The 120,724-nt window shown below is 39.4% G+C and overlaps 2 protein-coding genes across 4 annotated transcripts; both read right to left on the minus strand.

Annotated features, from left to right (window-relative positions):
• Window positions 1–39,521: 39,521 nt before the first annotated feature.
• On the minus strand, window positions 39,522–66,733 carry CCL28 (C-C motif chemokine ligand 28). Its single transcript, XM_036750040.1, has 3 exons — window positions 66,606–66,733; window positions 41,652–41,778; window positions 39,522–39,987 (listed from the first exon to the last, which is right to left on the minus strand). Exons 1-3 carry the CDS (start codon window positions 66,667–66,669, stop codon window positions 39,765–39,767), a joined length of 414 nt encoding a protein of 137 aa, XP_036605935.1. The 5' UTR covers window positions 66,670–66,733; the 3' UTR covers window positions 39,522–39,764.
• A 34,159-nt stretch (window positions 66,734–100,892) lies between these two features.
• TMEM267 (transmembrane protein 267) lies at window positions 100,893–112,576 on the minus strand. Of its 3 annotated transcripts, none has more exons than XM_036736683.1 (3): window positions 112,521–112,576; window positions 107,371–107,748; window positions 100,893–101,306 (listed from the first exon to the last, which is right to left on the minus strand). In XM_036736683.1, exons 2-3 carry the CDS (start codon window positions 107,692–107,694, stop codon window positions 100,971–100,973), a joined length of 660 nt encoding a protein of 219 aa, XP_036592578.1. In that variant the 5' UTR covers window positions 107,695–107,748; window positions 112,521–112,576; the 3' UTR covers window positions 100,893–100,970. The 3 variants fall into 3 exon arrangements, with proteins under 3 accessions (XP_036592578.1, XP_036592574.1, XP_036592569.1); XM_036736679.1 differs by lacking the exon at window positions 112,521–112,576 and adding an exon at window positions 110,007–110,097; XM_036736674.1 differs by lacking the exon at window positions 112,521–112,576 and adding an exon at window positions 109,748–109,776.
• Between the last annotated feature and the right edge of the window lie 8,148 nt (window positions 112,577–120,724).

Below are 120,724 nucleotides of genomic sequence, written 5' to 3' on the forward strand. Positions count from 1 at the left end.
AATATCCTCAACCAACTCATTTAGTTTTAGCCATTCCATCAGCAACCTGGCACTCATTTATATTTTTCTGTACAGCTCTAGTTGCTATGGTGAAGCAAGAATGTTCTTTTGTAAAACAAGATAGCCCTTCAACTAAACAATCATCCCATAATTTAACTTTTCTTAAATCTGGGTATTAGAGGGATAGGAGTGGGATAAAGCTGAATGGCTGGATCACATAATCTTGCCATATCAGAGCAAGGTATAGGAAGTAGGAAAGGCAGGAGAAACCTTTTTCTCTCTCTCTGGACAAAGGAATAACATTTAAGATACTACTTCTTAAGGAAATTCTGGGATACTTTGGGGTAGAGATCCAGTGAACTGATTCATGAAACATCCAAGCACCTAAAACAGAGAAATGAGGTGTAGTGCCTAAATCATGGCACATAAGTGGACCTCGTATGTGCCAACTTCAATATTTAAACCAAAAAATAAATATCATGCTAGATATATGGCAATTCGTTTCCACTTGCCCCACCTCCTTACTTCCAACAATAAATGCTTATTCATTGAATAAGTAAATAAAGAGGCAAAGAAATCAACTTCCTGCTAAGGGAAAGCTGGTAAACCAGAGGGAAAGAAGATATATCTGCTGCCCAGGCAGCAATAAAGCAGATGCAACAAACACTGAGTGCATTTACACCAGTGAGTCAGTTAATCAAAATGACTACACATTTCCAACAAAGCCTTAAAAGTTTGACTATAACTGCCTGTGAGTTTGTGGGGTTTTACATTTTTAAAAAGAAAAACAACTGATGCAGGTCATTAAAAATCCCCAGCTTCACATAAGTGAGGCTTTTTATGCCCATAGGCAAGCAGGAAACCTCATTTCAGGATCTCAGCTATCTGTTCCAAGTACTTGGGTGATGCCAATTTTTTGCAGTTCACAGTGGGTCCCTTTGATGTAAGGCTGTGATGATAAGTAGTACCAGGAACATAAGCAACACAGCATAAATGATGACACCTCTGGCACACATCATCAAATATCAGGTTAATGTGTAGTAAAGAGGCTAAGAGGTTATAAACTGCTTGTATTTGACCTATCCTGATAATTAGATTGAGAGCAAGGGTCTCTCCACCCATTCAATATCCCTGGCTCACCTGTCAAATATCCCTGCCCCTTTCTTGGGAGCTTCATCAGGGGAATGATGTCAAATCTCTACCCCTTGGGGGCCTGTCCAGAGGCCTGTCTCCTTCTTCAAGAACTAGATAAGAACTATTTCTCACCATCTAGGGAGTCAGGATTACTAACAGGTAGACTAGGGGATTCCCCTTTCTTCTAGGTAAGTAAACTCCATACATATTAGTTTAGTCTTTCAAAATATTAGAAAGCAAGACACCTCCCAACATTACCACCTCTCATTCCCACTCACCCACTCCAAAGCCCTTTCTGGAAAGCAATTGTACAGACCATCCCAGAGGAAAGGAAGCCTGCTAATTGACAGGGGTCTGAGCTATTTTCCCTGGATATACGTATGAAACCATTTGAGGGGGCAAGGATCTTGAAACCCACAGAACTCAGTGCCAGGGAAAGAATAAAGAAAGGCCAGAGACTGGATCCATGGCTGGACCAGAGAGCCCTTCTACTTCCTAGGGTGGCATTGATTTGTAATAGACATAGTTGCCGGGAGATAGGGCATGTGACCTATGAAGACAGAAGTATGATGATGCAGCTGTTGATCAACAGGAATAAATCTCTTGACTGAGATTGGGTAAGAGGGTCAATTTGCATTTGGGGACAGGCTGTGGAACACTTAGAACAGGTGGTTCTTTCAATTGGGACAAGAGCCAAGTTGGCCAGAAGTTGGGCCGAGCTGGTTTAATCGTTAGTTAGACCATGTGATCCCACATCCAGCACAACATAGAATCTCAGCTCTTGTGTCCAGGTTGGTAATGGACCCAGTCCTTAAACTCTGTCACTCTTGTAATGGCTCCAATCTGGTTGTTCAGTTTAGTGGCATATGTATCTCAGAAAGCTGCAAATATACCCTTCAAATAATGGTTTGCAGGGGAAGGCAGTAGCAAATTTCCTCCATCAGTCCTGATCCCAAAGGGAAGGGTCTTTGATTGTCTAGCCTTGTTTTTTTCCAGGCCCTAGAACATATGGCCAGAATGGATTCCTAAGAATCAATGTACATGAAGATCTTCTCTGCCTCATCCCTCAAGGCTATCTCATGTGCCATAGCATACAAGATATGGCTCAGCCCACTGGGAGGACTTGCCAGGCAGGACTCCCATTCTCTAGCACATCCTCCATTGACGGGTCAATGAAGTCCACTTACATGTGCCTCTCTCCTAGCAGATAGAGCTATGGATAAATCAGGCAAAATATTATTCCTCTGGAGTCAGATCCATATGGGAGGAGGAGGGGAGTGAGTCCATTAGGTTAGCAGAAAAGGCAGAGTGTCAAGGTCTGGACTGGACACTTCCATTCTGGCATAATCACAACCTGGTACGTACAATTTTGAATATATCATTTATGTTTAATAATAAAGGCTCTACCCATCTCGTTATAGGGACTTTTTTGTATTACTTAACTCATAATTGGCAATTCTGGATAAAGGGTATTTGTACAATCCTATACCATCTCTATTCAATAGAATCTAAGACCCAGGAACAGTTTATTGATTGCTTTTCTAAAGTGGTATATTGAATGGCTGCTTTGGGGAACTTGAAACTCCAGAATGGCCACTTATATTGGCCACCCCCTAGTGCCCTCCAAAAGCTCCATACATCCTGGCCTTTATGGACAGGGACCTTGGGCTGCTGGACGGCCTGCTTTAGATCTTCAAGAGCTGTATCTGCTTCTGGATCTCTTTCAAAACAGACTGGCTTCAAAGTGACTTGGTAAATAGGGGCCACCAGGATTCCCCGGGTGGAGAATGTGAATTCTCCCAAACCCCCAGAGTCTGATAAACCTTCAGGTTCCTTTTTAGGTTGTAGAGAGACATGTCCCTTGCATGGGAACCATCTGATCTAGGGCCTGATCCACTGTGGCCTCATCCAGCTTGGTCAACATTCTTCAGCAGTGCAGTGGCACACATCAGTGCCCTCAGGAAGGAAAGCCTCTTTCATGTCCCTGCCTATCCAAATGTGGCGATATGAGGGAGAGTTCAGGTAGCCCTAGGTAAGGATTATTCGGTCATACTTGACTCCTTCCCAAGTGAAAGTGAAGTGCTCCTGACTGGTTTCGGTCACCAGAATAGAGAAAAGAAGTGTTGGTGAGGTCAATAATCTTATTAACACTTACCCTGGTCCTGGGCTACCCAGTCTCCCACACTGACAAGGTCATAAACATTTGTAGTGCTGGGCATGATGACTTCCTTCAGTTTCCTGCAGTCCACCAGAAGATGCCAGGTACCAGCCACCTTCTTTACAAGCCACGCAGGAGCATTGTAAGGAAAGTTGGTATAATGAAGTACTCTGACTTCCTTCCTCTCCAGAAGGAATATCTTTCACCCTACTGGGTACTTGCTATTTTTAAGTTCACCAAGAGCTCATTATATCCCTTCATACCTTGCCACAAAGGGGTGGGAGGTGACAAGATCACTAGCTACCTTGGTACTGGCTCTCCTACATGTGGGTTAGGATAGTTTTCTTCCCTGAAAGGCAACAAAATACTTAACTTTTCTCAGCCTCAGGGACTAAGGCTTAAGCTGTGCCTCCCTTACCACAGCTTTCTGATGGCCTCTGGTCATACTGACATGGCTTCCTGTTCCCTTCAGTGGGGGAGGTCCAGACCTCAGATGGGAAAAGGAAAGGTTTTCACACCCAGGTGTTGAAGAGAATAGAGATCCAGACTTGGAGTCAGGAAAACCCGAGTGTGAATCCAACCTCAGACACTTTCTAGCTGTGTGGCCCTGAGCAAGTCACTTAACACTGTTTGCCTCAGTTTCCTCATCGGTAAAATGAGCTGGATAAGGAAATGGCAAACTACTCCAGTATCTCTGCCAAGGAAATCCCAAATGGGATCTGGAAGAGTCAGATACAACTGATAATGACTGAAAAACAAGTGAAATTTGTAATTTCCTTCAATTATTTAAAAACGTTATTCTAAGAAGGGGTCCATAGGCTTCACTAAACTGCCAAAAAGGTCTTAGCACAAAAGAGATTAAGAGCTCCTGGTCCACTGGGAATGAAAAGGCCCACTCTGTTCAAATTTGAGCCTTTGACAGATGACCTGCAGCTATGCTATTTGCTGTGCCCTGCCCTGCTGACCACACACCTTTTCCATATGGAGGTCAAGGTGGGATTCATCTATTCAATATAAATGTTGAACTATACTTGTATGTTTTCTATCTTAGGGCTAAGAAAACCTCATTTTGGTTATTGTTGAATGACCTATGGGTGTCTCATTTCTTTCCAACACCAAACCAAGATTAACAGGCGATGAGCCTGAGTCAGTCTCTCCCATTACATGGGCAAACTTTTTTTCTTGAAAGCAAAGAAAAATAATTTGGGATCTAGAGTTCTGCTGGAACGAAGTCTAAGGTTTGGTTGCAAATACAAAGCTTGCAGTTCCTTCTGTAAACCTAGGGGCTGATAATAGTTCTTTGTAGAACTTCAATTAAATATCACAAAATATAAAAGTAAGCAAAAAAGAAAGAAAACTCAGTTAAAATATTTAAAAGAATAGAACAGCAACTGCCTTTTAGTTGTCCTCACTTTGCCTGCCTCAAACGTCTCCAGTTTCATGCCCAGCTTCAAGCCATCTCTTCCATCTTTATCCAGTTTTATAAAACATCTAAACCATAAAATCAACAAATAATGAAATCTCTGAGGAGGAAAAAATGAGAGTGCTTGCTTTGTTACTTGCTACTTTACTACAGAGTAGGAGCGGTATGCTATAATTTTTGTATTACCAGGATCCCAGAAATAGTCATGGGGCAAAGGGGAGACAATATTCCTTCTCTCTCTTTCCACTTACACAGCTGGCTGGTTGAGGTATCGATCATTACCTGGTCAGCCAACAGCTCTCCTGTTTGGTGGGCATACCCTATTGTCCCGACTGATATCTATTAGTAGCTGTATCAGACAGTATTATTGATTCAACACAAGAAGAAGGTCCTAGGTGTCAGATCCTTCTATGCTTGTGTCAAGACTTAGGAGACACCCTGTTTTCTAGAGCTAAGGTCCGACAAGCAGGCTGTGCCCTGAGCGCAGCACAACAACAATCCTTTGCGCTGGCCCTCCCGATGATCTCACCCTCTGGCAAAATCACATAATTATTGTATTACTTTGACCAGCACCAGGTGTTCCCAGAGCTCAGACAAACACCAGACAAGTACTCACGTTCCGGTCATGAAGCCCTGCTATGAATCAAACTTATCTCACTGCTGCTGTTAGGCCTCATTGTCAGGGCTACAGCTCAGTGCTCAAACATTGGTATAAGTCTTGAGATCTCCCTACACTTCCTCGGGTTCCCTCTCTAGTGGTGGGGCCCCAGCACATGCGTCTAGATCCTCTGCTTGCTTGAAAGCTGTTGAAATTAAACTTCTGTTTGATTCCTGACTTTCCTATGTCTAGCCTGCTCTGTTCAGCTCAGGTCACCCACAGGTTAGGGACTGGTTCAGTCCAGTTGACACTTAGGAAGCACACTTTTAAGAATCAGAATAATATAAACTAAGAACCATCAAAGCTATCAAGAGTCTGTAGCCCTCAGGAGCATTATCAGTTCTAACTGGTGGCAGCTAGGTGATGCAAGGCTCTGGACTTTAAGTCAGGAAGACATGAATTCAAATCTTACTTCAGACATTTACTAGCTGTGTGACCTTGAGTGTATCACTTAACTTTTCTCAGCCTCAGCTTTCACATCTATAAAATGGGGATAATAGCACCTGCCTCACAAGGTTATTGTGAAGATCAAAAGAGATAATATATGTAAGTGCTCTGCAAACCTTTTTCTTCTCTTTCTTCATTTATTATTATTGTTGTTATTAATGTTTCTGACAGACAATATGATGTTATTTATGTTTACCTACTGCATGCTAAAACCTGATCTCCACACCCTCCTTTGAACTGTGAGGATTTGGAACCCAAATGACCTTGTCAGATCTCTCAGCCCAGGTTCCTATATTGACCACAGCAATATCCAATCTCTTCCCCTCTAGCAGGGACTCTGTTGTTATCATTCAGTTGTGTCTAACTCTTCATGACCCTGTTTGGGATTTTTTTGGCAAAGATACTGGAGTGGTTTGCTATTTCCTTCTCCAGCTCACTATACAGATGAGGAAACTGAGGCAACAGGGTTAAGTGACTTGCCCAGGATCACACAACTAGTGAAATGTCTAAGGCTGGATTTGAACTCAGGAAGATGAGTCTTCCTAACTCCAGGTGCCACTCAGCTACACTCTAGTTCCAAGTATACTCCATGCCCCAGCCCTCAGGTATTGAAAGAGATGGTCCTCTTTGAAAACGAAGGACAAACGCAACCTGTGAGTTGACCAAGCTGCCTGAAAGTGGACTCAGCTAGTTGGATAATTCAGCTCATCCCTTTCCCTCTCCCTCTCCCCTTCCCCCTCCCCCTTTCCCTCTCCAAAAGAAGATAAATTTTGATGCTGTATTGGCAATTAAGTTGGGACTTTCTTACTGTTTTAGAATGATTAATTGTCTTTGATTGAGCCTTACTAGGTACAAAGCCCCAGGCCCAAACCCCTATCTACTAGGTTCTAAGCCTATGTGGGCATGAAGCCCTCAGGGTCCTAAGGGGAGTTGCTAAGACCAGAGCCAATAGTAGGAGCCTGAGTTCTGGTTGCTCAGGATGTAAAGTGTATAAAAAGAGAGAACAGAGCTATTTGCTTGCGGCTCTCACTTTTGGACGTGTGTTGATGTGGAGACTCTGGGCAGCTGTAGTTAAGAGCCCTCCAGCTTGTAAACCGGGATGTTGGGACTTTGTTAAACGCTGGTAACTATGCATTGGGATTTGAATCAGACAAAGTCTGTCTGTCAATGGTTGTAATTTGTTTGTATTTGCTCTGAAGTTCAGGGTGCTGGCTTTTTGACCCTGAACTAAGCTAATGATATTTGTATGTTCGATTAAACTGAGACTGTTAACCTGTTAATGTTGCTTTCCTTAGTAAAGCAGATCAAAAGAACATGTGCTGGCAGGTCTTACACCCTTACAGCAGCTGCTAGCCAAATTGTTGCAACAGATGCTTAGAAGCTGCCCACTTAACTTCCTTTCCTTTCTCTTCCTCTCTCCCTTCCCCGCCCCTCCTCAAAACCTGAAGCTCTGAAAATTCTGAAAGCTCATAGATAGGACCACAATAGGTCCCTGCCCAAGCTCCCCGTAATGGCTGTCTTTTGGGCCCTCCTCGCTTAGAGTGAATGTCAATGGTAACTGTTTCTCTTTGGAACACCAACTCTGAGGGTCTTCCCCTCCCAGCTTGACCTTTTTTTTCTAATTAAAGGGGTCATCCCTTGACTCACTTCTTAGAGGCCTGTTCACTGATGGGCGTTACCTTACTTTAAGTGAATACATGAAAAGGCCTTAGCCTAAAAGGGCCAGAGTCTCCCATTGCATTCTGGGCCATCTCTAGTCATCCTGATAAATATCAGGTCACTGGACCCAGATGGCTTTGGAGGAGAAAGTGAGGCTGATGACCTTGTACAGCCCTCCTTCATTCCAATCAAAGTTAACTGCAATTCATGTCATCATTTCACTTATATCATGGTCCTCTTCAAGAACAAAGGACAAACACAACAACCACCTGGGTAATTCTTTGCTGTCCTCTGCTGACTCTGGTAGGAAAAAAAACTAACTCCTTGACTCCACTTCCTCCTCTACTCACAATTCCCTAGGTTCAAGTCATATCATCTTATAGTAAACTAGAAGCATAAAGTAGGTACAGAAATGGAAAGAGGTTGTGTTCACAGCTGAATTCTCAAGATCCTGGATTCATCCCTGGAATTATTGATAGAATGTAAAAACTCTCAAATAGTAAGAATTGTTTTAGTTTTTGTAGTTGCATTTCATCACTGTGTGCATAGCTTACAGTAGGTGCTTAATGGTTGGTGATGGTTGCTGTCCTCCATTCTTGAAGAGGACCAAAATGATATCACTATGCTTGAGTCAAGATTCAATGTGTCTGAATGTGACTGATCAGGCCAATGTAAGCTTGAAATGCTCTGCCCCAGGTTGGGCAGAAATAGTCTGTGGACTCTTCATTCTAGGACATTTAGAGATAACGAATCTTTTTGCTTGCAGGCAAGACAACTCTTTTTTTTTTCCTCCTCCGTTACCCATTGAAGAACAACAACAAAAGGAAAATTTTCATAACAAATACGCATAGTTAAGCAAAGCAGACTCCCAAGTTGGCATTGTCCAAAAATGTATGTCTTGCTCTACATCTTTATGCCATCACTTCTCTGGCAGAAAAGGTAGTGGGCTTCATTTCTGGTCGTTGGGAATCATAGTTTATCATGGCATTGGAATTTTCAAGTCTTTCAAAATTGTCGTTCTTTATATGCTCCTTTGTTTTATAAATTACTATCCTAAAGTGCGGATCTGACTATGTCACTCAGAAACCCCACTGGCTCCCTATTACCTCTAGGAGCCAATGTATATTGCTCTTTAATATCCTAGTTCTTCTCATTTCACTCTGTATCAGTTCATATTTTTTTCTCCTTTGATACTCTAATAACTTAAAAGAGTCAATGAAAATGAGAGGGAGAGAGGGGTCCTTCATAACTGTTATGAGTCCAATCGTGACAAACGACTTCCTCTTCCACCTTGTGTTCCAGCTCCAGAATCTTCTTCCTCTTATCTTTTAAAAAATATTCTTTTTTAACTTTAACTTTAACATTCATTTTTTAAAATTTTGAGTTCCAAATATGATCCTCCTTCCAATCTCTTCCACACCCATTGAATATGATAGCAATAATACATGTAAAGCTATGCAAAACATATTTCCTTATTAATCATGTTGCCAAAAAAAAGCAAGAAAAATGAAGCAAGTCAAAAAAAGTGTACTTCAATCTGCACTCAGAGTTCATCAATTCTCTCTCTAGAGGTGGACAGCATTTCTCATCATGAGTCCTTTAGGATTGTCTTGGATCATTGTATTGACTAGTTCATATCCATCTTTCCAATTTTATTCAGAAGCCATATATTTGGTCATTTCTTATAGTAACAATAATATTCCATTACATTCACATACCAGAATTTTTTTAGTCATTTTCCCAACGAATAAAGATCCTCTTAGTTTTTCAGCTTTTTGCCACTACCAAAAAACCTACTGTAAACATTTTTGTACGTGTAGGTCCTTTTCCTCTTCCTTTAATCTCTTTGCATAATAGTGGTATTGCTGGGTCAAAGGGTAAATGCAACTTGGTGACTTTTTGAACATACCTCCAAGTTGCCTTCTAGAATGGCTGAGCCAATTCATAGCTCCACTCACTTTGGTTGTTCCTCAACAGATCTTCCCACAATGGTAATTTTCTTTTTGTTTTGTCATCTTTGCCAGTCTGATGGATGTAAGATGCTTTGGTTTACATTTCTTTTATTATCAGTGATGTGGAGGATTTATTTTTTCTTTTATCAGTATGACTGTGGATAGCTGGGTTTCTTCATTTGAAAACCTGGTAGGACAGCTCCTAAACATGTAAGGTAATCAGTCGTAGAATAGTGAATAATTATATTTCCCTATATCCTTCATTTCATTTTGGGAAAGGCAGGCTTTCATGTGCTTATCTGAGACAGATGAGAAGTGAAGCCTCATTTTCCCAGTCTCTTCCTTCTTTCTTGCTACTCTGTGTAGATCACTGGGTCCAAGGGAATGAACAGTTTAGTGACTTTTCTTATATAATCTAAATTATCAAACCCAGTTTAAAAGGTGAATGTAAACACCAGGAACTTGAAAACACACAAGATGACGGTGAAAGTGTCCTCAACACTTCTCTCAGCTTAGGCCAGGGTCCAAAGTACAAAGTTTCATATTTTGAAAAAAATAAGCCAAACTTTCCTTTGTCCTACCATCAGACTTCAACTAATTAGTGTCTCATTTCTCTTCTGGTACCTCCTGCCCAATGGAATGTATATCAGGCACACTTTAACCAAGCTAAAAGCTACATCAGTAAGAATCATAAATAGGATAAACTTTGGTATCATTTAATGAAGGAAAATAAAAATTAACTTTAGGATTGATGTGGGTATGACTTTCAACACATGGCCTGGAAAATTGGACAACAAAAATTCTACCAATAAAACAATACCTAAGCAAAGATACACAGTGGTTAAGAACTTGATTCTCTAGAAATCAGTAACTATTTTTATTTAGCAGCTTTTCTTATGTATTTCTAGAGGCAGATAAAAAGGCCTGGCTACTTTTTTGCATTTAGTATTAATAGTATAAAAACTGGAGGGAGAAAAGGCTCCCCTCTCTTAAAAGGAGGCATTTTAATCTAATTGCATAGAAAGCAGGAATGGGATAAATTAATCTTTACTTTTTTTTGTTATGGAGGGTAAAGTTGAAAGCTTTGAATATGTGTGAAAATTTTCTGATTGAGTAGGTAAACTGAATATAAGGGCATTATCCTCAAGATCAGAAAAACAGAATCCTAGAATCAGCTCTGTAGCTAGATAATTGGGTGAGCTTTTGGGCAAATCACTTGCTCCCAGACTTTGTTTACTTATCTGTAAAATGAGGAAGTTTGACTAAATAATTTCCAGCTCTGAAATTTTATGAGTTTAAGATTTCTTAATTCCTGTAAATGCAGATTCAGGCTAGTTATCACAGATTCTTGATTAGAAATCTCTTCTATGTTGAGCAAAAAGATGTTTCTATTTAAGTTTACAAAGTCTGATTTGTTGAGGCACATGTGCATTGCTGGGCCTGTCCTACCTTGTCCTGCCAAGGGCATGTACATCAGCCTCCAAATATAGGAAAAGACAATCCAGACCAGAAGTGGGATGGTTGCTGGAGAAAGATTAGCTAATGAAGGAAAGAGTAAGAAGGAAAGGGAAAATCAGCTAGTAACAGTTTTAATTGGTTGGATGGGGAAAAGGATACATCAAAAGATAAAATTATCATGAGTCTTTGGGATGGGACTGAGACAGGCTACTTAATACAGGGCAGCAATCAGCATGTCACACAGTTAAATTTTTCTAGTAGTTTGGTTTTATTTTTGTTTCCCTAGTATTGTTTACTCATCCTTTGGTTGGCTACCATCACCACCACCCTCCTTATTCTTGGGGTAATACTTCTCCCTGCTTCTCAGGTGTTATGGTAACAAGTCATTTTTCTCTTGTCTCCGGACAAGAAAGGATTCCCATTCTTCCACCTCCTGTGTGAATGGCTTGTATGTTGACTAAGTAAACTTCTTTGATGGTTCTACAGGTGGGGGTGCCAGGGCAAGTTGGTAATAACATATTGATGCCATTGTAAGGCCTGAGGCAGATGGAAAGGAGGGAAGGAAAAAAAAGTAGAGGCAGAAGAGAAGGAAAGAGAAAGAAAAAAGAAAAAAGAAAGAGTTATAACTATAGTGTCATAGAAAGAAAACAAACTGAATCTTAAGGTACTTGGATTCTAGTGTATCTATGCCTCTCTTAGGAGTTATTAGTACAATACTTGTACAATTTGTGAGAGTTAGGATAACACATCCATGCCTGAAAATGTATGCTTCATTCCATACCCATAGTCCTTTACCCCTCTGCCAAGAGGTGGGAGGCACACTTCACCATGTCTTCTGAAGCCATGATTAGTCCCATTGCTGTGTGGAGGTTTGAAGTCTTTCAAGGTAGCATCCTTTACACTATTGTGGTCATCGAGTAAATTGTTCTCCTGGTCTAGTGTATCTATGTCTCTGTTTGGGTTTATTTGTGCAAGGTAAAAAGAGTCTGTAGGGTTTCTACGGGAAAGGAAGGTCTGTGATTCTTACTCCCTCTTCTTCTAGTCCCAACCTTTAGAATGTGACCATGCCATGTCATTTCCAGTGATTTTCCTTCCTTACCCACCAGGCACAATTTTCTCTATAGATACCTCACTTGCCTCTCCTAGGAGTCTCCATGAACATGCTTGGAGTGGAACAATGGGGCAGGACATGTGGCCCACTTCAGCAACTTGCCCAATTCCCTACTAGATAGAAACCCCTGCTGGGGTCATCTTTGCCTAGGGGAAAACCAGGGTTTTTAACCCTGTTGGAAAGTTATGGAATATAAATCAGTAAGATTCTCTTTCATTTTGCTACAGAGCCCCCTGCCAGGAAATATCCTGGCGACTTCCATCAATCTGTTTTCTATGTCTCAATATGTCATTATGTCACAAAGGTTTGATATACTGGTCTTTGCCCTTCTCTCTTCATTACTAATGAAGAATAAACGCATCAGAAATTGTTGTAGTTGACCTTACTTTATTCTTTTGGGGGCTTTCAATAATGATTAAACAGAAATATATAACAACTTTGAAGAACAAGCAAGTTTTGGATTTAGCAGATGCTGGGGGGCAGAGAAGGTGGGGAGGGGAGAGGAGGAACAAGAAAAATTATCTTCTAGTATTGTTTCTTCCAAATGGAAAATTGAATAATGACTATTCCACCCAGGCAGACCTCTTACCTTGATCTCAGGCTGCTCCACTGGCCCCAACAAGTGGGAGAAGGACAGCAGCAGCTGATCTCCCTGGTGCTGCTCAAATAGCCCCCTTGCTCTGCTCCAGGATCACTCCAGTCTCTCAAAGAAAAAGTACATAGATAATGAAGTCAGATCTAAACAACTGAAAAATATTGATTGCTCATGGTTAGGCTGAACAAATATAATAAAATGGCAATTCTACCTAAATAATCTACTTATTCAGTGCCATGCCAAACTACCAGAATTATATTATACAGCTAGAAAAAATAATAAATTTCATCTGAAAGAACAAAAGGTCAAGAATAGCAAAGGAATCAATGAAAATAATGTGAAGGGAGGTGGCCTAGCAGTACCAGATCTCAAACTATATTATGAAGCAGTAACCATCAAAACTATCTGGTACTGGCTAAGAAATAGAGTGGTGGATCAGCGGAATAGATTAGGTGCATAAGACACAGTAGTGAATGACCATAGTAATCTAGTGTTGGTCAAAATGGGCATAAGATTCAGACATAAAGGATGATATCATGACTAAATCAGGGGAGCATGTAATAGTTTACGTGTCAAATCTATGGATGAGGGAAGAATTTAGGACCAAACAAGAGATAGAGAACATTACAAAATGTAAAATGGATCCTTTTGATCATATTAAATTAAAAAAGGCTTTGCACAAACAAAACCAATGCAACCAAAATTAGAAGGAAAGCAGAAAACTGGGAGGAAATTTACAGCAAGTGTCTCTGATAAAGGCTTCATTTCTCAAATATATGGAGAACTGAGTCAAATTTATAAGAATATGAGTCATTCCCCAATTAGAGAATGCTCTAAATCACTATTGATTAGAGAAATACAAATTAAAACAACTTTGAGGTACCACCTCACACCTAACAGATTGGCTAATATGGCAGAAAAGGAAAATGACAAATGTTGGAGGGGATGTGGGAAAACTGGGACACTAATGCACTGTTACTGGAGTTATGAACTGATCCAACCGTTCTGGAGAGCAATTTGGAACTATTCTCCAAACTGCGCATACCCTTTGATACAGCTAGGTCTGTATCCCAAAGAGACTTTTTTAAAAAGGAGGCCAGTAAAAGGAGGGGGGGGGGAAGAGAGCTTATTTGTACAAAAATATTTTTAGTAGCTCTTTTTCTGGTTGATTTAGTGGTTTAGCATCTGCTAAATCCAATTTTGTGGTGAAATTGGGAATTGAGGGGATATCCATTAACTGGAGAATGGCTGAACAAGTTGTAGTATACAATTGTAATGGAATGCTATTGTGCTATAAGAAATGACAAGCAGGATGATTTCAGAAAAACCTAGAAAGACTTACATGAAATGATGCACAGTAAAGTGAGCAGAACCAGGAGAATATTGTACACAGTAACAGCAATATTGTACAATGAACATCACAGCTAGAAAAAATAATAAATATGTATATATTTAAATAAATATATATTCTCATCAATTCAATGATACAAGACAATCTCAAAAGACTAAAGACAGAAAATGCTATCCACGAGCTAATGGAATCTGTATACAGAGTAGGGGAAGGGGAAGCCATGGGAGGTTTGAGGAGGAATGAAAAGATTTGGAAGAGCTGCTGTGAAGAATGAGATAGCAAGTTCATAAGAGAGATATAGTCAGAAGGGTTTCGTGATTTTCTCTATCTTCATTCAGCAGTACCTATATAGGAGCATAGGTGACAAATTGCAGGGGTGATCCAAGCTTAAGCCTTGGATCTGTGTAATCAGCAATATGATAAGGGGAAAAAGGGACTCAAGAGAGGAGGACAGTGCAGAGTTGTAGTAGTTCACCAAGGATTCAACATGGAGAGAAGAGGAGAGAGTGGCTAGTGAAGGGAAGATAGTCTGGGAGAGAATTTAAGGGTCAAGGGATTAGAAGTCAGGGGACAAATGAAGAGTAGAGTGCAAAGGAAGAGGAGAAAAGCCAATATTTTGTTAGATAAAGTGATTTTAGAATTCTTTTTTTTGGAGGGGGGAAGGCTAGGCAATTGGGGTTAAGTGACCTGCCCAAGGTCACATAGCTAATAAATTTGTCAAGTGTCTGAGGTCAAATTTGAACTCAGATCCTCCTGAATACAAGGTCAGTGCTCTACTCACTGCGCCACCTGATTTCTGAATTCTTGAACATAGAGGTGGTACATTTGTGAGTGATGGTAAGATCATGGGTATGACTGTCTGTGTGTGGCTGAAGTGGAATGGAAGAGTAGCTCATGGGAGGTGAGTATGTTGAGAAACTGAGTGGTTAGGGTATTTGAAGGAGAATCATTATGTATGTTGAAGTCCTCTAGTATGAGAGCAAGAGCTGGGGAGGAGAGAAAAATTGTGAGCCAGGTATCAAACTCATTAAGGAAGGAAAGGGAATGATGGAATGATCAGGGGGTCTGTAGACAATAGCTACTAGGATTTGGATTGGGTGGTAGATATAAATAGCATGAACCTTGAAAAGGTTTATGTGATCCAAGGCAGCTCTGAAGAACTTATGATGAAAAATGCTATCCATCTCCAGAGAAAGAGCTGATGGAGTCTGAATATGGATCGAAGCATACCTTTTCTTTACTTTCTTTTTCTTCCTTTTTTTGTTGGCTGTGTTTTCTTTCACAACATGACTAACATGGAAATATGTTTTGTATGACCGTGCGTGTTTAACCTGTATCAAATTGCTAGCCTTCTTAATGGGAGGGAGAGGGAGAGAGGAACAGAATTTGGAACTTAAATTTTTTTAAATGTATGTTAAAAATTGTTTTGTAATTGGGAAAACTAAAATGCTAAATTAAGTTTTAAAAAATCAAGTTTTACAAATGGGGCTGATTCTGATACACAGGGCTGACAGCTTATTCCTTCGTCCTCCCTTACCCCTAGAAAGCCAAGTGAGAAGAAAGATACATATGAAAAGAATCCCTTGTGGTTAGGAAAGAGTGAGTCAAAGATATGAACGTTTTCAAATGAAGAGAGTCCAGCTATCAATCTTATGAAAAAAATTCAATAGTAGAGAGTCCTAAAATATATAAATGTAAAAAATAAGAGAAATGCCAATTTAAACAACTTTGAGGTTCCACCTCCATCAGAATGGCAAAGATGACAAAAGATGAAAATTATAGTTGTTACTGGGGAGAAATTAAAGCAGAATGAGCAGAACAGGGACCAGGAGAACAATTTACTCAATGACCACAATAATATAAAGGACCCTGCCTTGAAAGACTTCAAACCTCCAATCTATAGGGTAACTAAAGATGGCTTCAGAAGCCTGATGGTGAAGCATGCCTTCCACCTCTTGGCAGAGGGGTAAAAGACTATAGGTGTGGAACGAAGCATACATTTTTAGGCATGGACGATGTGTTTATTTGCTTTGCTTGACTATACTCATTTATTACATGGAAGGGCAAATCAGTGGCTAGTGATAGAGAAGAAAAAAGAAAGAAAAGAACAGCAATAAGACATTTTTAAAAATAAACAGAAGAGAGCAGAATGAAGAAGAAACCCAGACTAAGGGCGGTGTGTGTATTGCCATGATAAATTTAATAGATACTTAAAAAGAAAAACAAACTGCACATAAAAGAGATTTATGGCTCTGTAAACAATTCTTTCTTTCTGTTCTTCACATATAGACATTTTCATGTTTGTTGATTTTTACTAAGTTTATAATAAATTTTAAAAAGTTTTTTTAATACATTGAAGAAAACAAAAAATAAGAAGGGGACACAGATAGCAATTTGGTTCTTACTTTGTTAAGTTTAATATGTACTTTATAAAATAATTTTTAATTATGAACTTCAGTCAATCAACAAGTATTTATTAAGCAACTATTACGGGCCAGGTACCATACTAGGTCCTGGAAATAGGAATGAAGAATGAAATAATTCCTGCTCATAAGAAACTTATATTCTAACTAACAAGTTCATATGTAAATATATGCAGCAAAATATTAAGTGAATAAATATAAATATAAGCAAAATTGTTAAATACAAAATATTTTGAGAAAGACAGCATTCACAGTTGAGAGGATCGGGAAAGGCTTCTTGTAGAAGATGGTATGTGAGCTGTATATTAAAGAAACAAATAGACTCAGTGGGGTAGAGGTAAGGAGGTAGTGTATTCCAGGCACAGAGAATGGCTAGCCCAAAGACATAGAGATGGAAGATGGAGGAGGTGAGGGACAGAGAGAAGGACAGATTGGCTCTATCGTGTATCTCAGGAGTAGGAGTGATGTTCAGTTAGACTGGAAAGACAGGTTGGGACCAGGCTGTGAAGAGCTTTAAAAGCTAAACAAAGGAGTATTCTAGAGGCAGTGGGAAATCACTGGAATTGATTGAGTAGGGAAGTCACATGTTCAGATCTGTGCTTAAGGAAAATTACTTTGCTAGTTGTCTTTAGGATATCTTGCACCACTAAGAGATTTGAGACAGGGAGATCATAAAGAAGGCTGTCTTCACAGTCTAGGTGAAAGCTTGTAGCTGTGTGAGTGGAGAGCAAGAAGTAGATGTGAGAGATGTTATAAAGAGAGAAACAACAAGATTTGCAATTGATTTGATATATGAGGGAAGGGACAGTGAAGAGTCCAGTATAGTACTGAGGTTCCACACTTGGAAGACTGGAAATATAGTGGTACCTTTGACAGAAATAGTTAAGTTTGGAAGATGTGGCTTGATATCGACAAAGAGGAACATTTCCATCTACAAAGAAGGATGGGGAAAGAGGATTATATATAAAACCATAAATCTACCATGTATGAATTTTTAAGCATTTTTGTTATTGTTATTTAGCCATGTCTGACTCTATGTGATCCCATTTGTAGTTTTCTTGGCAAAGATACTGGAATGTTTTGCCATTTCCTTCTCCAGTGTGTCCCCATTTTACAGATGAGGAACTGAGGCAAATAGGGGTTAAGTTACTTGCCCAGGGAAACCAGTGAGTATCTGAGACCAGATTTGAACTCAGATCTTCCTGACCTCAGGCCTGGTGCACTAGCCAATGCACCACCTACCCGCCTCCTTTTAAAACATATAGAAGTATAAGAAATTTAATGTGGTAGTGCAAACACTACTACCCTTCTCATCTGTGTCCCCTTCTGAACTTCTGTTGGCTCTCTTCTGTGTATTTTAAAAAATGTTTCATTAATACTATTTCTTTTGTTTTTGTTTTTATTACTATCAATCTTCCCCCTTTCCAAATAAAAGCCCCTCTTATAATAAATAAGTTTAGTTAAACAAAACAGATTTGTGTTGCACTGGTCACATCTGAAAATGTATGTCTCATCTATATCAATAGTCCATCACCTCTCCAGTGAGAAGTGGGAGACATGCTTCATCATCAGTCTTCTTAAGATTCAATTAGTCATACTGATCAGAGTTCCTCAGTCTTTCAAAGTCACTGGCCTTCACAGTGCTGTGGGCAATGTATCAGTTGTTCTCCTGGTTCTGCTCCGTGCTTTATCAATCAATCTTATAAGTCCGCCCATATTTCCTCGAATCAGTCCTTTTTACCGTTTCTAACAGCACAAAATTATTCCATTACATTCATATATCATAATTAATTCAGCTAATACCCAATTGATGGACAGTCCCTTTGCTTCCAGTTGGTTTTTTTATTTGTTTTTTTGTTGCAACTAAAAAGTGTCATTATAAATATTCTTGTATATATGGGTACTTTCACTCTGTCTTTTATCTCTTTGAGGAATATATAACAAGTATATACATTTAATGACCTTTTGAATGTAGTTCCAAATTTTTTTCCAGAATGATTGGGCCAATTCAGATCCACCAACAGTTCACCAGTCCTATCATTGTCCTCCCAATAATTGTCAATTTCCTTCCCCCCCCCCATCTTCACCAATCTGATGGGTGTAAAGTGGAATGTCAGTTACTTTAATTTGTGTTTCTTTTATTATTAGTGATTTTTATTATTTAATATTAGCATTTTCCATATGATTGCACTTGTTTTGAGAATTATCTGCTTTTATCCTTTGAATGTATTTGCATCAGTTCCCTATATATTTTGGATATATGTGGCATCAGACCTTAATCAGAGAAATTTGCTGCAAATACTTTCTTCCTAATTAATTATTTCTCTTCTAATTCTGCCTTCACTGTTCTTCTCTGTGCCAAAGATTTTGAATTTTATATAATCAAAATTGTCCATTTTAATCTGCCATGATCCTCTCTATTCCTTGTTTGGTCAAGAACTCTTCCTTAGCTATAGTTAGGAAAAGTATTCTCCTTTTCTGCTTCTTTAATTTGTTGATGATATGACCTTTCACATCTAGGTTATTGTACGCATTTGAAGTTTATTGGGGTGACTGTTTCTGTTGAAACCTCTACTGTCCTTTCAGTCTCTCAGGTTCACAATATTGGCATTATTCTCACCTCTTCACTTGCCCTCACCTCATGTATCCCATTAGTTACCAAATATACATTTTACCTCCACAACCTTTCTCCCATCTGATCCTTGCCCTCTGCTCACACAGCCACACCTAATCTCTCACCTAGATTATTGCAACAGCCTCTTAATTGGTGTCCCTGCCTCAGATCTCTTCCCATCCGGAGTACCTCCACACAACTGTGGAAGTGATTTTCCTGAAGCACATCTGACCGTGTGACAGCCCCCTTTCCCCCCAACTCACTCATCCCCAAGGGCTTCTAATTACTTCTAGGATAAAGTATAAGCTCCTTTGCTTAGCTCTTAAAGTCCTTCACAACCTTGTCCAAACTCATCTTTCCATCCTGATTGGACCTTATTTTCCTCACACTTTGTGATCTAGCCAGCCTGGCCTTTTCTTGGTTCCTCGCATACATTTTCCATGCTCCATTCCATCATACTGACTTTCCCCCAAGCCTGGAATGCACTCCCCCCTCAGCTCTGCCTGAAAGGATCCCTTCTTTCCTCTAAGATAACAGTTCAAACACCATCTTCTACATGAACCCTTTCAGATCCCTCCTTCTCAAGCTACTTTGTGTTCAACAACTTTGTATTTGTAGTATTTGCATTTATTTACTTTTTTCCTGCTAAATATGTATATGTGTGTATGTACACACACACACACACACATACACACACATATATATATTTTTCTTACATGAACTTGTCTTTTAGAATGTAATCTTCTTGCTAGTAGGGATTGTGTAATTTATTGTGTCAGTATCCCTAACATCTAACATAGTGCCTGGCACATAATAGGTGCCCAATAACTGCTTGTTAATTGATTGAGGAGCCTGGGTGCCAGAGGCACAAATTGGTTAGGGGTAGGGGCTGAACCTGTGATTTCAATGCTATACATAACTATTACATAAAGAAACTCCCTCCACTAATATGAGTCAGCACCTTCTCTCCAATTTGTAGTCCTAGGGAGTTGTCTAGAGCTGGGGGGTGGTGTCAAACTCAGAGAGAAAGGAGAGCCATTAGACTATACATGAGGATCCCTGCTGGACACATTGACTTAAGAAATCATAGATTCGTATTATGGACTTTATATATATTTATTCATTTTGTTAAATATTTCCTAATTATGTTTTAATATTGTTCAGTGACCTCAGGAGTCTTGTGGGTCACATGTTTGGTACCTCCGCTTACCTGAGGATAAATAACACTGATATAATGGGTGATGTCTTAATTTGCCTGTGAATTGGATTTACATGAGGCAGAATTGCACAAAATCTCCAGCCTCACCCTCTCTTCCAGAATTATCAAAGTCCAGTGGCAAGACAAAAGTCAGTATGCCTGGCAATGGCCTGGAATGTAGTGGATAACTGTGGTGTCTTTGATGTCTGACCAGCCCCTAAGCACTCCACAGTGCCTTCTTCAGCCACCTTCATGGCCATTGGAACAAACTGTTCTCATCCACCCATTCCACCAGGGGAAGTCTTCTCATGCCTGAGGTAGACACTTCCCTAACTCACCCACGGGTTTGAGGCCTGTTGGTTACCCTCAACCTAGTTTAGCTTGACATGGTTTTGCCAGAGTATGGCTATGGCACATACTAGAGCTTCTTGGAGCTACAAGAGAGAGTTGGGTGAAAGGTGGATGAGTAGCCCCCTGAAAAGGGTCCAACAAGCCCTCACACCAGAAGTGCTTGTTTTCCAGAACAATCCATACACCCTTGCCCTAGAGCACTGAAAAGTTAAATTACTTGCCCAGAGTGACACAGCCTGCATGTGACACAGGTGGGACCTGAACTCAGGGCTTTCTGGGTCCAAAGAAGCTCTCCATTTCCCATGCCTGGCTTTTGCTGCTGTGGTGGTTGTTGTCATTCTTCAGTTGTGCCGGACTCTCTGTGACCCCAATTGGGATTTTCTTGGCAAAGACACTAGAGTGGTTTGTCATTTCCTTCTCCAGCTCATTTTACAGATGAAGAAACTGAGGCAAACACAATTAAGTGATTTGCCTAGGGTCATCCAGCTGGTAAGTGCCTGAGGCCAAATTTGAATTCAGGAAGAGAAGTCTTCCTGACTCCAGGCCCAGCACTCTGTCCACTGCACCACCCAGCTGCCCCCTAGGGCTAGCCACCTCTCTCAATAGGTTTGTTACCTCTATTGCATCTGAGCAGTGCATACATGTGTTGGGATGCAGTGTATTATATGAGTGTGTTGGGGGGGCAGATAGATGCAAAAGAGAGATACAGAGTCAGAGACAGAGAGAGATAAAGAGACAGAGATCAAGAGTCAAAGAGAGAAAGCCCTTAAAATATTATAAGGATCATATAGAAAACCAGAGCTGGAAAGATGTGTTCTGAAAAGTCACAAAGAGCTCTTGCCCAAGCAGTCTCTCTTAAGAGTGACCCCTCCAAAGGTTGTCCATCCCCATCATCAGATGAATAATGAAAAATGTCTCTTGGAAGCAGTTAGATGAGTCGGGAAGACCTGAATTCAAATTCTGCTTCAGATACTTCCTAGCTGTATGATACTGGGCAAGTCACTTAACTGCTCTCAGCCTCAGTTTCCTTACCTGTAAAAAAATTGAGAGTAACAATAGTACCTACCTTACAGGATTGTTATGGGGATCAAATGAGGTAATGTTGTAAAAAAGAAAAGCACTTAGCACAGAGCCTAGTAGACCCTTAGTAAATGCTTATTCCTTTCCCTTCCCTTCCTAGAAGTCCACTGGCCTTCAGGAGCTTGATTCTGTTCTACTCTATAACAGAATTTGGACTTTCTCCCCAACACAGAGTCATCACTAGCCTCATTTCTCATTCCTGTGGACTCACTGATTTTGAGGTCAGCCACTCTCAAACAGGAGAGTCCATTGTCCAACTGATTGTCCAAGTACTCTGAAATGCCGGGCTTGGAGTCAGGAAAGACTCATCTTCCTGACTTCAGTTCTGGCTTCAGACGCTTCCTACCTGTATGACCCTGGGCAAGTCACTTAAACCCATTTGCCTTAGTTTCCTTATCCATAAAATGAGCTGGAAATGGCAAACAACTCTGATATCTGTGCCAAGAAAACCCTAAATATGGTCGGGAAGAGCCAGATGACTGAGCAATAACAGTCTGAAAAAGCCTTGTATCAGAGCTTAAAAGGTCCTTCACCTCTATTAGTTGGCCATAGAAATCTTTCAAAGAGGAGAGGTACTGAACCACACTGGCTTTCAATTAGGAAATGGAATCTTAATCGTGACACTATTTAACTATCAAAGAAAATATATATATTAATCCTATATTCTGCATTTAAGGCACAAGTCTATCAAAAATAATTTTCATTAATTTAATATTATTGTAAATCTCAGTTTTGGGTCTGGAAATCTCTCCCTCCTCATTTCTGCTTCCTGGACTCTCCAGCTAAAAGCCCATGTTTTATAGGAAGATTTTCCTGAGCCTTCTTAATTCTAATATTTTTCTTCTGTTGATTATTTCCAATTTATCTTTATACATAGCTTGTTTGTACAAAGTTGTTTACATATTGTCCTCCTCATTAGACTGTGAGCTTCTTGAGAGCAGAGACTGTCATTTTCCTTCCTTTGTATCCCCAGACTTGGCACAGTGCCTGGCATATAGTTGGTACTTAATACATGCTTATTGACTGACTGATTGACATTTGAGTATTTCTAAGTTGGAGAGAGAAAGGCCCACACCGACCTAGTTTCCCATACCCACCTTCTCCTATACCATCAGAAATTTCTTTAACACAAAGACAATTTGAAGTTAACATTAGAATCTTGAAGGAAAATTACAGTATCTTTAAAAAAAAATCTTTCTATTCCACCTAAGAAAGGGGTTCTTAATTTTTTTGTGTGTGTCACAGAGCCCTTTGGTAGTCTGGTGAAGCTGATGCACCCTTTTATTGGAATAATGTTTTTAAATGCGTAAAATAAAACATCTGGGATTCTAAAGGAAACTACTTACATTGAGTTATCCATGAATTTTTTAAAGACTAAATTCACAGAGCCCAGGTTAGGAGTCCCAGGTTTAATAGAACAATAGTCTTAATGCCCTAAACTATTCAGCTCTTTTGGTGAACCATTCCCTTCAAGAGTCCTAGGGACTTTCCCTCTGTGTACGACATATTGTACTGTGTAATGTTCTGAATTGGAAAACAAAGTGGGTACTGCCAGCAAGTGTGATCAGAACATCAGTTCCTTCAGGGGATGGGGAAGACAGTAATCTCGAATAGACAGGAGGTATTTATTGTTCTAAGTCTGGTAAACTACACCCTTAATCCATTTTTCCAGGAATGGGAGGGAGATAGGGTGGGGTGGAGAGGAGGGTAGCTTCTGTTCCTGAGTTTGACCTGTTACACACTTTCTTAAAGGGAAAAATCTGGAAAACACTTTAGGATGGAGAAAATATTTATTAATATTTTCAGTTGATCTAAAAACAAGGTTTTTAATATGCTTCCACAAAGGTAACGGTAATAGTTCTGTTCTGCATCTCAGTGACATTGTGAAGACCAAGTGAGATCATTATGTCTTACCAGTACTTTGCAATCAGCTCTTAAAATGGTCATTTCTGATTTTTCCCAATATAAATCTTCTATCTAAAACTCTCTAGTACATAAACTCTGGTGTTCAAAACTAGCTAAACAAATGGCTATGTGGAATTAATAAGATAGGATACTGGAGGAGTATTTACTGTTTTTGCTATAGCACGGAGGACAGATTAGCTTTCTGCCTCCTAGGCCTTTTGCAATGAGACAAATAACTAGCTTAATTCACTTAGGAGGAAGAATAAGTAAGGGATAAGAGAGAGATCATTGGGAACAACTTGAATGAAATCAGTTAAGTATGATTTTTTAAAAAAGCTATTGTGAAAATACTTCTGAGACTGTTTTCCACGATTTTCCTTATTATACAGATGTAGTAGGCACAAAGTAAGTCTGTTTGCTGAAAGAAGTCAATCAGGAGCCTGCAGTGAGCCAAAAGTCTTGCTCAGTCCCAGATGCCTTTGTTAATGTTCACTGGCTTACCCTGCTGATCTGTGCACCTCAAACCAGCTTAAACCAGCCTTGTCAACTGTTGCTGCAAAACATTCTGCTTCTGCGTCCCACCTATTCCTAGAAAGGACTGTCCATTCTCCATTACAGCCCATTGCCAAACCCCGCCTTTATGGCTTTCAAGCATAAATTGCCCCTGCCTCTCCTAGGGTGGGTGCTCCATTACCTGGTTACCCCAGCATGCACGCTTAATATTTTTTCCTTTTAATAAATAATTTTGTTCTGACTCAACCAGAACTCCTCTATATTTGAGGGGTAGATTTTTCACTGTGATCAAAGTTGACACTATGATCACAAGGTCTTACTCTATATTGGGGGGAAGGAAGTGGAGGAAGAGATGAAGGTGAAAGTGAAAAAGAGTTGAGATTCCTATTTAGGAATCTTAGTGGCCTCTGTAATCTTTGCACTTACTCTTTCAACCCATACTAAGAGGTTTGGTCCCCAGAAAGTGGCCACTGCACCCGCCCCCCCAAGTTATAGAGGTACTTCTGAGTAAGTTTGTTTTCAAAGACAAAAAATAGTTTTTACTGCCAAGGAGCTCACAGTTTGGTGGTAGAGACAATATGCAAACAACTATGTAGAAGCACAATATATATTGAATAAATTGGAGCTATACTAATTCTAAGCTGGAGAATTCTGTGTGATTCTTTTTCATATTTGCTCATAGATCCTCCATGCTAGAGGTCTTTCTCTTCATCTTTAGACATAGGTGGGGTATCACTCCAACCCTCAAGCCATTTACACATTATCCTTTGCTCTGACTACATAACCAGAATGCCTCCTTTTCCAATTATACATTTTCTCCATAGTATACACTAAGTCAATTCTTGTACAGTAGTCACCATTGGAAAAAATGTTGTACCCTAATGGCACCCACTATACATCTCTCCATTGCCCTTTTTATAATTTACATTACAATTTTGCTTCTTTGGAAAGTGTGGTATTCCAAGATTTGCTACCATACAGCACCAATAAGAAATTACTTGTGTTAAAAAGATGTCTTTTGTTCTGGAAAGCTGCTGGAGATTGTTGAATAGTGAGAATTTTCCCAAATGCAATCCATCCTGTTCTCTTCCACTTATTTTATTCTAGGCACAATTCATTGTCCAACAGTAGTACCTCTTCCAGACAGATGGATAGATAGATATGTAGATATGTGTATACATGTATAGATATTGATATCTAATAGATATGTATTTATAGATGTACTAACTGAATGCAGTGGCCATCCAGCTGTGTACCACAATATGGACATGTTTCATGGATGAAATCTAAATTATTTTCCTGTATGAGTTGTAGGGCTGATCTTTTTAGTAATCGTGGATCTCAGTGGGGAGCATTATGATATTCTGGGGTTTGATGTAATGAGCATAACAGAGATCAGTCTCTTAGATAACTCTATATCAGTAAGGCAAGATTCATGATATCAATGGTGACCATAAATATGACTGTATACTTCAGACAGATGTATAACTAAGAGTAAATTACTTTGCAAAATTGAGTATAATCCTTTAAGGAAAGAAATGTGATTCTAATGGAACTGAAGATTTTTAACTATTTCTAATGAAAAGACCAGAGTATAAGAGACTCTCTGAATAAAAGGCAGAAGAAGTAAAACATTTATTCAGACCCCAGAGGATCAAATCCCCAAACCAATAACTCCAATTTGACATAGCAGTAATTGTATCCCAAAACCAGTAAGTCCACCTCAAGGTAACAGCAAGGAGATTAAAACACAGTATCACAGCAAAGAGCCAAGACATCCTGTAACCTTCCCTTCTGCTAGAGCCTTCCCGTAAACACTCACTCACAAATCCTAACTGTAGGCTCGCATGTGTCTTTTCTTCCTAAAGTTCTCAGAGCCCTTCCATTTCTCTGTCTCTCCATCTCTGTGTCTCTTCCAGTTCTCCGTCCTCTCTCACAGTTCTCTCTTCTTCGTCTTCTTCTCCTCGCAGCTCTCTGGTCTCTGCAGCTCTCTGGTCTCCGCGGCTCTCTCCCCAATTCTCTAGTCTGAGCTTAATGGCTACCCATAAGAGATATATGTACCCTGTGTAGGCCTGGGGCTTGGTACCTAATAGCAAAAGGGTGTGGGCCTGCCTACAAGCAAGCCTCTCCTAATCAAGTTTCCTTTAACTAGCTCCACCTGAGGCCTATTGAATGGGCAGGGAAGATTTTTGATCATATTAACACCACAAACTCTCTTCCATTTGGACCTAGTACAGGACATCTTTCATTATTAGGCAAATATCCCTGGCAGATGAACAGTTCTGTGCTTTTACGCTTCCTTGACATTAATAATTAGAGGTCACTGAGAAAAATATCTGTATATTTGCATTAATCAAGGACTCATATAATATTGATATTTATATGAGTCTTCTTGTTGGAAGAGAATCCTGAAGGCTACATTTTGCTCTACCCAGTCAAATACTTTAAAAAATATTATCAACAAACAATAAATATAGAAAGATCTTATATATTCTGTACCTTTCAGTCAGTAGGATGTATCATCTTTCCCTACCCACTCACCCACTCCTCCCTCTTTCTCTGCTCACTTTCCTTTTGAATTTGGTGTATTTCTCCACCAAACTCATTGTGTACATGTGAGTGGATGTATGTATGTGTTCAACTTTTTTTGTCTATTTGAGAGAGGAGTGAAATTCATCTGATGTCCACTCCCCTCACCTCTTTCCTATGTTTGTATGTTCTCCTATTTATACATCCAATTATGAGAAATAGCAAGTTTTGCTCTCCTCTTCCTCTTTTCTACACTTCTGTAATCCATTTACTCTTGTTTCCCCTCTTCTATCCCTCAGAATAGCATCAATCTGTTCTCTTATTTAAATTCCTCATTTTTCTTTGAAGACTTAAGATTGAGGCAGCTAGATGGTGAAGTAGATAAATTTCTAGACTTGGATTCTAGAAGATCTGAGTTCAAATCCAACCTTTACAGTTGTGTGACCCTGGGCAAGTCATTTGACCTCTATCTGTCTCAGTTTCCTTGCCTGTAAAATGAGGATAATAATAGTACCTACCTCCCAGGGTTGTTGTGAGGATAAAATTGGATATTTGTAAAGTGCTTTGTAAAACCCTTAAAGCCCTACATAAATTATATATACATATATGTATATGTACATGTATGTGTGTGTATGTGTGTATAAGTGTTCTGAAAGGACACTCTTCTCTCAATCAGATTGCTAGCACTGCATCATCATACAACTTCCTTCCAAATGCTCAAGTAAACATACCTTTCTAGGATTCCCTGTACTCTTGTGTTTGAATATCAAAGTTCACAGTCAGCTCTGGTCTTTTCATTAGAAATAGTTAAAAATCTTCAGTTCCATTAGAATTACATTTCTTTCCTTAAAGGATTATACTCAATTTTGCAAAGTAATTTACTCTTAGTTGTACATCTGTCTCTTACTTTTTGGAATATTATATTCCCAAATATCTTCTCATTTATAATGGAAGATATCAGGTCTTCTGTGATCCTGACTATTGTTCAGTACTGAAACTACTTTATTCTGGAAGCTTGAAGTCTTTGACATAGGAGCTTTGAATTTGGCTATGACATTCCTGGGAATTTTCTTTTTGAGAAGTGATTAGTGGATTCTGTCTCCCTTTACCTTGTCCTCTGATTCTAATATTTCTGGGCTTTATTTATTTTATATTTAATTTAAATTTATGGCTCCCCAGGATCTTTGAGATAAATAACATTGGCTCTTCTGGGCCCTTTCTGGCATTTGAGGCAGGATGCTAGGGATCTCAGAGTCCTTGGGCCTGCACTGTCCTGGTTGGAATGTTATAGCACTATCCTGACTACTGGGTGCTACCCCATGCCACTCCCTGGGGCTTCCAATGTCTCCATAGTTGGTCATTCTGATCCCACTGGAGCTTTCTAAGTAGAACCTTCTGCTTTTGCTGCCTTTGGGCACAGTCTTGGAGACTTCCTATGTTCCTGGCCTAAACAGGGTCCCTGGCTCATCTCTAGTGCTGCTGCAAGACTATATTGTGCTGGCACTGGCTTTGCTTGGAGGCCCATTTTCCCGTTGGCTTTGGGCTTCTGGATGACTTTTTGTGTAGTTCTGGAGTGGAAGAAATGCTGTAGTTTCTCATTGTATTTTTTTTTTAAATCATTCAGTCTGATGGGAACTTCAGGATTTTGCCAAAGTAGGTATGTGAGACCTGGGCAGTTAGCCTCTCATTCAGGCAGCCATCTTGGCAAAAAGTCTTGTCAACATGTATTTGAAATGGACATCTTGTTGAACTTGTTTATCAAATTATATATTTGACAGTATAGATGGACAATGAGTTGGGCCCAGAATTAAAAGGAAGAGAACAAACTAGATTACCTTCAGGAAATGGCAAATATCTTTTATTAACCCTAAACTTCTCATGAAAGTTCTACTTCTCTAACATTCTACCAGTGCCTCTATATGACAGTAAAACATAGAGTACAAATGCCTCTGAAGAATTAAAATGCATATGACACAGAAAGCGATGAAGAGGTACATGGTGGGTATGAGCAGGCTGCTGCAATGTATTACCAATGAGGAACTCTGAAGAACAAGTGTAGAAAGATATCATCAAGGAATTACATGAATAGGAGAAGATGGGCTGGTCACATGACAAAGATAAGGGATAGCTGGTAAATGGAGTATTCCACAAGACCTCTAAACATCAGAAAGGAAGGACAGAAGGAAAGGAGGAAGGAAAGAAAGAAGGAAAGAAGGAGAAAGGTAAGGAAAGAGGAGAGGGAGGAGGGAAGGAAACAAATATTTGTGAAGTACCTACTATGTGCTAATCACTTTACAAATAGCGTATTTGAGCCTCACAGCAACTCTGGAAGGTAGGTGCTTTTATCATCCCTATTTTACAGGTGAGGTAACCGAGGCTGAGGGAAGTAAAGTAACCTGCCCACGATCACATAGCTAGTACATCTCTGAGTCTGGACTTGAACTCAGGTCTCCTTGACTCCAGGCCTAGCACACTATTTACTGCACCACCTGTGGTGAACTTATGGGAGAACATGGGCAGGAGTTGTATAGGATAGGTAGAAATGGATAGGTTTTGGTCATTGGAGGGAATGAGATCACAGATACTTTTGAGTATTTGAGAGTGTTTTCATATATTTGGTGTATATTTATATATGTTGTCTCCCTCAATAGAATGTAAACTCGGAATGCACAGAACTTTTTGCTTTTCTCTTAATATCTCCAGTGCCTAGTACAGTGCCTGGCACATAATAGGTACTTAATAAATTCTTATTATTGATTTATGCATCAAAATAGGAGAGAACCAGGAGAAAAAGTAAAGAAGTTTTAGCGTGTGAAACTATCATCTTTACTTGATGGGACTTTACTTTCATCATCAGAACTCCTAAAGGGTGTTCATTAGGAAATAGGGAAATGTCTCTGAGAAGAAATAAAACATACCAGGAACACATAATTAGGAAGGAATTTCATCATTTAATGAAAAGTAATATGGTCTTGTGGAAAGATCCCTGAACTGACAGTTGGGAACCCTCTGTTCTGATTCCACCTCAGTCACTATCTTGTTGTATTATCATGGATAAGTCTTTGAAAGCTCCCAGTAATTTCATTTTCTAATTTGTGGATATTAGAAATACTTGCCCAACCTACCCCACAGGGATATTGGAAGGAATAAGACACTTTAGAAAAGTCATGGTTTACAGGGCCAAAAGGCATCAGAATTCAAACTAATGCAATAGCCAGTATTACCTGCAAAGGACTGATGAAACCCTTTCTTCCTCTTAGTAGAGAAGAGAAAGTATGGCAGAGGAAAAGGAGAGGAGAGAGACATCACAGCTAAGTACCTTCTTCAAGAATTACATGGGAAAGCACTATTGCTGTTTCTTACATACATATTCTAAGGAGACATAGGTCACAAGTGAATAGTAACAGTCTGGGTCAGGAAGATACAACTAGTGTACCGGGAATGATATGGTACTTTCTCAGCCATGGACTCTAGGTAAGGAATGAGGCATGTATTATCAGACCTGGTTAAGGCTTCATTTTGTTTGTTTTAATTGTCCTTGAGATGCAACCTGGGGTAGTGGATGGAGGGCTGGCCATGGAGGCAGGAAGACTCAGTTTCAAGTCCTGCACTTGACACATACGGGCTGTGTCACTCTGGCCAAGTCCCTTAACCTCTCAATTCCCCCCGCCAGGGCTTGGGATAGCTCTCAAGCAGAGTAATACTGCTGCTATCTGAACTTATAGTATTTAGATAATCTTGGCTTCCAATATGTATGTATGCCAGAGTAATAAGAAGGGTTGATTGTAATGTCTCTTCCTACAATAATGTTTCCCTAAAACATAGTGTACAATAGCTTGGAAAGCACCAAATCATTCCCTGTGCATGAGTTGCATCTTCCTGCCCCAGACTGTTACTGCTTTCCTATGACCTGTGTCTCCTCAGAATATGTATACAAGTTACAGCAATACATGCTTCTCCATGTAATTCTTTAAAAAATTTTTATTTATTTAATATTTTATTTTTCCCCAGTTACATGTAAAAACAATTTTTAACATTCATTTTTAAGACTTTCAGTTCCAAATTCTCTCCCTTTCTCTCTCCCTACTCCCCCATTTAGAAGGTAAGCAATTTGATCTAGGTTCTACATGTGTAGTTATGCAAAACATTTCCATATTATTCATTTTGTGAAAGAAAATATAGACAAAAAAACTTCAAGAAAAATAAAGAAAGTTTAAAAAAGCATGCTTCAATCTGTATTGAGACACCATCAATTCTTTTTCTGGGGATGGAGAGCATTTTTCATCATAAGTTCTTCAGAGTTGTCTTGGATGGTTGTATTGCTGAGAATAGCTAAGTCATTCACAGCTGATCATTTTACAATATTGCTGTTACTTTGAACACAGTACATTTCACTTTGCATCAATAAGCTCTTGTAAGTCTTTCCAGGTTTTTCTGAGAGCATCCTGCTCATCGTTTTTTATAGCATAATAGTATTCCATCATAATCACATAGTATAATTTGTTCAGCCATTCTCCAACTGATGGGCATCCCCTCAATTCCAATTCTCTGCCACCAGAAAAGAGCGGCTATAAATATTTTTTTACCAATAGGTCCATTTCCTTTTTGTTTTTTCTCTCTTTTGGGATACAGACCTAGTAGTGGCATTGCTAGGTCAAAGAGTATGCATGGTTTTATAGCCCTTTGGGTATAGTTCCAAATTGTCCTCTAGAATGGTTGAATCAGTTCACAACGTCAACAACAGGGCATTAATGTCCCATTTTTCCCACATCCCCTCCACCATTTGTCATTTTCCTTTTCTGTCCTGTTAGCCAATCTGATATGTATGAGGTAGTACCACAGAATTGTTTTAATTTGCATTTCTCCAATCAATAGTTTTTCATATGGCCATAGATGCCTTTGATTATTTCATCTGAAAACCGTTCATATCTTTTGATCATTTATCAGTTAGGGAAAGGCTCTTATTTTTATAAATTTGATTCAGTTCTCTATATGTTTGAGAAATGAGGCCTTTATCAGAGAAACTTGCTTCAAAATTTTTTTCCTAATTACTCTTGCTAACTGTATTTCCTTCCATCCTATTCCCCCTCCCCCATTTTTCCTATTCTCTCTCTCCTTTTATCCTGTCCCTCCTCTAAAGTGTTTTGCTTCTGACTACCCCTCCCCCAATCTGCCCTCCCTTCTATCACCACCCCCTCCTTACTCTTATCCCTTCCTCTCCTACTTTCTTATAGGGTAAGATAGATTTATATACCCAATGGAGTGTGTATGGTATTCCCTCTTTGAGCCAATTCTGATGAGAATAAGGTTCACTCACTCCCCCTCTTCCCCTCCACTATAAAAAGCTTTTTCTTGCCTCTTTAATATGAGATGATTTATCCCATTCTATCTCTCCTCATCCTGTTCTCCCAGTACATTTCTCTCTCACCCCCTTAATTTAATTTTTTTAGATATTATCCCCTCATATTCAACTCCTACCTGTGCCCTCTGTCTATATATACTCCTGACTGCCCTAATAATAGGAAGATTCTTATGAGTTATAGGTATCATCTTCCCATGTAGGAATGTAAACAGTTTAAACTTATTAAGTTCCTTATGATTTCCCTTTCCTGTCTACCTTTTATGCTTCTCTTAAGTCTTATATTTGAGAGTCAAATTTTCTATTCAGCTCTGGTCTTTTCACCAAGAATGTTTGAAAGTTGTCTATTTCATTGAATATCTACTTTTTGCCCTGAAGGATTATACTCAGTTTTGCTGGGTAGGTGATTCTTGGTTGTAATCTTAGCTTGCCCTCCAAAATAACATATTTCAAGTGCTCTCATCCTTTAACGTAGAACATGCTAAATCTTGTGTTATCCTGACTGCAGCTCCACATACTTGAGACAGATATTTCCTGCTGACCTTCTATTTATTTATTTAGTTTATTTATTTTTAGTTTTAATTATTCACTTTTATAAGATTTTGAGTTCCATATTTTTCCCTTTCCCTCTCTTTCCCCCTCCCCAGGATAGAATGCAATCTGATATAGACTATACATGTACAATCATATTAAACATATTTCCACATCAGTCATGTTGTAAAAGAGTCAGAACAAAAGGGAAAAACCATGAGAAAGAAAAAAAGAGAGAAAATAGTATGCATTCAGACTCATAGCATTTTCCATCATGAGTCTTTTGGAATTGTCTTAGATCATTGTATTCCTGACAAGAGCTAAGTCTATCAAAGTTGTTTGTCGCATGATGTTGCTGTTACTGTGTACAATGTTCTCCTGGATCTGCTTACTTCACTCAGCATCAGTTCACTTAAGACTTCCCAGGTTTTTTGAAGTCCACTGGCTCATCATTTATTATGGAACAATAGTGTTCCATTACCTTTATTTTTTTTAAATTTATTTATTTATTTTTAGTTTACCACACACGGTTCTACATAATTTTGAGTTCCAGATTTTCTCCCCTCCCTCCCCAAGATGGCATGGAATCTCATATAACTATCATGTATAACTTCACATTGAATTAATTTATACACTAGTCAAGTTGTGGAGAAGAATTATGACCAATGGAATGAATCATGAGAAAGAAGAAACAGAACCAAAAAAAAAAAAAAACAACCCAAAAACAAAAGAGAAGCAAAAAAGGCGAGCATGTAGTGCACCTCAATCTGTATTCAAACTTCATAGTTCTTTCTCTGGATGAAGATAGCATTCTCCATCGTGAGTCCCCTGGAGTTGTCCTTGCACCTTAGGTTGCTGAGAAGAGTGAAGTATGTCAGGGTGGGTGCTCACAGAATCCATACATCTGTGGCTGTGCACAACGTTCTCCTGGCTCTGCTCCGCTCACTCAGCATTATGTCGTGTAGGTTTTTCCAGGTTGTTACGAAGTCTGCATCATCCCCATTTCTTATGGCACAATAGTATTCCATCACCTTCATATACCACAGCTTGTTCAGCCATTCCCCAATTGATGGGCATCCCTTTGATTTCCAATTCTTGGCTACCACAAAAAGAGCCGCTATAAAAGTCCTTGTACATATGGGTCCTTTTCCCGCTTGTGTGATTTCTTTGGGATACAACCCTAGAAGTGGTATTTCTGGGTCAAAGGGTATGAACATTTCTATAGCCCTTTGGGCATAGTTCCAAACTGCTCTCCAAAATGGCTGGATCAGCTCACAACTCCACCAGCAATGCAACAATATTCCAATTTCCCCACATCCTTTCCAGCATTTATCATTTTCCTGTTTTGTTATTTTAGCCAATCTGACAGGAGAGATGTGGTATCTAAGAGTTGTTTTGATTTGCATTTCTCTAATCAGTAGTGATCCAGAGCATTTTTTCATATGCCTATAGATAGCTTTAATTTCTTCCTCTGAAAACTGCCTGTTCATATCCTTTGACCATTTCTCAATTGGGGAATGGCTTGTATTCCTATATATTTGGCTCAGTTCCCTGTATATTTTAGAAATGAGGCCTTTATCAGAGATACTAGTTGCAAAGATTTTCTCCCAATTTTCTGCTTCCCTCCTAATCTTTGTTGCATTGGCTTTTTTGTACAAAAACATTTCAATTTGACATAATCAAAATTATCCATTTTGCATTTTGTAATGCTCTCTATCTCTTGTTGGGTCATGAATTTATCTAGAGAATCCTAGAGAATCAAGTAAAAAACTACTTGAAATAATAAACAACTTTAGCAAAGTTGCAGGATATAAAATAAACCCACATAAATCCTCAGCATTCCTATACATTACTGACAAAGCCCAACAGCAAGAGATAGAAAGAGAAATTCCATTCAAAGTTACTGAAGGCACTATAAAATATTTGGGAGTCTATTTGCCAAGACAAACCCAGGGCCTATATGAACATAACTGTGAAACACTTTGCACGTGAATAAAATCAGATCTAAATAAATGGAAAAATATCAGTTGCTCATGGTTAGGCCGAGCTAATATAATAAAAATGACAATTTTACCTAAATTAATCTATCTATTCAGTGCCATACCAATCAAACTACCAAAAAATTATTTTACTGAGCTGGACAAAATAATAACAAAATTCATCTGGAAAAACAAGAGGTCTAGAATATCTAGGGTATTAATGAAAAGACATGCTAGAGAAGGTGGCTTAGCCATACCAGATATTAAACTGTGCTACAGAGCAGCAGTCATCAAAACTGCCTGGTACTGGTTAAGAAACAGGGGTGTGGATCAGTGGAATAGGATAGGTACACAAGTAGGAGAAATCAACAAGTTTAGCAATCTACTCTTTGATAAACCCAAAGAGGCCAGCTTCTGGGCTAATAATTCACTATTTCACAAAAACTGTTGGGAAAATTGGAAAATGGTAGGGCAAAACCTGGGCATAGACCAATATCTTACACCATATACTAAAATAAAGTCAAAATGGGTTCATGATTTAGGAGTAAAAGCTGATACTATAAGTAATTTGGGAAAGCAAGGAATAGTTTACTTATCCATTACCTTTATATACCATGACTTGTTCAGCGATTCCCTAATTGATGCACGTCCCCTCAATTTCCAATTCTTTGCCACCACAAAAAGAGCTGCTATAAATATTTTTGCACATGTGGGTTCTTTTACCATTTTTATGATCTGTTTGGGATTCAGACCTAGTAGTGGTATTGGTGGATCAAAGGGTATGCACATTTTTGTAGCCCTCTGGGCATAGTTCCAAATTGCTCTCCAGAATGGTTGGATCAGTCCACAATTCCACCAACAATACATTACTGTTCCAATTTTCCATATCTCCAACATTTATCATTTTCCTTTTTTGTCATATTAGCCAATCTGATAGGTGTGATGTGGTACCTCAGAGTTGTTTTAATTTGCATTTCTCTATAGTATGTTTAATTTGCATTTCTTTATTTGCATTCTCTCAATAGTGATTTAGAACATTTTTCATATAACTATAGATAGTTTTAATTTCTTCATCTGAAAACTGCTTATTCGTATCCTTTGACCATTTATCAATTGGGGAATGGCTTGTATTCTTATAAACCTGACAATTCTCTATATATTTTAGAAACAAAGCCTTTATCAGAGACACTGGCTGTAAAAATTGTTTCCCAGCTTTCTGCTTCCCTTCTAATCTTGGTTGCATTGGCTTTGTTTGTGCAAAAACTTTTTAATTTAATGTAATCAAAATTATCCATTTTGCATTTCATAATCTCTAGCTCTTGTTTGGTCATAAATTCTTCCCTTCTCCATAGATCTGACAGGTAAACTATTCCTTGCTCTCCTAATTTGCTTATATTACCACACTTTGTGTCTAAATCACATACCCATTTTGACCTTATCTTGGTATACTGTGTAAGATGTTGGTCTATGCCTAGTTTCTGGCAGACTGTCTTCTAGTTTTCCAACAGGTTTTGTCAAATAGTGAGTTCTTATCCCAGAAGCTGGTGTCTTTCGGTTTATCAAACAGTAGATAACTATAGTCATTGACTACTATGTCTTGTGTACCTAATCTATTTCACTGATCCACTACTCTATGTCTTAGCCAGTACCAAATAGTTTTGATGATTGCTGCTTTATAATACAATTTAAGATCTGCCACTTTCCCTTGCATTTCTTTTCCTCAATTCCCATGATATTCTGGACCTTCTCCTGCTGGCCTTCTAAGTTGTCTTTAGAATCTGTGGGCTGAGAGGTCAGGAAAACACCACTGCTGCCACTGATTCAGTCATCTTGAGGCCTGCTTCTGGTTTGCAGGGGGCCTGGTCTTCACTGGTTTGGACTGTGCTGTACTGTGCTTCCCTCTCACCCTGGTGCAACAGACCTTTCCTGCCAACCATTTAAGTTGTCTTGAGCTGGAATATTGTTTCACTGCATCATTTTGTGGGTTCTACTGCTCTAGAATTTGTTGAGAGTCATTATTTAAAGATATTTTGAGGGGTTGGAGAACTCAGGTAAATTCTTGCTTTTACTCTGCCATCTTGGCTCTGCCCTCCCTCCATTTAATTCTTAAAGAAGGTGCTTAATTGTAATATATCTCCTTTCTTACTCCTCTTCCATTTTGTTGTTGTACAGTTGTTTTAGTTGTGTCTGACCCTTTGTGACCCCATTTGGGGTATTCTTGTCAAGGATACTGGAGTGGTTTGCCATTTCCTTCTCCAGCTCATTTTACAGATAAGGAAACTGAAGCCAACAAGGTTAAGTCCAACATCTAGCAAGTGTCTGAGGCCAGATTTCGACTTAAGAAGATGAGTCTTCCTGACTCCAGGCCTGGCACTCTATCCGCTGTGCCAACACGCCTCTTGGTGGACCAGATCTTTACTCATTCTAATTGCTACCCCCAGGGACTCTATATATGATGTTCACCTTCACTTTATAGGTTATAGGGTTTTTGTTGTTTGTTTGTTTGTTTTTTAGAGCTGGCACATGAAGCCATTTTTTTCCTTCTGGCTTTCCTCTTCCCCACCTCTACTTTCCTAGGCAGTGCAATAAACTTTGAAATTCTCTAGTAGAGAGTATGACCTACTAGAAGAGATACCACAAAGAAGGCGTAAGTGTAGGTCTTTACAGCATCACCTAAGCTTTGAATGCTGGAACAAACTCAAGACGAATCAAAAGAATAAAAGGAAACCAAGTCCAGAAACTCTATATCAGGTCACTCTGAACTTACAAGGCTAGTCTCCAGCAGAAAAATGAAGGTAACATTAAAAGATAATAGAAGGGCAGGGCAGGTGAAATAACCCATGTTGGTTCCAGATGACTGATGTGGAAACCCACTTACTCTCTGATGAGAGATGGAGGATTATAGGTGAATAACCTTACACCCTCTGTCAAATTGATTGCTCTATCATAGGGGTTTGCTTAACTGTCTTATTTTGGTTTTCTTTAGAAGGGAGAAGTTAGGAAGCAATTGTTGTGTGAAAAATAAACAAATTGTATCAACATTTAATTCTTTTAATAGAATATGCAGGATCTCATAAAGGAAGCCAGAGAAAAGGAATAATATTCAAAGTTAAAAACCAGCAAATACAAATTTTGGTCTTAAATTTGACTCCAATTGCATCAAAAAGTTTATCCCAAATGTTTTAAACTGTAAGTGACAGTGTAGGAAAATTGCAATAAGTTGTTAAAACGTTAATGAAGTATATTTGCCTCACAATAAAAATGAGTTTTGTAAAAATACCTGATAAATTTACTTTGCAACACAGTCTGTTAAAATGATAGGTCGTAGGAGATTTTGCAAAGAGGAGACTCACCTCTGAGTAATATCTGATTACCTCTAGTACCCAGAATGGAATACTGCCTCAACACTCACATGCAGATCTTAGTAAATAGACCTCATGCAATGGTATCTAACTTTTTTATTTTATGAATATGCCATGCAAGAAATATATGTGTTTCATATGTTGACAAGCATTAGAGAAAAACAAAACAGTCTATAGCCTCAAGAAGCTTACAGTCTATTGAAAGGCAACAACATATACACAGATAAGTAAATACCAAAAGTGGGAGAAGATGATAACCATTGGTCATAGGAAGGAAGATGAGGGGGCACCTTGACCTGAGTTTGGAAGGAGATAAGGAAAGACAAGTCATAAAGAGGGAGTACATTATGGTTATGGGGTAATGCCAAGGAGAATATTGATCTTGTCAAACAGGTAGGAGGCTAACTTGGTTAGAACATAAAATATATGGGAAGAAGTAATATAAAATAATCTGGAAAGGTAGGTTGGAGACAGATTGTGGTGAGTCTTAATAATGAGTGAGTCTTAAATAATGAAAAGTTTTATATTTTACCTGAGAGATGATAAAAATTCACCTTAGGGTTTTGCGGGTAGGTGAGTAACATGGCCAGAACTGTACCTTAAGACAATAATTTTGATAGCATGTTTTGCTGAATAGATCAGCGAGGCGAAGAAACTGGAAGCAGAAAAACCAATGTGATAAAATTTGATGACTACTGGGCTGTTAGTAATAAAGAGGAAAGGATCACTTCAGGATAGCAGTCCTTCTGCCTTGGCTCTATTTTCATGCTATGTGATGCTATGCTATGCTATGATAGGTCTGAGTAGAGGCAGTATGGCAAAAACGTTGCAAGGCAGCACCAGACAGCAAGACAGAAAGCACCTGGGTTTGAATGTTACTTTTGAGCTCCTGTAACTGTGGGCTAGGCAACTCAAGTTTCTTAATTTCAGCTTAAAAGATAATCGTATTTACACCAACTTTATTTATTGTGAAGGAGACACATTGTAAACCTTATAGACTAATATAGTACTTTCCCACATGGTCAGTTAAAAAGAAACAAAGATAGGTTATAGAAAGTTTGCAAATGGGAGACTTACCTATGAAGACTATCTAATTCACTGGAATACCTAGAACGAAATTCAGTCCTCAATACTCACGTACAAATCTTAGCGAAATCAGGATTGGGTCTGCTCAATCTCTCTACAAGTTTCACTGCCAATATTTGTACAAATTATGTGTTTTTTAAGGTTTTTTAAAGTTTTCCAAACAATTATTATTAAAACTAAAAATGCAATTATCAGCTCTAGCAGAAATAAACTTGAATTCTGGGCTCCTGAGCAAAAAATTCCAGAGATTCCCTTTATGCTACAATCAAAACAGGGTCTCTCCTACTCTCTCCACATCGTTTGCTTTGGTACTTTTCATTATAATGCAAGGGCTGCTCTCAGAGTATTTTTGCCAATGATTGGCTCTAGGTCCCTACAGGTGTCCTGATTTCATGCCCAAATCAGCCCTGCAGCAACTTCAACCGGTGGTACTGCACTGAATAAAGGGATCACTGGTTCCTGCCCTCTATCGCTCACAAAATCAGATTGTTCTAACACCTAATCCTCTGTTGACAAGAAAGAAATGGGCGTAAAGTGTGGGAACAAATTAATGACATGCAGGGGAACCAGGTTAAGGATTAAAACCTTTGAATCTGGCTTTGGGGAAAGAGTGAAATCACAGGAGAGAGTAGGTCTGGATTTTTTTTTAATTTATTATCTGGTATCAATTTCCCCATTAAAAAAAATGTCTCTCCTCTACTCCTAAGACACATAACATCTTTGTTTTCATGTTCTGTTTTCCTATCTGCAATTATTACTAGCTACTTAGTGTATTGCAGAAAACAGCTGTTTGTTGTTTCTTTCTCCTGGGGAGCTGTTGGTTTCTAATAGTAAGCATTTGGCTCTGGATAATTTGGGTAAATCCTTACAACCAGTCACTTGCCAGGTTCATTGCAGGGAAGCCCATTTGCTAATATTAGGAGTTTTCTGTCCATGTTTATGATGCTGTCTTTGCTCTGTCACTTCGCTCCTCCTCTTCTTCCTGTGGGGGTGTTTCTTCCTATTACAAATATTTCCTTTTGCATCTTTCTTGTTCTTTTGCATTTTCATCCATGTCTTAAGAGTGTGATTATGTGGGCTGACACAGAATTTTCGATGATGGACATGGAGGCTGCCAGAAACAAATGGAGAGGAAGGAGGAAGACTTTTAGGAAACATAAATAACTGAACACATAGTGTAATGATTACTTATATACCCCCTTTTAAATACAATGTGTTCTCTAAGACTTAGTTTTAGATAGCAAGGCTAAACTCAGAGTACAACTTACGTTGTGGCCTTCTCCTGCCTAAGAATGAGACATAAGAATGAGAATACCAGGAATGAGATGAGATGACAAATGGAGTTCTTTCTCAGGTAACAGGGGATGAAAGCCTCACCTTTATCACAGGAATGAGCAGTGCACTGTTTGGCACCTTAGAGATGCTGATAGAAATGGAGGAGTGCCCAAGGAGAGATTTTGAGGAATGCTAAGGTCATCTGGTTATTCAAATGCCTTATAATAGCACCCAAGACCTTACTAAAAGGGATTTGTGGTTAGATACATAAGGATTCTTTTTTACAAGAAACCAAAACATCTTAGTATCTATTTAGGTGTGGGGAACCTGAGGCCTTGAGGCCACATGTGGCCTTCTAGGTCCTCAAGTGCAGCCCTTTGACTGAATCCAAACTTCACAGAACAAATCCCCTTAATAAAAGGATTTGTTATGTAAAACTTGGACTCAGTATAAAGGCTGCACCCAAGGACCTGGAAGGCCACAGGTGGCCTCAAGTTCTTTATCCTTGAATTCTACATAGCCTTATAGACTAATATTTATTCTTCAAAACAGATTTCCTTCCCTGGAGATCTCTGTAAATAAAACAGCCAGTCAGGTTTCAGGAAAGAGGTGGAGAAATAGAAAAGATGATTGACATTTCATGGTTCAGATTCTCCCTTCTAGGTTTTACTGGTTCAGGTTCTATCTCTTCATAGACAGGCAAGTTTAGAATTGTAAGGGAGACAAGTGGTTACCTATTCTGCTGCCTCATTTTCAGATGGGAAAACTGAGGAAGGTCAATGATTTGTTCAAAGCCACTTAGTGGTAAAGTCGGGATTTAAACCCAGACTCTGACTCCATATCCAACATTCTTTCAACTGTACCAAACCACTAGATGTATTTCCGTGTCTTTCCTTGGCTATACTTAAGGAGCAAGACTAACTCTTCTAGAATAAAATACTTTTCATCTCCCCAAGGATTCAGCAGCAGTTGAGAGGGGCAGGAAGAGTCAAGGGAAGTGGATGTTGAGGGGAAGCTAGCATAGTGATTTTAGTGAAGCCGTTTATGTCCCTGAGGATCAATGAAGCCACTTTCCCTTTGTTATAGGCAAAGTTATCTTCTCTCAGAAACTTAAGGTCTAAAGGTCCAAATCCTTACTTTTCCATCCAGACATTTGCTTAACTTGATTATAAGAATGGGGATTGGGAGGGCCAGTGACAGGTGGAAGATATTTTCCTGTCCTGTGTCAGGAAGGTGTGACTAGAGTATATTGCATCCTAATGATTGTTTCAGTGGTATGGGCAATTTCTCTAGAAGAGCACACTTGTTTTTGTTTTTCAGTGATGGTTGTTCTGTTTTTTGTTTTTTCTGATGAGTGCAATGTATGTTGGTGAATAGAGAATTGAGTTATAACAGGTAAAGAATGTGAAGGATATGTATTTTTTTAATGGGACAGAGATATGACAGAATATATTCAGATCTACTTGCTTTGACATTGTATGAAGCCTGATTGAAACTCACATGACAGCTGGTAGATCACAAACTCCATCAGCTCTTTGAATGTGACATCTTTTCACTTTTGCTAAAAGTCTTCTAGAAATCTGATGGGATACTTCTGTGCAACAGTTGGAGGCTACAGGGAGAATGGCTAAAAGAATAAAAGAAAGAGAATGTTCAGATTTTGCAACTCATATGCCTCTTACCTGTTTCCAGTGGCAGTTTCCCTGAGCCTAATCTTTCCAACCTACAAAATGAAAGGGTTGGAAGAGAAATCAGAGGTAACCTGGAATACATGAACTTTTAAAAATATTTTGTTAGTTGTATTTCAATATAATTGGTTTTATTTGTAAACGCCATGTACTTTAATTTATGCATTTAAAAATATTCTGAGAAGGGGCCCATAGATTTGACCAGATTTCACCAGGGGTCCATGATACCAAAAAGGTTAAGAATCCCTAGACTATATAATCACTGAGTTCCTTTCCAGCTCTAATGCTCTGAGTTGAATCCTAAACATAGCACAAAGACAGTGTCAATCCAACCCTCATTAAACCACAAACATTTACTGAATTCTTTCTGGGTACTAAAATGTATGCAGCATAAAATTGATCTCCACCCCTACAACCTTGATGGAGAATTAAAATATTCACACATGAAAAATTAGATAGCAACACAGTACTAACCAATGGTATACTATGCCATTAGAAGAGAATCAATACCTGACTATGTAAAAAACCCTTGCCCCTACTATGATTCCATGTTCTTGTCCCTATGTAGTTCAGTCTTATTCTGTCACAGTCCTTACCAGTCAATTAATAAACGATAATGTCTTAAGCACACACACCATGTACTTGGCAATGTGCTAGGTCCTGAGAGTAGAAAGAATAAAATAAAACAGTTCCTGTCCTCAAGAGGCTTACTTTCTACAGGGGGAAATGACAAGCACACCTATATATAAAATTTTAATTAATTTTTAATTAATTAATTAATGCAAACTATTGTGGGGGGGTGGAGATACAAGTAGCTTGGGAGAGGGGTCTAGAAAGGCTTCATATATAATTGAAGATGCTACTTGAACTGAGTTTGGAAGGACACAAGGAAGTCTAGAAAGTGGAGACAGGGGGCAGCTAGGTGGCACAGTGAGTAGAGCACCAGCCCTGAAGTCAGGAGGACCTGAGTTCAAATCTGACCTCAGACACATTCATTAGCTGTGTGACCTTGGGCAAGTCACTTAACCCCAATTGCCCTGCCTTCCCCCCTCCAAAAAATATAAAAAAAAAGAAAGTAGAGACAGAGGTAAGGAGGGATTTCATTCCAGATGTTGAAGACAGTCTTTGCAAAGACACAGAAATGGGAAATGGAGCATTGCATGTGAAGAGGAATAAGACAGTTCAGCTAAATTGTAAAAGGTATGATAACAAGCCCAGAAACTTGGAAACAGGTTGTGAAGGGATTTAAATACCAAATGGAGGAGGTAATATTTTATCCAAGGGACAATCAGGAACCACTATAAACATCAAGAAAATCCACCAAACTGAGTTCTGACTGGGAGATCTGGGGAAAATAAATTACACCAAGTCATTTTTCCAGTCCTGGTCAACCTAAGGAGACAGAGAAGTCTTGGGACACTGTGGACATGGTCTAGCCAGGAACCACTTCACAGAACACTGCAGGTCAGGGAGAAGTTATGCACTATGGCAAGAAATCTCAAGCACAGCACAGAGGGGTCTGAACTTGTGCAGGGTAAAGAAATAATTGCCAACTGTCAACCCTGTGGCTCATTACTGTGTTCTTGGTCACAGATCCAGGATGCTGTTCCTGGCAGTGGTGTTCCAGGTTAAGAAGTGGCAACGGGCCCTGATCTGTGTACTGAGCAGGGATCAAATTCTGACCCCAGGAGTAGAGAGGGCTCTCAGTTTCAGCAACCAACTCCTTTAAAGCCTGCAGTAGAACAACCAAGGCAAGAATCCCAGACCAAAGTGGAGATTACAATTCTGTCACTCTGAACCAGCACAATTTTCTGGGTGGCTAAGAGTGGCTGGGTCCAGCAGCAGTTCAGTAAAACTCTAACTGGGGCAAGCCCACAAGTGTGTTGCACAGACCTAGACCCTGGTCAGGAACTTATAGAACTTAGACCATGAAGGAAGAAATCACTTTGTCCTGGACCAGTCCACATCAGGTATACCGAAAGCTTACTGGTCCCCAGCATAAATTGTCCCTGAGATACTGAAATAATTCAATACTCAATATCCCCAGGAAAGCAGCAGTAGGACCAGCCCAGACATTCTCTCCAGAAATGTGCAGAGCCCAGTCCTAATATAAAGTTTGAAGTCAGAAAGTAATCTGGAAGAATGAGTAAACAAAAAATAGACCTAACATAAAAAGCTGTTACAGTGACAGGGAAATCTCAAACACAAATACAAGAGAATGACTCCAAAAACTACAAACCAAGCCTTAAGGAATAACACAACTTGGGGGCAAGTTTATCTAGAATCCCTGGAAATGATGAAGCAAAAATATTTTATGAAATTAAAAAAATTAAACTAAAGAGTACAGGAAGAAAAAAATGGGACATAAATGAGAGCTATGGTAAAAAGAATTTAAAAGGGGATTAGTGGCTTACACAAGAGGTATAAAACCTCACCTAAGAAGCAAAATCTCTGAAAATTAGAATGTATCAAATAGAAGCTAAAGACACTATGAGACAATAAGAAAAACTAGAAAAAAACTAGAGGAAAATGTAATGCTTCTCACAGCAAAAAGAATTGACCCAGAAAATGGGTTGAGGAGAGATCATTTAACAATCATTAGATTGCTTGAAAGCTGTGACCAAAAAAAAGAGCCTAGACATAATTTTTCAAGAAATCATAAAAGAAAACTGTTCAAACCTTTTAGAATCAGAGGGCAAAGTGGAAACAGAAAATTCATTGACCACCTCCTGAAGTGAAAACTCCCAGGCACATTATAGCCAAAATTCTGAGATTCTAGGTCAATATAAAAATACTAAAATCAACCAGAAGGAAATAATTAAAATATTGAGGAGTCACAGTCAGGATCATAAAATATTTAGCAGCTACCACGTAAAGGAGGGGAGAGCTTAGGACATGATATTCCAGAAGGCAAAGGACATAGGCTCACAACGAAGAATAACATACCCAGAAAAAGTAGAGGTCATTTTACAGAGGAGAAAACTGAGAAGTTATATATGTAAATTTCCCAAAGTCATCTATGTAATAAGTGGCAGATTTTGTTGTTGTTCAGTCATTTTTCAGTTGTGTTCAACTCTTTGTGACCCCATCTGGTGTCTTCTTGGCAGAAATCCTGGAGTGGTTTATCATTTCCTTTTCCAGCTCATTTTACAGATGAGAAAAACTGAGGCAAACAGGGTTAAGTGACTTGCCCTGGGTCACATAGCTACTAAGTGTCTGACATCAGATTTTGAGCTCAGGTAGATGAGTCTTCCTGACTCCAGGCCCAGCACTCTATCCACTGCACCACCCAGCTGTCCAGTGCCACTAGTCATAAAAATGTGCTAAATGGAACCACTGCAAATCTTTCCAGTCTATTTAATGTCCATCGGGTCTTCACAGTTGCATGGAAATTTAATTTATTCATCTATAGTTGATTTTCTCTAGTTTATTCCCTAACCTTTCATTTTTGCTGAGGTCTATAGACAATTAACAAGGTCTGAGAGAGGAACCCTTCTGGGGAAAAGATGGCCTGGTCTAAGTAATGACCGGAGAATGTAAATCAGAAAACAGCAAGGTCAAGTCAAAATACCAAATATAAAGGGTGAACTGGAATGTGGGAATTGAGTTTGCAGTAGCTCTAAATCTGAGGAAGTTACAGAGAACACACTATGAAAGGTGCAAGGTGATGGCAAAATGATGATCCCACATTCTTTGGTTAAAAAAGAACTCTTGTATCGGCTTGTACTGAAGCTCTATACTTCTCTGCTCTGCTGAATTGGTGTTTCTATAGACCTTAATGTCATCCTTACCTCTAGAAAACCTCACAAGAACTCAAGGCCATGCAACTTGGTACAAGTGTTGAGGGAGAAGCCCCTATCGAATCAGGGACATCATTGTTCTGCACTGGTTCCTACATCCTCTCATTGGTGTCATTACCCTTTCATGTACTAGATATAGCACTGTCATGTCTGTTAGAGTAGGATCTTCTGGACTCTGTACTCTTCTTTCACCTTCATAATTAGCAGGGGTGAGCAAAGATTCAGTAGATGTCAAAGATTCAATAGATTTGGAGTTGAGGTGTGTCTATTGCCACAAGGACCAATGGAACATGGGGCAGATGTGTTACGGGAAGGGTATGCCTCGCCATTCAGTGATGGGTTTTACGACCTAAGAGATGAGGAAGACTGAGCTAATGCTATGTCTTCTCATTTCTGGCAAGGTCTCTCTATACAGAGATTATGGGAAGATATCCAGACTTGATCACCTACACCTAAAGGCTCCCTGGAGGCATAACAGAAGTCAGCATCCCAGTGTGTGATACTTTGGCTGTTTGCAGTATGTGTCCCAAGCTGCTGTAGGCAGCCTATAACTTGTGTAAGTTGTCATTGACTCAAAGTGAAATCAAGGGAAAACCAGAGGAAGAAAGCCACTGCTTCTATAAAAAGGACATGTTTGGGAGGGGACAAGAGAACCATATTATGATAGACATCTTTGTGTAAGTACGTCAGACCTAGTAAGAACAGTTGGGTTTGTGTGGTTAGAAATCGAGACCTATAGAGTGAATGATCTGTCAGTCATCCAAATTCTGGGTTTCATAACAATATATCTCTTTGCAAATTGTGCTGTCTTGGGATGTAGGTGACAATGCAGTTGAATGTACTAAGCATTAATGCTCAATGGACCTGGCATTGGTTAAGCCACCAAGAAACCTGAAGGTATTATAGGTCTTCATGGTCAGTATAGATGATGTTGGGGTATACACTCTCAAGCTAGTACCTCTACTTCCCCTCAGCTTTCTGCAATCTGGCTTCCATGCCCATCACTCTACTGAAACTTCTCTTGTCAAAATTACTAATTACTTCCTAATTTCTGAATTCAATGGCCTCTGCTTATTTGACTTAAACTTTCTATAGCATTTGATTCAACCGGCTATTCCTTCTTTCTTGATTGTCTTCTCTTCCTTTGTTCCCATGAACTTGGTTTTTTTCCTATTGGACTGTTCCTTGTTCATTTCCTTCATGGAATCCCTAATCATGGGCTGGGCCTGATTCTCTCAGGTTCCTTGGAAGTTTATGTTTGATAACGGAACACAGTGAGACATTCATGGACGATTCAACACTTTAAGAAAAGGAGGTTTACTTAGCATGGAAACGATAAAGCACTTAGTCTAGAAAGAATTGCTCACAACACCCCACCCTCGATATGGAAATGCATCTGGCCAGGAAGAGAAGGTGGGCCTTCAAACATTCACCGAGTCTAAAAGGCCCTGAATCCATGAGGGCAGGCCTTTTTATGCTCTAGGTGACCAGGAAATCACATCAACATGGCCTGGGACCACCAGAAAGCTGCATGAACCTTAGCTCCCTGCGGGACAATCAAACCTTGGGGACAACTTTCTGTCCTAATTAGAATTAGCCTAATCTACATGAAGACTAGAGAGAATGGATCCTAGTAGATATTGTTCTTATCACACCCTACTTGTCCCTTAATGTAGGTGTCCCCAAAATTCTGTCCTTGCCACTCTTCTCAGCTCTCTCCAACTTTGCCTATCTGTCTGTCTGCTTCTTTATCACCTCCCCTTCACCATGGCTTCAGTTATCACCTGTGTAATCTGAATTCCGTATTTCTAACTTCATTCTCCATAGAAATTCAGCTCTGTCTTTCCAACGACCTGCTGGATCACTCCCCTTGAATGTTTCTCTAAGTCCTCAAAGTCCACATGTTCCAAACTGAACCCATTCTATTCTTCCCTAAACGCTACTCTCATTTGGCCTCCTTACTTTTGTTGTAGGCGCCACCATTTTATCTGTCATCCAAGTTGAAAATCACAATAGCCGATTTTTATTTGGCTCTGTAAACTTTGCAGAGTACTTTTATACACATTAACCCCTTTGATGCTGTTCCTAGTATTTTTATTATCCCCATTTTACAGATAAGGAAACTGGGGCCTAGAGAGGTTAAAGAACTTTCCCATGATTACACAGCTACTAAGTATGAGACTTTGGATTCAAATCCAGGTCTCTCCTTCACATCCACTTCTCTTTGTACTACCTCATACAGGCTACCTCTCCTAGGATCTCAGAAGCCACTCTGCTCCTGACCAAAGAATTCTTATTATTTTGTTGACAAGTGTTCATGGAACCTCTGCTTGAAAATCTCCAACAAATGGGAGAGAGGGACCTGCTATTTCCTAGGACAAACCATTACTTTACAAGAAATGGAATTGTTGCGGAGTTTTTCCTTATAGTGAGCCTCTTTGAAAGTTCCCTCCATAGTGCTTCGTTCTGTCCTTTGTAGGCAAACAGAAAAGTCTGTCTACAAGACAAATTTTCAAATATTTGAACACAGCTATCTTGTGTGCCTTCGGGGCTTCTTTTCTCTTCTTCAGGTTAAATATCCATATAGCTCCCTCAGTTTATACTCATACACCATGGTATCCAGTCCCTTTACCATTACTGGACTTATTCCAATGTTTTCCCTAAATTGAGGCATTCAGAACTGCAGTCTCATTTCACTGTCTCTGTCTCTCTGGAAGTTAGGAGATCATTGGTATCTTTTGAGAGTCAGATTTCGGTTGAGCAAAGAGGCTGGAAACCAGATCATAAGGGATTAAGAAGTGACTGAGAAGAGAAAGGAAGACAACAGAAGCAGCTTATTTACCAGTTTCTTTAATACCTAAGGATATGAATATAGGAAGGAAGGAAGGAAGGAAGGAAGGAAGGAAGGAAGGAAGGAAGGAAGGAAGGAAGGAAGGAAGGGAGGGAGAGAGGGAGGAAGGAAGGGAAGGAGGGAGGGAGGGAGGGGGGAAAAAGCAATTACTAAGTACTTACTATGTACAAAGCACTGTGCCAAACTCTGGGAATACAAATAGGAAAATGGAGACAATCCCTGTTCTTAAAGAACTCACATTCTAATTTGGGAGAGAACACATATAGGAGGTTTCAGCAGCAGGTCAGATGTAAGTGACCCATGGTCTTTAGGGCACAACTAGCGAAACAGATGGTAATGCATCTCTTTTAAAATCATTTCCATTGATAAAACTATTACCTATTTCTGATGTCAAACCATTTGACAGTGTCAAGAACTTTGCTAGTGAGAACTCTCTTTCCTGGGTCTTCAGTAGCTGGGATTTCTGAGTAGTTAGTGGCAGAAGCTGTTGCATGGACTTATCCTCATAGCTTACTTCCTGAGATTGTGGTTATAGAGGTCAGGATAGAGGAACTTTTGATCTCAGGGGCACTGCTATTCACAGGGCTCTTGGGTTCAAAGTCTTGGGCTGATCTCATTGGGATCTGAGAAGGAAGTGATGGTTGAATCAATGGTGGTAGTTTGACTCATGAATGCCTGGTTGCTTGATTAAAATGTAACACATGTAAATAAAATACACATATATACACACATATGTATAATACCTATATCTCATATACACATATGTACATACATATGTCTTATATATGTATGTTTACAGATATCTCAAGAAATATGTGTATATACATACTATTCCTACATAAACACATTATATATGTGTCTGCTTGCATAGACATACAAACATATATTGTGTATATACCTTACTGTGTATACATATATCAAGCTATATATGTATATACATATATGTATGTATGTATGTATATAAACACATCAGCAAGGCACCATGTGGGAGAGATAGGAGGAGACAGCAGGTAGACATGTGCCAGAAGAGTTAAAACACCACCACCATTGCCTCAGCCATCACTTGTCTTCTTAGACCCCCATAAATAAACATCTATATGTATATACATATATTCCACATGTATGTGTAATATATGTAAATTCAGAGAGAGAGAGAGAGACAGACAGACAGACAGACAGACAGACAGACATAGATATAGTTCATCTAGCCCTGGTGATTGAGGTGATTGTAATTAAGCTCACTGAGGGCAGATGAGTTTTCTCTTGCCATCTCACTTATCCTGGGTTTCAAGAATATTCCAAATAATCAGCAGTCCTTCTTCTTTTCCTTCTGTGTAATCACATTCTTTCATTTTCCAAGTCTTGACAGAGACTCACAGAATCTCAGAGCTGGAAGGGAACCAGTTTAACCTATGCAGGGATCCCCTCTACAACATTCCCAACAAATGATTATCAGTCGACCTTTATTTGAAAACCCACAGAGAGTGGGACCCACTCACAATCTCCTGAGACAGCCTAGTCTACCTTTAAATAGAAAGAGCTCAAATTGCTTCTCCTTATAGGGAGCCCATAAAGAGAAATCTATTTCCCTGAAAATTCCATTCTTAGCTCCTAGTTTTGCCCTCTGGGACCAAACAAAACAAGGAATGGGGAAGAGAAGAGAATCTTTATTTTTTCAGTTCTGACTGGAAGGCTTGGATTCCCCTTCTTTGTTTCCTTCTCAAGGTACTTCTTACAACAGATTTCCTAGGAAGACAACAATCTGGTAAGCAGTGCAAGAGAGATGTTCCTGAAGCCCTTTCGTCTTCTCCTGGAGAAGAAAGAACTACCTGTACTTTGTGCAGACGAAGTTGTTATTTGGTTCTGGTTGAAATACAAACATTGCATATGTTCTGTAGGTTCACTACAAAATCCCCAATAACTTTTGTATTTGTTTTAAGCAAGATCCTTGAAGCTTCATCCTTCTTTTTGGTAGTTCTTGGGGCAAAGTGAGTTCGGTCTCTGAAGACTCCTGGATGAGGTTTACTTTCCCATGTTTTCTCAAAATATCAATGTTGGTCTTAATTGGTAATTAACATTTTCCTGCTGAGCCTTGATTGAAACAGGAGCTGTTCTGATCCTCAAGCAATAATTTAATTACCAGCAAAGCACCATCAATCCAATCTAATTACCCACCTCCTTCCCCTTCTTTCAGATCCTTCTTGTGCACTTCTCTGGATACCTTGTTTTCTGCTTGACCTCAGAGTAATTTTCCTCTCTTCCCTCTCCTACACCTCAAATAGCCAATCAGTCAGTCGTCTCTCACATCTAGACATTTACTAGCTGTGGGACCCTGGGCTATCTAAATAACAGCTATCATTTGTACAGGATTTTAAGGTTTGCAAAGCACTTTGCATATGTTGCATCATATGATCTTTTCAAGAACTCTGTGCTATTATTAACTCCATTCTACGGAAGAAGAAACTGAGGTTGAAAGAAATTAAAAATGACGTGTCCAAAGTCACCTGGCTAGTGCCTGAGGTAGGAATCCAACTCAGGTAGCCACCATTAACTGAAAATCATTTCTCCTTCTTCGAATGTTCTAATGTTATTTTTTTAGAGGGGGGAAGGCAGGGCAATTTGGGGTTAAGTGACTTGCCCAAGGTCACACAGCTAGTACATGTGTCAAGCATCTGAGGCTAGATTTGAACTCAGGTCCTCCTGACAATGGGGCACATGCTGTACTCACTGTCCACCTAACTGCCCAGAATGTTCTAATGTTATTTTTTAAAAAAATCTTTCCCTTTTTATTGCCTTTACCACAGGTTATCTTATGTACTTATTTCTATGCCTGTGTCTCCCTTCCTACACTCGCTCTTAGATTGTAAGCTTCTTGGGGTCAGGTCAGAAGCTGTTATTTTTTATCTTTAGATTTCCAGGACCTTACACAGTGCCCAGCACATAGTAGGTGCTCAATCAGCAAGTATTTATTAAATATCTACTTTGGGCCAGGCACTGTGCCAGTTGCTGCACATAATAGATGTTTATTGAATTAAATAGCAAAAGTCAAAGCACATCATCAAATGTGGAGAAGAGACAATAAATACTGCCAGAGTTCAGAATAGGGAGAAACCACCAAGGCTACAATGATCTGGAAAGGCTTTTTTTTCTAATAAAAAATGTCTTTATTAAATGAAAGCTCCCTTTCCTTCATACTCCAATGCAGCTATTTTTTTAACTGCAAACTAACCAGAACTGTTTCTTTGCACCTGAACAGTTAACAGAAAGTTCACTTTAATTATAACTGTACTGAAGACTGTAAAACCATAACAGTTTTACATTTTTATTACATTAATTAAATTTTAATTGCCATTAAAGTGAGTGAAGCAATTTAGAAATTAATAAATATTTATGTCTGGAGAGGGCTTCATGAATTTTAAATATGATAAAAAATTGAAGTATTACATTTTCTGGCAAGTGAGGGTCTGAGATACTTTTTTCACAGAAGAGACCTGAGTTCAAGTATTTTCTTTGCCACTTATTAGCTAGACCACAATCTTGGGCAAATCACTTCACCTTTTTGGGACTCAGCTTCTTTTTTTTTTGTGAAATGAGGAGTGTTTGGGACCTCAAAGGTCCCTTGCATATGTACACTCATGGGAAAAATAACTTGACCTGAATTTTGAAGGACGAGTAAATTTTGGAGTCAGTCCTATTCAATGAGCATTTGTTGAGTGCCTACTATTATGGTGTGAGGTAATCTGCTAAGTGCTGGTGACAGCAAGACAAAAATGAAACAGTCTGTGTCCTCAAAAAACTTACATTGCCCTGGGGAGAGACAGCATGTATACAGAGGAATATATATATGAAGTGATTTTTGAAGGGTGGGAGAGCACTGAAATTTAGAGGTGGAGGAGGGGATCAGGAGAAGTCTGGATGGCAGGTGGTGCCTGAATTTTGCTTTGTGGGAACCCTTTGTAGAAATTCTTCGAGGCATGTGAAGCATGAGAGAGAGGTATGCAGACATATAGAATTAAGTGGTAGGAGTATCCTAGGCCAAGGAGCTACAAGAGAAAATTCCAGGAACTGGGAAAGTATTCATCCAAACTATATACTCTTTGGCCCACTGATATCACTACTAAGCATGTACCAAAGATATCAGAGGCAGAGGGAAAGGACTCTCATACGTATGTTAGAAAATATTTATAGTAGCACTTTTTTGTAGAAAGTATTCAATGTAGTTAAAGAAAGGTAAATAGATCAGTTTGACTAAATAAAACAGAAGATGAATTAAAGGAGCTAAAGCTGGAAAGAAAGATCAGGGCTAGACTTTGGAGGACATAAATGCCAGCCTAAGTATGGACCTCATCAACAGGTAAGGCACTGAGGAGCCAGGGAGGGTTTTGAGCAAGGGAATGCTTTAGAAATGGTCAGAATTAGTCAGACAATGGTAAGAAAGAAGGATTGACCAGGGGAAGAAGGTCTAGAGACGGTGGGTGAAGTTAGCAGTCAGTCAGTAATGAAATGTTTATCAAGGACCAGAGGATCCCTGCCTTTGAGGAGCTGGAAGGAACCATTTCCTTGAACCCCTTCATTTTACAAATGAAAGAAACTGAATATGGTGAAGTAACTTTCTAAAGGTCAAACTTTTTGATCCTGGTCAACAGAGTCCCCTAGTGGTTGGATAGAGTTTACTTTCCTGCAGTTTAAAAAGCAGACAACTTTCCCATTGAAGCGCCAGATGGCACGAGCAATTTCAAAAAAGGTGGCAATTCTTTTACGAAGGGGGATACTTGTTCACTCCACTTGAAAGCCTTACCAAGGACAGGGTAAAAGAGGCAGTATGTGCTCTGCTAAAATAAATGATAATAAGATCAGAGTTTTGGAGCTAGAAGGGTCCCTATAGGCCACCTAATCCTATCCTTTCATTTTACTGAGAAGGAAACTGAAGCGCAGAGAGACACACCTCAGTGCCAAGAATAATTCACACCATGGCACTATTTCTAAAGGCAAATGAATAAGGAGACATAATATGTGGTAGAGAGCTTGCGGTGCAGGTGAACGTGCTTTTTTACCCTGGGTCACCCAATTAGCAAGTTAACCAGATTTGGATTAGAGGAGATGGTTCAAATCTCAGGCCTGATACTTACAAGCTGTGGACCATGGGCAAGTCACTTAACCCAAGGATGTTAAGTTTCCCTTCTGTAAAAGAAGGTGGTGCACTAACTGACCTCACCGGCCTTTCTTGCCTAACAGGACTCACAACTAGATGGCATCTCATTTGTAGTGTGATTACATAAATCAATCAAACACATGTTTAAAAGCCTTAAGGCTTGCAAAGCACTTTCCTCATAACAATCCTGTAAGGTCGATAGTACAGATATTATTAGCCATTTCAAAGACAGAGGAACTGAGGCCCTAAGAGGTTGAGTGACTTGCTAAGGGTCCCACAGGGATTGTCCAGAAGCAGTCATTGTGGTATCATAAGTTATGAGACATCGATCACATGGTGTGTAGGTGGCGCAGTGGATAGAGCAGCAGGCCTAGGAAGATATGGGTTCAAATCTGGCCTCGGACACCTACGAGCTGTGTGATACTGAATAAGTAACTTTACCCTCGTTTGCCTCAGTTTCCTCATTTGTAAAATGAGAATAATAATAACACCTACCCAGAGGTGTTGTGAAGATTAAATGAGAAAATTATTGCAAAGCGCTTGGCCCATGGTAAATGCTATGTAAATATTAGTTTTTATTATTTATTATTATTATCTGTACTGGACTTGAAGCCAGAATGACCAAATGGTGATATAGTGGAAAGAAATCTCAATATGAGGTCAGACAAACTGGGTTTGAATCCTGGCTCTGCCACATCCTGCTGATGTGACTTTGGGCAAATCGATTAATGCTGCTGGGCCTCAATTTCCTGTAAAATTAAGAGGCTGGCTAGGGTTAACTCTAAGGTTCCTTCTAACACTTTCTCTAAGATCCTACCTACTTGTTACTTGGGTAACACCTGGCAAATCACTTAACCTCTCCGGGCCTCAGTTTCCTCATTTGTAAAAGGAAGGTGTGGAACTCATTGATCTCAAAGGACCCTTTCAGCTTTAGAGCTATAAGGCTGTGATGTAGAGATGGAAGGATTATTCAGTCATCTGGGCCAACTTCCTCATTTTGCAGCTAAGGGCAGTAAGGCCCAGATATGTTAACAGTTAGTGAGTTGATTAGATTTGCAGCCAGAGGACTGCAGTTTGCATCTAGACCTGATATTTACAACCTATTCAACCATAATCAAGTCACAATTTAGGTTCTCTCTTTATAAAAGAAGGTGTTGAACTGAATGATCTCACAGGTCCTTCCATCTCTAAACCTATGATGCCATGAGTTGGGGGAATCCTCAGGAAGGTCCCTGCATGGAAGGATGAGAACTCCTGTGCTACACCATGAAGCCACATGGTGGAGAGGTTGAAAGAGCCACCTGTAACAGGGAGTCCCGGTTGTGCCAAATAGTTTGTTGTAGTGAGCTTCAGGGTGGTTAGAATATGACAAGAATGGAGAGAATGATAGACTTATGTCAGGAAAGATATGGATTCAGACTCTGGCTCTCTGACCCTGTCACTTAACCTCAGGCAACCTACGGTGTGGCCTTGGGTAAGTCCCTTAATCTCTATGAGGCTTGGCTTCCTTATCTGTAAAATGTGGATAATGCTAGTACCACCTACCTCAGAGGGTTATTGTGAAGAAAGCGGTATGTGAATGTGAGCTATTGCTATTGTATAATTATTTGTATTAAAGCAATTAATTAATTCTGGGTGATTGAAGCATTTGCTTATGGGGCTGTATTTTCACCTGGCTGTGTACCCTCAGAGAAGTTACTTAAACCACACTGTCACGGTTTAAAAATAACCTATATTTAAAATGAGGGGCTTGGGGAACAATGCTGGGAGTCAGTCAAGCATCAAGCATTTATTAAGCTTCTAGAATAAAAATGGCCAACATACATATAATATAATAGTACTGTACAGTTTACAAAGTGCTTTATGTGTGTTATATCATTACTCTGTGCTACTATAGCACTGGAGAAAAACAAACATTCCTTGCCCTCAAAGATCCCCCCAACATAATGGGAAAAATATGCAATAACTAGTTACGTAAACAATTTATAGAGTTTGTGGTTGTTCAGTCGTGTCTGACTCTTCATGACCCCATTTGGGTTTGGTTTTGTTTTTTTTTTGCAAAGATACTGCAGTGGTTTTCCATTTCCTTCACCTCATTCTACAGATGAGGAAACCGAAGTAAACAGCGTTAAGTGACTTGCTCAGGGTCACGTAGCTGGTAAGTGTCTAGGGTCAGAGTTGAACTCTGGGAGATGAGTCTTCCTGATTTCAGGCTTGGTGTGCCCTCTACTTCACCTTCAGTAGACAGAAGGTAATCTGAAGGGGAAGGTATTGGGTGCAGGAAAGGGGGCAGGGGTAAGAGTGGGACAGGAAAATCTCTTGCATAAGGCAAGATTTGAGCTGAATCTTAAAGTATTATATTTAATTACCCCCATACTGGAAGCAAACCAAATGTCTAGCCACATGGGTATGGTTAGGTAAATTGTGATACCTTAATGTTATTAAAACTAACAAGTTTACGACTCAGCTCTTTTGATATTTCTGAAAGGGTCGTTAATGTTTAAGCCTACCAGGCAGCTCAATGCTACAGCAGAACTAGAGGGTCCAGTCTAAGCACGAGGCAAGTGCTATTGTCCACCACAGAGAGGTCTTAACGTTGAACTTCAATTTCAGTAGATACTTCAGACTTACCTGAGCAATATCATAGACAATGTATTAGGTGTCACTAACACCAGAAGGAAACCTAGTTCCCAAGGGAATTTCCACACTATCAAGAGTGACACTGGCTGTCAGATCAGGCGAAGTTTTGCCCAAGTCTTGACACTGTGCTTGCCCTTGGGTAACTTGCTCTTTTGGGACACGTGTTTTAGTTCATATGTTTCCAAAGGCAAAAACTAACAAGTTTAAATATCTTTAAAGCTAACAAGTCAGAGAAATACAAAGAAATCTGGGAAGACTTTATGAAATAACTTATTTTTTTTTATACCAGACCTGTGATTTTATTGGTATAAGGAAACTTCTCGTGAGAGACTTCTACCAATGCAGATCATACATTTTCTTTACAAATTAAGAATCTTTGAGAATTGCCTGGACCACTCAGCAATTAAGTGACTAGCCCAGGGACATACATCCTTTTGTACCAGGAAAAAGTGAAACCAGTCCCTGCCCCTAAGCAGCTTACCTTCTAATGGGGGAGACTACATGTACATAAATGGTATAGAAAAGATACATTTAAAGCAGTTATAAAGCAACCTTAGAGTAAAAGGCCCAGCAGTTGGGGGGACTGGAAAGGCCACTAGGAGAAGGTGGTGTTTGAGCTAAATCTTGATAGAAGCAAATAATTCTAAGATGCAGATGTGATGAGGAAAATATTCCATTCAGGAAGTGTTTTGCATGATTGCATGCAATGTTTTACATGTATAGCCTACATCGGATTGCTTACTGTGTAGAAAGCAGGGACAGAAGGGAGGCAGGGAAAGAGTTTACAACTTAAAACTTAAAAAAGGTCAAAAATTGTTTTTTACATGGTATTCAGGAAAATTTTATTAAAATTAATTAAATTCTTCAAATTTAATGAATTAAATTCATTAATTTAATTAATTAAATTCATTAAAAATGAAAAAAAGAAAGTCTCCCATTGATAGGGTACAGCCAGTACAAAAGCATGGAGATAGTTGCTTGAGCTTTGTGTGTGTGAGGCCAGTGTGCTAAATCATAGAGTGTGAGGAGAGGAGAAATGTGAACAAAGACTGGAAAGACAGGAAGGAGTCAGGTTGTGAAGAGCCCTGAATGTCAAACAGAGGGGTTGGTATTTCTTCCTTGGGGTAATAGGGAACAACTGGAGCAGGGAGAGTGGAGGGTAACGCAGTGACATGATCATTTAGGAAGATCATCTTGACGGCTGTGAGGAGGCTGGATTAGAGAGGAAGACTAATTACGTGGCTCTTAGAGCAATCTAGGCTAGAGGTAATAAGATTCTGAATCAAGGTGACAGCTCTTTGAATGGAGAAAGGAGACCTATCTGAGAGATGCAGTAAAGGCAGAAATGACTAAATTTGGCACCTCTTATGTAGGGATGAGAATAAGGAGTCAAGTATAATACTGAGATGTGAGCCAGGGACACTCATAGTGGTGACTTTAATGGTAATAGGACAATTTGGAAGGGGGAAGTTTTGAAGAGGGCATGGGTGGGGGGTGGGGGGAGGAAGAAATAAGTTCTGTTTTGCATGTGTTGAGCTTGAGATGCCTGTGAGATAACAAGTTCAAGATGTCCAAAAGGCAGTTGATGATGGGAGAGAGAGAGGTCAGGACAGGATATAGATCTGGAAATGTTGTGATAAGTGAACCCATGGGAGCTGATCAAGTGAGAGAATACAGAGAGAAGAGAATAGGGCTCAGGGCAGAACCTTGGGGGATGTGAGAAACGGTGGGAGGAGTTTTGTTTCCATAGTGACAGCAGATTGTTAAATCAGGTGACTGGTTCTAATCAGAGCTATGATCTAGCAGAGACCAGGCTTCTGATGTGGTGAAAGGTGAAAGGCTTGTACACATGCTTAAGGAGCCATTTGAGGAGGGCATGACGTAGGCAGTCAGGGAGTTGCATCTGGCCAATGAAGAGCCAAGCGGGAGATTAGGATTGGGAGTCAATAAAAGGACTGGAGTTCATCTGAGTTCTTGTACTCTCCAGTACTCTGTACAGGATATGTACCCAATTCAGACCCAATAAATGTAAAATATGATTAAAACCTTCCTGGCTTGCCAAAGAGTATTGTTTATTCTAGACAGTGCGAGCATATTTATAACAGGGGACACATAGGTGTAATTGGGAATGCCTTGGATGAATATTCAGCAAAAGAGACTGAGACTGAGCAGCAGATAGGTTGTTGTTGCTTGTCCTTCGTTCTTGAAGAGGACCATGACATCAGGAAAGAGGTGTCATGACTTGTAAATGAATTAGATTGAAGTGAAGATGGCTCTACAGAGTCACTAGCCTTATTCTGTCCTCTGGAGCCAGCTGAGTCCAGTGGCAAGATATAGATGAGGACACTGGAGATGGCCCCAAATGCAATGGGAAACCTTGGCCTTTTTAAGTTAAGGTCTTTTCCAGGTCTCGCTTTATCTGAGGCAGTGCCCATTCAGTGATTAAGACTAGGTAAAAATGAAGCAAAGAATGGCATCTTTTACCTAGTAAAAATAAAATAAAATAAAATAAAATAAAATAAAATAAAATAAAATAAAATAAATCTGGGACGGGAAGACCCTCAGGGTTTCTGGCCAAAACAGAAACAATTTTCTATTTACACTCACTCTCAGCCATGAAAACCCAAACAATGAAAAAGTGAGGCTTAGGCTGGGACCTATTGTTGGCCAATCAACGAGGGCCAGGGTGATTTGGTCCATGAAAAAGAAATCTAGCCCGTAAATCCCAAGATATCTCGCTAGGTTTCAGGGATCAAAATTTATATCCCTTTGGGCAGAGCACCTGCAGTTTAGGGTATGTGTCCCTATGTGGACAGAGAGAAGAGGAGGGGGGGGAGGGAAAAAAAGAAGGAAGGAAGGAAGGAAAGAAGGAAGGAAGGAAGGGAGGGAGGAAGGGATGGAGGGAGGGAAGAAGGGAGGGAGGGAGGAAGGAAAGCAGGGAGGAAGGAAGGAAGGAAAGGAAGGAGGAAGGGAGGGAGGGAGGCAGGGAGGGAAGAAGGAAGGAAGGAAGGAAGGAAGGAAAAAAGGAAGGAAGGAAGGAAGGATGGAAGGGAAGAAGGGAGGGAGGGAGGAAGAAAAGCAGAGAGGAAGGAAGGAAGGAAGGAAGGAAGGAAGGAAGGAAGGAAGGAAGGAAGGAAAGGAAGAAGGAAGGGAGGGAGGGAAGAAGGAAGGAAGGAAGGAAGGAAAGAAGGGAGGAAGAGAGGGAAGGAGAGTTTGGAGGGAGGGAGGCAGGAAGGAAGGAAGGAAGGAAGGAAGGAAGGAAGGAAGGAGCTGTGTTACTCGATTGGAACTGGCCAATTGGGTCCCCAGTGGGGCAACTACTACTCTTCACAGGTTGTTGTTCATTCTTGAAGAGGACCACGACATCAGGAAGGAGATGTGATGACTTGCAAGTGAATTGGATTTAAGTGAGGGAGGGCTGTACAAAGTCATTCAGCAGATAGGTAGGAGAACCAAGAAAGAGCAGTGTTATGAAAACCCAGAGAGAAGAGAACATCCAGGAGAGAAGAAGGTGATCAAAGGTATCAAATGTGGCAGAGAGATCAAGAAGGAAAAGGACTGGAAAAAAAAGGCTATTGGCTTTGGCAATTAAGAAATCACTAGTCACTGTGACATGAGCAGTTTCTGTTAAATGATGAGGTTGGAAGAAATGTGAACAGGAAACCAGAGTACAGAGGGTTTAAGACAGAGTGAGAGAAAAGGGGGCAGCTTGGTGGCACAGTAGCTAAAGTACTGGACCTGAAGTCAGAAGGACTCATCTTCCTGAGTTCATATCTGGCCTCAGACACTTACTTGCTGTGTGCCAAGTCACTTCACCCTATTTGCCTCAATTTTCTCATCTATAAAATGAACAGGGGAACAAAATGGCAACCACTCCAATGTTTTTGCCAAGAAAACCCAAATAGAGTCACAAAGAGTCAGACATGACTGAAAAACGATTTAACAACAACAGCAATGAGAAAGAGGAAGTAGAGGTACTGAGTACAGATTTTTTTTTCGAAGAGTTTAGCTGAGAAGGTGAGAAGTATAGGATGATCACTAGTGGGAATGGTCAGCTCAAGTGAGGATCTTTTTTTTTTTTAACTTTGGAGGGACATAGGAATGTTTTGTAGGCAGAAGAGAAGGAGTAAGTAGATACGGAGCCATTAGAGATTGAGGTGGGGAGATAATTATGGAGACAATCTGTTGGAGAAGATAGAAGATAAGATCAAGGGTTCAGGTAGAGGGTTTGGCCTTAGGGAGAAGTCAGCTTTTCATTAGAGACAGTGAGAGATGTTGAAATAATGATCAATGAGTTAGTTCAAAGGGAGGTGAGATAAGAAGAGGGAGAGAAGATGAAGCTCTTGGTGAATGGCCTCATTGATTCTGGTGAAGACAAAGTCCTTAGCTGGGAGGGTGGGAGAAGGTAAAGATATGGGAGGGTTGAAGAGAGGAGAAAGTTTAGGGTCCCTCGAGGTTCTGTCCTGGGTTCTCTTTTCTTCTCCCCCTGTACTACTTCACTTGGTGATTCTTCAGCTCCCATGGATTTAATTAACATCTCTATGCTAATGATGCTCAAATCAACCTTTCCTGCCCTAACTTCTCAGCTGACCTTCTACCACACATCTCCAACTGCCTTTCAAACACATAGAACTGGATGTCCAATAGGCATCTGAAACTAAATAATCAAGCAGAACTCAAGATTTTTCTCCCCAAACCCTACCCCATCCTATCTTCCCTAATATTGTAGAGGGCAACATCTTCCTCTCAGTCCCTCAGGTTCACAACCTAGAAGTCATCCTTTATTCTTAACTATCTCTCACCTCCCACAGCAAATCTCTTGCCGAGATCTGTCGATTTTGTCTTTACAACATCTCTCAAATACTCCCCTTTCCCTCCTCTGATATTGCCACCATTCTGGTGCAGGATCCCATTGCTTCACTCCTTGATTATTGAAATAGATTGTGGTTGGGTCTGCCTGTTTCAAGTCTCTCCTCACTCCAATTCATCCTCCATTCAGTCATTAAAGTGATTTTCCTAAAACACAGGTCTGATCATGTCACCCCCAATCAGTAAATTCAAGAGGCTCCATATTGCCTTCAGGAGCAAATACAAAATGTTCTGTTTGGCATTCACACCCCTTCATAATCTAGCCCTTCCTGCATTTCCAGTCTTCTAACACCTTACTCCCCAACAGGTACTTTTCCATCCAGCAACACTGGCCTCCTGGCTGTTCCCTGAACAAGAAACTCCATCACTCAGCTCCAGGCATTCTCTGCCTGAAATACTATCCCTCCTCAACTCTACCCTCTGAATTCCCTGGCTTCCTTTAAGTCCCAAATAAAATCCCACCCTCTACAGGAAGCCTTCCCCAACCTTCTTAATTCCAGTGTCTTTCCTCTGTTAATTATTTCCTTTTTATCCTGTACAAAGCTTGCTTTGTATATATTTGTTTGCACGTTGTCTTCCCCCATCAGATAATAGGCACTTAATAAATGTTTATCGATTAATTGATTGACCAGCTGCTGTGGTTACTGAAATAGGACATTAATTACGGAGGACTAAAAGGATTTTCTTGCATAAGTGAAGGCCCAGTTGAGATTAACAACAAATATTTGTAATGGACACTGTTATGTGTCTCCTAGCTCCATTCAGTAATAAATGATTAGGAGCAATGGAAGATAGTAGGAGTAATCCAGAGTTGGGGTTTGGAAGCCAAGATCAGTGATAGAACAAGAGAATAAGGGATTTAAGAGTAGAAGATGGTGTAGGGCTGACATGGTTCACCAAGGGGTCAAGATTCAGAAGGAAGAGAGTGAATTCTAACTAAGGGAAAAATGCTGAGGGGTTGGAAGGACTAGAAGTCGAGGCAAGGATAAAGAATAGAGTCAGAGGTAGGAAGGCATAGGGAAGGATGGAATGATCAAAGAATTTCAGAGCTTTTGAAACTGGAAATGGAATACTTAATGGGTGATGTCAAGATTGAGGGTAAGGACCATCCCTACATATGGGGAGCTAGGTGGCACCATAGTGCATAGAGTGCTGGGCCTGCAGTCAGTAAGACTCATCTTCCTGAGTTCAAATTCAGCCTCAGATACTTAGTAGCTGTGTGACCCTATGCAAGTCACTTAATCCTGTTTGCCTTCGTTTCCTCATCTGTAAAATGAGCTGAGCAGGAAATGGCAAACCACTCCAGTAGCTTTGCCAAGAAAACCCTGAATGGGTTCATGAAGAGTTGGACACGACTAAAATGACTGAACAGCAACAGAGTGGAGGAGTTGTTCATGGGATTTGGGTAGATCGAGGAACTGAGCAATTGGGGTATTTGTGGCAGCATCAACGTGTATATCGAAGACTCCCTAGTATGAGAGCAAGAATCAGGATGAAGAGAGAGACAGCCCTTGAACTCATTGGAAAAAGGAGAGACAATGTTTTAGGGCTCGGTAGATAATGGCCACCAAGATCTGGATTGGGTGATAAATTTGGATACTGCGAACCTTAAAGGAGGAGAGGTTCATTAGGGAAGGTGAACTGTGAGAGGGGGGAGTCTCAAAGTACCTCCCTAGGGAGCAAAGAATATTATGATGCCCCTACTAGGGCCAGTGAGTTGGGATGGTTTAGAGAAAATGCAACCAGCACTGGAAAGGATGACCAGACACATAGAGTCGTCTTGAGGAAGTTCCTCATGTAATAATGCCAAGTAAAAAATAAATAAATGAAACAGAAGTAGAAGAACAGGCTCACACTATTATGAAAATGAAAAAGGAAGAAGGAATAACTAAAGAATCGTAAGACTAAGAGGGGCTGGAAAGGTGCCATGATACATTAGGCACTGAAATTAATTTTGTAGTAAATTTTTATTAAAGTTAGCTGATTATATTGTTGGTCACTGTTAAGCTTTAAATAAAACATTTAATTAAAAAAACAGGTGGGAGATATGCATATTGATGCCTACTGGCTGAAAAACAGGGCACTTTATCGTTATAATGTTAGTGTACTGGGGGAAGTCCACATCATTTCCCTCCATAAAACTGTGCATGGTGATATATGATGTTTTGGTTCAGGGCCACTTAAACTAGGGAAACATTTCTGTGGCCTTAGAGGAATTTGTTGAGTCTGCAGGAGCCAGCAACCACATCAGCAACTTGGAGAAGGTTGCTGCTGCAGCCAGAATTTACCCATAAGGCAATACTACCTTTGGGTGGCAGCCAAGGCCTGTTTATGAAGCTGGGGTTTAAGGGTAAGTCAGCTGCTCTCCAAAGACTTAGGCAGCTGCATTGACTCCTTCAGGTCACAGATGTGTCACTTTGTCTGACTGGCTATTGAGTGACCCACCTAATGTTATAGGGTTGTAAATGAAATGATAGCCCCATAGCCTGAAGCAGTAAAAGTGCTCTTTAAAGAACCAGCTGGCAGAGCTTGTCCTCCAACCTTTTCTTTGGCCACTACCCTGCTGGTGCTGCTGACACCTCTATCGGTGAACACTTCATCCTTCCCTCTTCTTCCTCACCTTCCAGACTCAAGGGACAAAGAGGAGGCCCTCACAGCTGGTTCTAGAAAGACCTAAGGCTCTCACATACATATGGTCAATGATAAACTATACCCCTCCCAACATACTCACGTTCTATCACCAGGGCGTAGCAATGAAATGGTCCCTCTCCACCTCTTCCCATCCCTTCCTTATTCCAGACTGATTCCCTTAACTGCCTTTTTGTGATTTCTTCTACCCTTCAAATTTGGCCTTAATGTTCAATTTAACATGATTTTACCTTTTAAATTAAAGTGATTTTTTTTAGTGAACAAAAATCTATTTTCTCTCCTTTTCAAGTCCCTCCCTTTTTGGAAAAAGAGATAACCCTTGTAACAATCCACAGTTAAACAAAACAAACATCCACATTGCTTATGTCCGAAAATGTGTGTTTCCTACTTTGTATTGAGACATCACCTTTCTTTCAGGAGGTTTAGTCTGATTTAACCTAGTTGAACACACCAGGACAATGTGATATACTCTAGCCTCTGCACTTGTCCAAGGACAGGCTTAAGTCTGCCCCTCTTGCCCCAACAGGCAGCCAGTTGCTCATTATCACCCTTCCTCCTCAATTCATCATTGCAGGATAATGGAGACAGCACCAAATCAGGACTCAGAGGACTTGGGTTCCAATCTCAGCTCTGTTGCTTTTATCTTTGTGACTTTAAACAAATCATATACCTCTCTGCTCTCAGTTTCCTTGTGTACAAAATGGGAGGGGGGGCGGGGAGATTGGCCTAAATGGCTTCTGAGGTTGCTCCTAACTCTAAATCCCACCAATACTCCGATCACAGGTGTACTTGGCCTTCTCAGCGAACTAGTCTCCTCCCCATACTCCCAACCAGGATTCCCTCTCTGAACCATATCAATTCTGGCCAGTCTTTGATAGTCTCTCCCCTCTGTAACACTTCCTGTCCTCCCTACCTCTCTTTTCCAGATGTGAGGTGGCAAACAGAGCCATTTTACGGAAACAACCTCTGAGCAGTCAAGCAACTCAATTGGAGTAAAGTCAACATGACAACCTGACAAACCTTATTTCAGCTATACAAAGACATAATAGTGAAAATAGGTTCTAAGATAGCAGAGGGTATATTTATTCATTCTCATATTTGTCTACAGAGATTTCCCCCTCCCCAAAAAAACTTATATGGAGTCAGGAAGAACTCAATTCAAATCCTACCTCAGATACCAGTTGTGTGACTCTAGGCAAGTCACTTAACCTCTATTTGTCCGAGTTTCCTCATATTTAAAATGGGGATAATACCTCTCAGGGTTGTTATGAGGATCAAATGAGATAATATTTGTAAAGTGATTTGTAAACTTTAAAGGGTTACGTAAATGCTAATTATTACACTGAGCTGGTCTATGCAGCCTACAGCTACTGTACTTTCTAGCTATCGACTGGTTAGGAGCTGGGTAGAAGATATTCTGCTTAGTGAATGTTAGAAGGGCCACTTCAGGTTTTCTACTTAGCACTATAACCAAGGAAAGTTTAGCTGTTATATCTTCATCCAATTGCCCGACCTTAAGCATCTGAAAATCCTTCACAAAATGTCAACTCTTAAGGCCTAAATGCCTGGCAAATGCCAGCTCAGAGCCCAGCCCTGCTGCTTATTAACTACTGTCTTCCACCTTCCCATGATAAAGGCCACCTTAGCCTATCTGTCCCTTTCCAAAGTTAGCCCCAGATTTCAGTTTCAAAGAGTCTGTAAAAAAGATGATGGTCAAGATCTGGGTTGCCCATTTTAAATATGCCAAGTCTGTCCTTACTTCCAAGAACACTCATAAGGTTTACAGTCAGAGGACCTAGATTTGAATCCTGGTTCTGCTACTTATTAGTGATGTGATCCTAGGCAGGTCCCTTAACGTCTCTGGGTATCAGTTTCCTTATTTGTAAGATGAGAGAGTTTTTCCTAAATGATGTCTAAGGTCTCTTCCAGCTCTTCTAGCTCTAAATCCATGCCACTGTGACATTTCTGCGAATTTGCAAGGAGTGAAGAATCGAGATACATCATGAGCCTTTCTCTGCGTCTATAGATGAAGATTTTCTGAGATGCCACCAATATTTTAATGAAGGTGATGTGGAGTAGTTGGAAGAGCACTGTATTTAGAGTCAGGGGTCCTGGACTCTCATTCTAGCTCAGCCTTTTCCTAACTTTGGGACTTTTTGCAAGTCTCTTCATTTATCTAGGCCTTGGTTTCCTTCTTTTTAAAATGAAGAGTTTGGATAAGCTGATATCTAATGTTTCTTCCAGCTCTAAATCTCTGGATCCTAGATGAAACACAGTTACGAGATCATAGCTTGAGAGCCAAAAGTGGCCTTAGAAGTCATCAAGTCCAAAGCCCTCATTTTACAAATGAGGAAATCAAAACAGAGAGGTTGACCAACTTGCCCAGGATCACCCAGCTGGCAAGTGATTGAGATAGAATTTGAGCACGCCTTCCTGACTCCCAAGTCCCCATCTGTGAAACCAAGCTGCCTCTCCAAACCTGCTCCTTTGATCCTCTGTCATTCCTCTACCCCCATCCCAACTCAAAGGAAGAAGGGCTGGCTCTTACAATTGGTGTGGAAGGAAGCTGGTGGCTTCCAGTTAACAAGAAATAAGGCAGCCCTCTCTGAAATTCTCCTCCTATGGAGTCCAGATTTTAACCTTATCTCCCAGCTTGTGGGAAATAAACTTCAAAGAGGGGTAGATCCTCCCATCCCAGGAGCCTTTCCTTTCCAACTCTGACCTGAGAAATCAGAAGCATTTCACTGAACTCCCTCTGACAAAGGAAGCCAGATTCTGGAGGAAGCCCAGTGCCCCACCACTCACCCTCCGAGGCCTGAATGACCAGGAGTACAGAGGCAGCGAGGACAGCTGCTCCAGTTGGCCTCATTCCTCTCCCGTCCAGCCTCCTTCAGGGAGCTGGCTTTCAGGAAGCTATTGGCTCTAGGTGTGCCTGAGTCCAGAGGGTGGATGGAGAGATAAGTGAGCTAAGCCCCACCCCCGGAGGCACTGATGTCATACATTTCTCATATTTCTTTTCCTGGGGGATGTTGTGTTAGACCACTGGCCTGACAGAGTTTGAGGGCGCACGCACACACACACACACACACACACACACACACACACCCCCACACACACCTGACATGCCAGACTGGGTAGATAAATAAAAGTTGGTTCCTTCTGGTTACCTACTGAGGGACTTGGATAAGGAGCTTAAATGACACTAACGGAGACAGAGGACATGGGTTCATGGCTGGCTCGGGTACTTTCTAATCATGTGACCTTGGGCAAATTACTTAACCTTCTCTCTGGGATTTAGTTCAATGGAACAAGTCTTATTTTTTACTTTACCCACTCATAACATAATTAAGGAAATGAGTTCTAAAATATGTGATTTTTTTCATTCTTATATTTTTCAACAGCTTTTATGAAACAGAGAAATAGTCATCTTTTTTAAAAAATCCCATTTGGCTTGTGTTGGTCCACGAAGTCTAAAGCATTGTACTTTTCTGGCTACCATTTCCTTGGGTGCTCATCTGTAAAATGAGCTCTAAGTGAATGACCTCATGATTATGAAAAGACAATGGCTGTCTCAATTTAATTTAACAAACATTAAGTGCCTATTGTATGTATTACACTGTGCTAGACACTAGAAGAGTTACAAAGTTTAGATAAGACCCTCTCCTCACTCTTACATAGTCTAGTAAGGGGGAAAAAATACATTCCCAGAGAACTAGAATCCAGAGAGTAGCCAAAGAAAGGCTTATGTTGCAAAGGGAGATGACTGCTACCTGTAGGGGGCTGGGGATGTCTATTTGTAATAAAAAGTCATTAAAGATAAAATGTATATGCTTGGTAAAGTTTTTCTTTGCTTATTATTCTCATTTATTGGATAAGAGAGACACTAATTCTCAAGACAATGGGCAAAAGATGAAATAGTAAGAGGAGAGAGAAAGATCACCTCTGGACTCATTACATTTTATTATTTCACCAACATCTAATGTTGCCTCCTTTTTTCTTTAGTCCAGACATGATTTGGTCAGTGTAGGGATCACCTAGAATGAAAACTCCTTCCACCACTAAGGATCAGTGTCTCCTCAATGACTTGTATGTAGTCCTATCAGAAGTTCCTGGGGCAGAGAGAGGTTACGTATCTTGCCTGTGGTCACAGAACAGTCACGTAGCAGAGACAGAACTTAAAGTCACATATTCCTGACATACACACACTCCTAGTGGAATTTAAATTCTTTGAAGTCAAGGATTGATCCCACTTTTTGTCTTTGTATCCCCAGCAGCTGGACCCGGGCCTTGTATATATAAGCAACATTGTCAAGTTTAAAGTTGGAAAGATCAAGAGATTGTGTCTAATTCATACAAGTTCTTCTTGTGTCTTTATAAGATAAGTGTCATTTCTTTGTTGAAAAAACATTGTTTTTGTTGAGTTTGTCTCATTAATTCCCTCCACAGTTCATTGGATAGTATAGGTGTCTTTGCTGTTGTGCAAACGTGCATTCCACACACACACACACACACACACACACACACACACACACACACCCTGCTCTTTGATTCTTCCCCTCTTTCCTTATGGATATTCATGGTTCCAGAGGGCACTTTTCTTTATCAGCTGTTTATTAAATCATTTCTGAGGGAGCCCTTTAAAGAGAAGTTAATTTGATATGTAACTACATATCTCTCAGTGCATATCAAAAACTAGCTAACAACTATAAATTGACTTTAACCCTATTTTCCTCCAGTTCTTCTCAAGGCCTCTTGGAGACCTTAGATGTCTAATGAAGCAACTCTTTCTCAAAAGGATCATTTTAAAAATGAGTTAGAAATACATTCCTTGCACTCTTTACTTTTCTAAATTAGAGATATTGCTGGTTATAGTTAAAAAAATTTCTTTTCTGTTTCATGTTTTGATTATGATTTAATTAAAGCTACCATTTTTATTGTTCAGCCATTTCAGTTGTGTCCATCTCTTCATGACCCCATTCAGGTTTTTCTTGGCAAAGCTACTGGAGTAGTTTACCATTTCCTCCTCCAGCTCATTTTACAGATGAGGAAACCGAGGCAAATAGGGTTAAGTGCTTACCCAGAGTCACACAGCTGCCCCAAAATGCTATTAATAGAGATTTTATTAATACTAGCCAGTCTTATATGGTAAGAAAAATTTCTTTCTATTTTAGGCAGCTAGGTAGCAGTGGATGAAGCACTGGGCCTGGAATCAGGAAGACCTGAACTCAAATCCCTAAGTAAGTTGGGGAAGTTACTTAACATCTCTGTGCCTCAGCTATAAAAAAAAAATGGGAATAAGAAAAACATCAACCTCTCGGGGTTGTTATGAAGATCAAATGATATAATATTTATAAAGTCTTAGTATGGTGTCTGGCACTTGAAAAGTTGGCACTTAAAAAATGCTTCTTCCCTTCCCTCACAATACTTTGTGTTTTTAATTTTCACTTTTTAATTCCAGGTAATATAAGGTCTTGATATCACTATGGTATTTACTTCTAAATCAGCATCATATTTTATAATTTGTTTTTCATTCTAGATGCAATTGTTTTTTATTCTGTATCCCTATAAAGGATATTTTTAAGAAGACTTGGGAAGGTAAAAATGTTGTTTTTTTAATATAAGAAGCTTTTTATTTTTACTAAATACTATTAATTTAGAAATCCAACTTTCAAGAGCCAGAAACTGGCTATTGTTAAAATTCTTTTCTGACCTAGATATTTATTGCAAAGTAAAATAATTTTATAGTACAAGGTCAAATATTTAAGGAATGATTTTCCTTTTAAAGATTTTAAAGAAGTTCTTGTCAGCAAAATGGTAGGTGTTAGTTAAACTCAGGGCCACCCAGTACTCTGACCTTAGGAAAAAGCTTTGGGGCCAACAGAAGATCAATCTTCAGAGAAATCTGCGTTTCCCCAAGAGAAAGAAAGATTGACTAGCAGAAAATAGGCCTCCTGTTCCTAACAGCCAGGACCATCTAGGTATAGAAGCTACTAAACTTTTCTCTTATAAGAGGAAGCCAAACCATTTCTACCTCAAGGAAATGAAATATAAACTTTCCATTGGCACAAGCAAATGCGTTATTACAATGGGCACCTGTTTCATACTGAGTATGAATGTTCAGGGTCGGATGAGAAGTAAGGGAATAAGGAAGATGATTGTTTAATAGAGAACCAAGCAAAATACACAGAATTAGACAACCAAAGCTCTCTTTCTGCTGTAATTATGTGCTGTTCTGGGAAGGGCTAGAGAGCTGGAAGGTCTAATTTAGAATCTAATTTAGAATCCTTCGCTTCCTTCGAAGGTCAGCTCAAGTACCACCTCTGAGGACAAACACAAAGTCCAAATACTCTTTTACCCACTTCCTCAAATTAATGTATAGGGACTATGTTTCTGGCCCCAACCACAAAGGTCTCTTAGTAACATGGCCATGTTCATAACAAAATCCTTCTTTCTGTGTCCATTACTCTTGACCATTTTGACTCGTCTGTAGCTTGAAGAATGACTATGAACTCTCTCTCTTTTTTGTTTTTGTTTTTGTTTTGTTTCTTCTTCCTTGTGGTTCATTCCATTGGTTATGATTCTTCTTTACAACTTGACTATTGTGAAAATATGTTTAATGTGAAAGTATATGTAGAACCTATATTGGATTACATGCCATCTTGGGTGGGGAGGAGGGAGGAGAGGAAGGGGGAGAAAATTTGGAACTCAAAAATTTGTGGAACTGAATGTTGTAAATGAAAAATAAATAAATTTAAATTAAAAATCACTATGAACGATGCATCATATTTTCATTTTGCATTTTGAGGATGATGAACAAGAATTCTTCTATTCTACTGAAAACAAGAGCTACATATTGAGTTTTCACCAAAATGAATAGGATAGAAATTAGAACAATGACCAACAGCTGGACTTGGAATGATTTTCAAGGTCAGAGTGGTGGGAGAAGGAGGGAATATTGTAAAATTTCTTTTCCTGTGATCTTTAAAATGCAAGATAGGTTGTTCTCTAATTGAGATGAATAAAATTGTTAGAGTTGGTAGTGACCTTTAGAGTCATCTAATCCATCTGTCCCCATTTTATAGATGAGAAAACAGAGTCCCTTAGAGGTGAAGTGACTCAATTAAGGTGCACAGGCTATAAGTATCAGAGGAAGGATTTGGACCCAGGTCATCTACTTTCAAACCCAGGACTCTTTTCCACGACTTCACATTGTCTGTCTCAGAAATATCTTTGCCTTAAGGGAAGGAGAGGCCAGCAGGACAAGACAAGGTCCTTCCGTGTGGTATGATTCCATGACAGATTTATACTCTACACTTATTTTTATGGAGGATTGGGTGCCAGCTAAGCCAAAGTAAACAGAAAGAGGAGAATAGGTTACTTATCAGTAGCAAGAGAATTTGAATGAGAATCATAGTTGGGGATTTCCCTGGTTCTGCATTTCCCATTCCTGGTTAACACTATACTATCCCTTTCAGAGATAGTTGGTTTCATTCTTTCTACATCTTTTCAAGATAACTGAGTCATCACAAATTAAAAGCAATATCTTATATGAGGCAGTTAATGTTATCTCCATAATGAAGACAAGCACAGAGGTTAGTTGAATTTCTCCAGGTCATAGGGAAAGTCGGAATCATTAAACTGAAAGGAATTTTAATAGCTTGATTATCCTACCCTCCAATCAGAAAAGAACTGCTTGTAAACCATTCCACTCGAGGTTCTTCCTGAGGAGGAGAAAATTGAAGAGTCCGAGGAGGAAGTAGTTGTTTATCCTCCAAGAAATAATGAAACTGAGCCACAGGTGAGAGAGATCATCCTGTAAAGATCAGAAGAAGAAAAGAAAAGTGGTGATTGGTGAATTCTTGCTCAGGGGTCCTAAGGAAGACCAAAAACAGCAATAATAGCTAACATTTACATAGCACTTTGTTGTTTGAACAGTTCACTATAGATGCATGGAGAACTCACAGCCAACTCAAAATTTCTAAAGGCATGTATAGAATGGAAACAAGGCAAAGTAACAGAGGAGAAAAACAGGAGCGTGGAATGGTCCTATAAGAACAGCGTCAGTGATCCTAACACTCAGCTGAGATTGGGAAGAGACTCTAAGGACAAGAAAAATGGTTGAGGGAGAGGGTATTTCTATTGGGGAAAAGATGAGGATCAAAGCAAGGCTAGGACTGTTACTCAGAATGGCTGGTAGCAAAACTTGACAAAAAGTTGGTGGAGATGCTTGATTACTACTTTGCTTTGCTTTTCCCTGGTAAGAAGAATAAACTTTGGATCTGGGAAGAACAGAACAAAAATGGCTAATGGGGTATGTCAAATTTGTGTTATTTTGGGGTTTACAGAGAGAAATGAAAAAAGAAAGCTTTCCTGAAATTCTCCTGGCTATTCTTCCCTACCAGTTAGCACTGATTACACTCTAAATGGGGAATTTTGTGGTAAACCTGCCACTACATCAGAACGGGAAAAAAACAACCTATCCACAGAACTTCATATCCTAATCAGATTTATTCAAGTGTAATGGGGAGGAGAAAAGATTGTCCAATGAGAGTCCAACCCTTCAAACATGCTCAGACCTGCCTTTCTTGTGAAAGAACACTAAGCATGGTGATCTTTCTGTCTGATTCCAATCTAATACATGGAGCCTTGGTGAACCTACTTCTGTCTATGAGGGATTCATGAGTCATCACCTCTTCCAGTTTGTCAGCCAACTCAAAGACTCTTCATAACCACATAGCACCATCTCTCAGCACTGGAAATAGGAAAAGCTCTTCTCAGCAATTGAAGGATATAGAATAAATAACTGACAGAAATAAGTGGATAGGTAAACAATAAAATAAATGATCTTGACCGACTCTAAGATCCTAACTGAACTTCCAAGAGAAAACAGCTCGGCACCCTACTGCGGTGAAAATATAATAATGCCTTTGTCAAGTAGTTTATAGCTTTATCTGGACCCATTTTTCTAACAAGAAATGTCAATTTGTTCATTAAGGAAGGTTAGAATTTGTAGTTACAAAATTCCTAAATAGTAAGCATATCCTTATGTACATTATGAAAAGGGAGTATGAAAACTACAAACCAGACATTATGGAATAGATTGCAATAGTCAAAGCTTAGTTCCAGAGAGGCTTTCAGAGGATGAAATCAAAATCTATTTCATAATGATACAAGGATGTTTTAATTTCCAATATGGTAAATATTAATAGATATTACCCACATGAATAAAGGCACTTTCTGGGGGAAGTCATCAATAATTTTAAGAGTGTAAAGAAGTCTGGAGTCCAAAGAGTTTGAGGACCACTATGCTAGATGAAAGCCAGAACCTAAAAAAGATTTTGACTGGATAAAATATTAGAACAAATGAATGAAGAAACCTAACAAGGATAAATGTAAAATCTTACACTTGGGTTCAAAAAACCAATTTCACAATACAAAATGAGGAGGCATGGCTAGACAGTGTTATAACTAGAAAAGGAGAAAAGAGACAACATGGTGGTGGATAGACAGCTATTTGAATTAGGAATTAATCTGATTAAGAAATCAAAATAATTTATAGTCATATGAAAAAATGCTCTCTAATCATTGACTAGAGAAATGCAAATTAAGATAACCTTGAGATATCATTTTATACCTAGCAGATTGACTAAAGTGAGAAGAGGAGAAGTGACAAATGTTGGAGGGGATGTGGAAAAATTGGGACATTAATTCCCTGTTGGTGGAATTGTGAACTAACCCACCATTTTGGAGAGCAATCTGGAATTATGTCCAAGCCGTTATTAAACTGCCTATAATGAGCTTACAATTTATTAAAATCCCTCCCCACCTTCCCCATACCCCTTACCTTCCCCTCAACCCCCCACAAAGTATCATCTCGTTCAGAAGTCTCTGAGGGGTGTGTGATCAATCGGAGGGTTTGAAGATGAGTTGCATCCCACTCTCCCCTCAGGAGCCAACCATGGACTTTGTCTCCAGCACAACTATACCCACATTGTCCCTCCACACTCCCCCATTCTGCCCGCTCTCTCCACTGTGCAAACTCCCAACCTCCCCCACTTCTGAAACAGGCACTGGCCCCTCAGAGCAGTTATAACCTGACCATGGGAGCATGTAGCATTAACGACTCGGGAGCTATTAGAAAATTTTCCTTCTCTCCACAGCTTCCCAACCCTCTGCTCCCCAGATAATCTCAGATGGTGGGCTTTGTACCAGTGGGACAGTTTCCCATGAGTAAGAGCCCCACCTTATCCCCTTTTCTCTTGGGTGGAAGAAAGTGAGTCTCCCAGAACAAGGAGGCAGAAATGGGCTGGAATCTGTGTTGGCTGATCCCATTACATCATCTTCTCCCCTAAAGCCGTCTCCCCAACTGTCCTCTTTTATTTGAGGGCAGCGGCATCCTTTGAGTCATCCAGATTCACAATTTCAGTGTTATCTTTGATTCCTCATTCTCCTTTGCCTCATACATCTAATCATTTGCTATATCTTGTCTTTTCTTCCTCCACAAACATCTGCATCTTCCCTTTCTCTCTAGTCCAGGCTTGCACAACATATAGCCCTCCACAGCTTGCCACCCACCAAAGGATTTCCCCCAGCCCATGAAAAATGTAGGGTGCCACTGTGCACACTCCTGTTTTGTCACGTGACCTGGGGCAACTAACCATCATCAGTCTGTCTCTAGTCTAACCTTTCTGTGGTCTGAAGTTCAGCTTATTTTAATTTTGGCCCCTACCTAATGCGAAGTTGTGCAAGTCTGCTCTCTTTACACAGCCACTACCTGGCTCAGGATCTTAGCTCCTCTCAGCTGGATTATTTGTAGTAATTTCAATTGGTCTCCCTGCCTTGTGTCTCCTTAATCTAATCCCTCCTTCATCTATCGACCAAAAATGATTTTCCTGAAGTGCAGGTCTGACCACATCACTACTCTATCCAACAAACTTCAGTGGCTCCCTATTGCCTCTAAGGTGAATGATATCTCTTCTTTATTCTTATCTTTTTTAAATTTCCATTTTGTGCAAGCTTTACTATTATGGTAGTAGAAGCAACTAGATGGCACAGTGGATAAAGTCCTGGTCCTAGAGTCAGGAAGACTCATCTTCCTCAGTCCCAATCTGTCTTCAGACACTTTCTAGCTGTGTGACCCTGGGCAAGTCACCCAACCCCATCTGCCTCAGTTCCTCATCTGTAAAATGATCAGGAAATGGCAATGGCAAACCACACCAATGTCTTTGTCAAGAAAACTCCAAATGGGGTTACAAAGAGTCAGAGGTGACTGAACAACAATAAATACATATATTAGAAGTTCATTTGTTGATTTATTAAATTGATTATTAAATATTTATTGATAATAGTGCATGATTAAAAAAGCTTGGAGACCACTGGTCTAGTTACTTCTCTCTGACCTATGTAGGGTTTTAAAAAAAATCTATGTGACTCTTTACATTTATCCCTATTCATTGTTATCTTGTTAGAGTCAGCCATTATTCTAACTCCTTAAAACCTTTTAGATCTTGTCATCAATGGGCTAGCTATTGTTCTCCACTTTTGTCTCATCTGCATTCTTTCTGTGTCATCTAAGGTTCTGATTATCCGGTTAATGGCACAGCATCAGGGATAGACCCTCAGGACCTTTCATTAGAGACTTCGCTCCAAGTTGATAATTATGGTTGTTCTGTTGTTTCGGTTATGTCTGATTCTTCCTGACCCCATCTGGGGTTCTCTTGGCAAAGATACTGAAGTGGTTTGCCATTTCCTTCTCCAGCTCATTTTACAAATGAGGAAACTGAGCAAACAGGGCTAAGTGACTTGCCAAGGTAATACAACGAGTGTGTCTGAGGTAAAATTTGAACTCAGATTTTCCTGACTCTAAGCCCAGCTCTTTGTGCACTTTGCCACTTAGCAACCATTGATCCATTAATGACTACTTTTCAAGTTATATCATTAAATAGTTCCCGGATATAGCAAACTGTGCTTTCATCTAACCCACATTTTCCCATCTTGTGGACAGAACTCTGTCCTCACAATCCTGTGAGGTAAGTTGGAGGAGTCTTAATATCCCTATTTCACAGGTGAGGAAACTGAGCCTCAGAGATATTCAGTGATTTCCCCAAGGTTGCACAGCTAATAATTGACAGTCAGGTTTTGAATCAAGGTCTTCTCACTCCAGTTATAGCTCTCTATCTACCATACCTCACTTCCTATTTTCTTTTTATCTAAAAAAAAATCGTGGGGAATTTAGGAACATGAAAGTACAACTATTTCTGCACCAAAAGAATAGGGAAGGACAAAAAATCACAACCCCAAGGGAGTTATAATCAAAGGCGATAGTTCATTTCATCAGCTGTAGAACAATTCCTGGGGCTCTCATAGTAACTGAGGGTCCATTGCCTCAAGCAGTTGCCAAAAAGTGCTTAAAGTCTTATAAAATGGGCTGAAATCTACCCCTCCCTAGATGCTAAAGCCAAGTAGTGAAACTGTCCCTCCTCACTTTTATATAACACCTCGAGCACCACGTGATCCTTTTGTGACTTAGAAGTCATAAAATACTAGATAAAGCTAGAAGGGGCCTTAGAGGTCATTCCAGACCACCTTCTTCGTTTTACAGATGAGGAAACTAAGGCCTTGTGAGGGGAAGTGACTTGATTAAGGTCACATAGCTTATTAGTGGCAGAGCCGACATTAGAATTTAAGTTTTCTGGCTTCCGGTCCAGCCCTTTTCCCATAAAGCTAATGTTGCTTTTTTTTTTTAATTATGGGGCAATTCATCTGTTGTTGTAAATGAAAATTGTCTGCTATGACCAGAATATTACACAATTTTAGGAAGTGACCATTCCCCTTTTGGGGAGGTAGGGAATCTATCTGAAAATGACTCATCACCTAGAGAAAGTAACTCAGGGAGTGGATTGATCAGCTGAGACTGCACAAGGAGTATCCACATTCATGAACTTACAGTTCTTTTCCAATATAGAAACATATGGGGAAACAGAAGCTATGCCAGCAAAAGAGTCAGGCATGGGGAAGGAAGGATTTATGGCCACACATGCCTTTAGAACACAGCCTCAGTGATTCGTGAGAAAGGGAAGAATGCACCCCTCTCCAAGGAGAAGCTATTTACAATGTGCACTATGTGGCCCTCATAGCAGGAGTCACCAAATGAGGGACACTTTAGGGAGCTCTTTGAACCAGTGACCAGCTTTCCTTCAGGTAGCAGCCAGTTTTATCCTTTTGATAGGGTGCCATTTTAGGATAATTGGTGTCCCTGACCATCCTAGCTCTGTGCCTGGTGTATGGCAGATAATTAATAAACACTTATTGATTGATCCTAACAGGTAACTGGGGGTTCTATTAAACTCTCTGACTCTTCTCGTATTTGACTAGGCCATAGCTATATTTTATTCTTCATCTAAGATGTCACTGTCATCTCTCTCCCCATACCCCACCACATCCCTAGCCTTGCCCCTGTGCAGGGCCTGAATCTAGACCTGCCATAGCCTGCAGCCAAGTGGGCTCCATGATAACTAATGCCTTCCCAGAGGTGTGTCTGTGTGTTGGGAGACAGGAAGTGTGGTCAGGATTGTTGTCATGGTTGGGAAATTCCTGAACAAGTGAGAACTACACTGGCCTTGTACATTCAGTAACGCAAAAGAGAGGTCAGAGGGGTGAGGGGTTAGGCATATGATTCTCTCCCAGGGCCCAGCTACCCAAGCTGAGCACCACTGCCCCTCCCAACATACACTGAAGAGATGTATGATGTCAGGGGAGGGAGTGACCGTGCTCAACCACTCAACAAGCATTTTTGAGTACCTACTATGCGCTACTATGGCAATCCTCTACACAGCTGCCAAAGTGATATTCCTAAGGTCTGACCATGTTGCTCCATGACTCCACAAATTTCATGAGAGCCCTATTACCTTTAGGGTCAAATACCAACTCCTCTGTTTGGCATTTAAAAATCTTCACAGACTAGTCCCAACCTTTCTTTCTAGCCTAATTAGATGTGACTAACCTTCACAAACTCTTTAGTCCAATTAAACAGACCTACTTTGTGCTCGTCATACACAGCTAGGTGGGACAGAAAACAGAGCCCCTGGAGTCGGGAAGTCGTTATTTCAGTTGTGTCTAACTCTTATGACCCCTTTTGGGGTTTCCTTGGCAAAGGTACTAGAGTGGTTTACTGTTTCCTTCTCCTGCTCGTTTTACAGAAGAGAAAACTGAGACCAACAGGGGTAAGTGATTTGCCCAGGGTCACACAGCTAGTAAGTGTCTGAGGCCAGATTTGAACTCAGGAAGATGTTTCTTCCTGAACCTAGGCCCAGCTCTCTATCCACTATGACCCATAACTGCTCCTAGAATCAGGAAAATCTGGGTTCAAATCCAGTCTAGCTTGCGACCCTGAGCAAGTTAGCCTCTTTTTGTCTCAGTTTCCTCATCTGTAAAGTGGGGATAATAATAGCACCTACCTCCCAGGGTTATTGTGAGGCTCAAATGAGATAATATTTGTAAAGTGCTTGGTACAGTGCCTGGCACATAGTAGGGGCTATATTTTTATATTTATATTTTTATTGTTATTATGCTATCCCATCTCTGGTCCCAGGCTTTTGCATAGAATGTCCCTCTACCTGGAATACACTTCTTTCTCACCTGCTCCTTTTAGAATTTCTCAGAACTCAGCTCAAGCTTTACCTTCTGCACAAGCCCTGTCCATCCAGAGCCACAGATCTGTATGCAACTTGCATATAGTTATGCACATGCATATTACCTCCCCAAAGAGAACATAAGGTCCTTGAGGTCAGGAACAGTTTCCTTTTTTGTCATTTGTCCCCGATACCTTGCTCAGTGCCAGGTACAAGGTAGATAAATAAATGATGAGTGCTTGCTGATTGAGTGCTAATTGTTTATAGGGACTACACTCCCTACTCTCAGCTCCATCTGATTACAGAGCTGGAGGGTGGAGCACTAAAATCCCCCCAAAGCCTCCTGGTAGAGAGGGCTGGGATCTGAACTTTACAAATAATTCTCCATCTTCATCAGCAGCTCTGTTTGGCTTTGACTCCCACAGAACATCATCCCTACTCATCTGGGCCTTGCCCCCCTTGCTTTTCAGCTCCCTTTTGTATGTTGTCTTCCCCCATTATATTGTAAGATAAATAGAGGTATGTATAGAATATATGTATGTTATCATGTAAGAAATTTACATGATAACTTTGTTATGTTTAAAAGAAATAGCAAGTTGTACATAACAGATTTACAGTTTCATGTGTCTTTTTATTATGTTATGTTGTTGAAATGTTTGTCTTATTTCATAAATTAAAAATAAAATAAATTTAATAAAAAATAATGAAGAAATATTTTTTTTAAAGATTGTAAGCTCCTTGAAGGCAAAGGCTGTCTTTTTTTAAATGAGTATCCCCAGAGCTTAACACAGTGCCTGGCACATAGTAGGTGCTTAATAAATGTTTATTGAATTGAAATATTGTCCGAACCACTTATTTAGCCCTTCTGTATTTGCCTCTCCAGCTAGACTGTAAGATCCTCGAGAGCAGACACCAGAACTTACACTTTTTTGTATCCCTAACTTAGCACAGTGTGGCCCTGCATATAACAGATGTTCAATAAATATTAGATGGATTATTATAAAAAGTATGGAAGGCAGCTAGGTGGCACAGTGTCTAGAGCACTGTTCTTGGAGTCAGGAAGACCTGAATTCAAATCCCAGTCTCAGAAACTTAACAACTATGTGACCCTGGGCAAGTTGCTTAATCTCTGTCACAGTTTCCTCAATGGTAAACTGGGGGTTATGACGTTACCTTCCTCCCAGGATTATTACAGGGACCTGCAATGGCATGCAAAGTGGGACTTTTTGCTGTTTTTAATTTTGGAGTGTTTCTTAGCACTAAGGCAATCAAGTGCCTTTGACGGAGTCTAACCTTTGTTTGAATCAAGAGTCATTGATTGGAAACAGTATATATGCTCTGAGGTTAGCATTTTGCTTTGGGGCTCACTCATTGAAAGTGTTCATGTGATTTGGCCAGAGGAGACTCTGAGTAGCCTTAAGGAGCAACCCCTGCCCCAGCTTTGAAAACCTAGATGTTGGTGCCTCTCTCTCTGGTAACTATGTATGTATTGCTGTGGACAGACAGTTAGGAACCCTGTCTGCTGATTTGTGTTATTTGCTCTGTTTATATAATTTCTGCTTGTAATTTCTGTGTATATTCTCTGAAGTTCAGGATGCTGACTTTTTCTCCTGAACTAAGTGAATGATACATGTATGTTTAATTAAAGTGAGATTGTAAACCCCTTAAAGTTGCTTTCCTTATAAAAGCAGATCAAAGAACCTGTGCTAGCAGCGCTCCTGTGTGCTGGTGTTACTGGCCTTATACCTCCATAGCAGCTGCAAGCCAAATGAGATAATATGTATAAAGCATTTAACGTAATGCCTAGCACACAGGAGGCACTTAATAAATGCTTATTCCTTTCTCCTTTCCCCACCTTCCCTCATGAAGGTTAGAATCTTCTTGAGGGAACAAGACTACAAACATATTGGAACAGTTAAATAACAATGTAAGATAGTGTAGGATTATATAGGGTGTTCCTTACGTCTGGACACATAGGCAAAAATGCATATTTTCAAGAAATGAAATGAATGAAATTTTCAACAACATTTTATTTAATTGGAATATTAACAAATAACATCTTCAATATGATTTCCATCATTTGCGATGCAAAGGTTGATGTGCTTTGCAAGATTCACGTGAACTCAATGCCAACTCCACATTGCTTTCAATTTTAGCACATTCACTCCTTATGCATTTATGCATTCAATCAATTGTGTTGCATCTGTGATTTTCATGGAGTACACCTTCTCCTTTAGCATACCCCAGAAAAAGAAGTCACTGAACAACAGAGAGTCTTCGATGAAACAGTTAATGAGATGTTAATGAGATTTCCTATGTGTCCAGACTCTAGGGACACCCTGTATATCACATGAGTGATAAAGGGAATAAAAATACTAGGAGTTCAGGAGGGAGAGTTGAGGCAGAGCATACAGAATTGAAATATTGAGTATACAGAATACATACTGGGGTGTATGAGGAAGAGGGAAGAGTTAGCTAAGTAAGAGGGGCACTGATAAAGGAAGTGGGAAAGCAGCAAAAGTAAATTTTTTCTACCTCAAGGATTCAGACTCTCAGAGTCAGAAGGGACCTCAGAGGTCATCTAGTTCAAGCCTTATCTAAAACATGGATTCTCTATTCAATATGCTTGACAAGGGGTCCTTTTAGCAGCTCCTTTTGTATGAAACATCTTTGCTGTGTAGGTTATTTAGCTGGGTTCCCAAAGTTTGCTCCTCTCTACAATTTGATGCTCTTAAGTCTATGGCAGGGTCTCTTCTCTGCTGCCAAGAGTCCCATTACTTGAACCTACTACCTCTCTCGAGTGACTGCCTTTTAATATCTGTATCTGTCTAGTGTGTGCATCTCTCCTTCACTTTTTTCTGGACCTCCCTTAAAGTGGTGAACTCTCAGACTTCTGGATAGATGCTTGCTCTCTCTCCCCTCACCCAGGAGGTTTCCTTGGTTCTGAGTTTTGACTCCCTCAAAAATGAACTCTCCTCTCCTTAGGGCTTAGCTATTTAAAACCCTGTTAGTCCTGTGGGTTTGCTCTCTCTAACTCCTCGCAGGGTGTACACACATGCCAAAGGGATTAAGGCAAGACCCATCTTAGTTGTGAGTAAATGTAAATGTAGCAGTGAAGAAGCACATTAACAATTTTGTGTTTCCTCTATAAAACAGGCCCAAGAGTAAAATTGTGACCTAAAAGTATTGTGTAGATAAATTCAGCCAGGCAAAGGGCAAACAAAATCATAGCATTCCTGCCTTTGGGTTTCCTACCATTTCTGCTCTGATTTTCTCTGTTGCAGGGAGTTAAGGAGGTGCTACAACCAGACAGTGGCCTGGGGTGAACAAGGGAATCGCCGAAGCGTAAGTGAAGCTTGGTTTATGATCTGGTAACTCTCCACCTTCTCCTTGCAAGGTAGCCCAGATGTCAGCACAGGCTGATTTGGGTTGGCCTTGGATTTTTAGAGCATCTTGTGGCACCTGGGCAGCTATGTGGCCCAGTTGGTGGAGCTCTGGACCCAGAGTTAGGAAGATCTGAGTTCAAATCCAGCCTCAGAAACTTACTAAGTTGTATGTTTCTAGGTAAGTCATTTAATCTCTGTCTGCCTCAGTTTCCTCAACTGTAAAATAAGGGTAGTAATAGTGTCGACCTCACAGGGTTGTTGTGAGGATCAAATGAGATATTTGTAAAGTGCCTGGCACACTGCAGGAGCTTAATAAATGCTTGTTTCCTTTCTTCCTTCCTTGTGGCAGTAACCGGCTACTGGGGGCCGTCTCCGGTTGTCCTGATCTATATCTCGCCACTGGACCCAGATGTCTCCGGAGGAGAAAGTGAGACTGGTGCCCTTGCACAGCCCTCCCTCACTTACATGCAATTCACTAGCAAGTCATGGCATCCCCTTCTTGATGTCATGGTCCTCTTTGAGAATGAAGGACGAACAACAACAACCAGCTACCAGGCTGAGAGGAGTGAACTGGCACTTGGAGCCTGCGATGTGGAGAGTTCTTTGTAAGGTTTGTTTTAGGTGTAAAAATCTATATACACATTTTTTTTTTGCTTTTTTTGGCAGGACAATTGGGATTAAGTGACTTGCCCAAGGTCACACAGCTAGTACATGTGTCAAGTGTCTGAGGCCAGATTTGAACTCAGGTTCTCCTGACTTCAGGGCCGGTGCTCTACTGACTGCGCCACCTAGCTGCCCCAATATATACACATGTTTAAAAAGGATTGCTATCATTGCTGGAATGTTTATAACATTAATGGGACACATGATAAGATCTAGAACTAGGTACTTTGGAGATTAATTATTAGCTGTAATTGCTTAGGGCAGTATGAACCCACTTGGAACAAAATTGATCACTGGTATATATTCCCAGTATTTTGTGGAAGTCTGGAGAAAATAAGTATACAAGAGAAGACAGTTAATTATGTGAGTCTATTAGAAAAATAAAATTAAATATGGAAACAGTAGGGCTTTAAATAAAGCCCACAATCATTAAAGTGTCCAAGATAGTAGCTAGAACAGTATAACAATTATACAAGTCCATTAGTTGAACCCTCTAAGGAACTGGGGCTCATAAGTGCTGGGACCAGTTCAGAAGGGAGTTACAGTTTATCGACTATCACAAAACCTAGATATTTTCATCTTGGTGATGGAACAGTACAGGGTGTTCCTAAAGTCTGGACACGTAGGCAAAAATGCATATTTTCAAGAAATGAAATGAATGAAGTTTTCAACAAACTTTTATTTAATTGAAATATTAACATGACATCTTCAATATGATTTCCATCATTTGTGATGCAAAGGTTGATGTGCTTTGCAAGATTCACTTGAACTCAATGCAATAACTCCACATTGCCTTCAATTTTAGCACAGTCACTCTTTATGTGATCAATCAAGTGTGTTGCATCTGTGATTTTCATTGAGTACACCTTCTCCTTTAGCATACCCCAGAAAAAGAAGTCAAGGGAACTAAGGTCTGTTAATATTCCAATTAAATAAATAAAACGTTGTTGAAAATTTTTGCCTATGTGTCCAGACTTTAGGGACACCCTGTATAATATATAGTATTTGGCTCATATTTCTTCAGTCTAAAATTAATAATTGTAAGTCAGTTGGCAAACATTTAAGTAGCAGAAAAAAATTTTAAAATACAATTGTAAAAATAGCATAATACGGGGAAGACAAATGGGAATTCATATTGAAATTGGACAAAAATCAGCGAACCTAATCACTTCTCTAGAGGCAGTTACTGGAATAAAATAAACTCACAATAGCCTTTATTTCAAAGAATTAAGATATAGGTCAAAGACTATGACAGTTTGCTCTGGGAACTGATGAAAGCTTTTCCTCTAGAGATCTTTAGACTAAGACAGATGCATGTCTGTGGAGGATAGTTTGAGCTTCACTGCCTCCAGGCAGGAGATAATTAGGCACCTCGAGATCATTTGATTTTATATTTCCTGAGACAGATGATGAAGAGAGGAAATCCCTAATTGATAATTAAGAAAGGAATCCCTCTCAGGTTCTTGCTTTGCAGCTTTGTCTATCACTAAAAAAACCAGATCAGCATTTTCTGACCTTGTGATTCAGGCCCAGAGGAGAAACCACAGGTAAATTAAACATCAGGAACTTTCACACAAGTTAAGGGCAATGAACTCTATTCAGCAGCCCCTAGATTAGGGGCTTGTCTCAAAGAGTAAACATTCCACCCATCTGGGGTGAGTTAGTAAAAGTCTGTGGCTCTTAAAGGCCCCCTCATGCAGCTTTTGGGATGAATGATGATGACCATAACGATGATAAAACCAACATGTATAAAAATATCTAAATATAATAGCACCTACCTCCTAGGATTGTTGTGAGGACTAAATGAAATAACATGTAAATAATACTAGCATCCATTTCATATACATATATGTATATCTGCACATATATGCATAAAAGAACCCTTGAGCTATATGTATATATGTATATAAGCTATATGTATGTGTGTATATATATATATGTATACACATATGTATATAGCTATATAGCTCAAAGGTTCTTAACTTTTTTTGTGTCATGGATCTCTTTGATAGTCTGGAGAAGCCTTCTTAGAATCATGTCTTTAAATGCATAAAATGAAATACATAGGATGACAAAGGAAACCACTACTGTATAGTATGCATTTATATAGCACTTTAAGGTTTGCAAAGCACTTTACATATATTATCTTTTTTAATCCTCACATCAACCTTGTGAAGTAGATGCTGTTATTTCTCCCATTCTACAGATGGAGAAACTGGGGCTAAGAGAAGTTAAGTGACTTAGCTTCTTACTGAAGAGATAGCTGCCAAAATATTTTTTTAAACAACTTCATGGACCACAGGTTATGAACCCTTTAAGGTTTGTAAACTGCTTTACATATACTATTTCATACATACGATTTCATACATATTTCAACACTTTGGTATGGTCACCAAGATCATTCACAAAAGATGAAGAAATTCTTCTGCCCTATTTAAATCCAAGGAGGGTGCAGGTTGGAAGAGCTGATGAGAGAATTCCCCCAGGTAGATAACCTGGGCACAGACAGGAGCTCTGGAGTGGAAGGACACCTGAAGGGAGGGGCCTCTCCAAAGAGCTCATGGGGGCTTCCCTCCTGCTTCCAGGCCCCTCATAGGTTTACCAAGCCTGATGTAGTCTCTAGCTTTGTGCAGGCCACCTCTACCTTCACTATGTATCTTTGTGCTGCTGCTTAAGTAAAGAAGCTTTTGATCGTATATTCAAGCTCTGAGCGTTCCATAGCACCAGAACCGATTCTGGTCAGCCTGAGACAACTTCCCCCTGTGAGTATAAAATTCAACTTGATTTCAAAACTACAGCCTGGAAAATCAGAGTTGTCGTACTTTACCAACTTCTTATTCCTTTTACTGCTTTTTAATCAGTCCAGTCTGGTTTGATTACATTAATTGTGTGGCTGTAAAATAGATTGGACTTCTGGAATGTTCGCTTTTTGAAAAGAACTAAAGAGAAATACATCATGTAGTGCTGCCACATTTATCAGACTATGGTGGTAATAAAGCACGGCACTGAAAGGTTTCTGGAGAATTCCATACACAGAGATATGAGACTGTCATGTACTCAATTGGCCTAATATTTATTTAGTTACTATAAGATCATGCCAAGTACCCCTAGGTGCATCAGAAATCAGGGACTTCCATTATATGTAACTTTACATCTCTAGTCAAAGAAATGAACAACTTATGCATCCTTGTTTTGGGCCATAGATAGAGTGCTGGGCCTGGAGTTAGAATAACCTGAATTCAAATCCTTCCTCAGATACTTGCTAGCTATTTGACCCTGGGTGAATCACTTAACCTCAGCCTCAGTTTCCTCATATGTAAAATGTGGAAAATAATAAGGATCAAATAAGATAATATATGTAAAGCATTTCACAAACCTATAAATGCTAGGTATTTTTTTTTATCATTCTCTGGAATAGATAATCAATGGAAGATGTGAAGCCCCTCCTTTCCAGATCTTTACAAATGGTAAAGTAGACAATCAGCTGGGAGAACTTGGGCGTGAACCAATAGGAAAAAAGGAAATTGGACCAAATGACCTTTTGAAATCACAGGACAACAGACCTAGAGCAGAAAGGACCTCAGAGGCCATCTAGTCCAAACTTCTCATTTTATAGGTAAGGAAACAGATTCTGGGAGGGTAAAAGGCTTACTGAGCTAGCAAGCAACCAAGGCAGGTTTTGAACCCAGGTCTTCCGACTTCCCAGTTCTTTCCATTGTACCATGTTGTTTCCTATGTATTCCACATCTATGGTCTCATGAACCTTAAGGTCCAATATTAAAATTCACAGTAACTACATAGTTCAAACTTGTTGATTTCCATGGCCGGGATTCAAAATAGACTATAAAACAAGCAGGTATTGTAATTTTGTTGTTGTTTTGGACCTCTGGATTTCCCTGCTGTAGGCAGCTCTTTGTGAAGAAACAATCTCTTCTTATGCAATTTATAAATGTAGAGTTGTTTCAGGGCACAGAAAGGTTAAATGATTTGCTTTGAGTCACATGACCAGTAGTAAGTGACAGAGGCCAGGTTTGAACTCAACTATTCCTGAGTCTGAGGCTAGTTCTCTATCTACTGTGCCATCCTGAGGCCCAGCACTTTTGTAGTTCTGTAGCTTGAAGAGTCTGCATTCTCATTAGTGGAAATATTAGCTACACTGGTATTGATTGTGACTTGTCATCCTGTGTGATTCATGGTTTTTTTTTCTCCTATGAATCCTCTATAGAGTATCCAATCAGTCAATCAGTCAGTAAATACTTATTAAAGGACCTACTATGTGCCAGGCACTGTGCTAAGTGCTGGGGATACAAAGAAAGGCAATAGGTAGTTCTTGCTCTCAAGGTGCTCAAAGTCTGATAGGGAAAACAGCAAGAGAACAATTGTGTACAAACAAGATGTAGACAGGATAAATGGGAGGTAATCAACAGAGGGAAAGCACTAGCATTAAGGAGTATTGGGAAAGGTTTCATGTAAAAGGTAGGATTTTAGCTGAGATTTAAAAGAAGCCAAGAGGTAGAGATGAGGAGGGAAAGAATTTCAGGCAGAACGAACAGCCAGTGAAAATGCCCAGAGTCTGGAGAAGTGTCTGAATGCACAAAGGGAATTCCTTCTTTACTTTTAATATTTCATGTGTACCAATGCAGAACTCAGTCTTTCCATCAGGAATTGTTCACTCTTCTTATATGATCAGAATGCCTCTTTTTTCTGGTCCTACATTTCCTTAATGACACACATGGTGTTCTGTATAAGTTTCAGTAACTTAAAACTGCACCAAAGACTTTTGGGACATGCTTTATTTCACATAATGTCTTGTGTGCAAATCATCTTCAGGAATATGTTCTAGCCTAAAGTGTCTTCCTCTGAAATATTCTTCGGAGATCATGGAATTCCTTGATTTACTGAGAGAACATTGGTGTTAAAAAAAGATAGGTTTAGGGGCAGCAAGAATCTTTGAATATTTAAAAGCATGATACAGTTTCTCAAACGTGATCAAATCTTATATCCTTTACCTATTCAAATATAGATCATGTTCATTGTCCATTTTTAACATGTGTCCAAGATGCACATATGAATGGATAATTTCAGTGGGTTAACCTTTTAACTACAAGTCATATTTTAAGGTCAATGTGAAATTTTCATCCACTTTGGTTTTTCTAGTGCGAATGGCCAATCTGTTTTCAATGTCTTTTGAATTTATTGAAGAAGATCTGGAACGTCCTTGGGCTTGGGGAAATTAGCATAATATCATCTATGAATAGGGGCATTTGTTGGTAGGAAAACTCTCTTATTGGAATTCTATATAGGCCATCCTCCATGACACTGTCAAACACCGTAAGTGTTTTATGACTGTTTTGATGCTGACTTTAATTGGGTCATTGTTACTTAGTTTTCACTGGTGGAAATATTTGCTATACTGGTATTGATTGGGCCCTCTTCTCATCTTGTGTGATTAATGTTTTTTTTTCCTCCTATAAATTCTCTATAGAGTACCCAGTCAGTCAATTAGTCAATAAATACTTATTAAAGGACCTTCTATGTGCAAGGCACTGTTCTAAGTGCTGGGGATACAAAGAAAGGCAAAAGATAGTTCTTGCTCTCCAGGCACTCATGGTCTGAGGGAGACAACATGCAAACAATTATGTACAAACAAGAACTGTAGAATATCATAGACTCTGGATGATTCAAATGAGGTAAGGTATGAGAGATACCTTGTTTGAGGGGAATGCTTAAAACTGGCCTCTGTTTCATCTACTGAGACAAATGTTTTTATTAAATCAACAAACAGTAGACACAGCAAGATGATATATTCTTTCTACCTCTCAGTAAATAATATAACTATGAAGATATGGACTGTTGTAGAAAATTGCTTTCAGCAGCTGCCTGTTCCCTATTCAGGTTTTCATCAAGGATACTCTTAATGCACACACAAACTGTTGTTATATGTAGTTTTAGAGAAGAGAAAATAGGGAAATAGTCAATAGTTCCTTATACCATATCATCTATAATGTTTTAGTCATCATATAGACTGTGATATTTTATATTCTCTTAGACTTCATATTTGTGATAACTTGAAAATCAAACTGGGTAGCACTCTGAATCAATGAGCTGTGGCAGTTACCAGACTTCTCAACCCACAAAAACCAAAGACAACAGAGAAGGTTAGTGGGAAAAGCTGCGGGAGTGGAAGGAGTTCGAGGTTCGGCTACCGCCCCAGGGGCAGCAGAGGTGGGGCAGCTACAGAACTGCAGCTGCAGTTGCTTCCGGCCCCAGGCCCACCTGCTGGGAGGAATTAAGTGGCGGATCAGAGCAGGAGTGAAGAGCCTGCTGAAGACCTAAGTCCAGTCCGGGTCAGGGGTTCTTGGGGAAGGAGGAGTGCTGGTGTGGAAGAGCTGGCACATCCCCCCAGGCTTGGAACATAGTTCTCTTAACTCTATAAGCAGTCATACCCCACTGAAAAACTCAAGGGTCAAGTAGACAGAAGAAATTAACAAAGTCAAAGAGCCTACAACAGAAACCTCCAAGAAAAACATGAACTGGTCCCAGGCCATAGAAGAGCTCAAAAAGGATTTGGAAAAGCAAGTTAGAGAAGTAGAGGAAAAATTGGGAAGAGAAATGAGAAGGATGCGAGAAAACCATGAAAAACAAGTCCATGACTTGCTAAAGGAGACCCCAAAAAATACTGAAAAATACACTGAAGAAAACAACACCTTTAAAAATAGACTAACTCAATGGCAAAAGAGCTCCAAAAAGGCAATGAGGAGAAGAATGCTTTGAAAGGCAGAGTTAGCCAAATGGAACAGGAGGTCCAAAAGACCACTGAAGAAAATATTACCTTAAAAATGAGATTGGAGCAAGTGGAAGCTAGTGACTTTATGAGAAATCAAGATATTATAAAACAGAACCAAAGGAATGAAAAAATGGAAGACAATGTGAACTATCTCATTGGAAAAACCACTGACCTGGAAAATAGATCCAGGAGAGATAATTTAAAAATTATTGGACTACCTGAAAGCCATGATCACAAAAAGAGCCTAGATATCATCTTTCAAGAAATTATCAAGAACTGCCCTGGTATTCTAGAGCCACAGGGCAAAATAGAAATTGAAAGAATCTATTGATTGCCTTCTCAAATATATCCCAAAGAGAAATCTCCTAGGAATATTGTTGCCAAATTCCAGAGCTCCCAGATCAAGGAGAAAATACTGCAAGCAGCCAGAAAGAAACAATTTGAGTATTGCGGAAACACAATCAGAATAATCCAAGATCTGGCAGCTTCTACATTAAGAGATCAAAGGGCTTGGAATATGATATTCCGGAGGTCAATGAAGCTAGGATTAAAACCAAGAATCACCTACCCATCAAAACTGAGTATCATGCTCCAAGGCAAAATATGGATTTTCAATAAAATAGAGGACTTTCAAGCTTTCTCAGTGAAAAGACCAGAGCTGAATAGAAAATTTGACTTTCAAACACAAGAATCAAGAGAAGCATGAAAAGGTAATCAAGAAAAAGAAATCATAAGGGACTTACTAAAGTTGAACTGTTTTGTTTACATTCCTACATGGAAAGATGATGTGCATGATCCATGAGACCTCAGTATTAGGGTAGCTGAAGGGAATATGCATATATATATATGTTTATGTATATATATATATATATATATATATATATATATATAAGTGAATGTATATGTATGTATATATGTATGTGTGTATATATATGTATATATGTATGTGTGTGTGTGTACATATATATATATATATATATATACACAGAGAGAGAGAGAGGGCACAGGGTGAGTTGAAGATGAAGGGAAGATATCTAAAAGAAATAAAATCAAATTAAGGGATGAGAGAGAAATATATTGAGAGAGGGAGACAGAGAGAGATAGAGTGGGGCAAATTATCTCGCATAAAAGTGGCAAGAAAAAGCAGTTCTGTAGGAAGAGAAGAGAAGGCAGGTGATGGGGAATGAGTGCATCTTGTTCTCATCAGATTTGACCTGAGGAGGGAATACCATACACACTCAATTGGGTATCTTACCCCACAGGAAAAAAGAAGGAAGAAGATGAAGAAAAGAGGGGGATGATAAAAGGGAGGGCAGATGGGGGTGGAGGTAATCAAAAACAAACACTTTCAAAAGGGGACAGGGTCAAGGGATAAAATTCAATAAAGAGGGATAGGTTAGGAAGGTGCAAAATATAGTTAGTCTTTCACAACATGAGTATTGTGGAAGGGTTATACATAATGATACACATGTGGCCTATGTTGAGTTGCTTGACTTCTTAGGGAGCGTGGGTGGGAAGGGAAGAGGGGAGAGAATTTGGAACTCAAAGTTTTAAAAACAGATGTTCAAAAACAAAAAAAATTTTTGCATGCAACTAGAAAATAAGATACACAGGCAATGGGGCATAGAAATTTATCTTGCCCTACAAGAAAGGAAGGGAAAAGAGGATGGGAGGGGAGTGGGGTGACAGAAGGGAGGGCTGACTGGGGAACAGGGCAACCAAAATATACGCCATCTTGGAGTGGGGGGGGAGAGTAGAAATGGCGAGAAAATTTGTGATTCAAACTCTTGTAAAAATCAAAATCAATGCTGAAAACTAAATATATTAAATAAATAAAAAACAAAAAAAATAAAATAAAATTAGTACTTGTGCAATATTATTAAAAAAAAAGAGAATCAAACTGGGTTCCTTTAAAATTCTGTTGCTTCTAGCAGGAATTAAAAATGTATTTGGTCAGGTCTAGCCATTCTTCCCAGCTTTATCTTTCTTCTTCAGGGCCATTTCAGTGCCATTCTTCACATGGAATATTGCATACTGAGATGATGGAGTCTAAATTCAGTATTTTCACTACTGTTACTAATGTGTATAGACCACTACAGAAATTCCTGAAGGTCTGTTCGATGTTATGCCTATTTGGTTTTTTTTTTTTTTTGGAGGGGGGAAGGCAGGGCAGTTGGGGTTAAGTGACTTGACCAAGGTCACGCAACTAGTGTGTCAAGTGTCTGAGGTCACATTTGAACTCAGGTCCTCCTGACTCCAGGGCCGGTGCTTTACTCACTGTGCCGCTTAGCTGCCCCATATGCCTATTTGTTGTCCTCATCCCAGGTTCATTTATGAATCTCAGGATTATCTGACTTAGTTGGGTCTTATGACAAGCTCTCCGCAGGTTCCTTTTCCTTTCAAGTGCTTTTTGTTTACTTGAAGTAGTACTGTTCGTAGTCTTCTAACTTCCTCTTCTGAAATGCTTTGCAGATAAACTTCTGGGTCTTTGCTTTCTCGGAGATTAAATGTTTGCTGATTGAGGCAAATTGGGATTTTTTTAAGCCTCCTTGTTTTCCCTATTTTGTATTGGCTAAACTTGTAAAGTTTAACTTCTATAACTTCTAAATTTTTTATTAAAGTCAGAATCAATATCTTTATTTTTTTAAAAAATTATTTATTTATTTATTTTTAGTTTACCACACACGGTTCCACATAACTTTGAGTTCCAGATTTTCTCCCCTCCCTCCCCAAGACGGCATGGAATCTCATATAACTACCATGTATAACTTCGCATTGAATTAATTTATACACTAGTCAAGTTGTGGAGAAGAATTATGACCAACGGAATGAATCATGAGAAAGAAGAAACAGAACCAAAAAAAAAATCTCAAAAACAAAAACAAAAGAGAAGCAAAAAAGGCGAGCATGTAGTGCGTCTCAATTTGTATTCAAACTTCACGGTTCTTTCTCTAGATGAAGATAGCATTCTCCATCGTGAGTGCCCTGGAGTTGTCCTTGCACCTTACGTTGCTGAGAAGAGCGCAGTATGTCAGGGTTGGTCCTCACAGAATCCATATATCTGTGGTTGTGTACAATGTTCTCCTGGCTCTGCTCCACTCACTCAGCATTATGTTGTGTAGGTTTTTCCAGGTTGTTACGAAGTCTGTATCATCCCCATTTCTTATGGCACAATAGTATTCCATTACCTTCATATACCACAGCTTGTTCAGCCATTCCCCAATTGATGGGCATCCCTTTGATTTCCAATTCTTGGCTACCACAAAAAGAGCCGCTATAAATATCCTTGTACATATGGGTCCTTTTCCTGCTTGTGTGATTTCTTTGGGATACAACCCTAGAAGTGGTATTGCTGGGTCAAAGGGTGTGAACATTTTTATAGCCCTTTGGGCATAGTTCCAAATTGCTCTCCAAAATGGCTGGGTCAGCTCACAACTCCACCAGCAATGTAACAATGTTCCAATTTCCCCACATCCTTTCCAGCATTTATCATTTTCCTGTTTTGTTATTTTAGCCAATCTGACAGGAGAGATGTGGTATCTAAGAGTTGTTTTGATTTGCATTTCTCTAATCAATAGTGATCCAGAGCATTTTTTCATATGCCTATAGATAGCTTTAATTTCTTCCTCTGAAAACTGCCTGTTCATATCCTTTGATCATTTCTCAATTGGGGAATGGCTTGTATTCCTATATATTTGGCTCAGTTCCCTGTATATTTTAGAAATGAGGCCTTTATCAGAGATACTAGTTGCAAAGATTTTCTCCCAATTTTCTGCTTCTCTCCTAATTTTTGTTGCATTGGCTTTTTTTGTACAAAAACATTTCAATTTGACATAATCAAAATTATCCATTTTGCATTTTGTAATACTCTCTATCTCTTGTTGGGTCATGAATTCTTTACTTTTCCATAAATCTGATAAGTAAACTATTCCTTGCTTTCCCAAATTACTTATAGTATCAGCTTTTACTCCTAAATCATGAACCCATTTTGACTTTATTTTGGTATATGGTGTAAGATATTGATCTACGCCCAGTTTCTGTCCTACCATTTTCCAATTTTCCCAACAGTTTTTGTGAAATAGTGAATTATTAGCCCAGAAGCTAACCTCTTTGGGTTTATCAAAGAGTAGATTGCTAAACTTGTTGATTTCTCCTACTTGTGTACCTATCCTATTCCACTGATCCACACCCCTGTTTCTTAACCAGTACCGGGCAGTTTTGATGACTGCTGCTCTGTAGTACAGTTTAATATCTGGTATGGCTAGGCCACCTTCTCTAGCATGTCTTTTCATTAATACCTTAGATATTCTAGACCTCTTGTTTTTCCAGATGAATTTTGTTATTATTTTGTCCAGCTCAGTAAAATAATTTTTTGGTAGTTCGATTGGTATGGCACTGAATAGATAGATTAATTTAGGTAAAATTGTCATTTTTATTATATTAGCTCAGCCTAACCATGAGCAACTGATATTTTTCCATTTATTTAGATCTGATTTTATTCGCGTGAAAAGTGTGTCATAGTTATGTTCATATAGGTCCTGGGTTTGTCTTGGCAACTAGACTCCCAAATATTTTATAGTGCCTACAGTAACTTTGAATGGAATTTCTCTTTCTATCTCTTGCTGTTGGGCTTTGTCAGTAATGTATAGGAATGCTGAGGATTTATGTGGGTTTATTTTATATCCTGCAACTTTGCTAAAGTTGTTTATTATTTCAAGTAGAGAATCAATATTTTTAATTCATCTTTTCCATTTTTTATAGCACACAGCCTGTTTAAACAGAGTGGGTTGGAGTGATTTTAGTTATAGTAACATCTTCTCATCATTGTTCTTTCTTTTAATTTGGTATTGCTTTTGAACTCTGCTCTTACCATTTGATCTGACTGCACACAGAAAGCTGACTCCTAAATGTTTATTTTGCTATCCAAAAGTTTGTGTCTTGCCTCTTTTGCCCTGTCTTTCTCCAGAATTCTGTTTCCCTCTCCCTAAGCATTTACTCTGAAGTCTCTCCACCTGCATACAGCTTCAGGGACTTAAAGGACTCTCTTCAAAATAGGAGCCACAATCTCCCTTCATGTATGCAGCACACAGCTCTACAAAACTGTCTTTCAAGAAACCACCCCAGGCTTGGGGCAGGAGTTGGGTTAAATTGAAATTATGTTTGTCAGAATTTGTAGGTTTCCTTGGTTATGTTTTGATGGTTGAACTTTCCCATGGAAGCATTTATAACCCAGTAAACATAGTCTCCTACTTATTCACTGGTGAATTTTAGTTATGTGACCACAGCTGTTTTTATTTCTTTATGGAACTAAAATAATCCTCTCATTTCTGAGAATTCTCAGCAACCATGAACTACCAGGGGAGGGGGAGTCTAAGCAACCAAATATTGCTATTGATGCATGTTATCCTGCTGCAGGACAAAGCCAAAGAAACTGAGGTGGAGAGCGAGCAAGGTAAATTACATTGAAGTTTGGGTACTTTGTTTAGTTAACTGATTCTTGGTTTTAAGCTATTGTGTTAAACCTAAAAATTACTATAGCAATTTTCCCATTCAAATTTTTGTGATTTGAAGTGATCATTCATGTTGTCATAAAGCCATAATTTCTCTCTAGACATAATTTTTAATGGTTGCTCCATTTAATTGCATTTTTTACTGTTATTAAATCTTTCCCCCTAAAGAAACACAACTCCAATTTTATAAGGAAAATCAGAGGGAGTATAGGAGTTGATATACAGGCTACACTAGAAGTCTTAATGTAGTTTTAAGCTTTTAAAGCTTAGCTATTTAAGCTATTAAAGGTCAAAACTGCATAAGACTTTTGGGACATCTTGCATAGAAATTACCTAGGGGAACTTCCATCAAAAGGGAAGGAGTCAAAAAAGTGAGTGAAAGGGAAATATAAGGAAAAGACTGAAATTGCCAAAGAACTCAGAAGGAATAAAACTCATTAAAAAAAACCCCAAGCAAAAGAAGATAAATCAACAGGAAAGAAGATATTGATAGCATAAAGAAAGTTGGCTCCCAAGAAATCCAAATTAATCCAAATATCTCTGAATAAATATTTTAAGACAAAGGAAACTAAATCAACACCTCATGAGGCACAGGACTCTGCGGATTCCCTGGAGAATGTGGAAGTACAGCAGAATATTCTAGAAGAGTTCAAGATGAATGAATGAATAAAACATTTATTACTATGCTAAGTGCTGAGGATATAGATAGAAATGTTAGACAATCCTTGCTCTCAAAAAAGTCACATTGCAATGGGAGAGACAACACAGCTGCAAGTCAGACAGAAAGGTTTCAGTCCTTAAAGCACAGCTGCTAAGCAAATAATAATGTCTCTTCTTGAATGTTGTTTGCATGGATAAAATCATATCAGTTTAGCATGTTAAACCATGTGACAGAGCCAAGAACTTTGGTAGCAAGAACTTTCTTTTCTGGGTCTTCAGTAGCTGTAAAAGCCAGCCTACACCTTCACCAAGGATTGCTTCCTGGGATGACAGCTGTAGGAACTGTACTGGAAGGATTGCTATTCCCAAGGCTGCTGGATTCATGTCTCCATAGGAATTTCAGGGGAGATAGTGGTCAAAGTGGTAGTGATGGTTTGACTTTCCTGACACCTCTTGCCTCATCTTGCTGCTTCAACAGGGCTGGCCTGCCTGCCTTGTGGGTGGCAGTTGGTTTCAAGAGAGAAATAAGAATCACAAATGCAGAATTTGTGGCCTGCAACAACAGAAATAATTGGCAGAATAGAATTCACAGTAATAAATCTCACCAAAAATACATCACTGATTGGGAATGAAAACACATAGAAGTAAAGGATAATCTGGAAGAAGAGAAGCAAAAGACAATAGCATTAAAAGAAAACAATCTCTACACAAGCAAAACATGTTGATCTCAAACACAAGATGCATGGAGGCAATTTAAAGATTTTAGGTCTCCCAGAAGAATGTACCATAGTTCCCCATGTATAAGATGCACCTTAATCTTGGAGCCCAAAATCTGGGAAAAAATGTATTACATAAAATTATTGAACTCAAGTTTTATTCATCATAAAATTCGTACAATAATATGATGAATTTCAAGGACCTTCTGCTCATAGCTTTCAGGCATCTTTTGGGCAAGTCTGGTATGTGTACACATGCTTAGTCCATTCCATTTCATGAACCTGAAGCACCAATTGTGTCCTCCTTTGAAATCAGTAACTTCTTTTTCGTCAGCAATTCTTCTTGCCTCACGGTGAACCATCTTTGTGGACACAGGAATTCCAATTGTCCTTTGCTCTGCAATCCATATCTTCAAATCCCTCTCTAAATCAGGCCATTTTGCTGACTTGCCTCTCATGGCCTTCTCCTGCTGTGGCGTTTTCAGTAGGGTTTCTTCTTCCTGTAGCCAGTCTTTGGATTGTTTTCTCAATTGGAGGAGGACCAAACTTACGTTCAGCAGCACGATTTCCATTCACTTTTGCAAACTGGATCATTTTTAACTTGAATCCAATACTGTGCGAAAATCTTTTCTGAGCCATTTCTGGGCAGAACATGGCAAAACATAATGTAATATACTGGTATGAAATGCGAAACAATGAGTGCAAAGACAACAAATGCAAAAAAGCGGGAAATGCAAGTAAAAAAATCTATAACCACTGTATAAGACACACCCAGTTTTTAGACCCCAAATTTTTTGAAAAGGGTGCGTCTTATACATGGGGAAATGCGGTAAGCCAAAAAACCACAAGAAAGGAAATAATATGAGAAAACTACCCAGAACTTTTGAAAATAGAAAACAGTAACGATTGCAAAAAATCCATAGACTACATTCAGAAAAATAAAAAAACCCTATGCTGCAAACTCCAAGACTCATGAGTGATAAATTTAACAATTCTAATAACAACAAATTCTGCAATTTCCAGAAGCAAAGACCTTCAAATATAAAGGAAAGAAAACTTGAATACTGCAGACTATTCTTTACTCACAAGGAATTGCAGACGGGAATGGAATAATGTGTTCTGAATAGCAAAGGAACTTAAGGTGTAGCTCAAGGTGATATACCCTACAAATCAGTCTAATCATCAATGAAAAAAGGACTCCAATAAGAGGCATTTGAAGCATTCTCACCCCAAAATGTGGACAATTAGCTTTGCAAAGACCTCAGACAACAGAAACACAAGTTGTGGTTCAATCATTTCAGTCATGTCCAACTCATGACTACATTTGGGATTTTCTTAGCAAAGATACTGGAGTAGTTTACCATTTCCTTCTCCAGTTCATTTTACAGATGAAGCAAACAGGACTAAGTGACTTGCCCATGCTCACAAGTTAGTAAGTGTCTGAGGTCACATTTGAACTCAGGTCTTCCTGACTCCAGGCGTGGCACTCTATCCATCATGCCAAATACAGCAACCAAAGAGGCACAAATAATGAAATAAATTATCCAAAAAGAAAAGGAGAAAAAAATTGTAAAGATACCAATGGGGTTAAAAACAACAAAAGAACCATTAATAGATTTTTTTTTTGAGGGAGGAAGGCAGGGCAATTGGGGTTAAGTGCTCAAGGTCACACAGCTAGTAAGTGTGTCAAGTGTCTGAGGCTGAATTTGAAGTCAGGTCCTCTGGATTCCAGGGCCGGTGCTCTACTCACTGCACCACCTAGTTGCCCCAATAGATTTTTTTTTTAAAGAGTATACAGACAAAAGTGAAAACAGAACTTAAATAGGAACAATGTTGGAGGAATAGGCCAGAAACATCAGGGACTAAACTTCAAAATACCCCCTCCTTTGCTGGTGAATTGAAATTCTTTATGGAACTAAATTTCATAATAGGAAGATACACAAAAGAGAAGACAGAAGGAAGAAGATAGAGGGAAATGCACGATGTAGCCCCAAGTCAGTGACAAACAACGAAGGGAAAATAACTCCTGTAAGTATCTTAGGACAAAGAGGGCTTCCAGGAGAATGGGTGATATGACAAGGGAGGGAGTGAAATAGGGAGAAGGGGAGGAACTCTCAATTCAGTGTTGGGGGAGCATTCCAGTGAAGAACACGGTCATGGTGAGACAGACATATTGTCTAATGGGGACTTGACAGTAAGAGAATTAATGCTTAGACAGACTAATACCTCTAAAAGATTGTTGTGCCTCCATGGGCAGCATCCTCCCACAGAAGAAGAAGAATTAGAGCTTCTAGGGGCAACTGACATCCAGAAGAATGAGAAAGCATGGATCCAGAGAGATTTCATGACAAACAGGTGAGGGATCATGGGGAGGACAGGAGGTAACAATGAACTTCACAGTCAAGGACACAGGGAAATTTCTACTATGGAGCAATAATTCTATGCTCTTTGTCTCTTGTAGGAATGGATCCCATGTCAAGCACAACAGAAAAAAACGGTGGGAAGGGGCAAAATCTATAAAGAGATAACATGGCCCCTGTTTAGAGGAAGAGAACTCAAATAAAGCAGAAGGATTTTCTTTGTGAGTGGCAGATATGAATAATATGGATAAAGGAAGAAGTAGGTAAAGGCACGTACAAGTATATCTTAGTAGCAAAGGGAGAATACTATATGGGCTGAGTTATTGCCTGAGACTGTTTAAAAGTGGTAAACATACATTCAGGCAGACAAAAGTACAACCCCAACTCTTTAAATGGAATATTGTGATGGTAGTGTTGGCACAGATTATCACTGGGATCTAACAAAGTCATAGCTACCACTATGGAGTTCAAAGTAGCAGATGAGGAGGGGAACCTGAGAGATAAAGAAAAACAGCTGCCCTATGTCTAACCTGCAAGAGGCTGTAGCTTCCACAGAATGATCAAAGGAAGAGATTATTGTGGAAAAAGAAATCAACCCTAACCTGCTCTTAATGAGTAAAATTAAGTCACCTAAACATAGCACCATTTTCAAAGTTATCCCTCTCCCCCCAACTAATTTCAGAAATATGAAAGAGACAAATGCCAATGTAACATTCTTTAATGACATCCTGTATTTGGATTTAATTCCAACCTGGTTTGCAGAAAGAAAATGTATGAAGTATTTTAAAACTTCATAAAAAGAAAGTAAACAAAAGAATAATCCTACTTTGATTTATTAATTTCTGAAAATAGGTTATTTTTCCTATTTGGAAAGAAAGAGAGAATAAAGAGTGTTCTCTTTCATTGATGGACTTAAATTACTTAGTCAGAGCCTGGGTAGACCTTAATGACAATTTACTGAACATTAATTTGGTGGTATATAAAAAAAAATCTACTTTTCTCAAGTAGGCTCCACGAATCATTCATAATTTCTCACAGATTAAGGCACACATCATTATTGGCATTGTAGTTCACATATCCATAAGAAAATATAAATAACATCTGAAGACAATGGATTTTGTGTGCAGTAAAGTGCATCATGTGACCCTGAATGCACTGACCGTCAGTAAAGTAGCATTAAACTATATGTAAATCCAAGAGTTATAGTTGTTCATTTCTCCTTTAAACTTAACCATTTTAACAGACATTGATTTAAAGGAATTTAGCAAAAAATAAGTTTCCTTAAACTAGACTATTTTCTGAAAAGTTATACTTTTCCTTTTAAGTAGCAAGCAATTTAAGTTTTTAAAATCATTTAACTGATACATTACTTTGACATAGCATATAAACAAATTGATGGCAACTGGAATAATCTTAATGGCATATATGTGATCCTATATTTGATATTACATTATTATTGGTTATGCTTGTAGATCAAAGGTCAGTTAAAGTTCCACTGATATAACTGAAGAATCCATTTAGCTATTATTCTGTAAACAGTGTAGACATATTCATATCTAGCAGTAGTAGTAGTACCTTTTTTAAAGCAGATAAAAAACCCCAATGCATGGGATTCATGGGCAAAAGGTCTAGACAGACAACACTTTGATAAAATATTATTATAACCATTACATTGTAGCTAATACTTTATTGTAGCAGGGATGTATTTCCTGAAATAATAAATTAGTTCTAGCATTAGATAATGTCATTCATGAATTCCAACCTCCCCAATACTAACCACCAAACCCCTCTCAATACTCTATTTAGATAAAACTAATTCTGTCCTTAATTAACAATTAGCACCTGGCAAGTTGTATTTTCAGGCAAGATAAAAATTCAGGATAAATACTAGCAGTCATTTTTACAAAGTAACAGCATTCAATTTTAGTTATTTCAGTGCTTCAAGATTCACAGGAGTTAAGCAGCTCAACATAATGTTAACTGTCCATAACTTGGGCACCCTAGACCCTGAGCTTTTTTTCAGAAGGAAATAGGCTGCTCAAAAGTACAATTCTCCAAAACTTCAATTCAACTCAACTCAACAAATATGGAAGATTGCTTGGAAATGGCCCCTTAAAATTCTTTTTGGAAACAATCATGACCTAAATAATAAATAAAACCCAAAATGCTGATGGTAAAGCAAGAAAAACTGAATAGTGTATAAAAAAGCTGAGTTAGAAAAAATAAAACAATATTTTCATATATATAGAACAGATGACTGACTAGAACTCTATAAATGAGATTCTTCACATTTAAATCATTTTGTTGACCACGCAAAACAATTCTAGAACCAAAGTAACTAAATATTAGAACTACAATTGCTGCAGAGGTGACATGTATTTAAAAATTCACTTCAATGATGAGTACATTCATTGATTACTTTTAAACAGTGTTCTCCAAAAGTTATCATCTAGTTCCCTTAGACATCGATATGAATTCCATGTTTTATAGACATCATCTCTCTGGTCCCTGTTAAATACATAATGAATGAACTTAAGTGAGGTAAAGATGCTGTGATTGTCACATAGAGCCAATAGGGCAGGGGAGCAGTTTTTCCAAAAGGGCAAATCCATAAGCCATGACGAATTCCATCCCGAACATGGTGAGAAGTCCAAGATATAAATAACAGCCAGGGAAGAAAGCACCACGAGTCTTTCAGCCGGAAAAGGTGCATTATCAACTTTAGTGTCAGAACCACGATAGGTATGAGAGTAGAACAATGGAGAAAGGGCCTGTGTGGAAGGTTCAAAGCAGCCTGGGGGAAAAGAAAAAGAAATATCAAGTATTGTTTCTATTTGGGGAGGGCATTTTTTTTTTTTAGATATTTACTGGTTGCTTTCCTGTTTCTTAAATGAAGTACCAAGTTAAACTTTTTCTCTGTTGGACATTTCAACCACCCTAATACATGAATCAAAACAGAATACACAGAAAAGTGGGCAATGTGTATAATGGGAGCCATTTTCTTACTTAAATAATCAGATTTGAGGAACCACATGGTTAATAATTACATTTTGCACTTAGCAAAGTTGGATTTAACAGAAGCGTTTGACTTTTAAAGTGTCTCCAGAACCTCCCGTTTTGTGTCAACACAAAGCAGTGCATCAAATATTATAAAGTATTAGTAAAATGATTACATTATCACTTTATTTCTCCTCTAAGTTGCCAGAACCATGTAGCAATATTATGTACACTTCTCTAAAATTTCAAAATATCTGTAAAATCTCACCATACCTTAGGAGATTGGTGTCATGGGTTGCTGTAGCAAAAAGAAAAAAAATCAGCTTCTGTCTTACCTCAGGGATGTGTGTATATATATATATATACACACACACACACACACATATCCCTGGGCCCATACTTTCATGCCTTTCCAATCTAGGACCTTCAAGAGCTTGCGTTCAGCTGGCATAAACGAATTATTATACTCAGAACAAACATGCTTTTGATCCCAAATAAAAATTAATCCAAGCAGTTAGGAAGAACAGAGATAGCCAGGGGTGCAGTAGATGGGGTGCTGAGCTGGGGGTCAAGAAAACGCAAGTTCAGAGAAATCTGTCCTCAGACATTTACTAGCTGTGTGACCCTCAGCAAGTCTCTTAACCTCTGCTTGCCTCAGTTTCCTCTATCGTAAAATGGTGATAATAATAGAACTTACCTTTCAGGGTCATTGTGAGGATCAAATGAGATACTTGTAAAGCACTTAGCACAGTGCCTGGTACATAATAGGCACTATATAAATGCTAGCAATTATTACCACTATTATTAATAATGAGAAAATTAACACAGTGGAACTGTTTTTCAAGTAAATTAGCTCTGATCATCCATAATAAAAAATACAATTTTTTACAATAAAGTGGAAAACTATTTAAATCTTGGCCAAAATTTCACATGTGAGTAAACAGATTCCAAAACATCTATGTCTCTGAATTATTAAATTTTTCTACAGAAATTAATTTATTATATTGTATTTTTATGTATGTAGAGCAGAAACTCTAAACCCATTTTTTTAAATCTCAGGACTTCTTCATATTCTTAAAAATTATTAAGGACCTCAAAGAGCTTTTCTTTATGTGGATAATAGCAATTCAAAATTAAAACTTATATTAAACTATCAATTAATTTTAAAACAATAATAAACCCATTACATGTTAACATAAATAACATTAAAAAAACTATATCTCCAAAATGAAAAAAATTGTGAGAAAAATGGCATTGTTTTACACATTTTTGCAGATCTCTTTAATGTCTGGCTTAATAGAAAACAGTTGGATTCCTACATCTGCTTCTGCATTTGATCTGTTGCAATATGTTGTTATGGTTGAAGTACATGAAGAAAATCTCACATAGACATGTAGTTGGAAAAGGGAGGCGTATTTTAATAGGCAAAGAGCATTTTAGTATTATTTATTATTATCATAAAAATCATTTTGACTATGAAGATACTTTGAAAGGGTCTTGGGGACCGCCACGGATCCTGGGACCACAATTTGCGAACTGCTGACATGGAGCATGAAAACTGTAACTAAAAATTCTAATTTGAAACAAATACAATCAAGTTATATCATATTGCTTGCCTTCTCAAAGGGCAGGGGAAGACTGCCAGGAGGGAGAGAATTTAGAACTCAAAATTTTTTAAAAAAAGAATGTTAAAAATAAATAAATAATGAACTTTATTTTTTTTTTAAAAAGAAACAAAGACAAATATGGAATCATACAGTTAACTGGGAGATTTTATTTCCAATGGGAAGTAAAAGTTACCCTTCGTGTGAGAAGAAAAAAAACTGTGGGTCAATTATTACATGAGTGTTTATAGAATCCTAGGGTTATGTTGTTATGTTTCAACCTTTGTCAACCACTTAGCTCCCTGCTATTTTATAGCCAGAGATGGCAATTTTCTATGACTATTTAAAGTCTGTTGGTGCTTAGCCCTTCATTTTAGGTAGTGGATCTTGTTGTTAATAGATATGAAAAGAAATAACAAAGAACTTCTTGTTTCCAGGTTTCTTGCTAGAATATTAATAGACAACTTGTTTACAGACAAATCATGAGTAATGAATAAAAAAAAAACAGGTTCCTGCAAAAATAAATATAAAGACCATTACTCAAAAATAGCAAAATAAATCTTTACTGATATTTATTGCTGATGAACGATGCCATCTACTGGTAAATGTGAAGGAAATGATTTTCCATATTCTACTCTGGAAATGAAAGGACTGGTATAATATTTAGTCTGATGAAAATTGCCTGCTAGATGAGTCACAATTTTATAAGACTTTTAAACAAAAAAAAGTTTATTTTTTTTTTACCAAATCAACATACATATTGACTTTGTCCAAAGTGTTATAACAGGGATCACAGATTAAAAACGATTTCTAAATATGTAATTGTTGTGAAATTAATCTATCATATTGTTTTTAAAAAGAACAAAATCCCCTCATCTTTCTCAGGCTTTAAAACATATTATAAATTGGTTATCATCCAAATAGTTACTGGACAAAAAAAAAACAGAGAAAGAAATCAGTGGGAGAGAATGAAGATACCAGATAGCTAACTAAATGTAAACAAAAAATTAATCTTTGATAATTTTTTTTTAAAAACTAGATAAAGGATTCATTATTTAACAAGTGTCCCTGAAAATTCTGGCTAATAATTTAGTAGAAATGGTTTTAGACATACTTCTTGTATCACATAATTCCAGTGAATTTCAGTTGGATGATAGACAACCATTTCTTAAATCTATGAAAAGTATGGAAGAAAATGGAGCAATATATGGAAAGAACTTTTTTCCTATTAAACAAGTAGAAGAAATTATTAAGGACAAAATGGAGGTCCTTAAAAATATTTGAATAAAAAATTTTGTACAAGAAAAACAAAAGAAACAAAAGAAAAACAACAGACTGCATTATACAAACTATAACAGATGAAAACCTGACATCTAAAATATATTAAAAAGTTTTAAAATTTACAAAGGCAACTAACTCCAAATCCACAATGGATAAATAGTCAAAGGATATAAACAGACGGTTTTGATGAGGAAACACAAATTAACAAATATCACTTGAAAAAATACTCAATCTTACCGATAATCAAAGACATTCATATGGAGAAAAAAAGGTCAATAATTTCAAACAGAAATAATGAAAAAAGCAGGAATGATGGAGGTCTGGAAATGCCAGATTTCTATTTATGCTATAAAGATAATAATTGTCAAAAGTATTTTGGTACTGGTTAAAAATAGAAACAACAGGTTAATTCTAAGACTCCCAGAAATGATCAAACATAGTATTACTGTGTTTGAGAAGTAGAAGGACACCAACTGCTGGGGTTAGGACTTAAAAGATGCCAGGATAACTTGAAAGCAATCTGGCAGAAATTAGATTTAGAGCAACATATTACACTATATACCACGATAAACTCAAAATGGATGTATGATCCAAATATATGTTCTCATCATAGAAAAAATTAGAGAAGAAATACCTTTAACAGTGATTGCTAGGTACAGAATTCTTACATTAACAAAGGACATAAGTGATAGCAGAAGACAAAATGGGCAATTTCAGTTATATAAAATTAAAAAGCTCCTGCACCACAAAAATTAGAATTCAAAAGGAATCAGCACAAAAAAATCTTTGCAGCAAATTTCTCTGATGGAGACACGCTATCCAAGATATATCTAGAATTGATACAAATATAGAAGAATAAGAGCCATTCCCCAATAGATAAAGTGTAAAAGGACATGAACGGAGAGTTTTCAAATTTAAAAAAAGCAAGATATCAATAACCATATGAAAAATAAACATGTGAAAAAAATCTCCCAATCAACAATATGAGAAATGAGAACTAAAATAACCCTGAGGTTCTACCTTACAATACTAAGAAGGCAAAGACAACAAAAGAAGAAAACAACAGATGTTAGAAGAGATTTGCAAGGGCAGACATACTAACAGACTGCTGTTAGAACAATGAATTTGTACCACTGATGGAATCCTAATAAAGACAGGCCCCACTGAACAGCAGGCCCACTGCCCCTATCTAGACACTCACTCTGCCCCCACCACTAAATATCCTAACTTCTTCATATATGCCTCACTGGTCACTAGAACAACAGGTGTGTTCATGAACTCATATTTCTCACAGAAACAGCAAGCACGTCCATGTGATGGGATTGCAGCCATTACCTCTAGCTAGCCACTGCCCCCAGACCCATTCCTCATATTTCCCACAAGAACAGCAGGTGTGTCCATGCACTCAACCACAACCACATCTGTCTAGTCTCAGACAGGACCACAATACTCAGCCAATCAGAAAACCGCACCAGGATGCCCTAGCAGGATGTGGACCCCAAAACAATAGAAGAGACTTCCCCTAAGTAGGTACCTGTGCAGCAATAGTAAAGAACTGACCTACAGTGAACTTATGACATAGAGAGGCTTATTATAACATCATTATCATACATAAATACGGCCTCCAAAATGAATTTTTCTGTATGCATTGTGGGTAATGGCACATGCAATTCCACTGTGGCTGGGACCCCCTCCCCATTACCTAATCCCTTAACAAACCCTCAGGGCTTTTTAATACTCATAATTTCTGTTACATAATTGCATCTTTACCCTATAAAAATCCATCTTGTTTCTCTGAAGTTGTTGGTTCTTCTTGGAACTTAGCCTGCTTCCTGAGGGGCATCAATCTCAATACATGCCTATACTTGGATTAGAGGTGGTCTGACTCTGAATTCTTTGAGATGGTTCCACCACAACACATCATGAAACCACAAGAGTTTTTGGCGTCCCTGGGTAGGCAGAGTTTAAACCACAACACCACCATTACGGAAATTAATTTGGAGCTCTACCCAAAAGTTACATCACTGAATGTACATATCCTTTTATCCACATATACCAGAACTTCACATGTGCTCCCAAGGTCAAAAACTAAGGAGAATGACCCATCACTACAAAAAGGATTTTTAGCAGTACTTTTTGCTGTAGCAAAGACCTGACCGAGTGAATAGCTGAACAAATTGTGGTATGTGAATGTAACTGAATATCATTGCACTATAAGAAATTATAACTATGGCAGTTTCTGAGAACCTTGAGAATACCTGTATGACTATTGCAGAGAAAAATGAGTAGAAACAGAGAACAATTTCCAGGATGACCACAGTATTGTCAAGGATAACAACTCTGAAAGTTTTCACAACTCTGATCAATGCTGTGATCAAGATTTGAAAAGACTGAAGCTAAAACATGCTTTCCCTCCTTTAGCAGGGCCGTGATTGATTTAAAGTGTAAAATGAAACATATTTCCAGACATGGCTAATATATTGATTTGATTTGCTCTTCTATACTTATTGTTATGGAGGAGAGTTTCTATTTTGAGGGAGGGGAGAATTAGTTGGTACTGATAGAAATGAAAGAAAACAGCATCAATAAAACATTTAAAAATACACAGAACAATCTATAGAAGTTCAAAAGAAGACAGCAACAGGGTAATTTTGTTATTACCTTGTTAGTAGGGTGTATGCAACAAGCTTACAATTTTATATACTATCTCTACTTTGTTTCTTGTGTAACAAAATGTTTCTTGACTAAGTTTACAATAACAAGAAAATGATGGGGTTGGATTAAAAAACGCAGTTCTTTCTGTGTTTTGCACTTTTATAAATGCTGTGTAATAACTGTTTTTATAACTGTATGCCATAAAGTAAATGAAAAGAAAAAGACAATCAAAATAAGCCTTAAGTATTTAAGAACTGATGTGAAGAATACATAGCTGAGATTATTTGGAAGGATAATAAGAAAATGAAATATGTTTCTTACCTTTAAAGATAGAGATCCAGCTAGAAAAAAGTGGTCCACATCAATAATTGAGGCTAAAAATCCAGCCAAAATTACTTCTCCAAAATCACTCTTTTTCTTGAGTCCAACTACTATTGCCCATGACCACATTCCAATTATACTATGCACTGCATTATCAGAGAGGGCTCTAAGCCAGTCATTTTGCTGAATGAAAGAAAACTGCAAAAGTCTATCTGCTACAAAGCAGAATAAACCTAAACCAAGGCTAGAAATGACAGACAGAGTGCTAAATGTCTGGAGGAGAGCAAAGGTCTTTTCAGTCTCAGTTGCCATCACAGTCGACATATTGCTGTATTTTAAATGCCATCAGGGAACTTGTTTTTTACATATTCACATATCCTGTAACAGAATATACAAAACATGATTAAGATTTGGCCCAATATTCACTACTTACACACAAGATAATGTTACTATGATAATCACATATGTGAGAGAGGCAACATGGCATATGGTAGATAGAAGGCCAGCCTTGGAGGACCAGCTAGGAGGACCTAGGTTCAAGTTCTGCCTCTGACACATACTGGCTACAAGATCCTGAACATTTGTTTAATCTTAAAATTTAATTTTAAACTTAATCTCTCAGTGCCCCCAGGAAATATTCCAAGACTATAAATTTCAGGGCATTTGTTGGTATGCATTGGGGTAAAGGAAATGTCCTCAATGAAAGCTCTCTCTACCAATGAAATCACAGATCCAGTAAAAACATTCCTCTATATGAAATAAATACATCTATTATGAGCCCCTCCACTGCCCTCTGAGTTATACTCACTTCTTATTTTTCAAAGGTTGTTGTAGTCTATGTTTTGCTGTCATATAACAGTACTGGTTAATATTAAACAGAAAAGTCTTTACTTTTCTGGGAAACTCAGGGTCAGTAGAGGAGATTTATAATTACTCAAAGGTAATCCAACCTATTCTACTCCTTCCTTCTGTTCAACTCTGGACCCAACTCATTTTCCACCTATACCGCTGTCCCAGATATATATAATTATGAACAAGATTTACAAGTTATCCACCTATACATATATTGATATATGGGCAATAATCTTCATCCACTTGGTCTTTCTTGCATGGATTGACAGGCCAAATGACTATAAATATGAATAATTCTCTAAAGATACACAGAACTCTTGGTCACTCTGTAAGAGTCAAGCACAGCATGCAGAATTCAGGAAGTGCACTGAGACTAACACTTCTCAGACATTTTTACAGAAAGGCTAAGTGTAGTGCAGTGGATGGTGGTAGGGGGAGAGAAGGGAATAAGCATTTATATAGTGCCTACTGTGTGCTAGGAACTGTGCTAAGCACTTTTATTTCTTAAACAAACATCATCTCATTTGATCTTCTCAATAACCCTAAGAGGTAGGTGCTGTTACTATCTCCATTTTATAGCTCAGGAAACTGAGACAAAGAGAAGGTAAGTGACTTGCCCAGGGTCACACAGTTGGCAAGTGTCTGAGGCTGAATTTGAACTCAGGTCTTCCTGAATCAAGGCCCAGGGCTCTATCCACTGTGCCACCACAGTACTGGATTTAGAATCAGAAAGATGTAGGTTTGAATCCTGCCTCTTCATACATTACCTATGTTACACAAGTACTTAACATATAACAAAAACTACTTAACTTCTCTGAAACTTTAGTTCATTAGCTATAAATGGTAACAACATTAATTAAATTAATTTACTAAAGGGTAATAACACCTATGTATATAAAATACTTTGTAAAACTTAAGGTGCTACATAAATATCCCGGTGACCACACCTATTTTCAGGTACCATTAACTTAGGTTAAATACTGACAAAGGGCCAATGAATGCTTTGGTTTACTTTGAAGATTGATTCATTCTTTATCTAAAAACCTTACAGTTTGCAATCTCTTCAAATTATGCTACTAGCTTTTACTTCAAATTAAATCAGTGTAATATATGTTGTTAGTATAACTAAATATGAATGCATAATGAAGCCAGGAAATACATAAAAGTTTCATTGTATATATATATATAAGATTAATCTGAACCACATCTAATGACTTCTTTCTTTGATAGTTTCAAATGGGTGTCAGAGCTATAACGGCAAAATTTTTTCACGTAAGACAAAAACATTTTGGGGCATGGGGGAAGGTGGCAGCAATAGCATCACAGAAAGCAATCTTACTAAAGGGGAGTTGTATCAGGAGATGAGGCAGTCTGGTCCTAGAGTCCAACCTGTGTCTTTGTGAAGAGTAAGGTGGGCTGCTAGGGAGGGGAAAGAGGGATTAGAGAGAAAGAAGGAAAGCAGGGATTTTATGGTGATGGGACCATGAGAATGGTGAATGGGACAGATAAGGGAACAGGGTCTTACCAGGTAGCATAGGCCAGCAGAGAACCATGAGGCTTGGGTACGGAAGTGTCTAAACCATCACAGGGAAGAAGAAATCTTCTTCCATGTCAGTGATCAGAGGCAAAGCCCCAGCTACCTCCTAGTTATATCTGTAATTTGTGTTAGACAAGCAGTTTAAAAAAAAACTGACAAATTTGTAAAGTAATTCCACAAATCTGTTTCATCTCACTTTCTTTTTACGATCAACTATTTAATAAACCACAAAACTTATAATACTAACCTTACACTTATGTACAGGTTGCAGCCGCCAAAAGGGTCTGGTAACTGATGTGATGTCATGAGGGTGTGAACTAGAACATCATTTACCATAAGAAATTGAGACCCAGTTTAATGGGAACTAAAAACAGAAAAACATAAAAATGCTTATTTGTAAGAACTCAGGGACATTGGGACTGACTGGACAGTTCTAACAATAAAGGACTCACAGAGAAAAGGGAAGGAGTTATCTCCTTTTCTCCCAACTCTCCCTTCCTGTTCATGGATAGGATATGAAAGGTTAAGGATACAGGGAAATTGGGGAAGCGGTCTGAACATTTTGTACCTGCCAGGAGAAGGTGTGGAATTAAAGCTGCCAAAAGACATGTTCATTCACACATTTTACAACTGCTTAAGTGTCTACTATCTGCAATGTGCTGTTAGCAGCACACGAAGATAAAACTGTCCTTCCGACTTTTCCTGATTCTGTTGAGGGCATCACCACCCTTCTAGTCATTCCACTTCATCAAGGATATCCATAACTCTTCCTTTTCATTGACATCCTCATTCAAACAGGTCCCAAGTCTTTCAGCTCTATCTTCTTTTGAAACTGTCATCCTCTTCTCTCCACTCTGAGTCAACCCCTCCCCCCCACCAGTTCAAACCTTCATTATATTTTTTTCTGGACTGATATAATAGCCTCCAATTTGTTTCCCTGTTGTCATTCTCTACCCATTTCCAATTTATTCTTCACACAAGTGCCAAAAAAATCCTAAGGTATAAATCTAACCATATCACGTAGCCCTACTCATGAGTAGCTTCCTATTGCCTGTAGAATAAAGGGCAAATTCTCCAGCTTGGCACTGAAGCCTTTCCAAAATCTGGCTCTAGCTTCCTTTTCCAGACTTATTTCAATTATTCCTCTTCATTTGGTCTACCTTCTGCTCAAACCAGTCAACATTTGTTCCTTGAACTTAGCACTCCTTTGGCCTCTTTGTCTTTGCACAGGCTATCTATCCCTCCATGCCTGGAATGCATTCTCTTCTCATCTCTACCTTTAATTTTATTCAAGGCTCACCTTTGAGCCACCACCTATAGGATGTTTCTCCTGATCTCCCTAACTTCTAAAATCAAATTACTTTGTACTTATTTATATGTTTACATATTAGAGAACTCAGTAGAATATAAGTGCTTTGAGGGCAAAGATGGAGGCAACATAGTATAGTGGCAGTACTGGATCTGCAGTAAGAGGACCTAGGTTTCAAATGACACCTCTGACACTTGTGTGACACACAAGTAATACTTGTGTGACCTTGGGCAAGTCACCTAAGCTCCCAAGGCCTCAGTTGCCTTCTCTGTAAAATTAAGGGCTTGGACTAGGTGGCTTTTGAGGTCTTTCCAGTTCTAAAGAATCTATCTGTAATCCTATGACTGTTTTTCATTTTTGCCTTTATATCCCCAGTGCCTAGTACAGTGTATTGCACACAAAAGGTGCTTAATAACTAAATGGTGAACTGAAGTTTATAAATACCCCTTTCATCAATTCCTTTCAAAGGCATCTGAAAGAAGGCTTTTGTATCTAAAAATTTGATAAGCATGCCATCTTATGTACCTTTACTAAGTTATGCCAGGTGTTCCAAAAGTCTTAGTGCAGTTTTAAGCTGGAATAGCTTTAATACCTTAAAACTGCACAATGATTCTTGGAACACCCTGTATATAAACAGCATAAGGTTAAACACAGTCCTTGGTAATTCTAATAGAGAACTCTTTCCAAAATATCCCTGCTAGTCCTAGTCTCCTTTCAGCAGGTTCCCGTAAGAGTAACTGATAAAAACGATATTTATAAACTTTGTGATGTTTCAGACTGAAGCAAGTTCTTAAAGTCAATCTAGAACAGCAGAAAACTTAGATAATGATGAAGTTTGTTTTTTGTTTTTTTAAATGGGGGGGAGGGTGGACCAGGAGGTGTCAGGATTCAATTAGCATTTCCACTCCCAGGCGAAAAGAGGAGCCTAGGGTTTCTCATACCTAATTCTCGGCCAATTAATTTCCACAGCTTCTCCCGCAGCCTGAGGGGATCAGAAGGAGCAGGAGATGGGAGCCAGTCCTCGAACCCACAGCCCACGAGGCTGGCAGGGGGCGGGGGAAGCAGGGGGAGCCGTCAGGCTCAGGCTCAGCTCGGCCGGTGCTGGACAGCTCCCGGGGCCGCGGGGCGGGGCTGGGGGCGCGGGGACTCACGGAGCCCAGCCCTCCCGGACCCGAGCCGGAGCCGGAGCCGACCCGGACCCGACTGCGACCTCCTCCCCGGAGAGAGGCAGAGCCGAAGGCGGGGGAGGGCCCAGGGGCCGCCCCCGCCCCAGCTTCGGGGCTTCCCTGCCTTCCGAGCCTCGGGGCGGCTCCGGGACCTCCGCTTCCAGCCTCTCCACCGACCCCCCAGCCCTCCCTCCGCCCCCCATCAGCGACCTCCGCGGTCGCCCCAGACCCGTCCAGCTCGAAGCAGACGGGGTCCAGGAAGAGCCGCCCGCCCGCGCCTACCGACCGAATGACTCCGCCGTAGTCTGTCAGTCCATCCGTCTGCGGCCCCGGGAGCGAGAGCTACCTCGTCCGTGCGGAGCCGAACCCGCGGCTCTACAGCTGCCCACCAGCGAGACTCGCGGAGCCGGCTAGAGAAGCCCAGCAGCGGGCTGACGCTACGCCGCCCGGGGGCCGACGGGATACCTGGCTGGACTCCAGGGAGGAAGGAGAAGCAGGGAGAAGGAGAAAAACAGAAGGAAGGGGAGGGAAAGAAGGGGGGGGGAGAAGGGGGAGGGAGGGAAGGAAGAAGGAGAGAAGGGGGAGGGAGAGAACGGCAACGGGACGAAAGAGGACGGGAAGAAGAAGGAAGAGGGGAAGGAAGGAAAGGCTGTCTGGCGGAACTCTCTGAAAGGCTACGAATTTTTAACTCTTTTCATCCTAAATCGCGAATCTTATTTTCCAATAAATCCTCTTCTTTGCATTGAAGTCTGCAAGTTTAGTTTGAAGAGTCTTAGGGACTTCATCGTGGAATTTACAGATTTCGACAGTCCTTGCCCTCGAGCATCTGACTTTAAGCTGGGGAAGGGAACCACGTGCTCACGGAGAGGTGAAAATACACCCTCCGTACAAAGGAAAGCTGCAGGGGTGTTCTGGTTCAGGGGTGTCCTCACGTTTATCAGGGACGCTGCAAAGTGAGGACCAGCTTTACTGCAGAGAGCGGGGCTCCGAGGAGAACCCGTGAGCCACAGACAACAAGCGTTTCTCAAGAGCTTGAAGCTCTGAGCCAGGCACCCGGCCAAGCCTTGGGGATTCAAAGAAAGGAAAACAAAGCCAGTTTTCTTGTCCTCCAGGAGCTCACAGTCTAAGGAGGGAGACGTCGAGAACATATACAGGATAAATTGAAGATGATGGCCGGCACTTCGTTATATGTTCTCATTACTTTTATGGGGAGGATGACTATTAATATGGTTCGGTTCTTGAAGCATGGGCTTCTTGGTTATGAGATAAGACAGACCACCAGCAGTTAAATCAGTGTTTGCAGACTGTCTAAAATCTGTGATTGTAGTACCTACCCTCTGCTTCAATGTCTAGCACTCCACCATCACTGCAATGAGGACTGAGGACTTTATATTTTTCTTTGCCTAGTGTACAGCCTACTGGCTGATCTGAGCACAAGGTGTCTGTCATGTACATTGCTTCAATCCTTTTACAGGATGTTTTCCAGACTTCTTACCGTTTTGGTTTTTTTAGATGGCCTTAAAGTGTGCTGCCCTGAATTTGAACAGCCCAGATATCAGGGCAGAATACAATGGAACTATCATCCCTTTTGCTCTGGAAAACGACGCCTCTCAATGCAGTTTAGGTCACCCTGGCTCCTAAATCATCCTGCTAACTGATATTGAGTTTACAGTATTTTGATGGAATACTAATAAAGCTGCCTCCAGCCTCAATATTCTAACTTCCTTATAGGCCCCACTGAACACAGGTCCACTGCCCCTGCCTAGCCACTCATACCCCCTACACACACACACACAATACCCTAACTTCTTCAAATATGCCTCACTGCTCACTGGAACAACAGGCGTGTTTATGAACTGATATTTCTCACAGAACAGCAGGCGTGTCCATGTGATGGGATCCCAGCCATTGCCTCTGGCTAGCCATGGCCCCCAGACCCATTCCTCTTATTTCTCACAGAAACAGCAGGTGTGCCCATACATACAACCACAACCACAACCACATCCATCTAGTCTCAGACAGGACCACAATACTTAGCCAATCAGAAAGCAGTACCACCAGGATGCCCAAGCAGGATGTGGACCCCAAAACAATAGAAGGGACTTTCCCTAAGTAGGCACCTGGGCAGTAATAGTAAAGAACTGACCTAGAGTAAACTTTGACATAGAGAGGCTTATTATAGTATCATACATATGTACCACCCCCTGGTTTTTCTTGAGGTATTGTGGGTAATCGCATGTGCAGATGGCTGGGACCCCTCTCCTATTACCTAAACCCTTAACAAACCCATCCTGGCTTTTTAATATTCATAATTTCTATTATATAATTGCATCTTTACCCTATAAAAATCCATCTTGCTTTCTCAGAAGTTGCTGGTTCCTCTTGGAACTTAGCCTGCTTCATGAGAGGCATCAATCTCAATAAATGTCTATACTTGGATTAGAGGTGGTCTGACTGAATTCTTTGAGACAGTTCCACCACAACACAAGAAACCACAACCGTTTTTTGGCGTCCCTGGGTGGGCAGAGACTCAACTCCAAAACTTCTAAATATTTTCATAGGAAATGTCATTCCCATCCAGTGTTTGTGAAATTGCTTTTTTGAACCCAAGTGTAGAACTTTACATTTCCTCCTATTTCAATTTCATCATATTAGATTGTTTTCATTGCTCAATCCTTGCTGAGATATTTTTGGATCCTGAGTCTGTCATCTAACATGATAACTATTACTCCTAGTTACATGTCATTTGCAAATCTGACAAGCATGTCTAATATGCCTTCATCTAAGTCATTGATTAAAAAATAGATCAAAGGTCTACAGCCCTTCTCCAAGGTGATGACTACTCATTGGATTCATTTAACCAGTTCCAAAATTATCTGAGTGTGTTATCAATCACCTAACCCACATTACAGACTTGAAATCTAGACTCTGAAATGCTTGTCAGATACATAAACCTTAGTTAACATGTGATATGTGTACCAAGGGCCCTGATACCCTGATACTTTTAGATTATTTAAAAATCACATATCACTTGGTCTGAGCTCTCATCCAGAAAATAGATAATTTATTTAGAGTCCAGTCCAAAAGGCTAGCACCACCTCCTCTTTTTATTGACTGGCCACAGTCAGTCAATAAATATTTATTTAGCACCTAAAGTGGATAGTATGCCAGTCTGGGAGTCAGACAGACTCATCTTCTTAAGTTCAAATCTGACCTAAGACACTTACTAGCTGTGTGACCCTGGGCAAGTCACTTAACCCTATTTACCTCCATTTCCTTATTTGTAAAATGAGCTGGAGAAGGAAATGGAAAATCACTCCAGTGTCTCTGCTAAGAAAATCCCAAATAGAGTGACAAAGAGTTGGACAGGACTACACAACTGAACAACAACAACATAGTGCCAGGCACTGTGCTAACTGCTGGGAATACAAATAAAAATAAAAACAAAGACAGTTCCTGCCCTTCCCCAATTGGGGAAGACAACATATAATTTGTTAAAAAGCATTTTAAGGGAATATTTAAAAATTAGCAGAAACCCCAATCCACAATATATCAGCATGTATTCTTTCTCCAAGGGTCTTAACACCAACAACCTTTACATACCAGTCTTCCATGTGTTCTAATTCTGGTTTCCTCTTGTCTGAAGGCTCTTTCTGCATTCAGGTAGGGACTTATTTGAGGCCAGTCTTTTTGTCACTCCTACAGAAGGACACTATGTTCTTTCGGTTTGTTTTTGTTTTGTCACTGAGTTATATGTGGAGGGGGGCATAGAGGGTGGCTGTACAGATCCTGACCCTATAATCATCTCAGCCTGGTATGGCTAGGTGATCTATACATCACATCCTACTGGTGTATCCTCCAGAGGACCACACCCTGATTCTGTAAGAGTTGCCAGCTCATCTCAGTTGATCCTCAATCCCCTTGCATGAGATTCTGCAGGTATGTTACATAAATAAAACAAATGAAAATAATGCTTTCTGATGACCACCATATATAGACAGTTACTCAGAAACAAATCTCAAGGTGAGCAAAAACATAAAATGAATACCTTAGCCTACTGGTAGCTTGTGCCCCGATTAGGGGAAAGATGACTTCTAACAAAAGATAGGAGCTGGCATAGAACCCATTCCTTTCAGGAAAAAGAAGAAGTCTTTCTCCTTCCATCAATTACCTAGACATAGCTTATTTATCTTCTCTTTTCTTGGAATAACTCAACAAAGCTTCTTACTCTCCAAGACCAGATTCATTCTGGCCCGTGACTAAAGGGAACTTCTTTACTAGTCAGTTCAAAGTTTGCCCTAGGAATTCAGGCAAACCTTAGGTGATCTTGGGTACAGAGGCAGGGTCATTTCTTATAGATCCTCTGAGCCCATACCTCTAGGTTTGGGCCAGATCCACAGGTCTTTATGTGTGTGTGTGTGGTGGGGATGGGGGGGTGGGGAGGTGTGACTTTTCATTCAGTTATCTGCTCTGTGTAAGGGGCCCTTAATTGTTCAGCTAGAAGTGCCCCCACCTCCATCTCCTGTTCTGAGAATGGTTCCCTTCACCTTCAATCCACCCAATATTATTCCAAAGATACAGCTTTTACCATGTCACTACTGGGCTCAAAAACTTGCTGATCTGAACTCCTCTGCCTTGGGTTTCAAGGCCTTCCTTAATTTGGCCCTACCCATCCGATCATATTTTCCCATCAGGAAGTGTCATGGTGTAGTGGAAAGCTAGTCAGAGGACCTGGGCCATCCTGGCTGTCACTTACTATGTATTACTTTGGTAATCTCCCAACCTCTCTGGGTCTTCATTACTTCATTTATAAAATGGGGTTGAACTAGATATCTAAGATACCTTTCAGCTCCTCATTTATGATCTTATGATCAAGGAGAGTTTAATCCTCAATGTGTACTTTAATCAAGCAAATTTCTTCACTGTCATAAATAGGCCAAGCACACTCCCCTACCTTTGCTCATCTCATATTATGCCCCTTGCCTATGGTGTCCCCCATTTCCCTTCTGCTCATCTAAATCCCACCTAATTTAGCAAGGATAGCCCAAATCATCCCTTTGAAGATGCCGGCCCTGGTTACTCCATCTCGCAATTCAAGTCAATAAATATTATGTGCCTACTATGTATAAGGCATTATGCTAGATTTAAAAAAAGGGTACTGCCCCCAATGAACTCATACTGTAATATACAAAATGCTTTAAGAAAATCTGAGGAGAGAAAGATGATTTTTGGCTGGGGGGGGATTAGGGAAGGCTTTGATGGGAGTGACACCTGCACTGAGCCTTGAATGGAGAGAACTATTTCAAGAGGAAGAGATGTGGAGAGAGTGTGTTTCAAATATGGAAGGTGGGCTGCATACATTTAAAGCGGTGGGAGAATGCAGAACAAGATGAAGAAATAGCTAACAGTCCAATTTTGCTGGAATGTAGAGTGTGTGAAGGGTAGTAATCTGAAATAAGATTGGAAAGCTAGGTTGGAGCTAGATTACAGAAAGTCTTAAAAGTCAGGCTAAAAAGTTTGCTACAGGCAATAGGGAACCATTGCAAGTTTTTGGATAGTAGAGCAACACGATCAGAAATGTGCTTTAGAAAGATTATTTTGGCAACTCTTCGTTGGTTAGATTGAAGAGGGAGTGACTAGAGACAGAAAGACCAGCCATTTTTTTTTTGTCTGGGAGAGAATTGGTAAGTTCCTCAACTAGGGCAAAGGCACTGACTGGGAGGGGGGAAGGTGGGGACAATCTCATTTATTTTCCCTTCTCTGAACTCCTATAGCACTTAGTTTGTATACCCTATCATAGGAACTAGGAACCATTCTGTAATGTTTGATAACTCTCTTAGTCATCTCCTTAGCTAAAATGTGAACTCTGTCAGGGACTATGTCTTACTTTTCAATATCCCAGAGTGCTTAGCACCTAGTACATAGTAGGTGCTCAATAAATGCTTGCTGATCACTAAACAAATTCCAAGGCAACTGGGAGAAAAGTGGTCTCTACCCACATTTGTCTTCAATGTGCTAATCAAGTCCTTTCTAAGTAACAATAGAGAATTTTTACATGCAAATGAAGAAAGATTCAGAGGTTAAAAGTCAACACCAAATCAGAAAGTGGAGGCAGATGCAGTAAGTGTAATTAGAACCAGAATTTTAGAGGTGAAAGGGACATTGGAGCATTAGGACCTTGTGTTGGACTCCAAGTGCTATACTACTATTTAGGCAATATTGATTTAAGAGGTCTACCCTATTTGGCTAAATTTTCCTTTCAGTCATGGGACATCATTTACTACTTGTCAAATCCTTGGTTTTCTGTCAAAAAGATTAGTTTACTCGATAAAGAAAAGAAAGCCAAGCATAGCATACTTTAACCCAAACAGCTTAAGTTGAAAAAAGTCTTGGACCAAATTCCAATTTGGAATTAACCAGAGTATGTACTACTGTAAGATAAGTTAGGGATAAGCAAAGAGCTAACTTACTGAAAAACATTTTATTTCAGTTATCAATTTGTCATTGGCTTAATAGCAACTTGGCAAAACCTGTTAAGTCATGATAATCATAAGGGTAAGGAGACTGAAACTAGAAAATTCCAACTCAGTTTGAGTGTCTTCACTCAACAAGCATCTTCACAGAATGCAAGGTAGTTCATTCTGGATTTAAGAGCACATATACAATATTCACAGATGTCAAGCTTGAATGGCCCATATACAATATACACAGGTGTCAAGCTTAACTGTCCTTTGATGTCTTGGTCACCTAGTTACCTCTGTCACCGTCATAATTGCTGTAGGTGCAACCCATGGGCTCTTTATACACTGAAGGTTCAGTCCTGATACTCACTTTTGGGGATTTCTACTGTAGTGAAAGTAACTATAGGCAACTTCTGGCACCATGAAGCCTCCCCCGACCCACCCCGACTTCACCCAAGTAGCAGCAAGAGCAGAGAACCCTCTTCAAGGATGTAGCAGAAAAGCTGGCACCTAGGGCTACATACACATCATGTACCAGGAACCAGGCCTAACCCTCAAGCTACCTACTAGACGTCCAGGTGTTATTCAAAAAATAAAGATTAAAACTTATTTATGAATACTGCTTTCACAGGAAAGACCTTTACAAGGCCCACTAAAATCAGTTTTGTGTCTATTTATACTCAATCCATGGGCATCAATTTGTTCAATCTATTTCGCCCAAGTTTATTTCTTATCCCTTTCATTATTTTTGTCATTTTTTGGGTAGCTTTATGATTTCTTCAAGTTCCTCTTGCAATTGCTCTGCTAAATCTGGAAAATCAACAATATGTTTATTATTTCCCTAGGTATTTTGTCAAGGTTGTATTGGTCCTGAAATTTTAGATTTGGATAAAAATCCAATATAGTAAAAGTATCTATTAACCAAAAATAGCAATTAGGGTCAAAAGTATATGTTAATGTGACAAAAAAGTTTTTTGCTCAACATTTTATTGAAAGACCTTAGAAATATACAAATGAAACCATCTTTGCATCAGTATGGCATAATCTGGAAATATTAAGCAGAAATTAACATGTGCAAGGCACTAGAGATACAAAGTAAAAAAAACTTGAAGGTGTTAACATTTTATTGGAGAATGCAACACATACACAAGTGTTATACTAGGTAATGTGAGGATGGAGTGTGTGTACAACTGGTAGAGTGGAAGGTGGTCAGGAAAAGGGTTCATGATAGGATATACCAGCCTGGGCTGAGTTTTCAAGGAAAATAAAGACTTGGGGAGGGAGCTACAATGAATACATCTACAGGAAAATGGGATAGTATAAAGCAGCTAGGTGGTGCAGCAGAAAGAGTGCTGGGCCTGGAGTCAGAAAGACTCATCTTCCTGAGTTTAAGTTTGGCCTCGACTTATTAGCTGTGCAACCCTGGGAAAGTCATTTACCCCTGCTTGCCTCAGTTCCTCATCTGCAAAATGAGCTGGAGAAGGAAATGGCAAACCACTCCAGTATGTTTGCCAAGAAAACTTCCAAATGGGGTCATGAAGAGTCCAACACAATTGAAAAGACTGAACAACATGGAGGCAGGAGATGGCAGTATCAAATCCAGGGAATAATATAGGTATTCAATTTGGTTGGAATATAGTTTATGAAGAGGGGTGGGCAGTGTGAAGTAACACTGGAGGCCTGCGTAGGACCCTAAATGCCAGGCTAAGTAGTTTGCATGTTGTCCTAGAAATAAGAGTAGCCACTCAAGTTGACTAGGGTAATGATGACATGGTCAAACCTATACCCCATGAAGATTATTTTGGTAGTTGTGTAAATGGTAGATTGGAAAGGGGACAAACTGGAAGCAGAAACAAGTTAGGAGGCTATTATAGTAGTGAAGAGAAATAATGGGCCTAATTTAGGATGACGGCAGCATACAGATGGAGAGAAAGGGATACGTGCAAGAGCTGTGTAGGGTAGAATCAATAGGACAGGGCAGCTGATTTATTATGGGGAGTAGAGGGGGAGAAAACAAGCATTATTTTAA

Source organism: Trichosurus vulpecula, chromosome 1, assembly GCF_011100635.1.
Source record: "Trichosurus vulpecula isolate mTriVul1 chromosome 1, mTriVul1.pri, whole genome shotgun sequence".
Lineage (NCBI taxonomy): Eukaryota > Metazoa > Chordata > Mammalia > Diprotodontia > Phalangeridae > Trichosurus > Trichosurus vulpecula.

What these genes read in the sequence shown, in the direction of transcription:
- CCL28 (XM_036750040.1), bottom strand. Translation starts at nt 66,669, where the DNA reads ATGAGGCCAACTGGAGCAGCTGTCCTCGCTGCCTCTGTACTCCTGGTC. An exon ending in GGTCATTCAGGCCTCGGAGG is followed by an intron (nt 41,779 to 66,605) that starts GTGAGTGGTGGG and finishes TTATTCTTTTAG; the next exon opens with CCATTCTCCCTGTAGCCTCC. An exon ending in TGTGATCTACCAGCTGTCAT is followed by an intron (nt 39,988 to 41,651) that starts GTGAGTTTCAAT and finishes TGTTTCTGGCAG; the next exon opens with CCTCCATGTCCATCATCGAA.
- TMEM267 (XM_036736683.1), bottom strand. Translation starts at nt 107,694, where the DNA reads ATGTCGACTGTGATGGCAACTGAGACTGAAAAGACCTTTGCTCTCCTC. An exon ending in CTGGATCTCTATCTTTAAAG is followed by an intron (nt 101,307 to 107,370) that starts GTAAGAAACATA and finishes CTTTTCCCCCAG; the next exon opens with GCTGCTTTGAACCTTCCACA.